This window comes from Phaseolus vulgaris, chromosome 7 (assembly GCF_051622355.1).
Source record: "Phaseolus vulgaris cultivar YP4 chromosome 7, ASM5162235v1, whole genome shotgun sequence".
NCBI lineage: Eukaryota > Viridiplantae > Streptophyta > Magnoliopsida > Fabales > Fabaceae > Phaseolus > Phaseolus vulgaris.
The window spans coordinates 47,030,580-47,174,758 of record NC_143504.1 but is presented as its reverse complement, the minus strand read 5'-3'; the positions used below and the strand labels follow the sequence as shown (position 1 = coordinate 47,174,758).

Sequence of the window (144,179 nt, the reverse complement as noted above, 5' to 3'; positions counted from 1 at the left end):
GTCTTTCACAACACAATCGTCACATAGGAGACCTTTGTGCCTCCAACCGTTAGAGGTAGCATAGAAAGAAGTTGTGCAGTTGATAATCCATCAATGGATGACATGTGCTCCACAAGTTAATGTGAGTTATATGTTGATGACACTTCTACTCCTTGATTGGTGGCCCTTAGGAAAGTCTTTGAAGAGATCGTTGTATTACATAATGTGTTTCTTCCATTGATATGGTCAAAGTCATGGTTGAGAAAGTTCACAATTGTCATGCTACAATTCATGTGCCAATAGATGAGGTAATTAATACAGTCGAGGCATTTCATACATTTGTAGCCTGACCTATACACCTTACTAGACTTATTTAAGATAACCCCCCCCCCCCCCCCCCCACCCATTAAAAGGAACATACTTGTATTATCACACTTTATTTATGTATGAATAGATATGTAGATGTAAGTTAATGAAATTTTTGTTTATTTTGCAGTAACATTATTGGAGATAGACTCCCCAAAGAAAGAAGCAACTTGTATCTCCGACTGTCTTATGGTTACACTCTTAGAGGTTGTTATGGCCATAAGTACAAACGAGTGGAGGTTTCGTGGGATGTTACTATTTTATCCAGGAATCGTGACATCCCATTATATATTCATGGCATATGCGTTACAGGTTGCGACAGGTAACCAAAAGCTTAACAGGTCAGTCATTCAATTATAGATGATATAAGTCTCTTAAACATTATACTTAATTTTAGTTTTTATAATTAATTCATTGATTGTGCTCTAAATTATTATACTTGTAGGTATATGTTTGGAGTACATATTAATAAGGGAAAATATGATATTTATGGATTCACATACCTCTAACTCATTAATCCATTGGAAAAAAAAACCTGAAACTCAAACATACATCACCAACTATTTGATTACAACGGAGAAGAAAATATATTTTGCACCATATATTTATGAGTAAATATATTTTTTAAGTCATCAACTATAGTCCATTAGTTATAGTAATAATTTTTTCAATGTAGATGTCATTTACAATTACTTGTGATATCCTTGACTGATCACACTATTGTATGGTTCTCAAACAAATAATGGATTAAAAATTAACATCAATTTATATATGTACATTACTTAAGTGCTCCCTAACCATTATTTTTTTGTCTACTTCAGGTATAACATTTTGAAGGGACAACCAAGTGCAAAGTCCCATAAACTAACATGGTTACATCTTAAGGTTATTATTAATTTCATTAAATATACGTCGTTTGCTTGTTTTTGTTTGTAAATTAATTATCTTAATTAGATTGGTATTGAACAATAGTGTAACAAACAAAACTGAAGGTATGAGTGTGACTATTATGAAATACAATGGATTATAATCGTTGTACGAGTCAACACTGAAAAAGGTTAGGACAAAGTAATAATTAACTATTTATTATGAAACAAAAATATATATAGTTTATGGATTGATTTGAACTTAATGTGTGTTGAATTATTTCATGGATGTACAACCATTCATTTTTGAATCCATTGACTATGTTAAATCAACATGGACAACCTATTTTATCAACTTCTACAACACTAGGATAGATCTTAGAATAGTTTCTAGACTTTGTTTTTTTAATTTAGTTTTAACTTATGGTCTTTATCTTTTAAAAGTTTTGACATTTAAAATACTTATTTACAATTTGCTTTGATATAATTCATTATCATTTTATGTTTACTAATATGTTTTTATACGATGTTGTTGAATCTGACTAATTGTTTAATACATGTAAGATGATGAATTAAGAAAAACAATATAAATAAAATGAAATTTTTAAAAAATAATCTAAAATATGACAGTTCTAGTCATAATCATTATTGTATCACCTTTACCATGATGATTTGATCCATAACTATTGTCTAACTATTGTCTATTTTGTTTTGTTATTTGTATTTTATACACTGTCTATATAACAATTTTAAGACAAGTTATCGTCATTTTATTATTATATAATGATGATTATACGTAAAATTGTCATCATTTTGTTAATATAAGACAAGGTCATCAAATATTATTTTTTTAACGATAGAATAATTGTTATGTATTTATTGATGAAAGGCTATTATAATCGTCATTAAAATATGTTTTTCTTACTAATAGTGTATTATTTTATATTCTTTAATGTTATTAAATAAAAAATAATTATAACTAACTGTACTGGTACAGTCAGACGACTCAGTGAGTCGGCCAGCACTCAACCCATGTTGCCACCCAAGTAATAAAAAGACGGTCGCGTTACACGCAAGATCAGTCGATCCATAACGTTCAAGTCAAAGGTTGACCTGATTAGCAAGGCTAATTCATGGTCAAAGGTAGCTTAACACAACCCTAAACGTAAACCAACTCCCTTAACCTGACCCAATAGTGAAGGCCCATTAAGGTAATATAAATAGCATGCATTTCAAGGACAAAGGTACGTCATTATCTACAATACTCTGACAACCGAGTGTCGACACCCCAATTGACTTGAGTGTTTGAGTGTCTTTTGCAAGTACCACCCCCGTCTGAGGAGCAGGACGACCGAGAGGAAGGAAGCATAACAGAGAGCGCAAACGCATTAAGGAGTTCCAAGAGTGCTAAACCGACCGAACACAAAAATAGGAGCAATCGTTCTCTAGGTTCCCAAACCCGTTCGAAAACACTAACAATTAAACTGTAATTTTCTTTAATTTAAAGTGTAATAATTCAAAATATGTTATTAGACTCACTATTCCTTATACTACAAAATATTTGATATAATTGCGATAAAGTATACAATCTACCGTAATTGGTATGCTACATTAGAGTGTTCAATCACGGTGTTAGCATCCAATATTTTTATTATAAATAATTTTGAAGAAAAAAATCTGAAAAAAAAAAGTTTTTTAAAATGTTAAAATTAATTTATGTAGAAGGTAATTTATAAAGATTCCATTATATTATAATTTTGTTTTTAAATTATGTACAAGTTAATTATTTTTAATTTATAAAAATATTTTTTCTTCCAGATTTACTTATGAAAATACCTATTTCAGGTCAACTTTAAATGAGTTGCAATGGACCAAACAATTTCTGAGTGTGATAATTCACATGAGACTGCGACATATATGGTGATAGGTTCCATTTAATTCGTCAAAAATAGGAATTTTAACACTAATAGAAACTACTTATTATTATCTATGGAGAAAAAATATATATGCGTATGATATCAGATTTTTTAAAATAAATAAGTAAACTGTACTGTATTTGTGTAAGTAAAGTGTAAGAGGGTTTTTGAGGTTATTAAGTTAAAAAAATATGTAATTCACTCCTCATGTGTTTGGAAGTTTTTTTACTACAATGGAAAAATAAGAAAAAAATTAAACTAATTTGTAAAAATTATTTTATATAGCTTTAAATGATTTTTTTCAACCTGTATTTCATTTTAATTTATATAGAAGTTCATTTTATTTTATTAAGTGCTTATGAAAATCTTATTCAAGATACTAAGGACAATTAATTTTGTGTGTGTTGAAGCATATAAGGAAAAATAATCAGTACAATCCATTATTTTTATTTTTTAAGTGTTTGTAGATGTGTATTCATACGATCAGTAGCAAATTCATAATTTTTTAGTGGGATGAAAAAAAAAGTATAGTTTATGATAATTTTATTAAACTAATGTTATACATTTTCTCAGGAGATACAACTTTATAACATTTTTTTAAAGTAAAATAAAATTTTATTATAAATTACAATCGTTCTCTCTATTTTTCTCATATAAAAAATATCATATAATATTATGGAATCAAACACTTGTATAGAAATAAATTTTATAAAAAAAATAATAATTAGTTGTTATAATGATTAAATTATAGACCATTTTAGAAACTAAACAAAAATAGTTTATAAATTAATTTCTATTATTGTTAAATAGTTTCTAAATTGGTATCTAACTAACTATCAAGGTTTTAACTACAAATTATTTAGATTCTAAATTTGGTAGCAAAAACTTTGGTAGCTAATTAGATACCAATTTAGAAACCATTTAACAATAATAGAAACTAATCTAGAAACCAAAAATTTTTTTAGTCTCTAAAATGATCTCTAATTTAGTCACTATAACAATTAATTATTTTTTGTCTCTAAAATTAGTTTCTATTTCATGATTTTCTTGTAATGTTGGTTACAGTGTTGTCCCACACTTTGCTACTGCATTCTCATTGAATAAATGAACACATATTATACCGTAATAGGTAAAAAAATCTTATACTAAATGTTTATAATCTATATTTACTTATTCAAAAAAAATTTAACATGAAAAAATAATATATTTAACCTTGTTTACTCTATTTATTTTTTAAGTAAAACTCAGGCAATTTAAAACATGTCATTCCATAAAAAAAATGAAAAAAAAACAAAAATGTGAAAACTAGACAAAATGCATGTAAGGAAAAACAAAAAAACAAATAGACCTAGTATCTAAACATCTACATTAAGAATTTAAACCAAACAAATAAAAATTTAAATAAAGATAAAAAAAACAAACAAAACAATATTTTTTAATATGTAGCTGGTTTACTTGAAAACAACAGGATTAATATTATGCGAGGGTTTGTTAGATTTATAACCTATATATATTGAGACTAATTGGCAAGTATTGACATATAAGGGTATGTTGGATATCTTATCTCGCTTTTACAATACATAAATGGATATACTTTATCTAAAAAATTTAAAAATTGAGTTAGACTTAAAATCTATTTCTTAATGTTAACCATTAAATATTTGAATTGATTTTTATTTACATTGAATAAAAATAATAAAACATTATGATATTTACTTTTAACATACTTTTCTATTAACTTCTCATTTAAAGAATATATAATAGAAGCTTTCTGTCTTTGGGCATAAATTTTATGAGTTGAGGTTTGAGGAGGTGTGATTCAAAATATGAAAATGTGTAATATATCTTTTTTTAGGTAAACCCATATGAGGAGTTAATATATATACCATCTAACATTGTTACACGAGGAAAGTGAGAACATATCCTAAAGAAATCAAATGTCTTAGTGAGACAAAACATGAGAAAATGAAGAGGTTTTTTGGTTACCATAATGGCATGCAAATTCTTTTACACAAAACAAACACTTCACGTCATGTCCCATTCAATTCAGAAAACCATGTTGTACGAAAACTCATCATACTGTTTCAAATTATTTGAGTTCTTACTATATACACTTCCTTCAAATACTTATCCACTTTTTGCAATGCTGAATGCTTTTGTTTTCCCAATTTCCCTCTATGTATTCTTACCAAAAACAAACTTCTACATTGATGACCTATGCTTTTATGTAGTTTCAAATAAAGGATAAGGTCTCTTAGCCAATATTTTTTCTAGATTTAATTAATTCATAACTTTATTATAAATTTTAGGGTTTTTAATTGAGTTTCTATTAAAAAATTATTTTAATAAATTTTTAAAATTTATATTTTCAATTGAGTTTTTGTTTGGTAGATTTTATTATTAATTGAGGTGACATGACTCTCATTTTACACGGTCATTATTCAAAAAAAAATTTATCAACAATGAATTAATGAAATAAAAACGGGACACTTCAGGGGTGTCCCAACCCGTATACAAAAGCACTTATAGCTAAGTATGCAGGGAAAACTGCTATTAACACAGAATTTAAACTATAAGTGACCCCTGCCCCACAGCAAACATGGCCTGCATAAGGTCCATTGAGCAGCGGCAACAGAGGTAAAAAGGTTCCCTTTCTTCCATTCATTTCCTAGCACATGACTCCCACCGAGAGGTATGGGCATAGTCAGCTTCTCAAAAGCAAGGTGTAAATACAAGTACTCCTTCACTATAAGCCAATGCCTGCAGAGGCCAATGCCTGCTAGCATCATACCTCCGCAGACAAATAAAGAGCAACATCCACAATGTTCCTATGCTCACAGCAGAAGCGAAAGTACCTACTATGGATCCAAAAGACCTGCCATGGTGCATGGCATTGGGTAAGCATGGCTTTCCTGTTATCCTTGCACCATCAACATCCTGCCCCACCCACCTAGCATCGCTTTAGCTGTAGACCATTCCAGTCCGTACCTGCACCATCTTACAATACAACCATAGACCCAACCACGCGCACTATGGTGCACCTCAAACCAATGCGACAACCTCGTCAAACAAGTCCCAGCCATTCCACCGATCGTCCAGAACCAAAACCTTCTTCCATCCCAGCCGCGCCTTGGCATACACCTGTTTAACATTGCACCTGCATTCCAGCGACCTCACCAAAGATACTAAACAGCCTACTGTCTTCATGATCTTCATCAGACCCTTCTGCCTTTCCTGTACCAGAAGACTCCTTGAAAATCCATTACTTATAGTTCTTAATATAGAGCATTGGATTTAAGACCCAATCCACAAAAGAGTAATTGAACCTGCGTACCTTATACTTCATCCATAGCCATGATTTAAGTTAGGCTTGCTGGAACATCTCTTCAGCATCTACAACTCCTTGCTTAAACGCAACCAAGTTCCTATGTTCCCATACACTTCGTACTATAGCAGCCCAGATACCTTTCCAAACCATATCTTGTTTGTTACTGACCTGGGTCAAAGTGAAACTTTGGAAGTGATTTTTCAGGGCATTATGTTGGACAGAAAGGATGTCGATCCATCTATGACATAAGTCCCAAACACGCACGACCACATCACACTCTAGAAATAAGTGTTGGCTGGATTCAACTTTAAAATGGCAGAACACACATAATGTGGATTCCATCGTCACCCCCTCCTACTCAGACATTCTCTAGTTGGTAATCTATCCAGTAAGGACCTCCATGCAGTGATCAGGACAGAGGGAAAGGCCTTGGCCTTCCAAAGAAGGTCGAAAACAGCAATGCGAGTGCCATCGCCTCTTATGCTCGCATAAGCTGATTTCACTGAGAAACACCCCTTATCATTGATCCCCCACACCTGAATGTCTTGCTCCTGCCTTTTAACAGCAGTCCTAGAGATGTATAATGCTAAGTCCGTTTCCAACACCGATTCCCACTCGAATATGACCTGCCTCCACCTTAAATTCCATCGCCACACATCCCCTTCCCACCCGCCTACCTCTTCCACTTTTTGACTCTGATTACAAGATATAGAGTGCAGTCTGGGAAACAAGGATTTGAGGTTGGTATTCCCAACCCACACGTCTTCCCAGAATTTTACTCTGTCACCGCGCCCTAACCTCCATCCCATTTCTGCTTGAAACCATCCATGTCCTCCTCCCTCCATACACACTTTATGAAGATCCCTCCACCACCAAGATTGCAACTTAAGTGATGAGTGTGTCCCCTCACTTCCTTCTTCATATTTCGACTCCAGAATGTCCTTCCATCTTCCTTTTTCATCCGAGAGCCACCGCCATTTCCACTTGGCCGACAGAGCATAATTGAAATCACGTATGTCTATGATCCTCAGCCCTCCTTCCTGTTTTGATTTGCACACATTTTTCCAATTGACCCATGAAATCGGCTTCTTCTCCTTCCCCCAGCCCCACAGGAACCTTCTTTGAATACTAGTAATGTTCTTACAAACCGATTCCGGTGCTCTGAAAAGGGATAGGTAGTACAGGGGTACTGCTGTGAGCACCGATTTAATAACACAGATTCTACCTGCCATTGACAAGAACCTCCCTCTCCACGTGCTTAGCCTAGTTTCCAACTTATCAATGATTGGCTCCCATAACTTCTTCCTCCTCGAATTGCCTCCCACCTCAAGCCCTAGGTACTTGAAAGGTACTGCCATCTCAGCACAATTCAAAGTCTTCATATAACAGAGGATATTATTCCTATGCACATTGATGCCTGCAATCTTTGACTTGTGGAAGTTAATCTTGAGGCCTGAGGCTAGTTCAAACCCTCTGAGGATAGCCTTTAGAGTCACCACATTGCTAAAAGAGTCCTTACAAAAGAAAAGAGTGTCATCAGCGAACTGTAAGATACTTAACTCAACCTCTTTTCTCCCAATCCTAAGACCGGATAGTAAGTTAGCCTTCACAGCTTGCCTTACCAGCCCGGTCAAGCCTTCCGCTACAATCAAAAATAGAAAGGGAGCAAGTGGGTCTCCCTGCCTCAATCCTCTCTCAGGTTTAAATTCATTTGTCGGGCTCCCATTCACCAGCACAGAGATAGAAGTGCTTTCCAAACAGCCCTGGATCCAACTAATCCACTTCCTATGAAACCCCATCTTGCGCATCATATTGTAAAGGAACTCCCATCTAACCGAGTCGTAGGCTTTTTCGAAGTCCACCTTTAGGCATAATCCACTTTGCCCTCGTCGTCTAATGTCCTCAATCACTTCATTAGCCATTAGCACACTATCCAAGATCCCCCTATTCTTCAGGAAGGCCGACTGGCAATCATCAATAACCGTGGGTAACACTTTCTTGATCCTTTCAGCCAACACTTTGGATATAATTTTATACAAGGCACCAACTAGGGAAATAGGTCTAAATTGATCAAGAAAGACAGGATTCCTTACTTTAGGGACAAGTGCAATGAATGACGAATTGCACCCCTTTGGTATATAACCTGTTTCATTAAACAAGTTCATCACTTCCATGAAATCTTCCTTCACAACCTCCCAACCCTTCTTTAAAAAGTTGAAGTTAAACCCATCAGGTTCAGGACTTTTTGAGTCTTCGCATTGCCACACCGCATTCCTTACTTCCGTCTCAGTGAATCCCTCTACTAGACTTAGGTTATCTGACATAGATAAAGACTTAAGCTCAACTGCGTCGAGTCTTACCCGTAGGTCTTTTGTTGCTCTAAACCTATTATCAAACCACCTTCTTGCTTCGGCGCGTACTGTGCTAGGCTCCTCACACCACAATCCCCCTACCTCGACTCCTTTCACTTCATTCATGCTTCTTCTCCATCTCAGAGAAGACTAAAAGAACTTTGTGCAGGAATCCCCATTCTTGAACCAGCTGACTCTGGTCTTCTGGCGCATAAGAGACTCAAGCTTATTATCAATCTCCTTCAGCTAGCCTACTAACTCAATCTTTTTCAGTCTATCACTTACCAACAGGTTATCATTGTAGTCTTGGCAGTCAAAGTCCTCTATCTCCTGTAGGATCCTCTTTTTAGTCGTCTCCAAATTGCCGAAAATGTCCCTGTTCCATACTTTTAAATCACCCTTCAACTGCTTCAGTTTCTCTTTAGCCTTCATGAAACTACTCCCCTGTATTGAGTAAGCAGCCCATCTATCCTTCACCATCCCCAGTCCTTGTCCACAAACTTTACTACTAACGCACAGTGGTCGAAAACTTCCCTACGTTGCACATACTGTTTGCACGTTGACCACATTTGCATCCAATCTTCCGATACCAGACTCTATCAAGCGGCATAGACATTGACCACACACCTACAGTTAGTTTTCACATGCTGCCCAGAAACGACTATAAACCCCTTCCCCCATAACGTGGCTATCATAGATAAAGGCATCTATGTGCCACATAGATAGCAAACTTCCCCCACCATTATCTTCTTCGTAATCAACCATCCATCTTTGTTATCCCCTCAAAGCGAGTAACACCTAGCATCCGAGAACTGAACCGCTTTAGTTTCTTGCAGACACACAAATTTCGCTCCCTCTCTAACTATAATGTGCTTCAAGTATCACCCTAACCCTCTTATGTTCAGATTTACAATTATCATGACAACCCATCCTTATCCCCCGCCTTGGCATGTTTCGAAACCTCCGTATCTCTCTCTTCCATGCACACGTATTCTTGGACGACTTCCTCTTCCTTCCCATGACAGAATATCCCTGATGTTTTTTAAATCTCCAACAAAAATGTTGGTTCCGCCCCATTGCCTTGTTCACACAGCCGATAATTACATTTATATATGTCTCCATCCGAAATTGAGTCAGAGGTCTTACCTTCTTGGTGGTGCTTAGACGGTGCAGAACGAGCTTGTTTCTCGTGTAGCCTTACAGACCGCCTCCTTTGGGGTAAGGATGAATCCCCCAGTTCAGTAAGCCTTTTTCTCCTTACGCTGGCAGGGCGTAGAAGTACACAGACCTGTAATTCATACCATGTGGCCCCTTGGATGGTTTCCCCCTTCAACAGCATCACCTTCGCCGTAACTCTGGAACTCGTCTTTCTCCATTGACCTGTATTCCTCCTTCTTATCAGACGTTGCACCTTTCAGTGACCGTGTATCTCCCTCCCAATTCTCTTTGGTGTGTGAATTACACTCGTTGTTGCGTGCGTTCGCCTCCGCTTGTGCCCCCTGCATCCCACACACGTAACCTCCGCTTCCTTCCTCTCTCCCACAGATCTCCCTAGCGGGCCTTGGCCCACCATCATGATCAACATGTTTTTGGTCCCACCCCACCCCGGGTTGGGCCTCTAGAATTCCTTCTTGGCCCAAACCATTACATTTGATCGTAGATAAAGAAGAGTATTCGATATATACTACCACTTTGGTCAAGTCAGCGTGTATAGGACTACTACTATAGGCCTCGGCGCACGCAATAGCTAAAAGAAAACCTAATTCAACACCTTCCGTAGGCATCCTACTCTCACATACTTCTTTCGTGAAAGAGGAGAAGCTTTTCCCCTTATCATCTCTGATTCTTGCACTTAATCCCTTAAAAACCTACTCTTTTGAAAAAGTTCCCAGATTACCCCTTGCCTTTGCCTGCCCTTCGTCCTCCTCTCGTATTGAACGGGAACACTCCCCTTCCCACTGCCGGAGCTCATCCTCGCCACTTTTGATCGATAAAAATGATTCTTCAACATAGGTCTCTGAAGACGATACACTATCCGTTGAGTCAAAGTTATTGCACTTACAGAAACCTCCGCCATCTGTTGATAGTTCCTCCTCCATGACAATGCTACACGATAGATCGTTAAACCTCATACTTCTCACCCACCTTAAACTACGACTTAGAGGTGTGCGCACCTGAAGTCTAGCAAACTCTAAGTTCTCCCAGGATAACGTAGCATCATCCACAGACACCAGCGTTGCCTCTTTTCCCACCACCTTCGTAAAACCATCCATGTTCCATAAGGATAGGGGCATCCCGTAACACCTCACCCACACGCATTTATGGTCCACTACAAAAGCTGGCGTCCAAGGCTTAATACTAACAAAAACACTATCGAACCATTGCTTGTTATCCGAGCAGAGAGCTTCCATATCCTCCCCTTCTTTTGGGGTCAACAAAGCAAAGTTGTCCCCCAAAAACCTTACTTGTATCATGTTTAAGCCCCCTTTCAAGAACTCCTCCTCCACCTGGTTGAAGCTTACGTCTTCCTTGAACTGGCCAATACCGCTTCTTTCCATCCAAGGCAGCGACTGTTGTAGGGTTTTGACCGTTGGTTCCTTCGAGCTCGCCTGACTTTCCCCTGTGACCACTTCAACAAAGGACTTGCTTCCTTGCTTCTCCACCCATACATGCTTTCCATTCTTCTCCTGAGAAGTCCCATTTTCCTTTTGTTGCTCATTCCCTTCCCCCCTGTGCCTCCCCACTTCTATGTTCCTCAAATCCCTTTTCCCATACCTTTCGTATTCCGCCTGAGTCCTGCGATATTTTGAGATATTGACGTATAACTTCCTATTTCCAACAAGTAGTTAATCTAGCTCGCTCTCCAGCCACCTCACATTTCTCACGTCAAAAAATCTCACAAAACCAAACCTTCTCCCTCATTTATTTAACCTTCGAGATACAAACACTTCTTTCACTCTGGCCCATCTTTGAAAGAATTTGAACATATCCATTTCACTGTACTCGTTTGGAAAATTGGAGAAAAAGAACGTTGTGAAATCCTGTGATGAACCGTGGTCTCCATGCCACTTTCTGGTGTTTACTCCCCCACTAGCTCTCCCTCTCATCCTTACAACACGCGATGTCTCTAGTTGATTCTCTAAAGAAGTAATGCATGCATTTTAGTTAAACAAATGCAATGTCTTTACAGTGATTATTCAATTGAGTTTCTTTCGTTAATTGAAATGACGGAATTGTTTGATTTTATAATTTTAAATAAAATATCATAAACTTGGACAATAAAAAAATGAAGTTCTAAAATCTTAATCGTCTCTATAAAAGAAAACATCATTTTATTCTATAAATTAAAAACTAAAACAAAAATCAAATCAGTCTTGTAAAGACTCAAGATGACATTTGGTAAAAATAATTGGAGTTAGAGTGTAACATCCATACATACAATAATGTTGGGGATCACTCCTTAATTTAATGGGAGACCATGACCAATGGTATTAGTAACCGATCCATTGAATATATTCAATGATGGTCATTCCAAAAGTTTTTTGGAATTGTAACTCTCTCTTAAAAATATAATGGGCATTAATCTCTTTATGAAGAAATTTTCCTCTCATTCTTTGAGGGAACTTCTGAGGAAGAGAAAAGCAAGCAAGTGAAGAGAGCAACATAGAGAGAAATGAGAGAATAGATAACCACCACAATGGTGAGATTTAGAGAGACTTTGTATTCCATCCTTCTTGGGTGAGATTAGAGATCCTAGAGAGACTTTGTATTACATCCTTCTTGAATGAGATTAGAGATCCTAGTGAGATACTAGAGAGACGTTGTATTTCATCCTTCTTGAATGAGATTAGAGAGTAAATGAAAGAATAGATATCCACCATAGTGTGAGATTAGAAATCCTAACGAGATGCTAGAGAGACTTTGTATTCCATCCTTGTTGGGTGAGATTGAATGTTATCCTCACAAAGTGAGAGAAACAAATATTGTAATTCTATTTTCATAGTGGAGACATTTTCTGGACTGGGTCCCGTGGGTTTTACTTCTCAAGTTGAGGAAGTTTTCCCACTTTAAAAATTCTTCGTGTCATTATTCTATTTGCTCTATTTTCTATTATTTTCTTATTGCTTCCGCAAGTGCCCATTTTGTATCTACACCAAAAAGGGAAAATTAGTTATGATTTTCCCAACAGTGGTATCAGAGTTTGGTTCTAATACAAGATGGAAGGAGTCATTACTCGTGAAAGACTTAGGTCCTGCAAAACAAATCTTTGGTATGAAGGTGATCAGAGATCGCTCCAAGAAGTTGATATGGCTATCACAAGAGAAGTACATTGAGAAAGCTCTAAAGAGATTCAACATGGATAAGGCAAATCTTGTCAGTGGTCCACTCGCCGAACATTTGAAGCTAAGCACAATGCAATGTATGACTAGTGAAGAAGAAAAGAAAGAGATGAGCAGAGTGCCTTATTCTTCTGTGGTAGGAAGCCTAATGCATGTCATGATTTGCACAAGACTAGATATTGCCCATGCAGTTGGTGTTGTGATTCGATTATTGTCCAATCCTAGCGAAGAGTACTAGAATGCAGTGAAATGGATATTGAGATACTTTAGGGGAACTACCAAAAGATGTTTATGTTTTGATAATAAAGATCCTATGTTGGTAGGATACACAGATGCAGACATGGCTAGAGATGTAGATTCCAGAAAATCCACATCAGGATATTTAACTACTTTTGCAGGGGGAGTTGTATCTTGGCAATCCAAGTTACAAAGATGTGTTGTTTTATCAACAACTGAAGCAGATTACATTGTTGCATGTGAAGCTGGCAAAGAGGTCTAGTGAGACTAGAGATTATAATTCCTAATAAGATGCTAGAGAGACTTTGTATTTCATCCTTCTTGGGTGAGATTACAGATCCTAGTGAGATGCTAGAGAGACTTTGTATTTCATCCTTCTTAGGTAAGATTAGAAATCCTAGTGAAATGCTAGAGAGACTTTGTATTTCATCCTTCTTGAGTGAGATTAAATAGTAAATGAGATAATAGATATCCACCATAGTGTGAAATTATAAATCCTAGTGAGATGTTAGAGAGACTTTGTATTCCATCCTTATTGGGTGAGATTAAGTGTTATCCTCACACACAGAGAAACAAATATTGTAATTCTACTTTCATAGTGAAGACATTTTCTGGACTAGGTCCTGTGGGTTATACTTCTCAAGTTGAGAAACACATTAAAAACTCTGTGTCATTATTCTATTTGCTCTATTATCTATTATTTGCTTATTACTTCCGCAAGTGTTAACTTTGTATCTACACCAAAAAGAAAAAATTAGTTCTGATTTTTCCAACAAAACAATCATCTTTATTATAACCCCAAAAGATTGACTATAGAAAACATTTAGTATTTCAAAACAAATTAAACATAACAAATTAATACAAAAAGGGAATCCAAAATAGATCTCTAAACTCTTTTAAATATTGTTTTGCACTTGTACTTGTATTCGCTCGTGTAAAAGGTATAGCATATCACATAAAAAGCACATACATGGTAAGCTATTGATATGAATTTTCAACAATCATCAATGCACAAAAGAATAAATTCCATCAAACACACAAAAATCATATAAACCACACATGGATTTATACATAAAATGATTTTCAACAAATGAAATATCTACTTACATCTTCCAAAAGTATGTCCTACCAAAAACTAACATTTGATCCAAATCAAGACTTCAATTAATAAGTGAACCTAAAGTAATGGATCAAGGTAAGTTCATTACATCTTGAGTCGGACATTTACTTATGTCGCATTGTGCAAGAACTTTCATTTAATTCTCACCACATGATATCTTAGTTATGTGACTTAGACAATCAGTAAAGGATGAGGATGTCTTGTATAACATGATGTCTTTATTTAATACACCACTCAAATAATGGTTCACATATCATCTTATATTTGTGACCCCAAATTCATACAATTCTTATCATTCTCAATAATAATTTTCATACAACATATTTATTTAAACAAAATCATAAATTAATTAAATATACAAATTAATATTTTATTTACATTTTTATTTAATATTCACATTAAATCCCTTAAAAAGAAAAAAAAAATCGACTTGAGAGAATATATTTTCGTTTTGCCTCACTTGAGCGGGAATTTTCTTGTTTGAGCAAACATCTAGCAAAGAACAAAGGTTAAGCTACAATTCTATTTTTTGCTTGTTTGAAAATCTTTTGTTTTAGCAAAAAATAGAACCAACAACAAAGGTTGAGTTTCTACTCTATTTTTGCTTGAAAAAAAGTATCATAAAATTAATTTCATGCAACATAACCAAATATGTTTTCTAAAGTTTTATTCAAAATCACTTTAAAAATACAATTTAAAAAAAAATAAAAAATAATCATTACAACCATAATTTGCTCAAATATTATTTTTCACCAATTTCAATCATTCAAACTCAATATATATTTTCTTTCAAATGCATAATGTAACCATTATATCAACATCTCAACAAATGTATTGAATTCAAAGTAGATCAAATTTAATATCTATTTACTCAAACACCAAATTATACCCAACTTAAACTCAAAATATTATCATAATTTTCAAACATTTAAATTATTTTTAAACAAAACATAATTCATCCTAGAAATCAAGAACATAATTCATCCATAGAAATCAAGATAGTGTTACCAAGTCACATTTATATATAATTTATTCTGAGATTCTGTAAAAAAAATATAAATAGTTTCTTTTCCCTGTAATTCCTTATTCTAAAGTCACTTCTAATTACTCAAAATAACTTTTTTTTTATCAGCTACTCAAAATAACATATAACAAAAAATTCAAATATAACAAAAATTCAAGCTTAATCAAATTTCTGAACTAATTTCACCTGAACGAGTCAATACATTTTTGGGTTTTCTTATAATTTTATTATATTTTTAATTAAGATGGAAGAATATGAAGAATAAAGAAAAATATGGGGATCATATAATTTATTATATATTTTAAAAAATTAAGAATGTCATTCCGCCTTTTGACTCGTAAGAAATTCCACCACTTCATATCTATCCAGGCCAATATCTGTTAATCGTTAATTTATAGAAATTATGTTTTCAATTTAAACTTACTAAACTAAAATTATTTCAAAACTACTTAAATTTTAAAATTTCTATTTTCATTATTTGAATTTAATTTTTAAAATAACTAATTTTATTTGTATCAATATCTTAGAATACAATTTTATCTAAAATATTATTTAGAATACAATAATCAATTGAATGTATATTAAAGAATAAATCTTTTTAATAATCTTATTCAAACAAAAATTTAAAAAAAAATTCAAGGAATATGCATCCAAGTATAAAATAATTTGTAAATAACATTTTAACAGATACCAACAAATAGTGGAATAGGTAATTCGACGAATTTTTTAAACAGAATAAGTAACAAATATGTAGCATTTGTTCCCACCACTAAATACGTACGCTACAAAATACTTGATCACTTCATGTTGAGAAGAAAAGAAAGTACTGAAAAAACAAAAGCAATTTTTTGAAGCACATCATCATCTAGTGTTTTTTCCAACAAGATACGCATAACCTTCCTTAATACTTAAATTATAAAACTTCCAATTTAGACGATTTCAGATAATCCAAAAACAAGGTAAGAAAACTAAACTCCAATTCAAAAACTAAAGCATACCTAACCTGAAGTATCTAGCTAAAACATCCATAACACAACAAGTACCATTTTATGCTTTGATGGCTTCAAGAAAATCACATGCACGAGAACAATTGAAGACCCCTTCTCAACATAGAGGAAACTCATGTACAAATCAGTTACAGTCTACGTACACAAGTCTACCCGTCTCAAACAACAAAAAATGTCTGTTGAAGGTCCAATGGGGGAGATCTAATAAAACAAGAAACTGGATTATATCAAACTGCCATTATTCATACCAAAAGCGATGCTGCTGATAGTAATTTCATTATCACCACAGCCTTCATTCAAAAACCTTCCCTGAAAGCAAGGAGAGCGAGAGGCTAGAGGTAATGCTCAATTGTTCAGCAGAGACACAAAAATGTCACATGAAGATTATGACTGATTCTCAGGACTAGGCTTCAGCTCCCGTTTCCTTTATTTGGATTGATGTCTTGGCTAAGCTTGCTTCCAATTCATTTAACTCATCCAAGTCCAACTCGTCCTCATCATCATCTATGTCATCAAGAGCTTCACTATCAGCACCAGCTGAGGTGCTTGGACCATCTTGAGCAGCGTTCCCATTACCCTGAAGTTGAACCCAACAATTAGAAAAACGAAAGATACAGCTGATGTTAAAAAGGATACCATATTTAATACTTAAAGCACACATTTTAACTGTACGTTGAATAGAGGAAGAAATGTAAGCGGTGGTGCTACAGGCCAATATTTCCTCTTGAAACATAGTATAATAAATCTACAACAATTAATAAAAGAGGGTTTTTATAACTGTTCTCTGTGTACACAAATCATTTTCCTGTTTGACTCTTAAAATTAAATCACAACAGCAACTAATCATTTGTTGTATATTCTGCTGACCCAGTTGTACATAACAGTAAATGACCACAAAAATGAACTCAGTTCCTAAACAAAACTTTTCCCGGTAACGACTACCTTAATACCCACACTAACGCACAAAACCCACAATGAAGGGTAACCACTGATTTGAGAAATTAAATCGACTGAAAAAGAAAAGAAAATATGTTGAGTAATAGTAATGGAAAAGTAGCGGAGATAAACGGCTAAATCCACCAAAACATAACTGCATATACTTCATAGTAACTAGCAATAACATAACACTGCTGCAGTTGGGTGTCAGTATTTTCTATACACTATCTTAATTTATTGAGTTAAAATTTAATGTTAATATTAATTTTAATTTTATGTATTTTTAAAATAAAATATACACATTATTATTACTAGTAAGAAAGAGACACCGTATGCGTCTATAATTAATAAAATTAATGATGTTGGTTCCAGAGAAAGTAGTAGGTAGTTTGTGGTGCATAATGCTATTGAAATATGTGAGTGATATATAGAGTAATGTGGGTGCTATTGAAATTAGAAAAAAAAATATCTAAACAAACTATTAATATGCTAAAAGTAACGGCAGTCATATCAACAGCACAACGCCCTACAAATCACTAACTTCTTTCAACAGCATAACACATTACAAACAGAATGCCTCTTTCCCACTAGTAGTAATAATATGTATATTTATTTTTAAAATATATAAAATTAACATTAAATTTTAAATTGTTAAAATAAAATAGTGTATAGAAAATATGAACACACAAGTGCAGCAGTGCCTGTGTTTCTGCTAGTTACTATAAAGGCCAACCACACCCGCAACCAAGGTGCAAGCAGTAATAAAGGCGCAATAGTACTTCAAAGGCCAACCACATTAGAAACCCAGGTGCAAGCAGGTAAAGCACAAAGAACTTCAATTTTGTATTTTTTGGAACTTGTTACAGGTACATTATATCCCATTACAAGAATGGGCTTTCAGAAACAAGCACAAGTTGTGCAGTCAATACAAACAAACAAAGTCCAAGCCCTTCAAGATAATATGGCAATTCACATTCTAACTACTTTACAAACCACGAGAGTTTATTTCTAAAATGTAGTGAAGAATCAAACAAAATTAACTCAGAAAACAATTTGGTACTGCTACCCTGAACTCCATGCAAATTTTTTAGCTCAAAACATCATAATGGGGAAAGCAAACTCCTAAAAGCCAATATTGAGAGGAGAATCACCACCTTAAATCAGGGGTTTGAAGGTTGACAAGGTACTCATACTCGGGCATCGAGTCACTAAGTTGCACTAAGACCAACTTGACACTAATTAAAAGATCGTCAAATTACCCAAGGATTGTTAACATTCAATACTTCAACTTAGAGGTCTTAGCGGCCATTCACGTTATTTGGTGGAAAAAATGTTTTTAAATTCAAAAACATATTCTAAAACTTCACAATAAAAATTAGTTGTTCTAGTGTTCTTCTGAAATCAAAAGCTAAAAATATTTACATTAGTTAAGCAAAGAAAAACTACATAAAAAGGTTATATCATATAAGTGCATTTTCTTCTAAAACCCATCTAAATGTACCCTAATCTTAACTTCATTTAGGTTTCGATGGAGAGGAAAGAAAATTATTGAAATTTAAAAAAAAACTTGCTTGGTTTAAAGAAAATAAAGTGAAACAAGTTGACTTAGGAATCAAGTTTCAATTTTTTTCCTCAAGTTTCCTCTACAATTCAAATTTCAACTCATTCAGGGTAAATCCTAGATCACATCAAATAGGGTGGAGAGCAGCAGCAGCTAGACCACACCCGAATATGTAACCAACATCCCAAAGAATTTTAAACCAAAGCTTAACAATACACAGGTGAATATAACTAAAAAGGTAATCACTTAAATTTATTTAGATTTATAAAATGAGAAAGTATATCATGATTATAGATTACAGTGGCACTCATAGTCCCATTACAGATACTGCCATTCACTCATCCCAACTACAACAATTCAGTAGCAGCCAAATTGGCCATAACTTCTTAAAATGTTGGCAACTGTGAAAGTTTTATTTTGAACAAAAGGCAAAGCACAACATTCCAGTAATTATGGTCGCACACAGCAGCTTTTTATGTGAATGGAAATCACTAGCAGCATTTATCTCAGATTTGCACTTACCAGGTTGGTTATCAGAATTTGAACATACTAAATCAAATGTGGAGATGTGGACAAGAGAGACAAGAATAAAAAAACTTACATTCTGTTCAGTTTGATCATTATCTGGCTCTCTCTGGTATTTTTCATATGCTTCTGCATCGTCCACAAACAAGCTAGCATTTGACAAAAATAGCTCCCGACCACTGCATTGGAGGAGAAAATAATGTAGCCAGATTAGCAGGAGGGAAGGTAAAAAGAGTGTCCACCTTCATAACAACATGCACATCCCACAGTTTTTCACCATTTTTTATTAAGAGGTGGGGGCCATATACATACATTCACATGTGAACAATAGGAATGGATAATGATGTACCTCATACGGTCATTCTTAGCCCTCTCTGCTTGCTGTGCAGCTAAATTGGCATCTCTTTCTTCTATCTTCTTCTTCTTCCATTCATAGAATAAATCAGGAGTCATAGGAGTCGTAGTTTTCACTTTGGCACGCTATACCATGTGATATTTTGTTAGATAACCTGATAAAATATTATGACATAGCTTCTAACAAGAAGGACAAAAAAATTCACCTGATTTTCAATATCCTCCTCGATTGATATCTTGTTAGCTTCTTCCTCTAACAAAGCCTTCATTTGGGATTTCAAAACATAACCAGGTGGAAGAGCATGTCTATAATGGCAATTCCTACCACCATTGGGGCAGACCCAAAACCAACCATATTGCTTCTTCTCTACCGCATCCAAAAAGTGTTTGCATACCTGGAGATATCAGACAAACAACAGACAGCAGTCATTTCGAGTAGCACAAGCCAAACTACAAAAACAATTTGAAAATAATGCAATACCACCAAACATTCAATAGAAGCCCCACAATCAACTAAAACCACAATTAACCACAGAAAGAGAAAATGAATACCAAACAAATAAATGTAACAGTTAAGATTCCATGTCCAACAAATCAAATAAAACATACAATGTCAGTTGGTTTATTATGATTATAGTCATCTTTCTTCGACTCCACCACCTTCTCCAAGGTCTCTTGATCCCAGTCCTCCATTGTGTCTGACAACACGACACAAACCAAAAAAATTAGAAAAATAAAAACTTCAATCAAAACCAAAACAACACCTAAAAAACAATTATCATCATTGAACTAACTAAATGCAATACCCTCGTCACGCTTATCACTGTAAATATCAATCTTTTCCCCTTTCCTCTGAACATTCAAATCATGCGAAAACTTGCACTTGAAGCCTTTGGCACACTGCCCCACTTTAAAAAACTCACACAATATAGACTTGGGATCAACACCTGACCAAAGCAAACTCAGATATATTAGCTTCCACTTCCATCAACACTAATAAAAAAAAGTTATAACAGGAAAAATGGTACATATAAAATGATTAGTTCATTACCAACTGGCACTTTAGGCTGAGTAACAGCGATTTTGAACAAATCATTTAGTTCCTTCTCCTTGGCCTTCTCTTCCTCCTTCTTTTTCTGTCATCACCATCACAAACAATCAATTATTTTACTTACCTAACAATTACAAACCAATCATAAAATTTATAACTAACAAAAAAACAGAGATAATATATATACGTACCTTGGCATCGACTTTGGCGGGATCGACCCTGGGCTGCACTGATTGCTTAAGGTTCTGGACATACTTCTGAACATTTTTGCTCTTATTTTTGTTCTTGAGACCGAAGGTTTTGTCCTCTACAACCTTCTGCTTCTTCGCTAAATCAGCTTTGGACTGCTTCGGCGGCATATTTTATCGGCATCAAAAATTGAGAACAAATATGCGTTAGCTAATATTAATTGTTTCGCTTCGATGAAAATCGAGAATAATCAAATTAGGGAAAGGTATGAACGAAACGAATAATCGGTATGGTGCGAAGGAGACGTGATTTGGAGAGGGGAAGAGGTTTGGATTGGTTTGGCTTGGTTAGGGTTCGGAAGTGAGAGGCGAGGGGTGGTGTAGGTTCCAGAACATTACAAAGAGGTTCAATTCCCGATCTACCCCTCGAAAGTACTCTTGGCCAAATCCACGAGTTACAATGGATTAGTTTGAACACAAAAATATAAGGATGTTTTGGTTCCAATTCCCTTGTTGTTATTATTATTATTACTATCCATATTTTTTTAGATATTTTTAATATAATATTATTATACGATAAATTTATAATAATTTTTTAATTAATATATGATAAATTTATAAATTATAACATATTTATATAATTTCTTTTAAAAAGATGAGAATATTTGTATATATTGTTATAATATTAGGAGAAATACATGAGCTGTACATTTTAATTTAATAAAAATTATTTTGTTTGATAAATATTTATGTAAGTTAATTATAAATATTTAAATATAACTCTATTATAAAATAATTAAATATGTATTTTTTATATACACTATGAGAAATACATTACGTGTTTTTATTAGGATAGTAAAAAATAAAAATAAAAAATTTATCATAATATTTAAAGTAAAAATATTATTAAATTTTATAAAAAAATTATGTTCATAAATAATTTTAATAATTTTACGCACGTTGTATATTATTATTATTATTATTATATACGCACGTTATTTTCTTAAAAATGTTTTTATTGGAGTGTTTAAAAAATAATTTTTAAACTTTTTTCCTTTATCTTTATATTTTATTTAAGAGTCAGTGTTGAAACAATAACTAAAAAATATAATTAATGTTTTAAATTGTGTATAAATTAACATGGAGTTTCTTAATAAACTATATTTTATTAATGATTTGTAAGACATGTTTATCTATATTAAACATAATCATAGTTAAAGTCTATAGTTGCGGACATCTTTTTACTTACCAGGTAATTTTGAGACAGGAAAGTTATCTTAGTTCAGTCTTAACTAATTAGCAAATTTTTAAAAAAAATCTTTGCTAGTGATCTTTGTGGCATGATCACTCATTGCATATTAAGTTTGAAGGTACTCCTTGCATATTAAGTTTGAAGGTTGTGAGTTACATGTTGGATTTGGGTTTGGGTTTAAATTAGAGAACACCAATCATATTTTTGCATCTTATATTCTCTAATAAATGCATCTTATATTCTCTAATAAATTAAAAAAATCTGAGGGACATTAGTTGTATATGTGCATGACGTTCTAATTGTATGTATAATTGAAAATTTCATCTTCATGTACTTCTAATGTTACCATTAAGTATGTAGGAACCTGAGCAACATCAGTTGCGTGCGTGTTTGACGTTTTCCATTATCATGTTAAGTTCGAAACATTTGTCTTATTCAAATTAAAATATCTCCTTGTCTGCCTAAACCTCTATAGAGTCTTGAGACATGTGTAAATTTATTTCTTAACTTTGAAATAAAGGTCCCAGTGATTTTGAAATAGGAGGATATTTCAAAATCACACCTCATACATATAATGTGTGTACATGCAAGAAATGACATATTTATGTATGAGGTGTGATTTTGAGGTCACAAATATGAGATGATGTGTGAACAATAAATGCTTATAGATATTAAGCAAATATCTATGTTGTAACAAAGATTCCTTAGTTTTAATCGTGGTTTAAGTCAAGTAAATTAAGACATATAGTTCTGAGAAGCTAAAAGGGAATTTATTGTATTTTTGAATCACAAATTGGAGTTTGAAAGAGTGAATCAGAATACATGTTAAGGTCTGGCAAGGATATACTTTAAACTCACCCTTATCCATGTAGTTAAGGTTTTATACCTAAGGTGATAAAATAAACCATGTGTTAAATATATCGGAAGATGCTTAAAACATGTATTTTGGAAGGTGTTCATAGATATTTCTTGGTGAATCCATGTGTGATATGTATACATGTTCATCTGATGTGGAGAACTGAAAGACCATTGGTGACTATGTCGTTCAACATTAGATCGCATGAATTAAAATTTTAGATTTCTTATATATTATTTTGGTAGTTTGCCATTGTGTAATTATTGTCTATGTGATGACTAAAGTATAGGATTTGGAGTTATGTTTGGAAGAACATAGGAGTGAAAGTTTTGGGTGTTGCTTTCTTCTTCCTCTTATAGACAAACAATATGTATATTATATGTTTGTAAATGTTAAGCTTATGTTAAAAGTAGCTACTACATAGACTTTCTTTTGAGTTTGACCCTATGAAATTTTTTTAGAGATGTTACACAATCTATTAATAAATCATTATTTTATTATTGTCAGGATAAAACTATAGCAAATAGAAGGGTTTGCCCTAATTTTTTCAATTATATTATCATAATATATATATAAGTAGTAATTATTTTATTTAATAATTTAAGTAGGTATATTATATAATTTAATTGCTATTTATTTTATTGAAATGTTACTGTTTTATAGTTTTTTTAATATAATTATCAAAACAGGTTAGTGCAACTTGTTGGGTTTAACTCACATTATTCTACGTAATAAACAAGTCAATCCAACATGACCACCTCTTTGTGAGTCCTAAAAGTGTTGGGTTTAACTCACCTTAATCCACTTAGTGAACAAGTCAATCCAACATGACCCATCTATCTGTTGCTACCTGCATCGTATCAATTCTAACATGCACCCAACCTCTTATTAAAATGATAAAAATATCGCTCTAAAATGACGAAAATAACCTTAAATAAAAGGAGGTGTAAATAAAAATAACTTTTCAGAACCTTTTATCCGAAAATATTTCGAATTTAAATATCCAAAACACACTTTTGAATTCCAGAAATTTTTATCTAGAATGTATTTTTAATTTTGTATTTTGGATTTTTTTTATTCGAAATGTATTTTTTTATTTTTGAATTATATTTACTATTTTAAATTTTTAAATCCGGAATAAGGATAATTTTGAAAATTTAGAAAAATGATAGGTTAAAGGTTAGAATTGATATGGTGTAAGAAGAAATTGGCACATTCTCCCTGCACCCAACACATTCTAACTTGCACCCAATCACCTATTAGTAAAAGACAAATATACCCTTAATAAAATTCTGAAAAGTATAATTATGATATGCACCCAATTTCCTGCACCAACCCTATTCTTCTCTTCTTCCATTCCATTGTGCCTGAAGCAGTGCCGCAGCCACCGTCAGCCACTGTGTTGTCCAGCCACCGTGAGCAACCTTGTTGTCCAACCACCGTGAGCCACCTTCTTCTCCATTCTTCTGCAGCCATCGTGACCTTCATTATCACAGGCAGAGCACCAGAAGTCGAAGGTACGTCATGCTTCCGAATATTTTTAACCGTAAGTGAGTTTTAAGAGTTGTGGATATTTTTATCCGTAAGTGAGTTTTGAAAGTTGCGGATATTTTTATCCGTAAGGGAGAATTGAGTTCCGGATATTTTTATCCGTAAATGAGTTTTGAGTCCGGATATTTTTATCCGTAAGTGTGTTTTGACTTACGGATATTTTTATCCGGAATATAGTTTAGGGTTGCGGATATTTTTATCCATAATAGGGTTATGTGTTGTGGATATTTTTATCCAAAATTTGTTGTTGTCTTGCGGATATTAATATTCGTATTAGTGTTGTTGTTTTGCTTGTATGGATTAATTTATATGTTCTTTTATGCTATATGTGTTATAAATTTTTATATATGTTGGATTGAATGTTAGATGGTAAGGACTAGAGGTGGAGGAAGTTCTAATTTGGACCGTGTGCGACCAACTGCATCAGTGAGAAGAAAACGGGGTGGCCCAAGTACGTCAATTCTAAATGAATAGTTTGAAGATTGTATTGAACAAGAAGAAGTTGAAGTGGATGATGAAGGCTATCCAGGAGGGCCATTGGATAAGTCCTTACTCGTTAATTATGAACATCATGTAGCCAGACAGTTGTGGAATGGTTTGGTAAGTAACGAAAGATAATTTTTTTTGAATTTAGTATGTATCTATTTATTGATGATATATGTTGATTATTGTAGGATCGTGGTGAGTTAAAGGTGGTTTCACATGGGAGGAAGATAAATAAATTAGGAGAACCTCATGAACGCATACAAGCTGCTGTAGAATTGTTTGGCTTAGGTGGTTTGCTTCATGCTAGTTATGAGAGTTAAGACCGAGGACTGTTGTGTGCTTTTGTAGAGAGGTGGCATGTAGAGACAAACAGTTTTCACTTACCAGTTGGGGAGATGACCATCACTCTTGATGATGTGTCAAATTTGTTGCATTTACCCATTGTCGGTCAATTTTACACGCAGGAAACCTTAGATTCAGACTCGGCAACTGATTTATTGGTAGAATCCCTTCGTGTTGATCGTGCACTTGCATCTGAAGAAACAAGACACTGTCGGGGAGCTCATGTGCGCTTGAGTTGGCTAAGAGATGTGTATGGAGACGCATGCTCAAGGAGGCAGTGGACTGTGGCTGCCAGAGCATACTTACTTCACCTTGTTGGTTGCACTATTTTTGCGGACAAGAGTGCTACATCAGTTAGTGTCTTTTATCTTGGATTTTTTGTTGATTTGAGGCTTACCGGGGGATATTCTTGGGCAGCAGCTGCCCTAACTCACATGTATGAGCAGCTAGGAGATTGTAGTTATGCAAACACTAAGCAACTAGCTGGTTATGCGACATTGCTGCAGGGGTGGATTTATGAGCACTTCCCGTCTATAGGGATGAGACGTATGCAAGCATTGTATTCTGAAGACCAACCTCGGTGTAGGTTGTATGATGCTGAAAAAGGTACTTCAATTGTTGTTGTCCGATCACAGTTGGATACATTGACACCAACTTCCATTCGATTTTGTCCATACAACGAGCATAGGGAAGAACGTCCATTCGAGTGGATTTCCTTATTCCGTGGTTATTTGAGGCTTGGAAATTGGACACAGTTGCACATGCCAGAACGTGTTCTGCGTCAGTATGGCTATACACAGATCATCCCTCGCAACCCAACTGTACTTGGACATGGTCATCCGGATACAAATGAAATGGACCGTCGATGGTTACATTTCAATGATTATGTCATGACTATGCCATAGCACCTCATCCTGACGCTTGCATTCAAGAGTACATGGCTTGGTTTAGGGCTGTATCACATCCATATGTGATTAATACGGATGAGGATGACCGTCCTGTACCGGTACCCTCAGATGCACGTGATCACGAAGCAGTGCCAAGTCATCCTGAGGAGTCACATCCTGCTCTGGTATGCTTCTAACCTTGTTAACATATTAATTTGTATTATTTTTTTCTAATAGTATGTCATTCATGCTTGTAGGGTATTTGTCGTAGAATTACAGAGACATTGCAACCATTACTTGATCATGGCGATGTCGTGGAGGGCAGCCCTGTTTGGGAAGGCATACAAGCAGCCATTATGTTAGCACGAGGAACGACTGATGAAAGAGCTGTTTATGTCAGGAGACATGCACGTAGGAATGATTGATTAGGATTTCTTTTTATGTCAGATGTATTACGATTTTCTTTTTATGTAATATTTTTATCCATGACAATGTATTTGAACCTTATCTATATGTTTCAATATGAACCTTATCGGTTTTTGCTTCACGTTACTTCTATTTTAGTACACACCTCACTGGCTTACGCATATTTTTATCCATAGACAATTCACACACTTCCGAATATTTTTATCCGTAGGCACAAATGTGGCTTCCGGATATTTTTATTCGTAGGCACAAATGTGACTTCCGGATATTTTTATCCGTAGGCACAAACTTCCGGATATTTTTATCCGTAGACAACATATTCAGTTCTGGATATTAATATCCGCAGGCACTTCACTGAATTCAACATTGTGTGTAGGACAACTTCAAATGTACTAAACATCCATAAACCTAAATTATGCTATTACAAATGTTATGATTACAAATATCGTCTAATGGACATTAGTTGGGTATAAACTTGTATCCGGCTAGTGTAGTATGTTGACCAAGTTTGGGCCGCCGGATAACGATGTGATGCCCACAATATATCCGTAGGTGGAATTGGACAACCATCTTTGAGCTTGACCTATAAAGGTAATAAATATAAGGTACACAAATCTTGATTTACCACATAAATCTTGATTGATTTAGTTTATACCTGCACAAAATGATTTTCGTGGACATGTCCAATTGCAATGATTCGGTGATGACGGAAGTTACTTGGTGCTTGGGTTCTTAAAGGAAAAATACTCAATGATTGTAACATGGACAAAGAAACAAGAATAACATTATACCGATTTGCAATAACATATCCCATGTCTGAAATTGTCATCCACTTATCTGTTCCTGCCTGCAAGTACAATTGAGAAACAAAGTTAAATAAAGAAATGCAATGTAAAAATGAAATGGTGTTAGTGGTTGGTACCATAGACATGTGTTCCACTAGAAGTGACTTCTTCAAGTATTCATATCTATCATCACCACCAAAGAGTTGAACATATTTTTGTCTCCATTCACTTAGTTCTTTTAACAAATTCATTCGAACAACAGCCCATGACTCCTCTCCTATTCCCAATTGGGCAGCAACAACACGGTAGCCACAATGGCCATCAGCCTTAACGTCAACAACATCAACAATATATGGATGATACCCTACAAGGAACTGATCAAGGAAAGGAATACCTTTTGCTGGTACGATTTCTGGTAAGCTTTCTTCATTAGATTTTTTGCTCGCACAACTATCATGTTGTGAGTGTAAGAAATCCACATGTTCAAAATAAGAAGGGACTCGCTTAGTTGATCTCATGAATTTGGTAGGACGAGACATCTTTACAACACCTTTTGTTTTCACCTTATGATCTGGTGCGTAAATAGATGTCTTCTCTGGAAAGGCAATATCCTGCAATTTACTTTTGATGTTAACCTTACCTGCAACATCCAACTCTTTAAACCGCTTCGCGATGACCTCAAACTCTTTATCAATTGACAACTCATATGAAGATTGTTCAGTTGCAATGTCTTCAAAGCTTAAACGAGTTCACATCACATGTACTGATTTAAGTGGTATGCTACCAACACCAAATGAAGCCAATTGACACGCACAAGGAAGACCATGAGTACATGTAAGACTACATCCACACCTACTTTTATCAAACCCCACTAATTTAACCCTATCAAGCTCTTCCGAAATAAAGTTCAAAGCATATTTAGACACAAAACCTAACAACTTTTTGTAAGCTGTAACCTTAAACCGATGTCCAACCACATGCAAACTCTTTTGGAATGAAGCTTTGATTGCATTATGTTGTAAAATAATCATCTTATTGATGGAATCCCAGCAGAAACATAAATCCCCCATCGAATTATGAAGAACTCTCTTTAGGCTCCAGTGTGCCGCCTCAACTCTGTTACTTGTTGTGTTTCCTAAGTGCATCACCTTATCTATCCATGCCTTGAAAATTTTTTCTTTATGTGGACATAACCATGTATCCATCACATAATCAACAAATATAGGCCATGGAGAACAGACAACTCGAAGAGCATTGACACGATCTTCAAAGGCCTCAACAATATCACAATCCACAACAGATCCCCACACTTCCATTACTTGATTTCATGCCTCTCTTAGATGCACCAACATTTTACATTTTGCTTTCACATTTTTATCAATGTGAAACCGACAAAGCAAATTGTAAGATTCAGGAAACACCATTCTAATTGCATTCATTAAGGCAACATCTCTATCACATACCACCACCCTAGGGCATGAATCAACTCTAAAAAACAACCCTTTAAGTCTGTCAAGGGCCAAAAAAAAATTATTTTCCTTTTCTGCTGCTAGTAAACAAAATGCAACGGAGAAAGTCAAACCTGTAGACGTAATCCCAACAACCTCAAGTAACGACATCCTATACTTGTTCGTCTTGTATGTATTATCCATTAATATGACAATATTAAATGAGTTCACCAATTTTACTGAATCTGGGTATGTCCAAAATATATCTTGCAAAATATTAGAGACCTCATCACACCTACACCAATGCACGTACCTGTCTCGCTCCAGTAACAACATCAGTTGCTGCATTTCTGTTCTGTGACCTCGTTGTGATCTTCGGTGAACAGTGATTGCATTATAAACCTGCTTAATCGTGTCACATTCTTCTCATTTCTCTCTTTCATGGTTAGTAAAATATTTCTTGGCTTCACCGCAGTTTTACTCATATCCTCAACCATAACCTTTTCCTCTATACTTAACCTTCCAGCATACGGATGACCCACCATTGTCTCTGCCAAGTCATGATTGTGAGAACCACAAATTAATTCAACCATCCACCCTTGACCACCTTTGAATGGTTTGCCTCGCAATCTGAAAGGACACTCACACTTCCTACTTCCAGTTCGACTGACATCTACTTATTTTTTATACCGTCTGTATTTACCTCCTCTCTCACAACCTAACAATACATAGGTCATCCTTCCTCGTTGGCCCGTCCATGTATCTGACCTTAATATAACAATGACAAACCCATAACTATAGCCAACACTTCTCGCCCATTCTAACAGCTCATCTCGATCACGAAATACCTACAATAACATATGCCAAATTTAAAAATAATTCATAAAAAAAACATTCACAACCCAACATTGACCATACCTCATTTGTAGAAAATGTCTCACTACATTCATGTGCCCTGTGTTCATTATCTAATGCGTTATAACTTGTTGACTGCTCCAGATCAACATCATCTAATCCATCCCACACATCAATCTCCCCTAAAAGTCCCATGTATGACTCTGTTGTATCCATTCGGCTGTTGAAAAAAATGAACACTTAACTTCCGGATAAATTAATCCATAACCAAAAAAATATCAACAGTTAGCTTCCGGATATATATATCCAGATTGCATAAACTAGTTCCGAATATTTTCATCCGTAAGGCAATGATGAACTACGGATATCAGCGTCCAGAAGCAACAAGCAGTTCCGGCTATTAATATCCGTATTGAAAATTTTGACTTCCGGATATTAATCCGTAGGCCAAAAAATAGAATTCTGGATTCCGATATCCAGGACCAGCTGAGCTCGAGAAAAAACCAGAAACGAACGAAAATGGATTACTTACCTCATTAACTTGGCAAACGAAGCTTACACTCAACTTAGCAACAATGAACGAAGCACAACCTCCTCTTTTGCAGCTCAAAGCAAAGCTTCACACATTCATGAACTTCCTCTTCTTCACCATTCAATGTTTTCATAAGTGAAGAAGACAAGAGCATTTTAGGGTTTTTAAAAGTATATCGGGTGCCAGTCACAATTGAACGGGTGTAGGAAGCAATTGCCGAAGAAATTACCTCCTAAAAGTGTTGGTCCAAATCGACTCACCACAAGTCTATGAATTAAATAGATTGATCCACTTAATTTAAAAACAAATATACTTTTCCAAAAATATATTTTTTTAAAAAAATTCTAACAAAATTATATAATCATTTCCCACTAGTTCTTAAATTTTTAAATGATTATAAAATGAATTTTGTAAGCCAAATATAACATTTAAGTTCTTCTCAATATTACAAAATACTAAAAAAATAACAAGTTAATGATGTTACAGCTTTGACCATTAAATATTAAATAACACTCACTCACTCACACACACTCATATTTAATTTCATTTTTTCTGATAAAAAAAATAAATTAAATAACACTCATAAGATAAATTTGTAACAACTTCATAAATTATAAAGCACTCAAGTTTTAAGCCGTTTTCTGATGGAAGAACAAGAAAGCAATACAACAGAAAATTATAAACTCAATGAGGAAAAACATAGACCATAAATTTACATTGGAACAATTTAGGATACTTAAAATTCACCCATGCTCCAACTGTAAATTGGATGGAGATGCTACAGCATGACCTAACTGTTGGGACAAGTAGAGCCACCATTTCAATCCTTAGATATTAATATATTACAACCTTGTACTGGTCGGACACAATTGCAAGAAGCCTATAATGTTTCCAGTTCAATTTGGAGCTAGCTCGAGCAAAACTCAGCATTTCAAAAGTAGTTTGAGTTTTCTAGTTCAATAAATCCGGTTCTCTGTTAACTGATGCAAGAACAAGAAGAAAACAGTAATATAAAATTATAAACGCAGTCTGAAAAAACATAGACTGTTCACATAATTTTTAAACAACTTTTCAATGAAGGATACTTCAAAACTCATCCAAGTTCCAGTATAAATTGGGTGGAAATGCTACAACATGACTAAGCAGTTGGGACAAGTAGTGGCATAGCAATAGCATAACGACCACTCTAATTCTTAGATATTACATTACTCACAGGTTACAGCCAGTCCTTCTGCTGCAACTTCAAGGGCAAATAAACTTCTGAAAGATATTGAAAACCGAAGGTACTTAAAGCCTGTATTTCAGCCTTCTGCTTAGTTTTGACCATCAAAGTCAATTCCTCAACCCAACCTGGATTCTTCTTGACAAAATCCTCCTCCAGCATGTCCTTCCCAGTCTTAATATCCTGCTCCGTCATTGGCAACCTACATTGCTCAGGTATCTTGTACTTGTCCAAATCACTAGGCCTAACCCCAAGCCACTTGATATCAGGGGTGGTCAAGTTGGCACTGTCATAGGACATGTTCTTTGACCCACACCCATAAACCGACAGAATCTTCAACCCGTAAGGATCACTGTCAACCAGAGCCAGCACCGGAAGCTTCAACTCTGTCTTCATCTTCCTCAAGAACAGCCTAGTGGCAACATCTGGCTGGCCCTTTGCAGTTACAATTATACAAGGAAAGCGGTTGTAGAACCTATCCTCAGCCAACCTCATATAAGCAGCATCCTTCTCCACCAACAGAATGAACAAAGCATCGCTCTGCATATCCCCAACTCGATCAATATTCGGTGGAATTGCCTTCCCTCCCATCCCCATTTTAGTGCAATCAATCATATCCCCATTGTCACTGAAAATCAACCTCCCAACCACCACCCCTTTCTCTGCAGCTACAACGTTGAGGCTGGACCTAGTGCATCCCAGCATGCACGAAACATCATCCAGAACAGCATCGGATTGGATCTGATTAACAAAAAAATGTAGAATTGTTTTTTTTTTAAAAGAATATCATTAGAAAAAATGCTAAATGATTATTTATTTGTGAGTTACTATATTTTTTGCTTCTATTAAATTGCCAGTTGTTGCTTTCTATCCCCGATTATAAAAAGGCTCCACTTTTCATCCCTGCATTTTCTAAATACCCAAACTTGTCATACAGTCTGACATTATAACTCTGTTATTATACAATTACTTTGTAATCTTTCTAACAAGCATTATAGTCATGAAACATAGATTTCAACCACTTGTTAGACAGATTATCAAGCAACTATTTAAAAACTTCTTTTTGTAGAGACTGCAGATACCATTGTGGATGGCAATCTACTAATGACAGAGACCACTATATGCAGCAAAATTCTCTCTTTGAATGTTTAACACAATTGTGTTTAATAACATTTTATACCACCAGTTAAATTGAAACAGGCTAGTAGCAGTTGATCCACACAGTCAGTTGCTAGACATGACAGAGTTAAGCAAATTGCTAACTAACCTAAAAGAATCAGGATACGTTTGAACAAACTTATCTATAAGTGCTTTTAGGAGAGAGAGAAAAAAAGACGGAAAATGAAATAAGATTCTTCACAAATTAAAATCGGTTTATACATGAATTAAAAATCATCCTTTAGATAAGAAATTCTACAAATTAGTCTTTGCATAAGCTAAAAGTAGCTCTTGGAGAAGCACATCAAATTTTTCCGTATTATACTTTCTCCTAAAAACTCGACATGAAACCATTTATTGATTGGAAAGAAAAGTGGGATGCTATAACTAGAGATAGATGATACCTGGTCTTGAAAGAGTTTGACGTCGGTGTAGAAGAGGTCACGCTTGGTGACGTGGATGCCTTTGAGGCAGAGCTGGTGAATGAGCTGAATGATGCGGGCGGTGATGGCGGACTTGCGCACGGTAGATATGTTGGCGAAGGGGCGTTGGGAGGACTTTTCCTTCAGCACGATGCGGTCCAGCTCCGCCACGTAGAGCTGGTTGGTGGCGGAGCGCGACGGCACGTCAAAGGAGAAGCCCTGGCCCGAGATGATGGAGTGCGCGATCTTCAGGATGAGGGACTCAATGTTGGACTGCACCGAGGAGAGGGACAGGTCCGCCACCTCGCGGCACCGGAACGGGAGTGTCAGGTCCTGGAGTGTTAGGGTTTGGGAGACTGAGGAGGACGAGGATGCGGTGGAGAAGTTTTTTAGGGTTTCGAGAATCAATGCGTCGGATTTCAGCTTGTTCTTGAAGGGCAGCTCGTCGCCGATTGGATCCTTTCGCCGGCGTTTGTTGTTGTCTGCCATTGACGGGCGGGAAACGAAACGAAACGAAACGAAATGGAACGCGGCAGTGAATGAAGAACTGAAGGCGTGTCGTTTGCTTGTAAAGGCTGAATTTTAATTTATCTTATGTTATTAACTAATTTAGTCCCTTGTTAAAAATAGCAAATTTAATTTTTATTATTTTCCATTTTATTTAAATTTCGTATTTTAGGGGTCTATTTAATTAAAACAATTAAAAGATTTTTTTTATCAGAAAAAATTTAAAAGATTGTTTGACATACAAAACTCGTAAGAACTTAATTATTTTTTATTTTTTTAAAAGACTGTTATGATTAGGATTTTTGTAATTGAGATTCTAAAGGATTCATAAAATTATAAGATTTAAATTCTTTTTAAGAATTTACAATTTTTTTAAAGATTAGATGCATTTAGTAATGAGATCAATTTCTCGTTTCGACCAGCTTAATAATATTATCATATATGTTCCTGCCGGTTGACCGAAAATATCTTAGTGCGTTGCTTTGACTCGCGTAATAAGGACTCTTTCGTCTCCGATTCAGATCTTCACCCTACACCGCCGTGAGTACCTGAAATAGAGTGAGCAAAGGGCGCCCTCGCGGCCATTTGCACTCCGACGATCAAGTCAGCAAGCAGAAAACACCAAACACCTCCATATCGGAGCACCGTAACTGAATGCTCTGAAGGTGTGTAACTGAATCGTAACTAACCTTTTCTCTCTCTCTCCAACCACTCGTGCGTACAATGAGTAAGCGAGCAAATGATTAGAGTGTGTGTGAAATCTGTGAAAACGTACCTTACTAAGCTTTCAGAGAAGCTTATATACCTTGGGTTTCAGTGCTTACTGCCACGTGACCTCTCTAACTTAACCGCAACTCCACGTGGAAGGCCTTACGACGCTGTAACCCAACTTAGGGAAATTCCAGCGTGTAAGTCTTCCTTCCTCGAAGTGCATCTAGCGCAAGGGGTGACTGCCTGGATGCCAACTCATGCGTCCCATGTTGGATTAGGATTCCTCAATCATATAATGAAACGAGAATAATGATTAAATAATACCTGGTAGACCCGTGATCGTATGGCTGAGGGACGAAGACATGATCTTGATCGGGTTCCCCTTTTAGGGTGTATCGCTTAGAATGGAATTATGTGAGTAGAGAGACAAAGAGATGAGAGGCTCGAAAATCCCTTTAGGGAATGAGTTTCTGCCGTGTGATGTTAGAATATGAGGGTGTCCCTTTAGTTGTCTGGTAATCTCTATTTATAATACACCCAAGGGGAACCCTAATTATTTATGGTAATAGTAATTACGTCCATCAAGTAATTACCAATAATATAATAGGATAATTATGGTAATTGATCAATTAATAAGATAAATAATCGTGAGGTGCCACATAATATTCTTACATTCTCCCACTTGGCCAAAGGATTATTTATTATGAGCATTAGATAAGTCTGGCCAGATTTTAATACTCATTTTAGTCCTAAACTATAATTGTAGCAGAGAAATACAGTCTTTGAATCAATATTCAACTCAAGACCCCCATTAATCATACTACAATACAAATTTAAAACTTAAGTAAATTTTAGGATCAATTGATAAGTAAGCCCTTTAGACTTTGATTTGTACAGTTAGTGTCTATGTATATTTAGGCATGCATAAACATATTTAAGGACACACAAATCAAGGTAAATGAGGAAATTTTATTAAACATAAGTAAGTACAAATGTGCTAAATAAGGTCTTTAGATAATCCCATCTTCGAAACATGTTCTTCGAATACTTTAGGTGGGAGACCTTTAGTCATCGGATCCGCAAGCATATTTTTAGTACTAATATTCTCAACCCAAAGCTTATTTTCCTCAACTCGCTCATGTACGAACAAGTACTTTGTATCAAGATATAATCCAGCACCACTCGAACTGTTATTGTTCGAAAAACTAACGGCAACTGAGTTATCACAATAAAGCTTCAATGGCCTGGAAATGGAGTTAATGACTTTGAGTCCAGCGATAAGATTTCGCAACAACATTCCATGACAAGTTGCATTGTACACTACAACATATTCTGCCATCATTGTTGAGGTTGTTGTTAATTGCTGCTTATGACTCTTCCATGAGATAGGCCCGCCTGCTAACATAAAGATATACCCAGAAGTGGATTTCTTGTCATCTTTGCATTTTGCAAAATCAGAGTCAGAATAACCCACCACTTCTAAACTGTCACTTCTCCTGTAGGTCAACTTATAGTCTTTTGTGCCTTGTAGATATCGAAGTACTTTCTTAGCTGCTTTCCAGTGATCTAGACCAGGATTAGATTGATACCGGCCTAGCATTCCAGCAATGTACACGATATCCGGACGAGTACAGACTTGAGCATACATAATGCTTCCAACTACAGATGCATAAGGTATCATCGCCATTTGCTCTTTTTCAGCCTCTGTTTTCGGACATTTAAAAGAACAAAAAACATCTCCCTTAATTACTGGAGTCACAGAAGGAGAGCAATGCTGCATGTTATAACGAGTGAGGACACGGTCAAGGTAGGCCCTTTGGGATAATCCCAAAATCCCCTTAGCTCTATCTCGGTATATTTCGATGCCAATAACATAAGCGACCTCTCCGACATCCTTCATGTCAAAATTATGCGAAAGTATGCGCTTTGACTCATGCAAAATGTCTATACTATTACTTGTCAATAGAATGTCATCTACGTAAAGGACAAGTATAGTACCACTCATCTTGAGGTAGGTGCATTGATCCACTTGATTCTTAAGGAAACCTTGTTTCTTCATGACTTCATCAAACTTTATGTACCACTGCCGTGAGGCTTGCATCAACCCGTAAATGGATTTCTTCAGCTTGCAGACTAGGTGTTCTTGACCTTCAGGTTTAAAACCTTCTGGTTGTTGCATGTACACGTCTTCATACAAGTCGCCGTTAAGGAAAGCGGTCTTGACGTCCATCTGATGTATCTCTATATCAAAGTGAGCTACGAGGGCCATTACGATCCTTAAGGAATCTTTTCGAGAGACAGGTGAAAAGGTCTCTTGATAATCAATTCCCTCTTTCTGAGTGAACCCTTTTGCAACCAATCTTGTTTTGAAGCGTTCAATGTTTCCATTTTGATCTAGCTTGGTTTTGAACACCCATTTAGATCCTACGGGTTTTACTCCGTCGGGTAATTCTACTAGATCCCAAACATTGTTTTTCTTCATGGAGTCAAGCTCATCGAGCATGGCATTATTCCATTCAGAAGACTGATCACTAGTAATGGCTTCATTGTAAGAGGTAGGATCAGTATACCTTCCGGCATCCATTTCTGCTTCAGTCAGGTAGGTTACATAATCATCAAAATTAGTAGCAGTTTTAGTTCTAGATGACCTCCTGAGCTGATTAGAGGGTTCTGCATTGTACTGATGTTTGTCGTTCAGGGTGCCTTCATTCTTGAATGGATTCAGAGTAGCATCAGGTTCTGAGCGTGGAGTAGGTGGTGCAGTGACGCGCGGAGTGGGTACAAGAGGAGTGATTAGAGGCAAATTAGTAGTCGATGTAGATCTCCCCCCGCCTCTTGTACTTATAGTAAATCCAGGTAAAGATTGTCACTGCTCCCACTGATCTTGAAATCCTCTAGGAAATGAGCATGCTTGGTTTCTACAATGCGGGTGACGTGGGAAGGACAATAAAATCTATAACCCTTTGAGTGATCGGGATACCCGATGAAGTGACAAGTTACTGTTTTCATGTCAAGCTTCTTTAAGAAAGGGTTATAAACTTTAGCTTCAGCAAGGTAACCTCATACTTTCATATATCTAAGACTCGGTTTCCTTCCAGTCCAAAGTTCATAAGGAGTTTTAGGGACAAATTTGGAAGGAACTCTATTGAGTATATGAACTGCTACTTTTAATGCCTCGGTCCAGAGGAATAAGGGCAAATTGGAGTTGGCTAACATACTACGCACCATGTTCATTAGGGTCTTGTTTCTCCTTTCAACAACACCGTTTTGTTGAGGAGTGTCGGGCATGGTGTATTGGTTCACAATCCCCTGACTTTTACAAAACTCATAAAATGGACCAGGGGCTTGTCCCAAATCAGTATGTCTACCATAGTATTCATCTCATCTATCTGATCGCACAACTTTTATTTGAAGATCAAGTTGTTTTTCAACTTCAGTTTTATAATCTTTAAAAGTTGTAAGTGATTCAGATTTTTCCTTAATGAGATACAAGTACATGTAACAAGAATAATCATCTACAAAAGTGATAAATGAATTATGTCCTGTTATTCCAACGATGCTGTAAGGGCCACTAATGTCAGTATGAATAAGTTCTAATAATTTTGAACTCCTAGTGGCACCTTTCTTAGTCGTGGATGTCATTTTGCCTTTGAGGCATTTGACACATGTTCCAAAATCAGTGAAATCGAGAGATGGTAAGACTTCATCCTTCACAAGTCGAGATAAGCGATCTCGTGAAATATGGCCTAAACGTTGATGCCACAACATGGATGAAGTTTCTAAGTCTCGTTTTCTCTTGGTCTTTGTTAAGTTCTCATTAGTATTATATGATAACAAAGATTTGGAGAAGTTATCATCTAGTTCTAACTTATAGAGACCGTTATCCAGAAAACCAGTACCAAAACAATTGAGAATTTAAAGAAATAGTAAGTTTGCCATGATGACCATGGGAAACATAAAAACCATCAATGTCTAACTTTGGTCCTGATACAAGATTCCGAGTAATTTCGGAAATATATAAGGTATCAAAAAGTTTAATACATTTTACAGTTTTCATAAGTAATTCTAAGGTTCCCACAACTTCGACAAATAGTTCTTGTCCATTCTCCATCTTAAGTGTTCTTTGGTTTCTTTCCAGCTTCTGGATTGTAAGGAATCCCTGGATTGAATTGGTCACATGAGCCATAGAACCAGAGTCAAACCACCAAGTATTAGTTAGAACATTTAAATTAAAGGACTCAATTATCATATTTAGATGATTACCTTTCTTAGCTAGTCACTCCTTAAAGCTTGAGCACTTAGACTGCTTATGTCCTACCTTGCGGCAGAACTTGTAGTAGGACTTGCTAGTGGATTTGTTAGAGCTGGAGGGTGCACTTGCATCAGTTTTAGGGACCTTATTATATTCCTTTTCAATGGAATTTGCCCTTCCGCTTCTTTGATTCAGTAGCCACGAGGTAAGCAACATCTGGTTTCTCCAGCTTCAGGCGCTCTTCTTCTTGAACTATCATAGCAATCAACTCACTCATGGACCATTTGTTCTTCTGAGTATTATAGTTGACTTTGAAGGCTTCAAACACAGAAGGAAGAGAAGTCATAATGAAATGGACTAGGAAACCTTCACGGATTTTCACCAGTCAAGGTCTCAATTTCCATATTAGGGGTTGGTTAGACGACGAATTAAGATACTTAGGCTAAGGAAAAAGTTAGAGTGACATAGGGAAACTTAGATCTAAAGCAGACATAAGTAAGAACCATTATGATAATGAAGTTGTGATAAAATCTATTATAACATCAAAATAATAGACTAGATTAGGTTCTACTTAAATAATCAGCTTTCACTTTGGTTAGTTACCAATTATTTAAGCATAATGAACAATTATAAGTAAGGTATGTGCAATAAGAATGTGACACATCATCTTTGGACAGAAGTGAACATTTAAGCTTATGCACATATTAAGTTTGCAAAACACAAGTGCAACAAACATCGTTGGACAAAATAGAAGTAATTGTGTTTTTAGACAAATGTCATGTGAATATTTAATAATTAAGTGTACTCACAAGTAAGTGAAGGTGCTTAATTAGACTCAAATAACAAGACATAACCCATCATCGTTGGACAGAAGGGAGACTCCTGTTATTAAGTTCAAGCAAAAATTTTAATTTTAATTTTAATTTTGTCAAACTTAATATTTTTTTTTAATTTTTTTTTAAGAGTTTAACAAAATAAGTATTTTTTTACTTTTTTATTTTTTTTAAACATAATTACGGTATCATGAGATTTACCATATTTAATTCGATAAATAAAAGGAAACGCATAAATATGTTACTCGTAAACCCGATAAGGTGAGTAGCGGAATATTAGGGATTTGATTTTAGATTTGGTCTTCAAAATTTTTTTTAATTAGATTGATATGTTTCCAAGTTTGACACGACTGCTATTTTCGAAAATAGTAATAATAATAAGAATACCCGAAAATTAATAAGGCAAGAATATACTATCCTAAATAAGGAAAAACTTGGAGACTAAGATATCAATTTTTTTTATTTTTTTTTTAGGAAAACACAATCAAATCAAATTCATTCCTAATTAAGAGAATCAATTGTATTTCGAAAATTTGAATTAAGGAAAAATATTATTTTCGAAATTTCCTAATTAAAGGAATAATTAATTTCCAAAAATTCTTTATTCCTAATTTTTGAAAATTCATACGAACAACAAATAATGATGATGAACATGGAATCAAAATTAATTCCATTCTAAATAAGAGAGTACTCACGAAAATTATGAAGAACACATAACATTCATATTAAATTTTAATTTTCAAAATCTTAAAATAATTATGGATCTCGAAAAAATTAAAATTTATTTTTATGATATCAAGGTGGATTTTCGAAAATAAGTGGTTCAATAATATACCAAAATAAAAACATCGAAAATCAATAGGTTGAATCAAAATCTTCGTTTCTTCCAAATTTAGGGAAAACGAAAGAAGAATCGATTAAGCAACATAAACGCTCTGATACCACATGTTGGATTAGGATTCCTCAATCATATAATGAAACGAGAATAATGATTAAATAATACTTGGTAGACCCGTGATCGTATGGCTGAGGGACGAAGACATGATCTTGATCGGGTTCTCCTTTAGGGTGTATCGCTTAGAATTGAATTATGTGAGTAGAGAGACAAAGAGATGAGAGGCTCGAAAATCCCTTTAGGGAATGAGTTTCTGCCGTGTGATGTTAGAATATGAGGGTGTCCCTTTAGTTGTCTGGTAATCTCTATTTATAATACACCCAAGGGGAAACCCTAATTATTTATGGTAATAGTAATTACGTCCATCAAGTAATTACCAATAATATAATAGGATAATTATGGTAATTGATCAATTAATAAGATAAATAATCGTGAGGTGCCACATAATATTCTTACTGTTGGGAAAAACGGGTAATTTTCCCACTAAAATATAACCATAACAGAGCTACCCGACAAATAATATTGAATAAATAAAGCGGAATAATAAAAGAGATAAAGAGGAAAAAACACACCAGAAAATTGTTAACGGAGTTCGGCCAATTTAGCCTAATCTCCGAGCACAGCAAAAACAGCTCACTTTTATTATTATGGGAGAAGATATTACAAATTGGGATATTTAACAGTGAAGGAGGAGAGTTTAATTTATAACCCTCAAACCTCCTTCCCAAACAATGAATCCACCGATGTGGGACTTGGGATTAAGCCAAAATCAACAAATCTCCACCTTGGCTTAATTTCAAGTCCCACCTAAAACAAATCTTCTCAAAACATAACAAAAACAAACTTTGCAGTGCTTCAAATTTGCGCCTCCGGACGCCAACTTCAAATGTGCAAGATATTAACCAAGTCTAAACAGTGTTCAAACTTGGTCCTTGTAACCACCTTGGTGAGCATATCTGCAGGATTCTCCGTAGTGTGAATCTTCTGGAGAACAATCTCCTCTTCTTCGAGAATCTCACACACAAAGTGATAACGAACATCAATGTGCTTCGTCCGTGCATGAAAGACTTGATTCTTTGCTAAATGAATAGCACTCTGACTGTCAGAATATAACTCAAGTTGTTTCTGACCAACTCCCAAGTCTTTAAGCAACCCATGAAGCCAAATTGCTTCCTTCACAGCCTCTGTAATCGCCATATACTCTGCCTCTGTCGTAGACAAAGCCACTGTAGACTGCAAGGTAGACTTCCAACTGACTGGCGCTTTTGCTAAAGTGAACAAATAGTCAGTTGTAGACCGTCGCTTATCCAAATCACCTACATAATCAGAATCACAATATCCAACTATGCATTGACCAAGTGATTCATCTTGCTCAAATGTCAATCCAACATCTAAGGTATTTTGGAGGTACCGTAGAATCCATCTCACAGCTTGCCAATGACCCTTGCCCGGATCATGCATGTACCTGCTAACAACACTCACAGCCTGTGAAATATCTGGTCTTGTACACACCATTGCATACATCAAGCTTCCAACTGCATTTGCATAAGGGACTTTCGCCATGTATTCTCGTTCTTCATCAGTCGTCGGAGATAAACGGCTACTCAATTTCAAATGAGGAGCAAGTGGGGTACTTACAGGTTTTGTATCTTTGTGTATACCAAAACGTTGTAGTACCTTCTGCAAATACTGCTTCTATGACAGCCAAAGTTTTCCCCTCTCTCTGTCCCTGTTTATCTCCATGCCGAGAATCTTCTTGGCATCCCCCAAATTCTTCATCTCGAACTCTTTACTCAACTGAGCTTTTAGCCTATCAATCTCAACTTGGCTCTTTGTTGCAATCAGCATATCATCAACATATAAGAGTAAGTAAATGTAGGAACCATCTTCAAGTCTGCGCAAATACACACAGTGATCATATTTGCTTCTCTTGTACTTCTGATCCTTCATGAACTTATCAAATCGTTTGTACAACTGTCTCAGAGATTGTTTTAGTCCGTACAATGATTTGCTAAGTTTACAAACCCAATCTTCTTTACCATCAACCTTGTATCCTTCTGGTTGAGTCATATAGATTTCCTCCTTCAAATCACCGTGTAGGAACGCGGTCTTTACATCAAGTTGAGCTAGCTCCAAATTCAACTGTGCTACCAAGGCCAACAAAATTCGAATGGAGGAATGTTTAACAACTGGAGAAAATACCTCATTATAATCAATTCCCTCCCTCTGAGCAAAACCTTTAGCAACCAACCTTGCCTTGTAGCGAACATCTTCTTTATTAGGAAATCCTTCTTTCTTTGCAAATACCCATTTGCACCCAATTGCCTTCTTACCTTTTGGTAATTGTGCCAGCTTCCACGTCTTGTTCTTCTTCAAAGACTGCATCTTCTCTTCCTTCGCACCTGCCCAATTATCACTCTCTGAACTCAGAATAGCTTCTGGGTAAGTGGATGGAATGTCATCAACAACTGGAAGTGCATAGGCAACCATATCCATGAAACGAGCCGGCTTCTGAATATCTCGTCTCTGTCTTCTAACTGCAATTGGCGTTGATTGTTGTTGAGATTCTTGGGTAGGAACCTCTTCCTCATCTGACTCTTCTTCTGTCATAGGAGAGTCACTTGTGGTATTTCGTGTTGGGATCACCACTGTCGGTTCAAACTCCACCTGCTTCCGGGCACACTCCACCTGTTGTGGAGTACTATAATCTCCTTTTGGATTTACCTTCTTTAACATGGAAGATTCATCAAAGGTAACATCTATGCTGATAATCGTCTTCTTTGCCTCTAGACACCACAAACGGTATCCCTTCACTCCAGGACTAAAGCCCATGAAAAGAGCCTTCTTTGCCCGTGGATCCAACTTTGATTCAATCACATGATAATATGCAATAGAACGAAAAACATGCAAAGAATCATAATCAGTTGCAGGTTTTCCAGACCATACCTCTAACGGGGTTTTTCCATCTATAGCAGATGATGGCAAACGATTGACGAGATGTTGAGCGTATGTCACAGCCTCAGCCCAAAACTCTCTGCCTAACTCAGCATTAGACAACATACAACGAACTTTCTCCACAAGTGTCTTGTTCATACGCTCTGACACCCCATTCTGCTGTGGTGTTTTTCTAACAGTGAAGTGTCGAACTATGCCGCAATCTTGACATACCTTCAGGAACGGATCACTCTTGTATTCTCCTCCATTGTCTGTTCGAAGAACCTTAATCTTCCTTCCTGTTTGGTTTTCAACTTGAGCTTTCCAGTTAAGGAAAATTTCAAGCACATCATTTTTGTTATTCATAGTAAACACCCAAACTCTCCTAGAAAAATCATCCACAAAAGTGACAAAATAATGCCTACCTCCGATTGACGGAGTCTTGACAGGTCCCCACACATCTGAATGCACATAATCCATTATACCCTTGGTATTGTGAATTGCAGTGCCAAACTTCACTCTTCGTTGTTTTCCCATAACACAATGCTCACAAAATTCAAGTTTGCAAGCCTTCATACCTTTCAATAGTCCCTGCTTGGTAAGAATTTGCAAGGATTTCTCTCCAACATGTCCCAACCTCATATGCCACAACTTCGTTGCCTCAACATCCTTCTTAGTGCTAGAAGTTGCTACCGCTACTGTCCCCACCACTGTACTACCTTGATAGTAATATAGATTGTTCTTCCTCACGCCTTTCAACATCACCAGTGCTTCTGAAGTTGCTTTAAGAATTCCATCTCTCATCGTCACAACTAGGCCTTTAGATTCTAAAGCCGCCAATGAGATGAGATTCTTCTTCAACTTTGGCACGTACCGTACATCCCGCAAAATTCTGGTGGATCCATCATGATTCCGCAACTTGATTGAACCTATCCCAGCTGTCTTACATGGATTATCATTACCCATGTAAACAACCCCGCCATCAAGTTCTTGAAATTCAAAGAACCATTCTCGAATGGGACACATATGATAGGTACAACTATGATAGGTACAACCTGAATCCAATATCCACTCATCTGGATATGATGATGCTGAAAGCGAGACAATTAAAGAGATATCTGATTCCACATCATTTTTGCATTCTGCAACATTTGCATCTTGCGGAACCTTCCCTTTCTTCTGCAGTTTTGGACAGTCTTTCTTCCAGTGTCCTTTCTCATGACAAAAAGCACACTCATCTTTGGCAACGGCTCGACCTTTAGACTTAGACCTCTCTCTTCTCCCCTTTGTTTGGCTTTGCTGACGACCTCTTGCCACCAATGCTTCTTCTGATGTCGTTGATTTGGTTTTCATCTTATCTTGCTTTCTCAATTCATGACTACATGATGTGAATGTAACTAGAAGAACACATGATTCTTGACATTCTTAGGAACAACTTGAGCTGGATTTGAAAGACACTTTACTTTAGAATTGGATCAATGTTCTAAATTCAAGAACTCACCAAAACTAAGCACCAACCAAGACTCATATTGAAGTCCATGTATTGTCAAATTGAATCAAAACAAAAGGAAAGAAGAACATGAATTAAAACTGGACAGAATTTAAATGATAGCTACTGAACCAAAACAGAATTAAGAACACAATGTTGGAAACACAAAAATAAACGGTAGAAAAAGAAGTAAACTCTAGGAATCAAAACTACCGAATGGAAAATTGAAGAAAAGGGAAGAAGAACACTTATAGAATAAGATGCTTGCTGGATTTTGAGAATTGGAAGAAGCCATTCACGCCACTTGGAACCTTGAACCAAGATAAGTGATGGAGTGCCACCACTTGACGCTCACCATAGCTCACAAGATAAGGCAAAGAAGAGGAAGACTCAAAACTCACAAATTCTCTCCAAAATTGAGTATAGTCTCTCTACTATAAAATTCCAATCTGAATTGTACAAGCTAAGCACCTTTATTTATAGCCTAGAGGTGCTGAAAAATAGGTGGGAGTTTTCAAATAAAACTTATTTGAAATTCCCACCAAAAACAAGTCACATGGGAGGTGTGACCTTTTTCTACTATGACACCTCCTAAAAACTACACCTACACCCCCCTACTAAGTCACATGGACAAAGTGACTCTCTCTAATACATTCACACCTATTTATTTAATATCCACACCTCCTACAAGAGTCATTCAAATGATGCTCTTTTATTTAATGCTTGGCCTTGCCCCTCATTGTTTGGACTTGGGCTTCTTGGGCTTGGGCCTTCTTGGGCTTGGGCTTGGGCCTCATCTTTTGCAAAGACTAATAAGAAGAACTTTAAATGTTTTGGCCCTTGTCCATTTTGTCTATTGATAACATCTTTTTGATTCTCATCATACTCCCCAAGTTGGAGAGAATTCGTCCACGAATTCAGTACTCCTGCATAAAATAAAGTAAGTTTGCAATTAGATAAGAGAATACAAGAAGAAATAGGCAAACATGACTTAGTACGTTGAAATGTTGGGAGTTCAGAAAAAGATGTCCTATACATAGCCCATGTTGGAAAAGATTGTTTAGAAATGATATTATTTGTAAAACTAGAAGGTATGAAAAAATCATCCTTAACATTCTTCATCCAATATGGTGTATAAGTAGGAACCTTGGGTAATGAACAAGACAAAGAAGAAGGATACCTTGTAGGCGTAGCACGAGTCAACAAAATTAAATTAGTTGAGAAGGTATTATGACTCGGTTTATCATGTACTTCATTTGTTTTTTCATTTTCTCTTTTAGTTTCTTTGGGATTGGTCCTATATGCAGGGCTATTTGGTAAAGAAACCCCGAGCATGAAGTCTATTTGGTGTTCAATCCCTCTTAGAGGTGGTAAGCCTTTAGGAGGATCTTGAAACATATCTTCATATTCTTTTACCAAATTGTCCAAACATGTGGGACTATCCTTAGCCGACTCACATCCAATAGTCCTAGGAATAGCTAAAAAAATAGGCTTTTGAGTAACTATTACCTTTGTAACTTGTTCTGTGGACATGAGAAGGCTTCTCTTGGAATCTTTTATATCATTTTCTTTCTCTCTCTTTTCTCTCATTTTAACTTGGTCCTCATGAACTTCCTTTGGAGAAAGAGACTTAAGAATGACTTTGTGTCCATGGAAGTGAAAAGACATTTTGTTGGTAAAGCCATCATGAAAAACTTTTCTATCAAATTGCCATGGCCTACCTAAAAGAATATGTGTGGCTTCCATTGGGACAACATCACACAAGACCTCATCTTTATATTTACCAATAGAAAATGTAATGAGGACTTGCTTGTTAACAACTATCTCACCCACCTCACTCAACCATTGTAACTTGTAGGGCTTGGCATGAGAGATGGTAGGCAATCCAAGTTTGTCTACCACTCTTGTGCTTGCCACATTCGCACAACTCCCCCCATCCACAATCAAAGAGCATACTCTATCATTAATAAGACACCTTGAATGAAAAATATTTTCTCTTTGAGTTTCATCAAAAGGTTTTAAAACTTGACCAAGCATGCGTCTTATTACTAATAGGTCACCCTCATGTGGGTTTTCACTCTCACTCTCACTTGGGGATCTAGAAGGTGAGGAATGTCTAGAAGATTCAGACTCATGCTCACTACTATCTACCCCATCATGCATATACATAGCTCGTTTAGAAGGGCAATTAGAAGCAATATGTCCATAGCTTAAGCATTTAAAACACTTCTTACTAGACGATTTAGGTGGTGATTTAGGCCTAGAATTGGAAGTGGAAGGCTTAGACTCTCTAGGTTTGAAAGTAGAGTCCTTAGAAGGGATATTTGAAAAAGAGTTATTTTTATTTTTCCAAGAAGAGTGGTAGTAGTTATCCTTAGAAGAATTTTTGAAAGCATTTTTCCTTGCAAGTTGATTTTCAATTTTGCTAGCAAGGTGCACCACATTTTCCAAAGAAGAATATTCTTGTAACTCTACCACGTCTTGAATGTCTCTTCGAAGGCCACTCACAAACCTAGCTATCTTAGCTTCCTCACTCTCATCCATATTAAGTCAAATTAAAAGCGTGTCTAGTTGTTTAAAGTAATCATCCACACTTAGCGCGCCTTGATGAAACCGTTGGAGTTTCAACATAAGGTCTTTCCTAAAGTGTGGGGGTACGAATCTAGCGCGTAAACATGCTTTCAAATCGTTCCAAGAGACCACGGGCGGCCTCTTGTGTAGGTCAATGTCCATGAGGTATTGATGCCACCATTGCATGGCATAGTCCAAAAATTCTAAAGAAGCTAACTTAACCCTATGCTCATCCCTAACCCCATTTACATCAAAAATTTGGTCCACCTTAGCCTCCCATCCTAAGTATACATTGGGATCACTTTCACCACTAAAACTAGGAAGTTTTACATTAGGAGAACAAGGGCCAACCACATGTTGGCGCCTCTCTTCATGGTGATGATGTCTTGGCCTTGGATTATCTTCATAACAACCATGGGAGTGCCTTGAAGAATGCCGACTAGGAGGAGGAGTTCTTCTCTCACGGTTGTGATGCATTTCTTCTCGGTTTAACTCCAAACTTTGGAGCCGTGCTTCCATCTTCCTTATCACCTCAAGATAGTGAGCATTGGATTGCTTGGCATTCTTTAAGTCTTCATAAAGGGCTGCCTTTTGTGGTGAGCACGGTTTGGAGGACTCTCCACTAGAGAAATGAGCCATGAGCAGAAAATACACAAAAACAGAAAACAAAACAGTGAAAGAAACTTGTTAAACAATTAAAAACAGTGAGATATAGGTTGCTGGAAAAATGTCCAAGAAAGCACTCAAACCACTCCAAGAAAATATTCTGTCCTCAACCAAGCCTTGCTTGTGAAATGGAGTAGCTTCAAGTGAAATATGTTACAGCAAACTAACTTACTTAAGAACAAGTCTCCACACAACTTTGAAGAAGAACAAAAAGACAAGCAAGAAAAAGGTGTAAACAATAAAAGCTAAACCAAAAACAGAGAGTAATGTATGACAAACTAGAAAGAATATGAATGAAAGACAATCAAGAAAAATAAGGAACTCAATGAATAAATAAGGCACACAAAAAGAGTCCTAAAGAAAAGTGCTAGAGTAGATTAAAGAAAACAGAAAACAGCTACTGGAATTTTTTTTTTTTAAAAGCAAACTGTGCTATGTTTACAGATTTAACTGTACCGATTGAAAGCGAACTGGAATGTGAAAAATTAACCACAGAAACTTCAATGTCTTAACTCAAAAATGGCACTGGAATGAGGTAAAAACAGTAAGCCAATTGAGAGAAATAAATTTTTCAAATTTGCTGCCCAATTACCGTATTCTTTTCGGCAGTATTGTACACTTTTCGTATTTTATTTATCATTTTTTGTGTACTTGGAATTTTTGAGTAATTCTTTTTTATATGCCTTTGTAACACTTTGAAGTATGTAAATCCAAATTTTCACAAATTTCCTATGAGCCAATTAATTGCAGTAAATTGAAAACAGTAGCACGTTTGTAAGAAAACAGAGGAGCCTATTTAGGAATGAAAAACAGTATGATAAACTAGCAAAGACATAATGGAAATTGTGTAAAGGAACTTGTATAGAATGAAAATACAAGCATGAACTCAAATCTAAAAATGAAAATGCACAAAGGTTCAAGCAATAAACTCAAAAACAGAAAGTAAACCAAAGCAAGAAACAATCAAAGCAATAAAAGTACTACTAGAAGTAATGACAATTATGGAATAACATGACTAAGACAAAACTTGACATGATTACAAAATTAAAAGACATATAACAAGATATAACCACAAGTGAAAGGAAGCTTAAGGTCAACTCTAGGAAGGAGAATGTCATTCCAAAAGAGCAGCCATACTCATATGAACAATGAGTGCTAGAATCCTTTTCACAAACACATGGTGTAACAAAAGAAAACAGCAAAAAAAAACTCAAAATAAATCCTAAAACAGAATGGTAAACAACTTGAATTAAAGAGCTCTTGAAAGTAAAGTGCAATACAACTCAAAATTTAAGCAAGAAACAAGCCTAGACTCTAGATACCACATGATGTGAATGTAACTAGAAGAACACATGATTCTTGACATTCTTAGGAACAACTTGAGCTGGATTTGAAAGACACTTTACTTTAGAATTGGATCAATGTTCTAAATTCAAGAACTCACCAAAACTAAGCACCAACCAAGACTCATATTGAAGTCCATGTATTGTCAAATTGAATCAAAACAAAAGGAAAGAAGAACATGAATTAAAACTGGACAGAATTTAAATGATAGCTACTGAACCAAAACAGAATTAAGAACACAATGCTGGAAACACAAAAATAAACGGTAGAAAAAGAAGTAAACTCTAGGAATCAAAACTACCGAATGGAAAATTGAAGAAAAGGGAAGAAGAACACTTATAGAATAAGATGCTTGCTGGATTTTGAGAATTGGAAGAAGCCATTCACGCCACTTGGAACCTTGAACCAAGATAAGTGATGGAGTGCCACCACTTGAAGCTCACCATAGCTCACAAGATAAGGCAAAGAAGAGGAAGACACAAAACTCACAAATTCTCTCCAAAATTGAGTATAGTCTCTCTACTATAAAATTCCAATCTGAATTGTACAAGCTAAGCACCTTTATTTATAGCCTAGAGGTGCTGAAAAATAGGTGGGAATTTTCAAATAAAACTCATTTGAAATTCCCACCAAAAACAAGTCACATGGGAGGTGTGACCTTTTTCTACTATGACACCTCCTAAAAACTACACCTACACCCCCCTACTAAGTCACATGGACAAAGTGACTCTCTCTAATACATTCACACCTATTTATTTAATATCCACACCTCCTACAAGAGTCATTCAAATGATGCTCTTTTATTTAATGCTTGGCCTTGCCCCTCATTGTTTGGACTTGGGCTTCTTGGGCTTGGGCCTTCTTGGGCTTGGGCTTGGGCCTCATCTTTTGCAAAGACTAATAAGAAGAACTTTAAATGCTTTGGCCCTTGTCCATTTTGTCTATTGATAACATCTTTTTGATTCTCATCATATATAAAGCAGAACAAACAGCATCTAACGACACATTCTCCTTCCCGTGAAGGAATGTAGTCTCCAAATGTTCAAATTCATCAGGAAGAGATGATAACAACATCAAAGCCAAATCCTCATCCTCAAACTTCACATCTAAATTCAACAGGTATGCTACTAATTGATTAAACATAGTGATGTGTGTATTCATAGTAGTACCTTGTTGATAGTCAAATCGGAACAACCTTTTCTTCATCAGGAGCTTGTTCTGACCACTCTTCTTCAGAAACTTGTCCTCCAATGCCTTCCACAGTTTGTGTGCAGAAGTCTCATTTTTTACAGCATACGTCTGCTCTCTGGACAGGCAGGATCGAATAGTTCCGCATGCCAACCGGTTGATGATGCTCCAGTCTTTCTCCTCTACCTCTTTTGGTTTCTCTCCTTCAATAGCAATATCAAGACCCTGCTGAAAAAGAGAGTCCAAGACCTCTCCTTGCCACATGCCAAAAAGTCCAGTGCCATCAAATATTTCCACCGCCAATTTCAAAGTGGACACCGGGAACCTCGACCATGATGACGAGGAGCCCGACACTCTGGATACATCCTTCGCTTCTTCTTCTTGATTTGCCATTACAAACTCAAAATATAATATTCAATATTACAAATAATTTCAAACAACCCAAGGCGAACCTTCGGCTCTTGATACCACTTGTTGGGAAAAACGGGTAATTTTCCCACTAAAATAGAACCATAACAGAGCTACCCGACAAATAATATTGAATAAATAAAGCGGAATAATAAAAGAGATAAAGAGGAAAAAACACACCAGAAAATTGTTAACGGAGTTTGGCCAATTTAGCCTAATCTCCGAGCACAGCAAAAACAGCTCACTTTTATTATTATGGGAGAAGATATTACAAATTGGGATATTTAACAATGAAGGAGGAGAGTTTAATTTATAACCCTCAAACCTCCTTCCCAAACAATGAATCCACCGATGTGGGACTTGGGATTAAGCCAAAATCAACACTTACACCCCAGCCTCTAGTCACTCGCCCTGGGAGTGTATCAGCCTTCTTCTCGTACCATGCACATGGATTACCCTTGGGTGTGGCCCTCTCCTGGGTCGTATCTATCCCAGGGATTCTCCAGAGGTGGTGTGGGTACTTCACGAGTCAGGTTACTCCCTACTGGTACTGGGAATATGGCCTTGAAGCCACCTTTCTCTTTCCTTGCTACTGTTATGGGGTACCGGGGCCCGAGGCCTCCTCGTCCGTACCGTGGCCTCTTGTTGGGACGCCCCCTCCACGGTCTTCCCTACCTGTGGGTATCGGAGGGTGTCACCATCTGAGCCGAAACATACTTTTAGAATAACGGGTCGTGCCTCTAGGATGGGAGACGCCCAAACCTGGCGACGCCCAAAGCGGTCAACATGCTGACTTTCCTCCTTAGTGGTCCCCACCATATGTTTGACTTTGACCTTGGTCAACGTCCGGGGACGGGTCGGTACAATATACAACTTAAAGGACATAATTTTAAAAATAAAATAAAATATATATATATATATATATATTAATTAAAAATGGTAGAAAAATGTCAAAAAATATAAACTTACATACAATAAGAAGAAATGATGTGTTTGAAGAATAACATCATCAATGGTGTTTCTAAGAGCCATAAGTTATTATATATGTGTGCGTGCATAATTTTCCCATCTAGTAAGAATTTTATAATAGTCGTATTTTTAAACAACAATCCTTTAATTATTTTCTTTAAGAATTTAAAAAATGTTATATGATGGATTTATTGAGAAATTTTAAGCTATTATTACATAAATATTTAATAAACAACTTCAGTATCCACGTTTCATCACTCCAATCCTTATACTCTTTTACTTATCAATTAATAAATTTAATTGATGGATTTATAAACCTTTTGAAGTGAAAATGGAAACTATGGGCAGATGTTTATTTATTAATTTTTTTCTTTCATGTTTATTGTGTTTACAAAAAAAAAATTACTTTTAAATTTGTTGGAGATTGCATATCCACTAAAGATCCAAAAAATGTGAATGGGGCCAAACTCACCGTATAAGTCGGTGTTGTAAGATTGATTTAAACTTAAAGTTTATTTCTTAAAATGATATTAAAGTTATTTAGAGTCTATAAAGAGTTTAAGTCTATCGTGTCACCCATACCACCCATAAATTTATATAATTTAACACATAAGTTGACAGTTTCAACATTAGAGAAGTGTGTTGAAGATCTCACAGAATATAAGTGAGTGCAAATCTCACATTTCTTTTATAAGGTTGAGTTATACTTAAAGTCTACTTCTTCATGTAACCATAAAGGAAAAAAAATGTTACTACTACATAACATTGTTATAACTCAAAAAAAATGTTAAAAAATAAATAGGGATAAATATCCATGGTAGAATGTTTCCATGAGCTCATGAATACTGAAATTCTCTTTTCTTCATATTCACATTTCTATTTATATATAGTCTTTTATATAGATAATATAAAAGAAAATATCTACAATTATTTATCTCATTATTAATAAGAATAACAATAATAAGATAGAAAATTGTGTAAATATTTTTTCTTTGTAAATTATGTTTAAAGTTTAGGGTTTTTTTTTATAAAAGAGCGTAGTTACTAGTATAATTACACAATATTAGAAATAAGTTCAACATGTTTTTTTTTATGGTTTTGATTTTGTGTTTAAACAATCAAGTGTTAAAATACAATCTTTTGTAAGCATTAGATCATATGAGATACAAATGTTTAGTTTAGTCCAACTAAATAGATTGAAGCATTGTTTGTTGTGTGATTCATCTTACAAATACAAGTGTTATGTGTATGTTTTTTTAATAAGTTTTTGCTTGAACAAATACAAGTGAATATAGTTTGTTTGATAAGTTATTGTAAATTAAAGCATGACTGAACACATACAATAATGTTCACATACAGATCTTATCATTCTATGATTCTCACATTCCATACATAAATTATAATAGAGATAGAAACTTACCTTGATCCATGAGAGATCCTACGTGAACAGTTTATTTACCTCCTTTTATCCCAATCTATCTCTTGGCAATTTCGTTCTTGTCACATACTTTCTTAATATCTAGCAGTGAGACAACTCTTATTTGTAGAGACAAAACCCTATTACTATTATTTCTCAATCTCCATCAGATGTAGGTTTTCATTAGGTATAATCATATATATATTTCTCATGTTAACCAATGAGTCTTTTATTCTATTATTATTATTAAATCACATTCAGGCCCAAAGCCCAAACTCCATGTCATGTGAGTCACATAATAGAAAATAATTTACATAATTTCTTACATTTTCCCACTTGACTCATATAAGTTATAATACTTTCATGATTTAATAATTACATAAATCATAATGCGCATTTAAAGATCTTACGTAATTTGGTTTTATCATCAATCAATGATATAGAAATAATAATAAGAGTCATGGCGGTTACATGTCATTTCAATCAACACATTCTCTTCAATGTACTACTATATCATCCTTTCTTTTTAATATGACTTTATAATGAAAAATCCATAATAGGTAAACATAATGTCATTTTAATCAATAACAACATAATTTGTTTTCCACAACATAATTTGCATGCAAATACATAAAGTAGAAAACATAAATTTCAGAAACTTTTATTTATCAATGAGCTTAGAGTGTCAAATAAACATTAATAACAACATTCATCATTCACTAGTAGACATAATGTTCATATTTACAACATGACCAATAAACGTTTTGGGCAGTAACTCTTTTGTTAAAAGGTCAACAGTCATAAGATCAATGCTAATATGTTCTATTGACACTCTATGTTTCTAAACTTTTTCTTTAATGACAAAGTATTTCAATTACATATGTTTAGCACCTTTGGAATACTTGTCATTTTTAGAAAAGAAGGCGGTTGCGGAGTTATCACAATAAATTCTCAGCGACTTGGCAATACTGTCAACAATTCCAAGTCCTGAAATAAAATTTCGCAACCAATTAGCCTGAACTGTGGCCTCAAAGCACGTCACAAATTCAGCCTCCATGGTGGATGCAACAATGACTGACTGTTTCGAACTTTTCCATGAAATCGCTCCTCCGGCTAAAAGATACACATAACCGAATGTAGACTTTCGTGTATCCACACAACCAGCAAAATTTGAATTTATATATCCAATCACCTCAAGATGATTCGATCTTTTATAAGCAAGCATGTGATCATTTGTTCCTTGTAAGTATCTTAAAACTTTCTTTGCATCTTTCCAATGATCCAATCCTGGATTACTCTAGTATCTACCAAGTATACCAACTGCAACTAATATTTGGTCTTGTACAAGTTTGAGCATACATTAAACTCCCAACAACAGATGCATAAAGGATATTCTCCATTTGTTTTCGTTCCAAATCATTATTTGGACATTGCATGAGTCTAAATTTGTCACCTTTCTGTATTGGAACATGAAATGTTGAACATTTATCCATCTATGAAGCTCGGATACGGCATAATTGGTGTCGTTTCGCGCTTCCGACACACCTCCGACGCAGACACGTGACGAATGCGTGCACGACACCGCGTCAGACGCCTTTCTATGAGCCGGATACGATCCTATTTAGGGACACGCCGCATAGGACGTTGTGGACTCCTTGGACACGCTAAAGAGGGCTTATCCACTCTTTTAACACCACAAAATCTCAAATGAAATCACAAAATTTTAAAATCTGAAACAAAATCACAAAATCTAAAAATTTGAAACAAAATCACAAAATCTCAAAATTTAAAACAAAATCACAAAATCTCCAACAAAAATTCAAACGAATCAGTTAAATAAAAAATATACAAAAATCTTTAAAAAAATCCATTAAAATTTAGAGAAAGAAAATAGAAATAAACAACAAACAAAATCACAAAATCTCAAAATCTAAAACAAAATCTCCAACAAAATTTCAAACGAATCAGTTAAATAAAAAATTATACAAAAATATGTAAAAAATCCATTGTAATTTAGAGAAAGAAAAGAAGAAATAAACAACAAATAATATATTTTTTCCTTAAAAAGATTTATAATCTGAAAAATACACTTTATAAATCATATAGAAATTACAAAAATAAAGAACAAATTAGTTACTCCACTAAAATTTGAGTTGGTGTGGTGAAAGGATTGTTGAACGGAGAAGAAGAAGAAGTCGTAACATTGTGGTGTGAGTGAGGATTGTTGAACGAAGAAGAAGAAGAAAGAATAAAACCTTCAGAGAGGTAAACCTAGTGCGTGTTCTTCTTAATTTATTATTATTCATTGCCCAATGTTTCCCTTCCCACTACACATTGGAACTGTAAGTTCTTTCTTTGGTATTAAATGCATATTTTTCACTCGGTCACAAAGGAACGTACATATGCTTTTTGTTTTGTAATAAAGTAGTCACTTTCTCTTTCAAATATTTACATAAAATACAATGCCGATTTGATTTCTCACATATTTTATTTTTTATATTTATAATTTGATTTTTATTAAATGAATTTATTTGAGATTTCTTTATTTAAATAAATCTTTTATATTTAATTTATTTTGTTATAGGAAATTAAGATGAATAATATATCCAATCAAACCATCAAACAAGAAGATGAAACAAAACCTTTGTGGAGATATGTTTCAAATTTAAGAAAAACTCTTGGTGGTGGAAATAATATGATCAAGTGTAGCTTGTGTGATTTTTCATTCAATGGATCTTACACTCGAGTAAGAGCTCATTTGTTAAAAATTACAGGGGAGAAGTTAGAATTTGTCTGAATGTGACCTCGTCAAAACTTGTTGAGTTCAAAAAATTAGTCAATGAAGCATCATTGAAAACAGAATCTTCAAAAAAGAAAAATGTTCCTCTACCACATGTATCTGATGAAGGAAATCAGAAAAACAATGATCTTAGCCCAAAATTCAAAGGTTCTTTAAAAGCTGCTTTCAATATTCAAGCAAAGAGTACTCTTGATTGTGAAGTTGCGATGATGTTTTATTCTTCAAGACTACCATTTCATTTAGCAAGAAGTCCTTATTATTGGAGTGCATTTTCTTATGCAGCTAATACTTATAATCTTAGTGGGTATGTACCACCAACATATAATAAACTGAGAGGTCTTTTACTTTCAAAGGAAAGAAGTCATGTAGAAAACCTTCTGCAACCTATAACAAACTCATGGAATCAAAAAGGTGTAACAATTGTCAGTGATGGGTGGAGTGATCCTAAAAAAAGACCACTTATAAATTTTATGGCTATCAGTGAGAGTGGACCAATGTTTTTGAAGTCGGTAGATGGGTCTGGTGAAATAAAGGACAAATATATGATAAAAGGAGAAAGCTGAAAACACACAAAAGAGAGAAAAAAAATCCAACTCAGCAGCGAGAATGCGTTAGATTAATTGGGCTATTTTTATATTTTTATCATTAAGCTCATACGCGCGACGCATGAAGTCACCTGACCTTAACAAATTAGGTTAAATGGGAGGCTAGAGGCACAAACCTAGTGTGCAAGATTGAGAGAAAAACATCACTAAGTGAATTGTAACCCAATTAGAAGAATGGAATGTGCTAGAAGTATGCGTGACTAACTCTACCCTTTGGGATTATGAGTAATCTCCTCAAACTCTTATGTATTGAGGTGATATCTTATATATTAAAATATTCAGTTCTTGATTGATTATTGGTATTGTTGTTTTACTTCTAAATTTTTGTAACAAATTGAGAATCTTAAATATGATCGAGAGGTATTTTTAAGGTTCAGACCTAAACAGTAATACTCAACATATTTGAGTGTTAGAGATAAACTTGAAATGTTAATTGTCATTAACATCTGAGTGTGATTCTAAGTTGTTTTTATAAATATGCGAGAGATCGATATTTAGAAAACATTCTTAGAGATTTTATATGCGAGAGATCGATATAAATGAATTTTCTACGACCATCAATTTCAATCAAAGAACTTAATATTGACATGCTAACCAAAATACATGAGAGTAAGAGAGATGAAACCTAATCCCTATTTTTCAATTGAAGCAATTACTTTTTGAATTGTTTTCTTGTTAATTCTTGCCATTATAACAATTTTCAAACCAACTTTTTATTTTTCTGTTTTATATTTAGCGAATATTGTACTTGATAAGTTAATTGCTCCCTGTGGAATCGATATCCGTTCTTAGGAACAATTACTACTTTTGACAAACACAGTGCATTTGCCATAAAAAGTTATCAGGATCTATAATAATAATCCTATAAATCATGGTGATCTTGACCTTTGACCATCTCATAGGTCAGGTCAATCAATATATTATTAATAATATTTATAAGATTTAATAATATTATTAGTATTAGTACTAATAGTAATACTACTATTAGTACTACAATTAATACTACTATTAGTACTAATAAAAATACTACTATTACTACTAATAATACTAATATTAATAATATTTATTATTAGTATTATTAATACTATTTATTATTAGTCTTAATAGTACTACTATTAGTAGTAATAGAATAATACTATTAATAGTATTAATGGTAAATAGTACTCTAATAGCACTATTAGTACTATTATTCTTAGTATTAGTAATATTAAATATTATAAATAATATTAATAATATTAATATTTTTATTAAAATATTATTATAATTAATATTATCATTTTTAATATTATTAATAATATTTATGAATATTAATTATGATTTTATAATTATTCATATTATAATAGTATTTTTAATATTATGTATATAACTATTATGATTAATATTATTTATATTATTAAAATTATTAAGTTTATTTATATTTTATTATTATTAATATTGTTATTAAAAATATTTATTTTAATAATAATATTGAATTTATTTTTGAATATAGATTCGTAGGTAACATTTGTAGATAATGTAAAATTTACCTACGGATAGAGATCCGTGGATAATAATCTGTAGGCAATGCTGAATTTACCTATGAATTTATATTTGCGAGTAATATTCGTAGGTAATGATAAATTTACTTATGGATTCAAATTCGTAGGTAATATCTATGGGTAGTATCCATAAGTAATATTGAATTTACCTATAGATTCAGGTTCATGCATAAAAATTCGTAGCTAATACTGATTTTTTTTTAGTGAATATGCATGAAAGTAATACCATTTATGAGTTTATTTCTTTGATACCCAGATAGATACAATAACCAGATTTCTCCTTCCTTAACATAGTAGTATGTTCACAGTCCATTCACAAGTTTTCAGTGGTATCTTCCAAAAAGTTGAAAAAACTAAGTGTTGTTATATGAATAGTCACCAATGTTGTGCATGGTTTAGTTTTAATAGTGAGGGCGAGATATCTGTAATAAGTTAGAATTTAGAGTAATAAATATTGTTCAATGTGTACATTTATTTTGAGTGAAGTACATATTTATATAATTGTAACGTGAGTTAATACATTAACCTCTTTCATACCCCTAATTAAACTATTTACGTCATATATATGATTATTTGTTGACTTCTTAACACGTCATAATAATGTATTTAGCCACATCACCTTGAAACACTCAGTCATTAATATCAGTACATCAAGAATAAATATGTAAAATACAAATTTTAACTTATTTCCCTTTTCTACATAATGGTTATTTAAGATTTAGAGCTTTTAGAAAATATGATTTTTCTTATTTTTAGTTTTAAAATGTGTTTTCAAATTTGTTTACTTAGTTTTAAAAGAATGCATTTTCTAATTGTTAGTTTTAAAATAATTAAGTCTAAAAAAATTATATCATATAAAATATAATATCTAAATATATTTATACAATGGTGATGGCATTGACAAAAAAGAGAAAGTAGGCATGATAAAATGATATACGAAGATAATACCATTAAGAATTATACAAACAATAAAAAATATCATTATCAAGTATATTCATGTTTTTTAATTTAGAACAAAATCACTATTTTTTCTAAATTAATCTAAAAATAATTTCAGATCCAATTTTATTAAGGGTAAATTCCCTATCTAGCACCATTTAGACTTTTATTTCCCTAACTAGCATCCTTTTGTTTTTATTTCCCTATCTAGCACCCTTTTGTTTTTATTTCTCTATCTACCACCATTTTATTTTTTTATTTCCCTATCTAGCACCATTTCAAAAATAAATAAATAAATAATAATTTATTTATTTTTTGATAGTTTTAATTTTGAATGCATTAAAAAATAAATATTTTTAATGTTTAAAATAGTTAGAAATATAATTAATGAATAAATAAATGAGTTTTTATAAAATAAAATAAAATGTTTAGTTTAAAATTATTTTTTTAAGAATGAAGAAAATAAAAAATTAAACCCTACAACAATATAAAAGTTGAATCTATAAACATAAATTACTATTTATTTTTATTATTATTGATGATGTAATCATGTTAATTTCAAGTAAAAAATACATGACATAATTACAAAAAAAACAAAGTCAATTAGTATTAATTAATAGTGGATACACAAGTAATATTGAAGTGTCTATCCTAAATGTAAAATCCTAAAAAATAAACTAATGCAAATGTTACACTTAATGCTTAAAAATGAGAAGCAAAAAATGAAAAAAGAAAATAAGTCTAGAAAATAAAAACAACAACAATAAAAAAAAAATAATGGTAGAAAAAAAATAATAACTAAAAACATAAAAGATATAAAATAAAGGCAAAACAAATTAAGATAAAGATAAAATATATAAAAATAAATCTAAATAAGATAAATATAAGAGATATAAGGCGATACTAAATAAGTATATGTTGATCATAAAAATGAAAATAAATGAAAGATGATAATTCATTTAATATTTTCTTCAATGGTACATTAAATAGTTTGTGCGAAATGAAACATAATTAATGACGAGAAATGCACAATCCCGTAATGTTGGGACATATTGTTTATGTGTGTCTTGGTGTTTGACAATATGAACATTTTTTTTTTCGATCATGTTGTTCTTTTATCCATATCATTCCTTATTTAACTTTGTTTTTTTTATAATTATGTCCTGTATTTTTTACTTGAAATTAACATAATTACATCATCAATAATAATAAAAATAAATACTAATTTATGTTTATATATTCAACTTTTATGTTGTTATAGAGTTTAATTTTTTATTTTATTCATTCTTAAAAAAATAATTTTTAAATTAAACATTTTAAATTTATTACTTTTTTATTTTTATTTTGTAAAAACACATTTCTTTATTCATTAATTATATTTCTAACTATTTTAAACTGTTGGAGATCCACATCAAATGGCTCTGATACCATATTATGGAAAAGTGGACTTTAAGCCTAACTCAACCCCATAAAACCGATTCATGAGGTTGAGGTTTGCATCCACTTATATACAATGAAAGACTCTAATCTCTAGTCGATGTGGGATCTCCAACATAAACATTAAAAATATTTATTTTTTAATGCATTCAGAATTAAAATTATAAAAAAAATTAATTTATTATTTTTTAATTTATTTTTGAAATGGTGTTAGATAGGAAAATAAAAAATAAAAAGGTGTTAGATAGGGAAATAAAAACAAAAAAGTGCTAGATAGGGAAATAAAAACAAAAGGGTGATAGTTAGGGAAATAAAAGTGTAAATGGTGTAGATTGAGAATTTACCCTTTTATTAAATGTGTTTTGTTTTTAAATTCATTTTTCGCGTGTATTTTGGAAACAACTAGTTGACTGGGGAGACCGCTAAAAACTTTTAAAAATATTTGTCTGAAAAATAATTTATTAAAATAAAAAGATATTAGGAGTCTTTGTTTCACCTTTTTTTCTTGTAAATATTTCTTATTATTTCAAAAAACAAAGTTACTGTCAATCATAACTATTTTTTTCCATTTTTAATTTTGACAATTATTTAAAAAGTGCAAAGTAAATGCTACTCATTTTGACGACCAAATGCGTAAGGTAAATGATTGTCCACGTTTGGAATATTAAACGCACGGTTCGCCTTCAACATTTATAAATTTATCCACGTGCTTTATTTATTTTTATTTTTAATTATATATCTGTAGAAAATGTAACACATTAGGAAAAAAAACTTAGAAGCAAATACGGTATAAATAAATCGAGAAAAGCGAAGAATTAGTTAACAGATGAATCAATTGAATTGATCATCAATCACTCACCGTCTCTTTCATAACTCATTCGCTTCTGCAAATCCCATGGCGGCCATAACCCGCCTCCGCCTCGCCAAGCGCTCCTTCTTCGTCCCTCCTCTGCCCACGCGAACCTTCTCTTCCTCCCAAGTCAACGCGCCACCGCACGCCGCCGCCGCCTCCTTCCGCCGGGGTCCGCGGAGCGACATACTGAGCAAGAGGTGCGTGCAGTGGGTGTTCCTCGGATGTCCCGGCGTCGGAAAAGGTACCTACGCCAGTCGCCTCTCCAACCTCCTCGACGTCCCGCACATCGCCACCGGCGATCTCGTTCGCGACGAACTCGCCTCCTCTGGCCCCCTCTCTTCCCAGGTTTTCATCTTCCTCCTCCTCTGTTTTGAATTATCTAGTTTATTGTTCGGCTTCGTGATCTTTTTAACGCGGATTTCGTCAAGGTTATTGAAAAAATTATTTGTACGGCGCGGCGCTTAAAGAAAATGAAGCATATTAATGAACTGTTATGTTATGATGATTATCTTAAAAGTCAACTAACCTAAAAGTCATATTAATAATGATTTCTTATAAAGTAAGAATTACAAGTTTTTTGTTGTTGTGATGGTGCATAGAAGTTTTAAATCTTATTGAACTTGCAGGTTTTGATCTTGTTGGTGGTAGTTGGACTTGGACAGCTTCATTAATATTGTTGTTCCACTTTGCTTAGGAACTGCTTGCTTTGTTAGTCTTTTTTTTTTTGTCATTTTGCAAACAGACTTTTGGACTCCAGTTCCATGCATAGGAGTTATACAATTAAATTATGCTTAACTAGATTGTCCTATGTAGAGGTGGGAAGAAGAGGGGGTTCTTTAAAAAATTATAAAATAAAATAAAACTGAAGTAACAAGCTTTTAAAATATTGAGGAAAACGTTTACTGAGTTGTCTGTATTGTCAGCCCCATGGCTCAAGGTCGGTTGGGTATAGTCTCGTTTCTGGGTGTGGCATCCAAGTCTGTGTAACTGAGTAGAAATTTCTTCCAATATGGTGTTGCGTGAGGGAAACTTGGACATGGTAATAGTTATTATTCTTTGGTTTTTCATTTCACTGGAAATCGGAACACTGTCACTCACAAGATAGATGTTTTGGTTTGTGTCAATTGACTTTGCGTATCTTATTCTAATTTAAACCTGTGGTTGGAGATGCATGCTTCTGATGCATCTCAAACAGTTTGGTTTGGCATTCCCCTCTTTTTGTATTGATTTTATCTTTCTCTTTCATTATATCTGTACTTTTTATTGCAAGACTAACAACTTACGGAATGGTCTCGTTGTCTGTTTGCTGTTAACTCCTTATTCTTATTTAGTTATAAATATTCTGGTATTCTATTTATTAACAGTAGAGCATAATCTTGTAACATTAATTGCATGCGTAATTTATTTATTGGTAATAAGGAAAATCTACCTGTCCACCAAGCTAGTAAGTATTTAACTTTGGAACATTGATTTTTCTAATTTTTATTGAACCAAATAAGTGAAATGATGTCTCGATTTTCATTTTTCCATTTTTAAGTGCTTTAGGTATTGGATTTTTTCGTTTTAAAAAAAGGTATTGGATGTTTTACTACTCTTTACTTAAAGTTCAGTTGACGGAAAATAAATGTGCTTTGATTAATACATCGATATGGTATTTCAATTTCATATGTTGTAGCCTAATTGTTGTCTCTTTGTTGGGTTAGAATGTTTATTTTATGTCCATCGGATCATCTCTTATGCATTTTTATTTGTAATTCTTCTTGGTTTCCTTACAGCTATCAGAAATTGTAAAACAAGGTCAATTGGTGTCAGATGAAATTATAATAAGTTTATTGTCAAAGAGACTTGGTGCTGAGGAAGGTAAAGACGATTTGGGATTTATTCTTGATGGTTTTCCTCGAACAATAAAGCAAGCAGTGAGTTTCTTCACTTTGGTAAAGTGTATTTCATTATAGGTACTAACCCTCATTTTCCTTTGCATGAATACAAAGAACATAAATATTGATAGACGATTTTGATATCTGAAAATGTAATTTTTAATGAAAAGTAAGTGAAGATTTTTTTTTTGTATGGATAAATTTGATGATTTCATAAGGCAATTTACCTTATCTACTTTCTTTTTTATAGTTTTATTTTCGCACCTAATCAGCTTCTACTTCCCCCTCATACAAGCAGCATTAATTCTCTCGGCATCTGCCTCTTCACCCCGCATATGTGTTTAAGTTGCAACAGTTCTGTTGTGTGTCCTTCCTGTTCATTGAAGCAGTATAAAACTTTAAATTATAGAATACTCAAACTTTAGCTTATGTTTTTTCGGTGCAGAAAATATTGGAAGGGGTAACTGACATTGACTTGGTAATCAATCTGAAGCTCAGAGAAGATGTTCTGCTTGAGAAATGCCTTGGTAGGAGAATTTGCAAAGAGTGTGGTGGTAATTTTAATGTTGCTTCCATTGACATTAAGGCTGAGAATGGGACCCCGGGAATTGTTATGGCTCCACTTCTTCCTCCTGCGAATTGCATTTCTAAGCTCATTACTCGATCAGATGATACTGAAGCAGTAGTCAAAGAAAGGCTTCGAATATACCGTGAAATGGTATTGCACATTATATTATCATTATGTGTGGACTTCAAGAAGAATGGCTGCTTGAGTGGCTTCTTATTTGTTGTATATTTATCTTTATAATGAGGTTTTTATAAAATATCTTGGCAAATTTGTTGAAGTTGATGTTTCCAATTCCCCGTTACTTATAGTTACATTGTTGTGAATGATTTTTGGCTTCCCTTTCCATAAATTTAAAGATTGACATGATTGCAGACTCAGCCCGTGGAGGATTTTTACCGCAACAGAGGAAAATTATTGGAGTTTAACCTGCCAGGGGGAATCCCAGAATCTTGGCCTAAGTTGCTGCATGCCCTTAATCTTGATGATTACGAGGACAAGCGATCTGCTGCAGCATAGAGATATAATAATGTATCATAGCAGTAAGTATTTCATTCTTTGCGTGCATATATTGCATGCTTGGCAATTTTGCAGGACAGAGAACCAAAGAAAGGGAACTTCTCTGTTAGTATTATTTTGGACCAATAATGATATTTGAAATGCTGTAATCTGATAAAACTGATAGTATTTTTTCGTTTTAATTTGGTTATATGGGAGGAGTTCCCCAGCATATAATGTTATTGTGAAAAGTGAATATATCTCAGCATTGCTATGTAGATAGTTGGTCAATGTATTATTGTAAGTTAAATGTGAATGAAGTTGTTGTTTTGCATCATCACATGCTCGAGAGTTTGGGAAGGCCTTTATTGGAGTAACTTCCAGGTAAACCTTTCATGATCTTCCATGTTATTTCAGTAAGTCTTTTCATTTCACAATACTCATCAATGACTCCTTTCTTTGAATATGCTTGTTGCTTTAACAAAGTTTTCTTGTTTAAATCAATAGAACTAAAGTTCTCCATTTTTTGTTGGCCAATTTATCTTTTTATCGTGTAGGAGTTTTATATTCCTTCAAGAATTCTCTACGCCTGTTTGTTTAGCACCACCGAGAAACTAAGGTGGAAAGCCTTTCTCGGATAATTTGTTTGCTAAGTTGAAAGGACAGGAAATAAATAAGAAGAATGAAATAGAAAAAATATATGTTGTTTATATGGATAGAAATACAAGAAAGTGCTGATTTTTTTAGCAACTAAAAGATTATTTCTCTTTAGTATAAAGTTATTTACCTTTTTTTTAAATCATCTTTATTTTTTTAAAGATTTAGAACAAAAAGAAACATATTCTCCTATTTCATGCCAATGCGGGGAGGATAATTTCTTATGGGTTTCATATAGAAATTCTTTCAATCCTATTTAAAAAAGTGAATAAATAGGTTTCTTACTTTGATTCCTTCAGTATTTCTGTTTTTTTATTTAAGCTTAATTAAGTTTTAAATCTGTTATAATTTTTTTTTGAGTTCTTATTTAAAAAAAGTGAATTATTGAATACTCGAAATTGTTATATTTTTCATCTGAGCCCTTGCTATTTTTTTTAATGAGTGATGTGATTGTTATTTTGTCCATATTCCTACTTACTTATATCCACGTATTAAGAAGTGTATGTGAGATTTTATAATTAATATAAAGTAATATTAGGTCAATGTGATTTTTATTATTTTTATTTACATTAAAAATATGTTGGACAAAATTCAATGATTTTCAGTCATTATTTATAACAATTAAGAAACCGTCACCTATGTTTAAAAAAACAATAAATGATTTTTATTATTTTATATATTAATTATAAATTTTTTTCAATACAACAAGTAAGCAAGGCAAAAATATCAATCATGTGATCTAGAAAACAGAAAAAATAAATAATATAGAGTTAAACATAAAAGTTCTGAGTAATAATTTAATTAAAAATATTTAAAAACTAATTAAGCCTTTTATTTATATTTCTGTGTATTAGAAATAAGCACATCCCCTCTTTTCATGGGACAGTTGTGGACCATTAATTTATTTGTGATGAAATTAATGGAACAAATCATTGCACATCCCCTCTTCTCTTCCTCTCCAACAATAAATTGATGGAAGTCAATAACGTGATAGGGTTTCCATAAGAGTGAAAAATAAAGTTAAATATTTTCTTATATGATCATATCGAATATATATGTATGGAAGTTGAAGAGAAGAAGCAGGGCTCTTTCATTAGCCCAAAACCATAATGAGCACTTAGGTTTCATGAAACTCGTGGATCCGCAAGGACGCTTTCAACACCACAGTGTTACCAAGTTGTTTGTTTCGTGAGATAACAATCTTAGGAGAAAATTACTGGTGATAGAAATAAAGTTAATTGTTTGGTTCACTAAAAATAAAATTAAAAGCTTCCAAAATTTATTGCTATTTTTTATTTATTTTTTTTTTAATTTTGACCACTTGATTAATAAATTTTATTTTTGAGAAGAAAATATAATTTTCTTAAAACTTCTATAAAACTTTAATTTATGTTGTTAATATTTATTTTACATAGGAACAAAATTAAAATGAATAATATCAAATTATTATTTAATTAGACTTAACTTTATTTTAATTGAAATAAAAAATTTAAAATAATTAAAATGTTAGGATCAGTTTAAATCAACACTAGTTTGATTGAGTATCTAAAAAACTGATAAAATAGTCATAATACATTACTCTTTAAAAATTAGTTGTGAAAATTGTAAGAAATTATAATTCAATTAATTTTTTTGGCTTAAATTAATTCTTTTATTCTTATTATGTAATTTGTTGGTTTAAAAATTCATTTTTTATTCTTATTATGTAACTCTGGTTTACTAATTAATTTGCAAAGTCTTATTTACAATATTTTAAAAAAAATTCCAACATTTTTCCTATATTGATTAATTTCTAAAGTATTCAAACAAAGTGTAAGTTAAACTGGAAAATTGTACAAAATATACAAATATTAATAATATTGGTACCAATATTTAGAATAAAAAAGTTGTTTATTGTATATTTTTTTTCTCTATCTTAATCAGTCTTAGCAATACATAATAATGAACTAAAAAAGACTTTAATTTTTGTGTTAATTAATTTTATTAGAACAATCATTGTATTGATTGCCAAGTAATTGAGAGAGGCTAATTGACGGCATAATTTTGCGATTGAATATTCAATTACAAAATAAACATATTTTTGGTGTAAATATAATGATATTATAATCAATATTTTATTAGATACTAACTAGAGATTAATAACTATTATTTAGGAATTTTCCTTTTTATTTTAATCTCATGTGACATATCAAACTTTACAGCTCAAAAACTTTACTCTTTAGACTCTTTAGATGACTAGAAGGTAGCATTAGTTTCTTTTTTTACGATAAATGTTTTATTATTATTTAGCTTTCCAGTTAAAAATGTGTATGGTCCATTACCACGAAAATTTAAGAAATTTTTTTAATTACGAAATGTAAAAAAAAAATTATTTTTAAATTAACATTTTTATTTATTTAAAAAATAGTTTTTTTTTATAAATTTATGGTATTTATTTACTCTATAATGGTGATATTCTTAAAATTTGAGCATAAAATATGAACTTTATTAATGATTTTGGAGGTTAGATACCTTAGACATAATATTATTATTATTATTATTATTATTATTATTATTATTATTATTATGCATTTTCTTATCTCTGTGTATATATTTTTCTCAAATAAACTTTATTTTGAATGACATCTCTATTTAAGAAGCTATAAAACTTTGTCTAGTTGATTCTATTATTATTTCTTGAATAATATTTGTCTATAACAAATATTCAATTGATAAAAATACATTTATATGCCATTTTTTTTAACTGCTTACAACCTCGACAACAGAGACATTTGTGTTTTGTTTTCTCTAAATTTCTTTTAATGCAAATTAAATTTTTATAATTAGTGTTTTAATAAATTAAATAATTGTATAAGTTAATTATTAAAATAATTTTTTAAAAATTATTAAAATTAATAAATAGTGTCAACTTAATATAATTTTAGTTAAAATTTAATTACACTAATATAATTTTAATTCAAATAAATATATTAACGTTGTATCACTTTGTCATAATTCTTTTATGTAATAATTTTTTAAAACAGGTATGTCTTGTCAACTTAGTAATACTTCAATATAATAAAATCTCGAATAATAATAAAACCGTATTAATGTCACATAATTTCATTTAAATTTTAATTACATTAAATTTGTATCACTCTACTCTGACTACTTAACATAATAATACTTTAAAATTTTAACTATGTTGATAATTAACTTATCAAATTACTCTATTTTAGTAAAAAAATATTTTCAACTATATTTTTTTAATACCAACTGTTCCTTCGCCTTTTTTTGTCTGTTTCTTTTCTTTATTATATATATTTTCTGAGTCTGGTTTGATTAGTGGTGTGCAAATAATTCGTATTATTTAACTATATATAGTGCATAGTGACAGTGAGGTTTTCTTAATTATTTATTAGTTTAATTTGACCGGGACCATCCAACTTGTAATACTTTTTGTCCTTTCATTATTTAGCTATCTTATATAGATAAGGTTAGGTGGTAAAGTCTGACGGGTCCGGACCCTTAAGAAAAGGGATGCGGTTCGTCCCTTTTGGTTTGTCTCACATAATTAGCAGTAAGTAAGTGAAAGTTAAGTGTAGGATGAATGCGAGTTGGTTCGTATAACCTGTATAATTTTAAAACGTGAAATTTTTTTTTTATGTTCATGTCTCATATTTCATATTTCAAAATTTTTAATAACATCTTACTCGTTTTGTGAAATAATATTATGAGACTATTTAACTGATGTATCTAAATAAAAAAAAATTAAAACTTTTATTTAAAAACCTTATAATAAAAATTGTATTAATAAGATCCATTATTTTCCTCTTAAGATCTGCTTGATACAGAAAAATAGAATAAAGCAAATAAAAAATAAAGTTTATTTTATCAACAAATAAAAATAAAATAAAAAATAATATGTAAATTTTAAAAGAAATAGAAAAGAATTATGAAAAGAGATAAATAAAAATACTAGGTTAAATGTGCTTTTAGTTTCTTAAATTTAAGATAAACTTATATTTTATCTTAAAAATAAAATTTATTAATCAAATGCTTATAAACCCCAAATTCTATATCCTAAATAATAATAATAAAAAAGTGATAATAAAAGAATAATATTAGTAACCATTATAAAATATAAACAGAATAATTTTTAAATTTGATTACAAGAGACGTTTGAAATAAATTTTATATGACAGTCTACAAAGTCATTTAAGTGGATTCTTCAATAATAAATATATTTAATTTATGAATTCAATTAAAACAATTTAAATAATCATATAAATTCTATTACTATCTTAATATTTCTATTTTAAAAATTATCTATATAATTAATTTTCATAAAAAAGTTAAAAATCATTTTTATTAATAATAATATTTTTTAAAAAAACATATTCACATCTGTAATTTAAATTAATGTCAAATAAAATAAGAACTTATATTTCATAAAAAAAATCATCAAAAATATAATAATAAATTAGATAAACAACTTAAAAAGAGATAATTAATTTAGTAATATAATTATTAAATTTCAAATAAAATTCACATCTAAAATTACAACTTATTAACATAAATAACTATTTAAATAATTTAAACAAATTAAATTTCAAAAACCCTAAACATCCAAACAGAATATAAAGAAAACAGAAAAAAAAAAAAAAAAACTGAAGAAGAGCAAAACAAGATGACAGTTCAATTGGAAGGAAGAATAGCACAACAAGAACACAATGCAAGTGTGAGGAATAAGAAGTTGTGTATGAAAGCAATACACGTTTGATTAAAAAAAGAATACAAAAATCATGCATCACAAAAATTCAAAAATATGAAAAAAATATGAACATAACCGATTATCTTTTTCCTTAAAAAGAGCACATAGTTGATTATCCAAAAATTTAAGAGGCATGATCGAATTTGGTTGTAGTTATAAATCGAAGATAATTGGAGCATAATCGATTAAGTTTAGATTTACACAGAGCTCATAATCGATTATGCTCCTAGAAAAAATTTAGATAATCGATTATATCACGAACATAATTGGTTATCCACTATTTTTAACAACATAATTGATTATGTTGTGCATTGTTTTTCAATGATAATCGATTAGGCACGAAACTGAACTCACTAAATGCTAACATGAGATCAAAGATGCACTACCAAACTCATTCTCGTACTACTATGCTTACTCACGAACCTCTTCAAGTCCCCTAAACCAATGCAAAAGTCTGTAAGGGCACTTTGAATTTGTTTAAGTGGTTTCTTAACTTCACAAAACCATGTTATATACGTGAATGAGCACTTATGACCTATCTACTCTCTCACCAATTCATTCATGGCATTGAATTCACATTCAAATTTGGTCAAACAGATTATCTGAACCAAAGTTAGGAATCTTTTCTCATGCGTTTGTCATTGTTTTCATTGTGCATAACAGTGTTGCATTGTTGTTGTGGTCGCCTGTGCATGCCATGCAAGGGTCGTGTAATGGCAGGGTTGTGTAAGATAAAGTATAAAGTGCGAAGAAAAGCAAGAGGTAGCATGGTCTTTGTTCATTTCCTACGTAACTTTTCATTTACCCTCCTCTCTTTTCTCTTCAGCGGTGAGAGGAACACTGTCACCCACATCTTTCCCTTCACCCGCAACCTCAACCTCAACACTCCATTGAAACAAACGGGGTGACACCCTCTCATCCGTTTTCAGCTAGAGTGTCACTCCACAAAAGCAAACACAACCTAACATACTCCAATTCAAACATCCTCAATTTTTTTCACACTTTCTTCTCAAATCTTCACACTTCCACTCCCCCCACTCTCAACTTTCTACTTCCCCACACCCTCAACTTTCCACTCCCCAATTAAACAAAGCATTAAGTTTGTATTGAAGGAAAAAAAAAAGAGAATTGAAATTTTCATTTTTTTGATTTTATACTCCTCCAATCTAAACAAAATTAAGAGTACATTTACTCCTTTTCCACTAGTAGAAATAATCCATAAAGTCCAATAAAAAACAAAAATGAAGAATTATTTGTTTCAAAGTTTGAACTATAAAAAAATTACTTTAAACCCAGAAGATTAAATTTGATAAATGATTTGTTAAATTTTATATTTTTCTGAATAAGGAGTATTTTTTTTTATAAATTACTAAATTTAATATTAATACCAATTGTCTGTTGATATAAATGATAAGTAAAAGTCTTATTTTAAATTATATCAACGGAAAATATATGGTTTGGAGAGAAATATAGTTTTTTCTAAAAATTTAGTTATAAAACAAAATTAAGAAATATTCCATTAATATATTATGAATATTTTGTTTCATGTTGATAATTATACGAACCAATGACGATAACGACTTGAAATCTCTTTATGCAATAATCAAGCACAACTATAGAATACGAAAGATGTCATCACAATTAATGACAATCTAAATTAGAAATTATTTAGTTCATAATATTATAAATATGAAATATCTAATCACTTTATTAATATTTTTTATCATTTAACTTTATTAATCATCATTAATAAGGTTATTATCGTCATTTCATATTGACTCAAACTCCGTGAAGTCGTGACTTTGGAAAAAAAGCCAGAATCATGTGAAGCGAGATTACGACACGTGTCCTTCTTAAAATCTTGAAGATCTTCTCCATCGCGTCGTTCGTCCTCGAGCACCCGGCTTTTGATTTGATCCACGTCAGCAGAGTTGCGTCCGAAAACATGCGGACTTGGAAATATCTTCGACACGTGGCAATTCTCGAACATTCCACACCTCCACTTCGTCCACGTCATCAACCGCGGTCATCGCGCTTCCAACCCACCCAATATCTTTCTTTTCCTTCTCTTCTAAACTTAACGTCGGCGTTATCTGCTTCTCCACCGTGCTTTCAGATTGGTCAATCTCCTTTTATCTCCACAACAGAACACGACCCAGCTTCAAGATTTTTTCTCCTTTTTTCTATCAATTTTTTTTCTGAAAATTTCTTTATCCTAATTTCGCTTTAAGGTTTAACAGCGGTTTAGTTTTATCGTTGTTATTATTATGACGTAATTCCAATCTTTTCGTAATGACTCCATAATGGCGATTAATGAAGTTTCACACCTGGTAATCCTGTTTTTTTTTTTTTTAAGTTTTTGATTTGGAATGATGATATATTCATCTTCTTTCTATTTTCAAATCTATTTGTTTTTTTACAGTGTCAGCGATTTAGCACGAAGAATACGATGCGTCGTTTCTGGTTCTGGATGTTCATATTTGAGCAAGGATCTTGTGTGTGTGTACGGTTACTGCTCTGACGTTTTGGATTTTCAGTAAGTCAAATCTCGGAAGGCCTCAGTAGGTTCTTCAGCTTAGTTAGGGTTTGGAAGATACTTGCGAAGAAAAATTGAATTACTTCATGCAGGGGTTAGTGTTTGCTGTAGATCCATTGTTAGTTTTGAATAAGTTTGTATGTTGGATTTGAAGTGAATGGTTTTAGAGAGTGTTTGTAAGCTATTACAGGGTGAGAATTACTGTAGAAAGGGTTTTGTTTGAGAGCGCTGTGGATATCTGGTCAAGGCATTTGTTAGTCTTGTATTCGTTGTATAGATTTTTTTTTTTCTTTTTTCTTTTCAACTGCATTTCTAGTGATTTGCAGTTGCATTTGGGTTGGGGTTCCTGGAGATTGTTGAATGTGTGCTGTTTTTCTTTGGATGAGGACGAGTTATAATCACTGTGAATTTGGGCATTCTGGATGAGAAGGGTTGTCCAGATGAGTGTCGATGGCGACAGCAAAGAGCTGAAAGAACTGAGTCAGCGCTTACGAGATGCGAAGAAGATTGCTGGTGGGGAACATGAGTTATGCGAGGGTGATGAAGTGAAATGTAATGGAGTAAATGAAGAAGTTAAGGTTGGACAGGGGGGGACTGTGGAGTCCTCCTCTACTCAGCAGCATATTCCACAGCCTCAAGGGGCAATAGTATGTTGGGAGAGATTTTTGCATATTAGATCCCTTAAAGTCTTGCTTGTGGAGAATGATGACTGTACTCGTCATGTTGTCACTGCACTGCTTCGCAACTGTAGTTATGAAGGTTAGTTATCTGTTTATAATTGATTTCCTTAATTATATGGTTAGGTCTGAACACTGACCTTTTAACAAGTGCTGTCTGCATTGTATAATTTTATGTTGCTTATCTCCTTTTGTATGTTTATTAGCTATACATACAGTGCATGCTCAAAATGGTAGGTGTATTTATTACCTTTGTCCCGCTGATATGATGATTGTTCATGCGTGTAAATGTTTGACTTTTAATAATATCTGCAAATTGCTAAATTACCCACTCAAAATTTATACTGCACATGGATGTTGTATCTTGTCGAATAGTTTTTCTGGAGATGCTTGGCCGTGATTTGTTTTCTACATCAATCCGCATCCAACTTTTGTATTTTTGAATGAGTTACTTTTCAAATACTAGTACTATGATAGAAATCAAATATGCACGGGAAGCTAAGAACATAAGGAAGCTTAATCACACCTTTACTTCTTATGATAAAAGTGATATGGCAAGAAATTTGAATCAATGATTCTAAAAAGTATGCAAAAACAAGACATGAATAAGAACATACCAATTAATTAAAAACATTTAGGAATGAGAATTAAAAAACATATAACCAAATGAATAGAAGAAGTTGGCTTAACAACACAAGAACAAGATAGAGACAAGATCCTTAAAAAAATAAATTAAAAGAAGAAAAGGTGGAGAGGACTTAAGAGATGGAAGAAGCAAATGTTCACTTGTGATTGAAGAAGCATATCTATCTTCAAAATAAGCTCCAAGGAAGAATCACTACTTGACTCCTAGAAGTTCAAATAAGACTCCAAAGTAAGATCACTCTCACAAGTGTCTTGAAACTCAAATTTTCATAAATGTCTAAAGTGAAGCACAAGGATATGAGATGGCTATATAAAGGTGTGCCCTCTGATAATGCTAATCCCCAATTACATTGAAATGCTTCTTAATGAAATGTAAATCCTAATAACTCAAGCACATGGTTGAAAATCATAGAGGAAATGAGAGGGAAGTTTGAATTTTAAGAATTCAAATCTCCTTTGTAATATTTCTCTGGCCGAAAATGATAGGTGCCTTCCTTGCTATGCACTTGCTTTTCTTGCTCCTTGAAGGTCATGCTTTCCTTGCCCATCTTTGCTTCCCAATGATTGAGTTTCAGCTAGCTTCAATTGGGTTTGAATTGCTCTCCCTTACCTTGCTTGTTTGGAAGCTACAAAGTGGTCTTCATTTGGGCTTGATAGAAGCTCAACTATTATCTATTCTATATTTACTATTTGCTCCTATTTTACAAGAAATAAAACCTAAGAATTACATTTCCTAGAAATACAAAATAAAAAAGGATTCTTTTGTTGAGCAAGATTGCTTGTCATGCTTTTAATATTTTTTTTTGGAAATGATGTGTTCTTGCTTATTTTTTTCTATCTCACTCATTCACTCATCACACTATCTTCAACTTTGCAATATATCTTTTGGAGATTCTAAAATTATTTGTGAGTTCAAGCTTGGGGGGAGGGGTTTAGAATTGTGAAAAGGAGGTAACAATTTGAGTTTCGTTTGTATAATAGCCCAAAATTAATTGGTTGTCTAAAATGCATTTCTAAGCCTTAGAGTACTATTTTTGTGAGGAAATAATTAAATCAATGACTCAAAAAATGACATTCAGGTTGAATTTGATAGGCATTATGGCCCCATAACTTTAGAGTCTTAAATGTTCTTCTTTATCCACTAAAGTTTAAAATATAGTCATTTAGAGTTAATTGGTTTTCTTAACTATGTGTCTAAGCTTCCAAGTGTCGGTGGTGTGGAGGAAATCATTAAATCAACCTAGACAAACTATTTTAAACACTTTATGGCTTCAAAGTTATTGTTTTTCTTCTTACTTTAATCGAAGTGATCTTAATTAGATTAAGCTTGCAAATAAAGTTGTTGATTTTGAAAGAGTTTGTGAACATAACAACAAATATGTAGGTTATGCTAGTTATGGTACTTGAGCCCCACATTGGAAGCATGGGATTAGGGTATGGGGTTTGTAAGAATTTGTCTCTCCAATTTGTAGAGGATTAGATTTCATTGTTTATGTTGAAAATTAGGGTAAAATAATATGCATTGATTAAGATTTGTAGGGAAGTAGAATCTCGTTAAGAGGAAACAAAATATCCTCTCATTTTTAGTATTTATATCTATTGTAATAACATTTATATGTAATAAGTATTTGCAGTGTACTTAGTCACATGGTTTTGGTTCAAAGGGCCTTTGTTTCCTCCCCTTTAAGATGCTCTCCAAATTCTAGTTGAGACACCTGCCCCCCTCAATTGGGGGAAACTAATATGTGACTAAATATTTGTGGGTGGTTCGATAGTGAGTGACATGATAGACTCTCCTTTTGATAAGATAGGCTCTTATAGCAGTTGTTGGACAATTATGAGAGGATTAAACAATGGGGAGATCTTCACCAATGAGTAACGAGTCAATAACACAAGAGAACTTGATACTACCTTCGATCCAAAATCTTAGGGCTACACAATGTGGGTCTTTCTCATTTATGTGTTACTGAACTTGCCCATTTCTATACAATGAGACTTCAACTCATACTTGAACTCCAACAATTTATCCTCAAGTCTCAGTCCCTACCACATCGATGCACTTCCTCTCGGTGAGAGCATTTCTTAAACGGAAGGAAAAGAATAATAAAAGTGTTGCATAATTAGGAGAATTATGTTATAATTAAGTGCAAATTCCATTTTATATTTATTAGGACAGATTTGTTAGTGATTTGATTTGATTTGATTTGTACAGCTTTAAACACTCATTATTTCTGGCTTTCATTGCCTATTATTTCTTTCTTTAATTAGGTAGTAAAACAGTCTATAAATAGAGACTGTAATCACATTTGTAAGATATCTCAGAAATATATTTCATCTATTTCTTTCCACTTGGTATCAGAGCTCCTGATCTAGGAGACTAGGAGACTCTGCTTTCGCAATTTTTTTTTTTTAGCCTTCATTGCTGTAATCATTTTCCTTGACAACCTTCATTGCTATAATCATTTTCCTTGACAGCCTTCATGGCTGCAATTTTTTTTTTTTTTGGACAGCCTTCATTGCTGCAACTTTCTATTTTCCTTATCCTTTCTCCATTGACCACCACCACCGACCACCACTGCCGTCGCTCGTCGGAAACTGCACCGCTCGCCGGAACTGCCACTGCTCGCCGGAAACCGCCACCGAAAAATTTTTCCGGCGGATTTTTTTTTTTTTTGTGTGAACAGGATCAAATTTTGCCAATCTGAAAAACTCAGTTGGTTTTGAACTTTCATGGACTCCCTTAGTAAGCCATCTAGCTATTGTTCCTTTACTATGAGTGGTAAGAGTTCTAGTTTTTTATCCTTTAATGCTTCTAGTACTGAAAATATCTGGATTATAGACTCTGGTGCTACTGATCATATGACACCTCATTCCTCTTCTTTTTCATCCTACACTACTTTATCCGGTAAGCCATATATTACTGTTGCTAATGGTTCCACTACCCCCATTAATGGTCGTGGTAACATTCACCTTCAACCTTCATTTCCTTTAAAAAATGTGCTTCATGTTCCCAAACTATCCAATAACCTCTTGTCTATTCAAAAGATTACCCAAGATTTAAATTGTGCAGTGGTATTTTTCCCTTCCCATTGTGTTTTTCAGGATCTTGCCACGGGGAAGACTATTGGAATTGCTAAAGAGCAGGGTGAGTTATATTATTTACAGCATGAAGAAAGTAAAAAGGGTGCTAGACTACAGACACACACTTCTAATCTTCAGCAAGGTCGTGAATCTTGGTCATCCTCCATTTAGTACCCTAAAGTCCTTATTTCCTGTTTTATTTACAAAAGTGTCTGCTGAATCATTTCATTGTGATGTTTGTCAGTTTGCTAAACACCATCGGACAACTTTTCCTCCCAATGGTTATAAAAGTTCTAAACCTTTTGATCTTATTCATTCAGATGTATGCACCTATTCCTAATATCTCGGGTGCAAAATGGTTTGTTTCATTTATTGATGATTGTACTCGGGTTACTTGGATATTCCTCATGAAAGATAAGTCTGAAGTTTTTCACTTGTTTGTAAAGTTTTACAGAATGATTCAAACACAATTTGAAAGTGCAATTAAGAGATTGCGTTCTGATAATGGAAGAGAATATGTGAACCAAAACCTTTCCAAGTTCCTTGAGAAAAATGGAGTTGTTCATGAATTAACCTGTGTGGACACTCCTCAACAAAATGGGGTTGCTGAAAGGAAAAATCATCATCTCCTTGAGGTTACTCGAGCTTTACTTTTCCAAACATCTGTTCCTAGATCTTACTGGGGGGAAGCAGTCCTGACTGCCACTTATTTGATTAATAGATTACCCTCTCGGGTTCTAGAGGGTGTTACTCCTATTCAGGTTATGACCACATTTTATCCTTCTATTCCCATGTTGAATAGTCTTCAGAATCGTGTCTTTGGTTGTCCTGCTTTTGTCCATGTTCATAGTCCTTATCGGGGTAAGTTAGATCCTCGTGCCATCAAATGTGTCTTCATCGGTTATGCCCCCAACAAAAAGGGGTACAAATGTTATCATCCTCAAAGTCGTAAAGTTTATATTTTCAAAGATGTCACCTTCCATGAAACAGAGTTTTTCTTTCCTAGTTCTCAGCTTCAGGGGGAGAGTATTCAAGAAGCTGAGGACCTTGAGTTGCCACCTTTTCCTTTGTTGCAGGATTTCGTTCTTAGGGAGGATGACAAAGACCCTGCACCAACATCATTACTAGAGAAGAATAATCAAGACAAATATTTTGGAAAACAATATCAGCGAAGGCAACAAGAACCCGTCCTGGTCGAACAACAACTTCAATTGTCTGAACCGGAGGTAAGAACTCATACTAGTGAGACTCTTGAGGACACCTTAAATACTGCTTTTGAACCTAACCTAAATGATTTACCTATTGCCTTGAGAAAAGAAAAAAGATCTTGTGCCAAATATCCTATATCCCAATTTGTGTCTACAGAAAAACTTTCTATGCAGCACCAGAGTTTTCTTTCAGCTATTGATTCTATTAAAATCCCTACATCGGTACAAGAAGCCTTAAAAGATGAGAACTGGATTCGAGCCATGAATGAAGAAATGAGCGCGTTAGAAAGGAATGAGACTTGGGAGATTGTAGAGAGACCAAAAGATAAGAAAGCAGTGGGTTGTAGGTGGATATACACAGTTAAGTATAAGTCTGATGGCACACTGGATCGGTATAAAGCAAGGTTGGTTGCAAAAGGGTACACTAAAACCTATGGGATCGATTATGAGGAGACTTTTGCTCCAGTGGCAAAAATGAATACCGTCAGGATTATTCTCTCCCTGACAGCACACTTTGGTTGGGCAATGCATCAATTTGATGTTAAAAATGCCTTCTTGCATGGAAGCTTGGAGGAAGAAGTATACATGGAGATTCCACCTGGTTATGGTATTGTTAATGAAGGGAATAAGGCGTGCAGACTTAAGAAGGCCCTATATGGTCTTAAACAATCACCTCGTGCTTGGTTTGGAAGGTTTACTCAAGCTATGGTATCTTTGGGGTACCGACAAAGCCAAGGTGACCATACTCTGTTTATAAAACATTCTCAGAATGGTAAACTCACTCTACTTTTGGTCTATGTAGATGATATGATTATTACAGGTGATGATGAGATTGAAAAACAAAATTTGAGGGAGAGACTAGCTGCTCAATTTGAAATGAAGGATCTTGAGAAGCTGAAGTACTTCCTTGGGATAGAGGTTGCTTACTCGAGACAGGGTATCTTTATTTCTCAAAGGAAATACATCCTTGATCTTCTCAAAGAGATTGGTAAGTTGGGTTGTAAGCCCACTGGAGTGCCAATAGAGCAAAATCATAGGATTGGGAATGATGAGGAAAACCCAAAAGTGGAGAAGACACAATATCAAAGACTTGTGGGAAAACTCATTTATCTTTCACACACTAGGCCAGATATAGCGGATGCAGTCAGTGTGGTTAGTCAATTTATGCATGATCCAAGAGAAAGACACTTGCAAGCAGTGGATAAAATTATTCAGTACTTAAAAGCCTCTCCAGGAAAAGGATTGCTATTCAAAAAGGGGGAAAACTTATCGATGAAAGTATATACTGATGCTGACTATGCAAGATCGATTGTTGATAGGAGATCCACCACAGGCTACTGCATGTTCTTGGGTGGAAATCTGGTGACATGGAGAAGCAAGAAGCAAAATGTAGTTGCAAGATCAAGTGCAGAGGCAGAATTTAGAGCCATGGCTCAAGGGGTGTGTGAACTCTTATGGATGAAGATCATACTTGATGACCTAAAAATAAAATATGAAGCTCCTATGGGTTTGGCATGTGATAATAAGTCCGCTATCAGTATTGCACACAATCCGGTTCAACATGATCGAACAAAGCACGTAGAGATAGACCGACACTTTATTAAAGAGAAGTTGGATGATGGTCTTATAGCCACTGAGTACATCCCGTCAAGACTCCAATTGGCAGATATGTTTACTAAGGGACTTCCCACAAAACAATTCGAAGAACTTACTTGCAAGTTGGGAATGATAGATATACATTCACCAACTTGAGGGGGAGTGTTGCATAATCAGGAGAATTAAGTGCAGATTCCATTTTATATTTATTAGGACAAATTTGTTAGTGATTTGATTTTATTTGATTTGTACAGCTTTAAACACTCATTATTTCTGGCTTTCATTGCCTATTATTTCTTTCTTTAATTAGGTAGTAAAACAGTCTATAAATAGAGACTGTAATCACATTTGTAAGATATCTCAGAAATATATTTCATCTATTTCTTTCCACTAAATGAAAAGGAAGAAGAAAGAAATAATTATAAATGATTAAGAAAAAACGAAATCTGCACATAAACTCACTAATGAATCTATGTTATCAGAGAGAGAGAGAATCAATCGCCAGACAAAGTGGGTTGTTAGATGGAGGCGGTTATTGGAGAATAGCAGTCTTGGTAAGGAGATGAAAGGATGTAGATACCATGTTCATGAAGAATGAAAAGTGTTTCACACTAATACTTGTTCATCTGTGTTCACTATTAAGCTATGTAATATAGAAAATTAAAATAGAAGACCCAAAATACTCTCACAAACGCCCATTAAATGAGGGTATTTGGACTTTTCATCTATTTGTACTTTACAACATATGAGTTGCCTAGGGTTTGGTATTTGCACTCTGAGACTTGCATTGCAACACTTTGATTTGCATGTCTGCTACAAGCACAATATGAAAATGCACCACAACACAACTATTGCCACTGCTTGTGTAAACCTATAACAATTGCGGCCGTGACAATCACGTTTGACTATGTAGATTTCAGTTTGGTTGATGTCTTCTTTTTTGAGACAAATCCTTATCTTGAGTCTATCCCTTTTGCTTTTGACACGTGGTCTTTTGTCACGCATAGAATTAATCCATTATATATCTATGGTCCTGAAACGTGATTCACTGATTTCTAATCCTGTGAGTTAGTGGGCTTACTTGTGATTTTGACATTCTGTATGGAAATGGGAGAAAATGTTATTCATGGAAAAGTAGAAACAGCTACAGGGAAAGAGTTGGGTGCCCCTAAATATGGAGGTGCTCTATACTCTTAGAATATAGGCCAAGCAAGCTGTAAAGCCGGTCTGATTTTTGTTCTGTAAGAGTTTCGTTTCTATTGTTATGTTTAATTATTGTAAAGCAGTCTCTTATCTATCAATTGATTGTGAATATATCTAATAATTTTTTTTTTGGTCGGCATATCTAATAATTTTTTATATAATTCTACGTGACAAGTTTAATATGGTTACATGAGAGCTTAATTTGTGTTTGTTTCATTTCCAGTTATTGATGCAGCAAACGGATTGCAAGCTTGGAAGATATTGGATGATTTAACCAATCATATTGATCTCATTTTAACTGAAGTGGCAATGCTTGGCTTATCAGGCATTGGTCTTCTATACAAGATTATGGGCCACAAAACTCGGAAAAATATTCCAGTAGTTAGTAAGTTTTTCCAAGTGCTTATATATGTTTGGTTTGAATTATTTCTTTTTCTCATCATAAGAGCTACTTTTTTCTATGGCTTCTAATGAGATTGGTCTGCAGTGATGTCGTCTCTTGATTCTATGGGTTTAGTCTTTAAGTGTTTGTCAAAGGGTGCCGTTGACTTTCTAGTTAAACCCATACGGAAGAATGAGCTCAAAAACCTGTGGCAGCACGTTTGGAGAAGATGCCACAGTGTAAGCTGATTTCGAGTTTTCTTTCCTGACGTTATGTATTATTTCCTTTTCTTTTCTGCCAATAATATGTATGAGGATATAAGCAGTCTGTTGCCTTTGCTAAATCTATGGGCTCAAAATACTATAACAGGATTAATGGCAGATTTGATACTTTATTTCATGCTTAAAATTGTCTATTTTATATGATGTGGGCCATCGTTTACTTTGTCAATTATGACCATTGCAGTCTAGTGGGAGTGGCAGTGAAAGTGGAACGCAAACGCAGAAGTCTGTGAAATCAAAGAGTCTTGGGAAGTCTGATAATTTTGGGAGCAATGATGATGATAATGGAAGTGGAGGCCTGAACAATGGGGATGGAAGTGACAATGGTAGTGGCACTCAGGTATAACTTCTGTAGTTTTTGAAATTCACGCATGCATGGATTAAACAAACCTTAAGGGTAAAAATGGATTAAACAAACCTTAAGGGTAAAGTTAGGTTTCACGGATGTCATTTATTTTTTTTGTCAATTCATACTTGTTAAAATATGGGTGCAAACATTGCACATTTACTGGACAATAAATATAGATGGATTGAATAATAAATATAAATTTGTTTGTTGGAAATCCCTAAAATTAAGGGATTGAGATTAGGAGTTTATTTGGTAGATTTGCTCCTGATTAATAGTCTATATATTTGGAGATTCATTTACTTTATTTAAGGAGATTTATTTCCTTTTATTAGGATTTCATTTTCCCTTTAAGTACCAATGTATTGTTTTTTTATATCAAGAAAAGTAGTTCCATAATTATTGCTTATTTCCTACGAATTTTATCATATGATATCAGAGCTAGATATTTTCTTGGAGCCCTGGTCTTTGACCACTTACGACCTTTGTTGCCATTTTATCTTCAAGAGAGTGCGACCTTATTTGCTGCAATTTCATCGTACAACTTTTATTGGTGTTTTCTTTTTGTTAACTTACCCATTAGACATACATCTCCATGATGTCTAATCCAAATCAACACAAGAAGATTCCAGTAAGATTGGTGAACTCCAAAGCAATAGAGATTCATATAGATTAAATGGGAAAAACTTTCTCAAATGGTCCCAACTTGTTCAGACTTATCTGAATGGAAAGGGGTGCCTTTCTCATATCCTTGAAAAGGGTCTAAATAAGGAGAATCAAACGTTTCCTTCATGAAAAAGATTCCATGATCATATCCTAGTTGTGGGATTCCATGGAGGCCAACATTAGGGACATATGTATGTTTCTTAATACAACGAAGGATATATGGGATTTCATCAATCCCCATCTTTGTGTGTTTTTCAGGAGTAGGACTCGGGGAGGAGGACTGGACTTGCGAAGGAAAGAAATGGACTCTACTACCTAGAACCGTCTCGAGAGTCTGTAGTTGACCAACCCATGTCTCATCCATCATTTTTTGTTTTAAAAATAATGTTTCCATATTTATTTGATATCTCAACTGCATTGTGAGGCCTTTGAATTAACTAAACACACTCACGTATTCTTTCCCATTAGCAATAATAGAAGTTCACAACCTTCTAGTTAATCCATAGTGATGTATGGGGACCCTCTACTATACCTAATATCTTTGGGGTGCATTTGTTTGTAATCTATATTGATGGTTGCACTAGAGTTACTTTTGCTCTATTTCCTTAAACAAAAGCCTGAATTGTCATTCCCATCTTTCATTCAATGATTCAAAATCAATTTGGGGTCAACATAGAAAGATTTAGGTCTGACAATGCTGGGGATTATTTCAACCAAACTGTGTTTACTTATTTTCAATCCAAAAGGATTATTCATGAATCTTCATGTGTATAATCCCTGACAGAATGGAGTGGCAAAGAGGAAAAATAGGCACTTGCATCACCTGAGCACTTCTCTTTTAAGGGAAAGTTCCAAAAAGTTATTGGGGGAGAAGCTGTCCTTACTGCTGCATATATGATAAATAGACTTCCCTCAGACATACTAAAGAACAAAAGTCCTCTTAAAAACCTAAAATTTTTTTCCCCTCATTTTAAGATCTCAAATGGCCTCATTCCTAGAATATTTGGGTTCATAACTTTTGTACATATCCACAACCAAAATAGAGACAAACTTGATCCCCGAGTTGTTAGATGTGTCTGTCTTGGTTATTCAACAACTCAAAAAGTGTTATAGTCCTTTGGCTCTCAAGAAGTTCCTTCAGAAGATTGTGATGACCATCTTGAACCCTTTGTTCTGTCATATGCAGCAACTGAAGCCTCAAAAAATGAACTTATAGCTGAGCAAAGTAATTATGGGATAGAATTAGAAACTAGAATTAGAAACTAAAACTGATAATATCATTGATCCTGTTGAACTGCAACTAGAAAATTCTGGAACAGTTAGAGATTCAGCCCCAAGAGTTAGTGCCTATAGTTTTCCAAGATTCAACAATGCATACACAAGAAGAAGTACATTCCAGACATGTGGAATCCAATATTTGAACCTAAAACAATAGACAGGGTTGAACAAGAAAATGAGAACACTCTCGACTCTCCAAATGACCTTGATATGCCAATAGCCATTAGAAAAGGTGTTAGAAACTGCACAAAACAAGCTCTCTATCCTTTTACCAAATTATGTTTCTCTGGATAGATTATCGGCTAACCACAAAAGGTTCATTGTGAGTTTGAATTCTATTTTTGTCCCTAACGTCGTTACTAAAGTCATGCTAAAGAAAGAATGGAGAGATGCCGTGAAAGTGAACATGGATGCATTGGAAAAGAATGTTGTTGATTGCAAATGGATATTCACAATAAAATATAAGGCTGATGGGTTTATTGAAAGATAGAAAGCAAGGTTGGTAGCCATGGGATACACTCAAGCTTATGGAATAGACTACTAGGAGACTTTTGCTCCAGTTGCTAAAATGAATATTGTAAGGAGTCTTTTGTACTTAGCTACTCACTTTGATTGAAAACTTCTATAATATGATGTTAAAAATGTCTTTCTCCATGGAGACCCATAAGAAGAAGTCTACATATATTCCACCTCGGTTTGAAGGAGACTGAAAAAGTAAAGTGTGGAGATTGTGAAAGACTCTTTATGGATTGAAAAAGCCTCCTAGAGCTTGGTTTGGAAGATTCACAAAAGCTAAGGGATTTGACTACTGTTGGAGATCTCACATCGACTAGAGATTATGATATTTCATTGTATATATCAAAGGAAAGAAAAGAATAGGGTAAATCCCTTGTGTATATTGAACACATAGGGTTATGTTTATATAGGAAAAGAAACATATGGGCTAAGCCCATTACATAAATATGAGATATCTAACAATATCTATAATATCTCATAATATCAAATAATATCTAATTATATCTAATAATATCTAACACTCCCCTCAAGCTGGTGCATATAGATCATATGTACCCAGTTTGTTACAAATGTAATCAATCCTAGGCCCTCATAAGGATTTAGTAAAAATATTTGCTAATTGATTATTTGAATTAACAAACTCAGTCTTGATATCTCCCGATATAATCTTTTCTCGAATGAAATGACAATCAATCTCAATATGTTTTGTCCTTTCATGAAAAACTGGATTTGAGCTAATATGAAGAGGAGCCTGATTATCACATATAAGTGTCATTTGAGTAACCTCTCCAAATTGCAATTCTTTAAGTAATTGTTTAAGCCAAATAAGCTCACAAGTAGCCGAGGCCATAGCTCTATATTCTGCTTCTGCACTAGATCTTGCCACAACACTTTGTTTCTTGCTCTTCCAAGAGATCAAGTTATCACCGATGGAGACACAATAACCAGAAGTTGATCTTCTATCAGATGGAGATCCTGCCCAATCAACATCTGAATAACAAATGACTTTAGTATGGTTATTATGACCATATAACAAACCTTTTCCAGGAGAGCCTTTAATGTACTTCACTATACGAATAACTGCATTCCAATGATCTTCACATGGAGAATTAAGAAATTGACTCACCACACTGACTGTAAAGGAAATATCAGGACGAGTAACAGTGAGATAATTCAATTTTCCAACTAATCTCCTGTACTTCTCAGGATCTGAAAGAGGCTCCCCCTGATTGGGTAGAAGCTTGACATTGGGATCCATGGGAGTATCAACAGATTTCGAATTCATCAACCCAATTTTCTCCAAAATATCTAATGCGTATTTTCTTTGAGAGATAACAATACCTGTATTGGATTGGGCTACCTCAATCCCCAAGAAATATCTGAGTTTGCCAAGATCTTTGGTCTGAAAGTGTTGACAAAGGTGTTGTTTTACTTGTAAGATGCCATGGTGATCACTGCCTGTAAGAACAATGTCATCAACATATACTACAAGATAGATACACTCAACACTCGAGTGACGATAAAAAACTGAATGATCTCCTTCACTGCGAGTCAGGGGGAGGGAGAACCCACTTCCTGATCTTGAGAAATAGAGAAGATTGGTTGGAAAATGAATTATCTAATAGTTACTCGTCCTGACATTTTCCTTTGCAGCCCGTATGGTAAACTACTATCTAAATTCTCCATGTACGAAACATTGGAATGCAGTTATTCACATTCTGCAGTATATTAAAGATGCCCCTAGAAAAGGTAGCTATGAATTTTGTTACAGGATTGGAGAATATAAGGAAAGAGGTGTGAGTGCAAGAGTAGGAAGACGTTATGTAACTTGTAGAGAGGAAGGAAACCTCTGACATAGGAGTTGTATTTCTGGAGGAATTGTGCTCTCGTTGAGTACACTTTCTGATAATTGAATAATAACCCTAATGTTTGCATTTCTCTTATTATTTATGTCATTCTGCTTGTGGTGTTCTATCAGACTTGCATGAAATGCTGTTTTCACTTGTTAGTTTGTGAAAAAGTAAAGGGATAGAAACCTTCATAATTTAACTCGTCATTCATTAACACACATCATCAAATTCAAATATTTTAGTGAATTAAACAGATACACAACAAACACCACAGGAAATTGTCAGCTTACTGGTTAGGACTAACTAGGCTGTATTGTCAAATGGAGATCATATTCTAATTCCTGTAACCAAAAGCTACTTGACAAGTTCTTTGTTTTCTCCTTATGCAGAGCTCATGGACCAAACGTGCTGTAGAAGTTGATAGTCCTAAACCTGTCTCTCAGTGGGATCAAATAGCTGAGTGCCCCGACAGTACCTGTGCTCAAGTTGTTCACTCCAATGCTGAAATCAATGGGAACCGGGTGGTTCTCCTAGGTGCAAAGGAGTCTCCAGAACAGAAGGAACAACCTGGTAAGGCCAAAGAACCTTGATCTTCATGCCATTGCATTAACTCTTTCTCACTTAGAGTCTACCAAATTGTATGTGTTTGGCATTAATGGCAATTTTATGGTGTGTGGTTGAATGAATGTTTTCATGGCGTTAATTGTATCTCCAATCTTGCTGAGGGATTTGTAGAAGAACGATTTCTTCCATAGGATTGGATTTAATATTCTCTTCCTTGTTTTCATTATGTTGCTTGCTTTTGTGTATGCCTTAAGGTACTTTTTTGGTAGCACATGATTCTTTAGAAGATAGGTTAAATTCCCTGTTGGTGTCATTCATTTAGGAACCAGGAACCAGTCTCTACGAAAAAAACTCAAGTTTTAGACCCTATATTATGGGTACACCATTGTCTTTTTCTAATAAGGGCATACATACCCTTGTTAGTACAGGTTGGTCCTTGCTATTAGGGGTTTATATGACCTTGTCAGTACATATTGGTTCTTGCTAACAAGGGCATCTATGGACTAAAGCTTAAGAAATACAGTAACAAAAAGGATCAACGTGTACTACTAAGGGTGTATAGGTTGGTTTTGTTGCTTATTGCATTTCATACCTACTGATCTCATTCCATTAATATGTGTAACCTCCCCCCTAAGTGCTGGTGTCGAGCTGTCCATATATGCATTCATGTACTTGTTGCAGATTATATATGTGCATGTACATTTATTTGGGATGATTTATTTTATTTTATTATTTTCCCTAGACAATGTCAAAGAGATGGTGAGAGTTGACTCCCTAAGTGTGGGTGGCCAGCTGTTCATATATGCATTCATGTTCCTATTGCTCATGCTTGTATATGCGTGCACCTTTATTTTGGGATGATTTATCATATTTAATTCTTTTCCCCGGAAGAGATGAAAGTTGACTCAATAGAGATATTGACTTGATGGTCAACTATATCAATGGGGTTCCAGTCAAAACTGCAGGTTCTAAACATAGCAATGTACCTGATGCCGGCCCCTCTAAACCACTGGACCTTAATTGTGAAAATCAATCTACCAAGCTAAGGTGCAAAGGCTTATCGTTGTCTGATGCCATTACTAGCACTTCTGATTCTCAGATGCATAGTGGAGAATTTGAAGCCTTAAATAAAAGGCCGAAGTCCTCAGATATTGAAAATAAAGGTAATAATAATGATGAAGAATTGCCATCACTAGGCCACCTTTGTTTAAAGAGGCTTAGAGGAGTTAAAGATGCCGGTGTTACAATTCAGGATGACAGGAGTGTCTTAAGACGTTCTGATCAGTCTGCTTTCTCAAGGTATAGTGATACCATGTTACTGTTTTTTATTGTTCTGAATTAATTTTAAGATGGATAACTGTTTAACTGTTACAACTCTTGCTACAGGTACAATGCAGCCTCTAACACTAAGATATCTCCCACTGGATGTGTTGGAAGCAATTCTCCCTATAATAATAGCTTAGAAGTTACAAAGAAAGATTCATCTCGTGATATTCAATCTCATTCTAGCGGCAATCCTCCTAACCAAAATTCGAATGGTGCTAGCAATAACATTGATATGGGTTCCACTACTAATAATGCTTATGCTAAATCTGCAGTTATAAGTGAGTCAGCAGTGGCTTTAACCAAATGTTTGTACCAAACATCCACTTTCCAGCCTATAAAAAACAACCTTGTCTGTAACTCTCAACAAGTTATCTTACATAACCCTGAAGATAAAGCAGCAACAAGGCTGGCACTACCTAAAGTAGACAGACATCAAGATTCTGCAGCTCCGGACTTCCATCTCCATCATGAAAACCATAACTGTACTGCTGACATGCACCAGCTGCCACCTGATCATGATGCTGAATCTGCAAAGAAAACGGCTATTGCTGCTACTCCACATTGTGTGTCATCAAGTGTGGTTGAAGTGCTAGTTGAAGGTAATGTTGGAAACCTCAGTATCAATAGAAGTGTTTCAGGAAGCAATAATGGAAGCAATGGACAAAATGGGAGCAGCACAGCAGTTAATGCTGGAGGAACAAACATGGAAAGTAACAATGGACTTCCTGGGAATAGTGGCAGTGGCGATGCTAGTGGAAGTGGAAGTGCCAACAAAGTAGATCAGAACAAGACTTCTCAAAGGGAAGCAGCCTTAACTAAATTTCGCCAAAAGAGAAAAGAAAGAAACGAGCGGTGCTTTCATGAAAAGGTAACAGTCCATAGAGCACATAAATGATTAATATATATTACTATGATATTGTAGGAATGGAAATTATTTATTGTAGACTGTATATACTTCCTTCACCCAGTGGTTGACCTTTGTAAACACAGAATTCCCAGGAAAATTGCAACAAAAGAAATTGAATATAACAATGGGAGAATTTCTAAAACCCCTCTTGCCTAACTATTTCTCACCATCCCACCCACCCCTCAAATATATCCAACCTTCTGGTGATGATACCATTGTATTTCTATCTCTATTCTCCCCATCCAGCAGTCCTGGCTGTAAACAATATTCTCGTACTTTTCTCTGCTTTCACGTGTAAAGACAGTTGGTCCCTTCAATTCAAACGGCAGTCATGTGCTGAACAACTAGCAAGATGTGGTCATGAGTGAACAGGTAGGAGCAATCATAAATTGGGGTAAAAATGTGCTGCATCAACTGTGATGTGACCCAACGACCTTTGGAGGAGTGGTAGGGCGTTGCAACGCTCTAAAATGGGTATGGAGGTGACTTGCTAACTTGGACATGAATTTGTTCTTTTGAGCAGTACTGAGATTCGATTCCACAATCATTTCAGCTCAATTTGCAGGTGTGAGCTCGGAAACAGAGTTTACGAATTAACACCATTGTTTAATAACCTTGCCCTAAACATTTGCAGTTTTCTTCTTGGCTAAGGCTAAAGTTACCTCAACTGATGATGTTAGAGGTCTTTTCCCATTCTGAAGCCATGAAATTTCTTGCATCACATCTTCATCACCTTGATCTTCTTGCACCCCCTCAAATACAAGTCTTTTTTCTCCTTTTTTCTGCAGATAGGATGCCTTCAATTGTAATTTAACATCCTCCTGTGTTTTCCTAAAAGCATTCACATCTCCTCCCACTTTGATGTGTTGATTGGGGCTCTTGTAATTCCTCTACTAGATGCTTTTCCACAAAAAGCACATGTCACTCCTCCTATTGCTTTTCTCCTTTAAAATGTTCCACTGCAATTCTTTGTCAATATTTTCACTAGTAGGCTTGAACATTGCAGTTGAAGATGCCATTGATGCGGTAGCAGTTGAGTTTGCTATTTTTTTATGTTGAGTCTCTTTAGTATCAGTGTTTTGATAGGGAGGAAGATGCCACGGTTGTTTTGCTGGATAAAATACAAAAAATAACACAAACTCAAGAAAAAAAGAAGATATAATTGCTCCCAAAAACAAGAAAAAGAAACACAGACAAAGGAAAAAACAAAAACAGGATAGGGTGGTTATTTTGATAGAGGCTGGCTCTTCTCATCATCTAGGTGTTTGTTTTTACTTAGTGGCTATTCCATATTTTGTAAGGAGTTTACTTCTATCTGGAGTCATTCACTATGTGTTGATTTTTCTAATTCCATTATATATTGTTATTTTCTTCTGATTAGTGGCACATGCTTCTACCTGCTTAGTTATCAACTTTTGTCTCAAAACAACTTCATAGGAAATGATTGAAACTGAAAAAAATGAACCTATGACCATTGATCTAGTTAGAGGAAGGCAATGTAGAATTTAGTGAGGGTTTAGACATGTATACTTTGGACCGTATTGAGTTCTAGATTGACCTTGGGTCCTCCTTCAGACATCACTATAGCAAAAATAGGTCTGAAAGAATGAATATGCCTAAGGTTTGATGATGGATACCACTGATTGCCACAAACAGGACAGCAACCTACAAAAGCGTGGACAGCTAAGGACAATTCTTAAAGGGGTCAATTATATCAAGATCTGACTCTGGCAAGTCAGCATCTGATATTCATGTGCCCGAGAAGCTCAGAAAAGTACACACAGACAGGTCCGGTTATGATCTATGGGATGTAGCCAGTTCGAGGGATGTGATGTGAAGTGTGGTCACTGACCTGAAAAGGGCTACTTCCGGTGGTATAGTCAGCTGCAGTTGAGGTGGTTGAGTTGCCAAATAGACAGGTCAAAGTGCTGTGAATATGATGATTGTGATGAAGACAACCTAGGGGTGGTCGTGGTGTAGGTGGCTAGGGTTTTGGTGTGAATGCAGACTCCATAGATTTTTAGGCAACAATTGATCTCGATATATGCAGAAAGGCAGTAATGGCTAACCTGGGTTTCTTAAGCAATAAATCTGCCCCAGATTATAAAAGATACGAAACAAGAAATAAGAAAACAGATCACGTGCTTTTTTCCCCTTCCCTTACGAATTGGTCAACCAATAAAGGCATCACTCTGGTGCTACTCGAGTTTTTTTGTAGTGACTATTTTTTGGTCTTTTATTAATAAGCACTTTATATTCGAAAAGGTTCGTAAAACTCAAGTGTCTTGTAGGAAGTCAGTTACCGTGTTTGGAGTCATTTAAATAGTTAGGAATATACCAATTAGTTTTACGGTTTTTATATTTTTACTGAGCTACACCTGTATTTCACAGTATTATGCAATCTCTTTTCCTACTTAGCGACACATGGTTTGATATTGGATTTTCTTATGTTTTGTTGCTCTGTTAAATATAAAACTTTCCATGAATATTCACATTAACCGCTATCTATTCGTGTTCTTCTAATTTCATTTCTTGTTTACTCTAGGAATAACAAACATGTACTTTTATTCAATTTATTTCTTATTTCAAAGATTCATACATGAAATGAAGGCAAGGATTTTGTATGAAACAAAGTGAAAATAAGATAATTTCTGTAACTACCAGTGAAAAAAATATGAAAAAGAAACGAATACTTTTTAAAATCCGAGCTCCCTGATCTTTTAGAAGAGCTATTTATATTTCAAACCCGTTAGAGTAAGGATTTTCTAGTATTTGCATGATATATTTGTCCTGTGAGGCTAACTCAACATGGTTTTAATTTAGGTTCGATATCAGAGCAGAAAGAAATTAGCCGAACAACGACCTCGATTTCGTGGACAGTTTGCTAGACAGTCGTCTAACGAAAAGACAAGTGAGGCAACGACAGAGAGGTGATTCTGATTCAGAGCATTCGCCACAATGGCATAATGATGGGGATATGCGAGGAAAAGTCGATGAGTCTTCATGTAGAATTTGGGGATTGTTCTGTGTTGTGTTCATGTATAATGACTATAGTTATTCCAACTCATTTGAAACCTGAATTAATTTATGTGGTGAGAGAGATTCTCATGCTGATTGATGCCAGGATAACTTATAGCCAGTATGTAATTTCCAATTACTTTTTCGTTGATCTTGTGCATGAAGTATCAATTGTGTTGGTTAACATATCCTGGTTACTTTGCTGTATGCGTGTAATAGGATCAAGAAATTGCATCATCTTCGAAGGTGGATAATGAGAACTGGAATATGAACTAGTTGAAACAAATTTCACGAAGCTAATAGAATCTAGGTTGTTTAGAAATGCATAAATATGTTTAATTGGAGAAATTTTGATAGTCAAAATCATTGCATTTGTTTACGTGCTTTAAACTTATTAATTAATCTTAATATGCTTCCATTTTCAAACATGAATTCCAGGATTTGGCCGAAAAGAAAACATAGTCAATTGTCAGATGTCGCTGCGAATTCTTTCGGGAATCTGTAAATTATGGTTAGGTACTTTCCAGGTGCCAAGCATAAATTTGTGAAAGCCTCTTGAAATTTAATTCAGGATTAAGCAGGTCGCAACAAATAGAAATGTCAAAATTTAAACAGGGTTTGCTGTTTGATTGGAAAAGACGATGTAGAAGAAGAAACATGTGCCTACTTTGTTTCTACTCATGTCGAAGACATCCTTTGAGCAATGCATTATTGAGTGATAAGAATCCAATATTCGACAAAATAAAGGAATTAAGCATTATGCATGCAATTGATGAAATCTTAAAAAAGAAAACTTTTGTTAACCTTCCATGACATTTTGGCTATGAATTCTCAATTTTCGAATAAAGAATTCCTGTGCTAGCTTTAGCAATCTTTCTATCCCATTTTTACTCTGATTATTATTATTATTATTATTACTATTATTATTATTTCTATATGATGAGTTAAACTCATGACGAAAGCCTCTCTAGTGCTAGGAAAGAGCTTCATGATTTTGAATCACTGAATTTTTTTTCCTCATAGAAGAGATACACTTGTGCATATCGCTTTGAAAAAGGTGGTGTTTAGGACAGTCCTTGCATGATATACTTGAGAAAGTTTTTATTCTGAACCTTCTAAGTATTAAATATTCTTTCCTTTAGCACTTGTCAGGTAGTTTTTTTTTTCCGGGTCACCTTTTCGTGTTTACAAAGACTTTTGATGAAAATATAAGTGAAACTACAAATTTTCCTTGTGTATTTATCAAAAATAATTTATTACCAATTCAACTGTGATTATACTTCTTCCATTTTTCATCAGTTTTTACTGATTCTGAACTAATGTAATAACTATTAATATGTTTCAGACAGTTCAGATAAGTACAAACGGATTTGCAAACATGATCTACACGAATAACGATATAACATATTGAAAGAGAACATTAAGGTCAATATTTTTACTAGAAAGAAAATGGGATTTCAGATATTAAAAACATTCCCACTTGTCAAAAGGTATGTGTGAAGAATTGGTCATCCACACTTATAAGTTCTGTTCCCTTTGAAAAATATCGAAACATAGGACAAGACGTGTTGTGCACTTTTTTTTATGAAAGGTCAATTAAACCATACCTTAAAGGACGTGATCTCAACTATGTTGGCATCACCAACGTATTGCAAGAACTGACCCTATATAATAATGTCATAAAATAAAAAGAACACATACACAGAACATGGGGTAGAAAACCAAACCCATGGAAATCACAACTATTTAAATTTTAGTTAGGGACCTCATTCTTATTCATATTAAACTCTTTAGAGACAATGCCACTAAGAGAAGTCCCAAAGGTTATGCGTTTCAGAGGCTAACAATTATGCACCAGACTTTCCTTCTTTGCCCTACACTCTTAAAAACTTAAACCATTAATAGCATTTCAGCCACAATTTTATCATTTTTAGATTTATTTTTTTCATTTTGTAAATGTTTTACACTTTGGCACCAATGAATCCTAAAGTATACAGTCTTTAATCCAAAATCTTAAGGCTTTGATGTTAAAAGTTTTTTTTTTCTATATACTACTCATCTTTACTCAATGTGACTTAAATTACTCGTATTACACCTCTAAGAACACATTTTCCTGAAATCTATACTATGAAGACCTTTAATATAGAGATCATTTTACCATGAGAATCTATCAGCTCTCATACTATTATGAGAAAAATGACGCAGGAGCTTAACGTGCTTTGACATACAAAATAAATACACATGTCCTATATAAGAAATATTTATTTTTTAGCATACTTTTACAATATGTTGCTTATATCGTAATATGAAAACAATATCTTCCAATGTTATATAATTTGAAATTTGAGAATAAAATCAAACTCTAAAATATTAACAATTTTTTTTCACTTGAAGATTGATTTACGTCATCGTTGTAGTGACTCCATAATTGATATATCTTGCTCTGAATTAGAAATTGAATTAAGTGAGCATTGAAAACTTAATTTGATGAACATCACCGGATTACTTAAATGATTAAATGATATTTTGATTTCGTTAGTAAATTGGTTTACTTTTACTATTTGATTGAATTATATAATTACATTTATTTCTTGTTTAAATTTGAATTTGAATATTACGTTGACGTGATCATTTGCATTGCATATATCAAAGGTTTTATGGGTTGATGTTTAGATAATTGTTTCATGCGTTTATAAATTATAATTCATCTGACCCAATTAAAAACCGAAACAATAACTTATGTCTTAAGATATCTGAATTTTTAATTCAATTGACATGTGTTAGGTATAACTCAATAGAAGAAGTTGGTGCATTAATAACAACTAAGTAGGATGTTTTATTTCTCATAATCTTCATAACTAAATTTTAAGATATCGAATTACTAAATCTTAACCTCATATAAAAATATTTCATAATATATAATATATAAGTGATTGTAAATTTATTTTATAAGTCGGTTTTATAATATTGAGTTATAATATATTTTTAATATAAAAGTTATTTATGATCTATGCTATCGAAAGTTTGTTGGATTTATCTGCTATTAGACGGAGAAAATCTTACATCAATTAAAAATAATGACATTAAAACTTAAATGAAAAAATTACTATGCATAGCCCCACATTGCATAATGCTTGTTGGTTCATGTGTGTCATGAATTGTAATTTAACATTTATAAAAGGATTTAGATTAACCCCACACTCAAAATTGGTTCATGATAAGGGTTTTGACATTATCATAGCAAAACAAAGACAAAAGAGTGATGATTGCTAATTTGTGCGTAAGTACGTAGAAAGGAAAAAACTTCAAACCACAGGTTTATATTTATGCCCTGCCTTTTCTAGTCCAATCAAAGAAATAAAAGTGATTTAACACAAAGTATATATCATCTACATACCAAATTCAATAATGTTAGATGTAAGAAAGTATACGAGGAAAAATTCAAGTACTTTATTAACCAAAGATCAAAATATAAGTGAATAATATATATTTTGATGGTCATGTGTTATATTATTAATAAATTTATATAAAAAATGTTTTTTTTAAATAAATTGTAATTTCGTATCAACATTATTATGTTAAATTCTATAAAAATATTGAATAATAATATCAAAGTCATAAAATGATTCAAACTTTAATATATTTTAAAATATATACCTAACAGATTTTAAAATGTATAAATAAGATATCAATAAATTTAGATTAGAACAACATTTTGTATATGTGATATATTATAAATGAATGTTTAATTTTAAAATAAATGGGTGGTTCTATAAATTAAGGTCTAAATAAAACTTAAAAAATAAAAAAAAATATATTATAAGAATATCACTAAATAGTTACTAACTATTTTTGTTCTAGACAAACGTAGGAATAACCTAACCGTAGAACATCAATTAATAGGCTAGGGTAAGTGTACCCTATACCTGTGTGTAAAAGGTAGATCTTCCTGCTGACGATCCTTCTTACATATATTGACACACCTGTGTAACGTAACCCGATTCTATCTTTACTGAGCCATTATGTGTGATTAATTCTAATGAATAATGATGACGCATGTTTCCTGTTAATGATAAAATTTTGATTCTCATATTATGCGTCGGATTCAGACTCATCACTCTACATGCCCCTCAGCCTCTAGCGTAGGCTATTGAGGCTATTATTATCAACATGAGCCAGTTCAAGTAACGACCACCTCATATGCGTCAGGCCCATACCCTTCACTCTACATGCCCCCCAATGGCAACGTTTGTGCGTCCCATCACTTGACTCTTACTCTTCCAATGGCCATATGTCGGCTTCAGACTAGCTGGACTTCAAATCCTTCCTCTTGCGTTTCCCGTGCCGCTTCTTCTTTCTCCTCCAACTTTGGCCCTTCATCTCCCTTCCACGACAACCCCTTTACTTTCCTTCTTCAGTGCCTTCATCCTTCTTCTTCAGCACTCCTATCTTTCTATCCTTTCTCCCAACTCCCTCCTTCGTTTGCACCTTCACCTTCATTCCCTTCTTCATTTGTCATCCGTTGAGGTACACCCTTACTATTTTCCTCTTTGCATGTGCATCATCACTATTCGTTGTTCACTTAATTGCATTTTCTGTGGATAAGTTGTGCATGGACTATCATAGTATGTACCCCTGGGCCAAACCTGACATTATATGAAAAGTGTTTGTATTTTCATATAACAAAAGAATACGCACCCTCCGCCATGCTTAATCCTTCAGTCACACTAGTTCTGAAATAGATGTATACATAATCCCTTACGACCCCGACGAACCTATTTGTAAAGACTGTGGAGATGAGCCCTTTTTCTCAAGGTAGTCAAAATCGAGATCTTACTTAGGATCAGAAAGATTAACATGAATCGTAAAACGTAAGATCGTGTTATCGTAAGATCCTACAAATTTTATGGAATTCATAATTGAACCTCATAATATATAAAAGAGTACATAATTAGGTGTAAGCAACACATTCTATCATAAGAGTAACCATTTACTAGTTACAAAACATTGAGAAAATAGTAGTCTATCTAAACCAAATAATCTTGTAAGTTAAATTCATATTCAGCTTCATGATTTCCATCTCCTTCATCATTCAAATCAGTCATGTCTAAGTGATGACTATGTAAAGATTCATCCTCCTCTACTTCAATAGGAACCATGTTTTCATCCAAATCAAATGTTTCATTATGCTCATGCTCATCTTCCATAATCCACTCGTGATCGGATGAACAATCATCAATATTAATTTGAGTTGGTTTTCTTGTTTGCTTCTTCTTAGCTAATTTTGAATTAGCCATAACAAAAACAACATCATTCATTGTGCTTTGCTTTAGCCTATTTCTTCTCTTTGTGTGGACCTAAACAAATGCAAACACAAATATTATAAGTAATTTAATGGATTAGTAGTAGACTACTAATTATATTCTAAAGATATATTTTAAGTTAACTTACCATCTCAAAGGAACTCCAGTTACGCTCACATCCGGAAGAGCTACATGTCAAGCTCAATACATGAATGACAAACTTTTGGAGTTCTGGATACTCATAACCATAAGGCTCCCACCAATATGCGGGAGTCTTTAAATTGATTGACCTAGTAGCCATGGGACAACCAAAATTTTTTGCTCGTTTTTTGAAATCATCAATTTGAACATCAATGACAGTTTGTTCATTCTCATCCTCCACCATCCTAGTTATGCATTCCATTAGACCACGCTTCACCTCCAAATCTGCTTTAAATCCAGGATGATAATGCATTTGAGGGTTAAGAAAATAGCCTGCAGCATGCAAATGCCTATGGCGTTGCTTGTCTCACCTTTCATCAATGATGTTCCACAAAGGCAAATAACTAACCAAAATATATTACATTGAGTTAGTTTTTTGTTTTGAATTTCAAAATCACCATCTCAACAAACAAATACATAAAATACCTTTTTTTTGACACCATTGAAAGCTTTTTGTATCTTCTCTTTAGCTTGGTCCATTGCTTCATAAATGAAACCCATGACTGGCTTTTGATCCGAATCAACCAATCGAAGCACTTCAATGAGGCAATGCTCCCTTTCAAACATATTATGACATTCTTCCAAAAATTATGGTCTAAAACCACCTCTTCAACTATTTTTCCATCATTTGTTTTAGCAAACTTGTTAGACTTCCATTCATCACTAGTAAACATTCTGATTAAAGCTCCCTTATTCTCATGGAGGCACCCTAATGTCAAAAAAGATGTAGCAAACCGAGTAATACCCGATCTTACCAAATCTCTTCCCTTTGTGAAATGTTGAAGTAGAGAGATTAGAGAAGATCATTAATAAATAAAGGTAGTAATTTTTTTACCTTTTGGAATGGTCTCCTCATGGATTGAGATTTTCTTCTCATAATCCTCCAACATTAAATCCACACAATGTACACCACAAGGTGTCCAAAATAACTTTTTTCTCTTTGTCATCAACATTTGACCAACAACTTTGTAGTTTGCTGCATTATCAGTGACAACTTGAATGACATTGTCTTTGTAGTTTGTAGCTTTGTAGTTTTCTCTTCAACAATGTTATCCATCATCTCAAAAAATTTCTCAGTTGTTTTAGATATAACAGATGCATCTATGGATTTTAGAAATACAATTCCCTTTGGGCTGTTCACCAAGAAGTTTATTATTGTCCTTCTTTTCTTATCAGTCTAACCATCAGTCATAATTGTACATCCAATTTTCTTCCATTCATCCCTATGTGAGTGTAGAGCAAGTAATGTATTTGTAATTTCCTCCTTCAAATATTTGACTCTAATGTCATGATAGGATGAAGGTTTAAATCCAAGACCATGTCTTGAAACCAAATCAAACATAGCAGCGAATTCTTCACTCTTTGCCACATTGAAAGGTATAGCATTGTTATAAAAGAACCTAGCAATTGCTTGACATGCCTCCTCTCTAATACCTTTCTTAAACATGTTGTTGATGGTAGTTTGCCTATTCTTAAAAATATTTCTGCCACTGGACTGTTGCTGGACTGAGTGAACTCTTCCTCACTGTTTTTTCTTTTCTCACCAGCTTTTGCCATTTCCTCATCATTCAAAGTAATACTTGATTTCTTATTTAATTTTTGTTGCAAACCAACAACAATTTCCCACATCTCCTTTTTAACTTCATTAGGAGCATCCTTGCATGCTCCAACATCCTTTTGAGTACCGGCCAAGTGATGCTTCAATCAATAAACTCCCCCGGTTAATACCTTTTGACAATATTTGCATTGAAGTTGTCTAGTATCCCCAATAACTGAGATACAATGCTTCCAAGTAACATCACTCCTATTTCCTGGAGCATTTTTTGGGAGTCACTATCACGGGTATAGAAGTCATTGTAATGATGGAAATTTGGGACTGCAGTTTGGGTTGCAGTGAAAAAAAAAAGAAAAAAAAAACGGCACTTGGTTGCAGTGAGAAAAACAGAGAAAACAAAACTGCACTTGGTTGCAGTGAGAAAAAAAGAGGAAAAAAAAGCTGCACTTGATTATATAGAAAAAAACAGAGGAGAGCGAGACTGCAGTTGGAAACATGAAAGGGAAGGGGAGAGGAGTGAGAAAAAAAGAGGAAAAAAAATCTGCACTTGGTTATGTAGAGAAAAAACAGAGGAGAGTGGGACTGCAATGGAGAAGTTGATAGGGAATGGGAGAGAAGAGCGAGATTCTGTTTGCATGACTTAAAAATAATTAATTAAAAATTAATTATGTTGAATTTGTAACGTTTTTGAGTAAAAAATTAAAAATTTTACTGTGCAGTAACTGATTCCTCTCACTGTGCGGTAAGTGGATTCTTTTCAGTTATTTGAGCTTTTTATTTCATTGAGCCCATATGCTGCTGCCTCCATCTTAAACAGAGAAACCCTAATCCCAAACTATCCTATCTGCTGCTGCCACACCACAGCCACCGTGTCGCACTCCGTCACGTCGCGACACTGTAAACGCTACTGCGCCGCCACAACGATGATGTCAAAAGAGCTGCCTGTGACGATTTCCAGTATCGTGAAACTCGATGATTCCACGCGAGTTGCGATTTACAACGCCGATCCCACGCAATCTGCAGAAATCGTATTTTTCTGGTGATCGCAGATCGGCACCATGAGTATACATTGAAAGTCGTACGATCTTACGATGCAACTCGCGATTTTGACTACCATGCTCCTTCTGCTTCTTATATGTGACTTTATTCACCAAGCTCGGTGTCCGACTTCCTTTACAACCTTTTGAAAAAGAAATATTGTTATCCATGAACGTATTCCCCGCTCAATTGCAGCTTAATAGCTGAGCCTTTGTCCGAGCCTTTCACATCCTCTATAGCCAATTTGACATTAATCCGAGCTCCAACATGTATTTTTATTTCTTTGAATTTAAGATCTCCAAACGTACCTCCTGGGCCTCCATTAGTGGTGTCAAAGGTCGAACCCTTCTTACGTTATTTCAGTCTTTTTATAAATCTTTCAAAGGGGAAATTCATAAAATTCAACAACCTGATCACATCCCTGCTCTTTTAGAGGGATTGCCCCTATATTGGTCATCCCGACCTAACTGTCAACCTACTCGCACTCTTGAAGATCTTGACACTAGGGAACTAGGTGACTGCAAAAAACTTGATGAGCTAGGGATAGTCTTTGAAACTCCGATTCTTCTAAAGCTCGAGTCCTGACCCCATGACTTAAAAGTTTACATCGGTATTCAATTTGACCAACATCTATTTATTTTCTTGTTGTCAACTATTTTTAACAAATGTCTCTATTTTTTAGATAACTCAATGTTGCTTACCAAAGTTGAAATAGCTCGTCGGACCAGAGGAGTTGTTGCTAAGTCCAATGCTGCTGCCAAGTCCAATGCAAAGTTGACGCCAATCGATTCTGAAAAGACTGCTACTGTGGTTGTCGAAAAAAAATGGTCCACTGACCATCTTCCAACTGTCGAACCTGTTGACTCTGTAGGTCATTCTTCCTATCACTAGGGATCATCTGCCAAATCCTGCAAAAAAGATGACAAAGGTATGGAGTTTGTAGACGAGCCTTCTTCCTGGCCCGAATTGATATCCCTTTTTGACTATCTGACCAAAAGGTTGGTAAAACAGGATTCCGAAGCAACCCACAAGGTTGCCCTAGAACTAGTGAAGGTGAACAAACTGGTGAGCTTGAAACTGCCCAAGTTGAGGTAACCTTCTACAAGAACAAATTGGCATAAATGGCTAGGGACAAGGATGATGCTTTGGGGAAGTTGCAGCGGACCATTATAGACTATGCTCGTCATTGCGAAGAGCGTCAAGCAACTAATTGAGCTTGGGAAGACGCTGAAGCTATGCTCCAAAATAAAGTTGCCACTCTTGAAGTTGCGTTGGAGGTAGCCAAAGATGAAGTGTCCCGAGCTTTTGTTGACGCTTTGATGATGCCATTGAACAAATTAAGGTTGTTCAACTTGGCATTGATACGTCGCCGCTCGACCCTTTCAAAAGTGTCGTGAATGGGCAGATTGTTGACGAGTAGCAAGGATTGAAAATCGTTACCTTTATGCATTTTGACAAACTTTAAACATTTTCTGCTTTATTTATGCTAACCTTTTGTAATTCTCACATTTGCTACTTTCATTATCTACTTTGACTTACAATTATCATTCCAATATTATGACAAGTTATATCTTTCGTGCATTACGTATGAACATTTACCAAAACCCCTTGATTTATTCCACACAAAAATAATTCTCCCTAAGCATATTTTCATAAAACTTTACTCTAGGTTCCTAGGTTCAGTTTTAAGAACGTATTCTAAATCACCTATCCAATCTTAATCCTACCACATGTTGAATTATTCACCAATTCACATCGAAATTATATAACTAATTTTAAACATTTTCCACCTCTCATACCTAAATCAATTCACATGCCAAATTCATATATTCAAATTATAAACACTCGCCATATCAATTCACATGCCAAATTCATGTATTCAAATTTTAAACACTCGCCACATCAATTCACATGCCAAATTCATAAATTAAATTTTAAACATTTGTCACATCTCAATATAGTATCTCATCTTTACAAACTGAGGCTCCGCTCGGCACCATGGTGAGTGAAGACCCTACCATGGGTTTGTTATTGGATCATGTTTTCTCCTTGGCACCATGGAGGGTGAACACCAGTCCATGGTTTTGTGGACCGAGGCTCCGCTCGGCACCATGGTGGGTGAACACCCTACCATGGTTTTGTTATTGGACCAAGATTTTTCCTTGGCACCATGGAGGGTGATTACCAATCCATGGTTTTGTGGACCGAGGCTCCGCTCGACACCATGGAGGGTGAACACCTGTCCATGGTTTTGTGGACTGAGCTCCACTTGGCACCATGGTGGGTGAACACCCTACCATGGTTTTGTTTTCAGTCGTCCCTGCTTAAAAAAAATCTTTATAACAATACCTCATTTATTAGAATGGTGTAAAATGTTTCTTATGAGGGCATAAAGGAAAGAAAAAAAAAATTCAACATAAACTAACTGTAATAAAATCGTAATTTGGCCACATTCTATCCACCATCCAGAGTCTCCAGATGATATGCTCCCCTGCCTACAACTTCCCGTACTCTGTAAGGTCCTACCCACGTTGATGTCAGTTTAATATCTTTCTGTGCCTCTCCCCTCTTATGCAAAACAAGATCTCCTTCTTTGAACTCTCTTGTATGTACCTTACTTAAATGTCTGGTTTCCACATTCCTTTTTCGTTTTGCCTCTCCCAGTTTTGCCTTGCTTCTAACTTCATCCAAGGTATCTAGCTGAAACAGTCTCCCTTCTTCCGGTGCTTTTTCCGAAAAATCCCCTACTCTTCTAGATGTTATCTCTAACTCAATGGGTAATATAACATCACTATCCTAAACCAAACTAAACAGGGACTCCTTTGTTTTTGACTGCACCGTTGTATGATACGACCAAATTACTTCAGAAAAAATTTCGATCCACCTGGCTTTAGTTGTGCCAAGTTTTTTCTTCAAGGCATTTAAGATAATTTTGTTTGCTGCCTCCACCTGCCCATTAGACTGGGGATGCTCTACGGAGGAGAAAATCTGACAAATAACCAACTCTTCACACATATCCTTCATCTTCTTACTAGGAAACTATGTCCGATATAAGCTCTCTAGGTACGCCAAACCTACACACTATTGATTTCCAAACAAACTTCGTAATCTTTTAAGCTATAATAGTTGTTAATGGCTCTACTTCCACCCATTTTGTAAAATACTCAATAGCTACTACAATGAACCTAAAGTGCCTCACCGATTTTGGAAAAATCCCCAAAATGTCAATCCCTCATCTAAAGAAAGGCCATGGTGCAACTAATGAATAAAGACGCTCTGCTGGAACCTTAATATCAATTGCATGTTTTTGACACCTGTCACATTTTCTGACGTACTCAAGACAAATGACTCTCAAAGTGGGCCAATAGAAACCAACTCGTACAATTTTCACCGCTAACGATCTCCCTCCTATATGGTTTCTGCATACTCCTTCGTGAACCTCCTGTATCACCCTCTCCTTACTAACCTCGTCCAGACATTTCAACAAGGGTAAGGAAAATCCCTTTCTATATAAACAACTCTCAATCATCTTATACATACATATATATATATATATATATATATATATATATATATATATATATATTCTTTTTCAGGATACCCTGCTCTTCCATATCTGTCGGTTTTTTTCCTTCCTCGAACCACCTCACATACATATCCATCCAGCTTTGCTAACTACAAATTTGCATCGCCTCTCCAATGACCACACTAGGCTCTGCCAAGCTTTCCTGTATTACTGACCTATGATTAGCCGATCTTTTTGTACTTGCTAATTTAGATAACAAATTTGCTCTGGAGTTTTGCTCCCGTGGGACATGCACCAAAATGAATTCCTCGAATTTGGACGCCATTGTTTGCACCTTCTCCAAATACTTAGCCAAATGCGGATCTCTTGCTTGAAAATTTCCTGCCACCTGCTTCGTCACCAATTGCGAATCACTTCTAACCACTAACTTCTTTACACCCATATCTTCTGCTAACCTCATCTCAGCTAACAAAGCCTCATACTTCGCCTGATTATTACTAGCCCGGAACGCGAATTTTAAAGACTGCTCCACCAAAACCCTGTCCGGTCCTTCCAGGATAATCCCTACTCCACTACCTTGAGTATTGGATGCTCCATCCACCGACAAAATCCATCCTCCCATCCTACCCAATTGACACTCTTCTCCCGATCCTGCTAATTCAGCCACAAAATCCGCCAGTACTTAAGGTCGCACCAAACCCCTACTTTCAAATATCAAACCATACTCTGAAAGTTCCACCGCCCATTTCATCATTCGTCCTACCAAATCCACCTTTAATAACACCTGCTTAATTGGAAAATCTGTTTTCACAATAATCTGAAAATTCTGGGAGTAATATCTTAACCTTCTTGCCGTGATTACCACAACTAAAGCTGCCTTTTCAATCTTCTGATACCTTACCTATGCTCCTTGGAAAATCTGACTAAAGAAGTAGATCGGTCTTTGGTCCTTCTTTTTTTCCTGTGTTATCACTGTACTTAATGCATTTTCTGTTACGCATAAATACAAATACACAGGTAACCCCGCTACAGGCTTGATCAGGATTGGAGGCGATGCAAGTATACTTTTTAATTTCTGAAATGCTTCTTCACATTCGTTTGTGCACATGAAGAGATCATTGCCCTTTAGACATTGAAAGAAAGAAATCGACTTTTCTCCTACTTTCGGGATGAAACGTGACAATGATGTCATCCTCCCTGCCAACTGTTGTACTTCCTTAACAGACACCGGACTTCTCATGCTAAGAATTGCCTCACACTTTTTTGGGTTCATCTCAATTCCGCTTTGAGTCAACATAAACATCAAAAACTTTCCCGCCCTTACTCCAAACACACATTTTTTCTAGATTCAGCTTCAACTTATACTTATCTAATGTTTGAAAGAATTCCCTCAGATCTTGCACATGACTACTGGCTCTTACGGATTTAACTACCATATCGTCTACATATGACTCCACATTCCTTCCAATCATATCCCCCAGAATTCGATCCATCATCCATTGATAGGTCGCCCCCGCATTCTTCAATCCGAAGGGCATATTTATGTAACAAAAGTTCGATAAACTTCCCCTAAAGGTTGTCTTTTCTATATCACTAGGATGCATTCGGATTTGATTATATCCCGAATATGCATCCATAAACTTAGAAGCTCACAACTAGACACCCCATCCACCAAAATATCAATATTAGTTAACGGGAAAGCATCTATGGGACATGCTTTGCTCAAGTCTGTGAAATCTGTACACCTTCTCCATTTGCCATTACTTTTCTGGACCAACACCACATTGGCTAGCCAAGTAGGGTATTGTATCTCCCTAACGTGGCCCACACTCCTTAATTTCTCCACTTCCTGACTCACTATTTGCTACCTCTCTTCCCCCAACTTCCTTCTCTTTTGTACTACTGACTTCACATTTGGGTTTACCGACAAACGATGTCATATGAAATCCGGGTCTATTCCTGGCATATCCTGTACTGTCCATGCAAAAGCTCGTACATTTTCTCTCAAGCACTCTATCACCTCTTTATCCCGTTCAATCCCCATTTGACTTCCAATTTTAACCATCCTACCCTCCTGCAACTCAATGGTTTTGGTTTCCTCTGCCGGTTGAGGTCTTTCTTCCTTGTAATCTACCTTCGGATCCAACTCTATCTCCTCACAATTTTGGTCTACCCTCTCTAATTGCCAACACCGCTTTTTATTATTTTTTAAACTACCTTCATAACACTTCCTTGCAGACCTTTGATTTACCCTTATTACTCCTACCCTATGCCCATCCATCAGATACTTCATTTTCATATGCACTAATGATACTACTGCTCCTAACTTATTTATCGCAGGTCTTCCCAACAAAATATTATATGATGAAGGGATATTAACTACCATGTACCTGATATTGATCGTATTGACCTCACTTCCTTCCCCAAAGGTTGTTCTCGCCTCAAAGTAGCCTCTTACTTGAACTGGATCACCAGAAAAAGTGACAAACACCCCTTCATAAGGATCAAGTTCATCAACCGATCCTTCCATTACCACAAATGCGTGCTAGAAGAGCACGTCCGTCGAAGAGCCTTGGTCTACTAGCACCTTATGAATGCGTCGACTTTTCATTACAACTAATATAACAATAGGATCATTGTCATAAGGAAAAACATCCTCCAAATCCTCCCTTGTAAAGTTTAAGGTCGGAGTATGAGCCACCTCCGTGGCCAATTGCATTACTGATCTTGCATATCGTTTCCTATCTACATTGGAAACTCCTCCACCCAAAAATCCGCCTGCGATTGTATTTAGGTCTCCCATTGTTGGCTTCTCATGTTCTTCCTTCTTCCGACCCTCTCCTTTCTCTGCATCTTTTACAACTTCTAACCCTATCTTATCCGCCTCCTCCCCATCATCTTTCAAGATTTGTAATAAACCCCTTTTTACGAACTCTTCTATTTGTCTCACCAAAGAATAACATCTTTTTGTGATACACCCTATGGAAACAACACCATGCTTTTGAGTTTCTTCCCATGATTTTATTGGTTTTTTTTCCAGAAATCGGAAAAGTTTTGCCATGTTGACATCTTTAATAATATCCTTCTGGGAAGGCACCAACTTTGGCGGAAACCAATCAGATCTTTCCTCCCTCCAATTGCCATACCTTTCACCTCTTATTTCCCCATAAGGAAACGCCCCCGATCTTCTCTCCTCGTTTGTACTAGTCCTCCCCTTTTATTATTAAGTGGGCGAAAACCAATTGTGGTCCTCTCTCCTTTAGATCTTGTTCCCTCTTCACCCCATCTCTCTTCTCCCTTCTTTCTCCTAACGAATTCCTCCACTTTAATATACGATGTTGCCTTAAGATTAATAGCGGCCATGTCCTCCGATCTCCTCTTCACCAATGACTCACCGAAACCTCCAGATTTTAATAAAAGCTTCCACATATATCCCCTCATTAGGTTGCGGGATCTGCACCACCACCTCATTAAATATTGCTTCACCGCCTCCCCTTTGGATTGTTTCACCTCAAACAGATCTGCCGTGCTTGGAGGTTTTGTTTTATTTGCCGCAAAATGAGCGAAAATCGGACAAAAACCTCCAACGATGTTACTGACCCCTCGAGAAAAGTGCTAAACCAATCCAACGCCGTTCCTACTAACGATCCTGCCAGCATTTTGCATCGGGAAACATTCGATCCTCTATGAATCAACATCTGTGCCCTGAAGTTTTTAATGTGGGCATTCAGATCCTGCTTTCCCGTGAACAAACTAATTTTTGGAAATACATAACTTGTTGGAAAGGGTTCGTTCAGAATTTCCTCTGAAAATGGTTGGAAATCTGGCTCCACTTCCTCCAATTCCCACCTTCTTGTCCTCCGATCTTCCAATTGCCTCTGCAACTCCTCACTCCGCCTTTGAAGTTGCTCTTGTCCTCTTAACACTTCCTTCATTCGTACCCTTGTTTCTTCTTGCCCCCTTCTAAATTCCTCTGCACGCTTTTCATTTTGCCTCTTTATGGTTTCCATCATCTCCATCAGCACACGTGTTGCTTCTGGCGGGGGCTCCCCGTTGGAAACCCCAATTGGCTCCTCTTCTGCCATTATTCTCTTGGTTCCTCTCATTTTTTCACTTTATTTTGATTTTGTGGCACATGAATAATTTTGCCTGCCCCGCGGTCGGCGCCAAATGTTCTAGAACCTAGTCGTAGAACATCAATTAATAGGCTAGGGTAAGTGTACCCTATACCAGTGTGTAAAAGATATATCCTTCTGCTGACGCTCCTTCTTACATATATTGACACACCCTGTGTAACGTAACCCGATTCTATCTTTACTGAGCCACTATGTGTGATTAAGTCTAATGAATAAAGGATGACACACGTTTTCTGTTGATTATAGGATTCCAATTCTCATATTATGCGTCGAGCATAGGCCCATCACTCTACATGCCCCCAACCTCTACCGTAGGCTACTAAGGCTATTATTATCAAGTTGAGCGTGTTCAAGTAACGACCACCCCATACATGTCGGGCCCATACCTTCACTCTATAATTTTAATTCCAAATTAGTCACTGTAAGGACTAATTTAGGAGCTAAAGTAGTTAGTAGCTAATACCATGATCGAGATAGCCTATCTAAAGTCGAGATGGATGACCGACATTGTTTTAAGAATATCTTCAAATACTTATGCTTTCAAGACTTAAGTTTATCAAGCTTGGGAGGCTAATGTACTTTATATGACTGAGATCACCGGTTGAGGTCATACATGATCGAGATGGCCTACATGAGGTCGAGATGGATGATCGACATCGTTATGAGAACATATTCAAACACTTAGGCTTAAGGTTTAAGCCTATCGAGTCTGGGGCTATTGTACTTTATATGACCTAGATCACCGATTGAGATAGTACATGGCCGAGATGACTTACATGAGGTTGAGATGGTCTACCGAGGTCGAGGTGGATGGTCGATATCGTTCCGAGAACATCTTCAAGGCTCTTAAGACTTAAGCCTATTAGATGGCTGATCGAGACTATGTTTAGGTTGGGACCATGTCGCAAACATAAAACAATTGATAAGTCTAAATAATAATTAGAAACTAATTAATGTACCAATTAGTATGTATTGTCAAGATTAAAATGAGAGTAACCTAAAAAATTGTGATAATCTAGACCAAGTATCAACGAGCTCTCGCTCACCTCTGTAAATAGGTGAAGACTCCATGGTGAAAGATATGTTTTCCTCTCAACACTGATTTGAACATTAAAGAATCTTTTGTAGGTAGGTTTTCCATCCTAACTGAATCACACAATTAACCAAAATCCAAGAAGTAATTAAGGTCCAAAATTTCGAGACCAAAATTAAAAAAAAAAATACCTTCTCTGTCCATAAAAAATAAAAATAAAAATCTATTTGTTTGCCTCATAGACTCGTGAAAAGGATGTTTAAAGAGAATACATAGTGTACCTGCTCACCTCTAGGTCGGAAACAATTAATTATTCAGGGTGACCACCCAACTTCATAACCGAGCCATAATTTGCCATAAATGATCATCATGAGTAAAACGGCCTAATCAATAAGTCTTAATTGAGGAGCGACTATTGTTGAAACAATGAATAACAATTACATGGCTAATCTAAGGGACTCATAACTCATTTGCGGTTGAGAATTCACTATCTTTGTGCTCCTATTGACTTAAACATCATAAAGTCATTTTCATGTGGACCTCTCCTTCACAATTGAAGACCAACTGAAAGCTCGTTTCTTGAGGAACACACAATCCTCGTGGAATTATACTCTCCAAATTTATTTTCGGTAAGAACACATAATGAAAAGGATATTTAAAAATAATACATATTTGATCTTGTAATTCCAACACATTACATAATAATAATAATAATAATAATAATAATAATAATAATAATAATAATAATAATAATAATAATAATAATAATAATAATAATAATAACAATAATAATAATAACAATAATAATAATAATAATAACAATAATAATAATAATAATAATAATAATAATAATAATAATAATAATAATAATAATAATAAAGTGATCTCATAAAACAATGATCTAAAATTTATAATTATATATTTTTATTTTTGATGAATATAACATTTGTGTTTTATATATGTTTTTATTGAGTAATATGTTTTATATTTAAAATGTTGTATATTCATGATATTAAATATTAATTAAATAGTTTTTATAAAAAATAAATATTATAAGAAAAAATATATAATATTATTAAAATTTTAATATTAAAAAAAAGTTCTCTTTAATATAAAATAGTAATAGTAATAAAAATTATAATTATATAAATATTAAAATAAAATTTAAATACTTGTTATTATTCCCAAATTAAAAAAAAGAGAGATATTACACCTATTTGCCAATAGTTCAGATTTTTCCAATCAAAATCATAGTGAATTTGAAGAATAAAGGGGAAATGGATAGTAAAAGAAATTTAAGCAAAACATACATAGCAACTCGACCTCTTGTCATTAAACTACTCCCTTTACACCATATTAGAATAACAAAACATGCTCTCCAATTTTCTATTAATAATTTCTTCTATCTATCCTTTTTTTAGAATATAATGAAACAGATAAAAAAAATTAAGTTAAAAAATAAAAAACCTGATAATTTAAGATAAAAAATAATTTTCTGTCAGAAGCAGATAAAAACCCTTTTAAAAAATGAAAAACAATATTTTAAAGTATAATGACCAAAATTAAAATCAAAGTAAACTATAAAAGCCAAAAACACATTTAAACCTAATTTATTTATTGGACTTGGACACTTAAACGACATCGTCAAAGGGGATGTGAGCAAGAAGTGTGTTTCAGCCTTGATCCAGTGTGGCGCATCTCAGCCAATGATGGTGCTTTTCCGACCAAAAAGAAACCAATGACGAAATTTCTGCTTGAAAATACTACGAAAATTGAAAACCAATCGTAGGCAACCTCACAATCACTAGAGACACCGATGATTATGATGACATTAAAGCAGCACCAAGTGTAAGAGAGAGAATGCAAAGGTGACTCCTTTTCATGTGAATTTTGACTGATCCATTGATTATTCAGCAACCATCTGCGTATCTGCCTGAAAAAGGAAGAGGGAAGAAGAAATTGAAACATGGGTTGGATTCCCTGTTCCGGAAATTCAAACACTAAGAAGAAGCTAAAGAAGAAGTTGGAGAAGATGGAAGTGCAGAGCAGTCTTGTTGATCCGATCAAAGCCACCCCAGGTAGCGATGTTGTTGAATTTGTTGGAGTTGGCTGTAAAAAATGTCATCAGTGGTTTGGGATAGCCAGACCCCTCTTGTGAGACTTGTGTTTTCCCTTGATTTCTGTTGTTCCTTTTTTATGAAGATTAATTGGGGTTGAATAATTAGAGTAATAACAACATATATTCTCTTATTAGTAAGAAATGAAATGTTGTGAATTTTAATTTTGTATACCTTTGGTAGACCAGATTGAGTCCTGGATGAGCGAACTTCTCAGGTAAAAAGATAGGTGGAATTTCATATAAAAATGACTGACAGCTTCTATTTAATATTTTTATGCTCCTCTGCAGAGTTGAATCTAAGAATTTGTTTATTTTAGCTTATTGATTTTCACAAAGTATACATATCAACTGTAAAATTGTACTAATGATGGTAATTTTGAAATTATGCATCCTATGAGACCAAGTCAGTTTGTGTTTCTTTTTCTGAAATTTGGTGAATGAAATATACCATGTTGTACTTTCTGAATCTTAAACACTGAAGAAGGACGAATTGGTCTTGGATATTAAATCTAAACCGACTGTCGTTTATATTTCTTCACACTTAAATCATTAGTTTTTGGAGTGGAATGCAGGGAAATTGAAGAGGAATTCATCCATGAATTCCAAAGATTCCTCTAGAAATGGAAACCCTGATCACATTGCTGCACAGACATTCTCATTCCGTGAGTTGGCAACTGCTACTAGAAACTTCAGAGCTGAATGTCTTTTAGGCGAGGGAGGCTTTGGAAGAGTCTACAAGGGGCGTTTGGAAAGTATTAATCAAGTGAGTGTGTTTCTCATGAAGCATATGTGAAATTCTCAGGGAAATGAAGAAATGCTTCATTATTTTTTGTTATTCATCATTTCTCTCCCATCCACGTTGCTTCCTGACACCAGAGTAGCACCTTATGAGTTTTGCATGCATGGAAATGAGGTTTAAATTTGTGTAGTTTGATATGACATGCTTCATGATTTCTAATGTTGAATGTAGATTGTTGCAATTAAACAACTTGACCGAAATGGACTACAAGGGAATAGAGAGTTCCTTGTTGAAGTTTTGATGTTAAGTCTTCTTCACCACCCTAACCTTGTCAACCTGATTGGTTATTGTGCTGATGGGGATCAAAGGCTTCTAGTTTATGAATTTATGTCATTAGGATCATTGGAAGACCACTTACATGGTATATGTATTACAAATTTGTATGTCATCTCTTTCAATTCATTATGTATTGGCTTGAAGTATATATTTTTAATAAATGTTTGATACTCAGATATTTCTCCTGGGAAGAAACAACTTGATTGGAACATACGGATGAAAATAGCTGCTGGAGCTGCAAGGGGATTGGAATATTTACACGACAAAGCTAATCCTCCTGTCATATACCGAGATTTAAAATGCTCCAATATTTTGCTTGGTGAAGGATATCATCCTAAGTTATCTGATTTTGGTCTGGCTAAACTTGGTCCCGTGGGGGAAAACACCCATGTATCTACAAGGGTTATGGGAACCTATGGATATTGTGCTCCAGAGTATGCAATGACAGGTCAACTGACTCTGAAATCAGATGTTTATAGCTTTGGTGTTGTTCTTCTGGAAATAATTACTGGAAGGAAAGCAATTGACAATTCAAGATCTGCAGGAGAGCAGAATCTTGTTGCTTGGGTAAGAAAGTCACTGTTATCTCATCTCATATGTCTGACTGGTAATTTATCAGCTGGAAGACTGTATAATAAATCATCAAATATAACACTGGATCGCTTCATTTGCATATTAGTAGCCAAATGGTAGTATTGTGTGATTTAAATAAGGGGAGGCAAGTATTTAATATGAATTGGACATACTTGGCAAATTTTACCTGCATAATTGGACTTGTGAGAATTTGTAAGTATTGAAAGTCTACATTAATTATCTTTATCTCTCCTCCATTTTGTTGTAAATATTCTGTTTTTATCTTAAGTAACCAGTTAGAAACAGATTATCTAAATATAGGATTTGTAAGTTAGTTATTTCATTGTTCATAGGGATTTGCTATTATGACGACCTATTTTTTTGCTACTTTTCATAAGAGGTGTTTTGAATCTTTTCTCAAACAGTTCAAAATATTACTTTCCAGGTGAAATCATTTCCACTCAAATAGTTAATAGTTCTCAGTTATGTCTTAAGTAGAGCAACAAAACATGGTATATAATTAGTGATGTACATTGCTTTCGGTAGGAAATTACTGTCATGGTAATTCAAAAGTTCTTTCAACTGATATTTTCTTCAGAGTTATTTTTCTCTTTTCCTTTCTTTTGGTAGGCTTTCTGATTTCATCCTCTTTATTTTGTTCCCTTCTCAATAAAATCTTCTCAAAACATGAAATTCCTACTGTGATGTTGAAATTGGTCCTCAAAGTTCTGCATATCCCATAAATTTTCTAACTGCCTTTAGCTTATTCAATTGCGATTTTGAAATTTGATACTATGATCTTGTCTTTGCTCTTTATTTAAGTAATTTGATTAAATTGCAGGCCAGACCCTTGTTCAAAGATCGAAGAAAATTCTCACAAATGGCTGATCCAATGCTCCAAGGTCAATATCCTTCAAGAGGGCTATACCAGGCTCTTGCTGTTGCAGCTATGTGTGTTCAGGAGCAGGCCAATATGCGTCCAGTTATAGCTGATGTTGTCACTGCTTTGAGTTACCTTGCGTCACAAAAATATGATCCCAGTACACAGACTGTACAAAGCTCTCGCCATGCTCCTGGTACTCCTCCTAGAACCAAGAGGGGATAGTGATATGGAGCTCCATGTTTGTTAGTTATGGTAGTCTGGTGCAAATTTCAAACATCTTACAACACACTGCAAGATATAGATTTGTAGATGTTAATACTGGTTGTCTTATGGTGGTGTTCTTCCTTCAGAGCATAGTAGCTAAAAATGTTGTAAAATTTTGTTCTACTTCTGGTGCACATAACTGCTCCTATTTTCCATTTGGAGCCAAGATGGTATATTCACTTCCTTTTCCCTTAGTTTCTATTTTAAAAGAAAATTGTTGGATTCATGATTCATGTTCCTTCTGTCTTGGCAATTGTTCTAGTGGTGTACCAGCATTCCATAGTTGTCAATTCTTCTTTCTCCTGGTCGTTTGTATAGTAATGAAGCTCTGTAAAATTTGGCTTTTTCAACCAAGGAAGTATAACATAATATCATGTGTTATCTCCTACTTTCGTCTTGTTTATATTGTCGTGTATAGATTTTAAATGTAACTTTTTATACTGTTTTATGCTGTGCAAGCGTTCTTGAATACACTTTCATAGCACATACTTGACTCGAGTTTCCTTGCAATTACACGTGCACGCTTTTGATGATTAAATGTCGTAATATAATCCTAATAAAACCACAAGATGCTAAATTGGAAAACGAAGGGCGCGGGGACCTAAAATAAACTTAGTTGGCGTGGAACCTGGCTCTCTGGCTCAGTTACTGTTTTATCATTTGACAAACTGATTGTCGTTTTCTTTGATTTGTTGTTGAAGAGAATTTTCGTTGTACATAATTTTTTAATTAAACCAATCCGCTGATGCATGATGACTCCTATCTCTAGAGATGTGAACCATGTTCATAAAATTATCAAGAGGCAAAAGTGTTGCATTGCAATGAGTGCAAGCATAGATCGGTCTATAAACTAAGACATTTTTAAAAATTTTGCAAAAATCCTAGACCTCTTAAAGTTTTTACAACATAAGTTCAAATATAATTTTAAAAAATAAAATTGGAAACGATTTGGTTTACCTACAAAGTAAATATGAGGTCTAAATCTTTATTAAAAGATGGTCATTTTATGACTCATTTAAGAAAAGGGGTCGCACTTACTAGATCAATTGTTACGATTTATCAGTTTCATGGTTAGTTATTAATATGAATGTTTTATTACAATCTTAATCATTGGCTTTGCAATCAGAATAATAAAAATAATTTATCCTCTAAAGTGTAGTTCTTCCCTTGAGAAAAAACTAAAATGAGAATTATTTTGAAAGAAGTGGAAGGAGGGTGAAGAATAGAAGCTAGTTGTCACAATTTTTTTATACACTTTTGCAGGAGTTAAAGTATGGTAATGGCACGGCTGTTACGCTTAAATTTAAACAAAAACAAATAAAGACACGGTTTTTGAAAGACTGGGTAGTGTAGGTGTCAAAGACAGTATGTGTCTAACTTTAAATGTTGAAATGTTACCAACGAATGTCAGTCAAAGACAGAATGTGCTTTCTACATCTAATTGGCCTATCAACATATAAAACATTCCTCACAATGGATTCCTTCCCTAACTTTATGAGATAATTAACATAGAAAATTGGGCAGTGATAATCAGAAACAACTAAGAACTCCTGAGTAGGCAGGAAAGCAAGTGGAGTTCTGCTGGCACTGCTCTGCGAATTCTATCTATCAGTTTCTTGGGTATCGGATTCTATTTTTGGAGAGCCACTATTATGCAGACTTTCGCCAGATTCCTCGGTCTCAGCATTCGGTTTGCTCTGTTTCAGAGGATGTGTAAGAGATAATCATTACAAATAATAAGCTCCTACCATCCCAAAAAGACCAGTAAAGCCCAACCATATGGACATACCCCGAACTAAAAGTAGACAACCTTTTTCCTTGAAACATGTTAGATGTGAGTTCAAATAACCGTGAACATAAAGATAACTTTTGCAGTAAAATTCAATTTCAATGGATTGTTCGTTGGACTGGCATACCAACCAACAAATAGCGAACTCTTCAGAATTCGCAACTCATAATTGTAAATAACAAAATTACATGTCTTCTGCATGAATACAGGCAATTGGGAGTCAGAGAGAGGTCAGAAAATATTTTACCTTATTTCTGTCACGCCAGCCAAGTCCAAAAGGTAGCAGACCAATTTTCCGGGAGGGGTTTTCAGACTTTGGGCTTTGTCCACGACCAGCCCTACAAAAATAGCTCCAATGAAGTTGAGCGAAGAAAATTTGGTCTTAAAAAATAAATGGATTCATATATATCATACATGCATCAAGCTCTTTCTATTGGAATTCCTTCCCCGTAAATCCATGGGAACTGAGTGAGTTACGTCCACAGGACTCAGATGACAGAACATACATTATTTACGGTCAAGTATTAGCAGCCAGCCACACCACAGCTTCTGTAAAACTTAAGGTCAAACTCAAGCTCTATCTATTGGATATCATATTTGAAATTTTGAAGGTTTCCCAGAATACCACATATAAAAGTAAGAGTGACTAATCCTTTCAATATAATTTTAACTTTTCCAGTTCAGCATTCGAGAAATGCAAATAATGATATTTGCCCAGAGACTCCCTTTCATTAAAGCCCCACATACTTCATTGCTATTCAGTTTCGTCAAGGAAACCTTAAAGCCATCTAGGGCCATTTTAAACTTTGTTTTGCAATACAATACGGGGCTATTTTTTAAGCTTTTCCCGCATTTCATAGTTTACCAAGTACAGCACAGAAAGTATTTAACTTTGTTTTGCAATACATATGGGACTTCTCAAAGAGGCAATTTTCACCTGTTTTAAATCACGAAAATGATCTAAAGTTGCTTTACTCTGCTATCTCGTATCTATCAAGGAAAAAAATATAAAAGTAAACCCTAATCATAATATCAGACACTTCGAAAACAAATTTCTCAAACAGGTTTATGAAATTATGAATACTTAATTGGAGGTTCATAAATGAAATTATTGTGGTCTTGAAATATTGAGTTCCTTCCAAGACCTTGTTCATAAATGACTAAAATAATGTTGTACCTTGGAGAAGAAAGTGCTTTGGATTGGCCAGATTCATATTGAAGGGTAGCCTCCAACATACTTTCTGCCATAACGACTCGCTTTTGCATCTCAGCAATTGATTGCATGGCCTTGTCGTACTTTTCCTGCATATTTATTATACTGGAAATAGATGTAATCATGCCTAGTAAGATCCTTAATAATGAGCAGTGTGGTTTACTTATTTCTCTCTGGGAAATAGATCTGTGCATCTTATTAGAATTTAGAAAGCGCTTCAATGCCATGGACATGCAGAGGGTATATAGATTAAACACTTGGATAAAATGTGTTTTTGGTTTCTTAATTTTGGTCAAAAAAATAGTTTTAGTTCCTATACTCTAAATTCGATGATTTTGGTCCTTATGTTTTTAATAATTTGTGAAATTGGTCCTTTGTCCATAAAGTAGGACAAACTTCAATTATACTAAGACCAAAGTTTTCATTTTAAAATGTAGGAACTAAGCCATTTTACCTGAAAATTGAGGGATCTAAATTACATTTTACCTTTAAAACAAAGATAGAGAAAATAGTGTTTCTCAATCATAATTAACTTGATCCATTTAGCCAAAAAAAGAAAACCATCTGTGCAGCACATTGTGAGCTAAATACAACCACTTAGAAAAGAATATTTTCTTTCCATGAACATTAGCAAGAGAAAAGGAATAAGTAAATAAATTAGGTATAACGAAAGATTTAGAGTATCTCAGTTTTTTTTACTTCTAAACTACTCATGCATTTCTATTCTTATCAGGCATGTGAGACATACAGAAAAGTACCCAAACCTATACCAAGCACTAGTGAAAAAATATTAAAAACATAATGCATGTCAATGAAACTCAGATTTAGATGAGTGTTGCATAATCAGGAGAATTGTGCTGTAATTAAGTGCACAGATTTGTTAGTGATTTTATTTCATTTGATTTGTAAAGCTTTAAACACCCATTATTTCTGGCTTTCATTACCAATTATTTCTTTACTTAATTAGGTTGTAAAACAGTCTATAAATAGAGAATGTAATCACATTTATCAAATACATCATAAATACATTTCATCTATTTCTTTCAACTTGGTATCGGGAGACTCTGCTTCTGCAATTGCTGCAATTATTTTCCCGGGCAGTCTTCATTGCTGCAATTATATTTTTTGGACAACCTTAATTGCTGCAACTTTTTTTTCCTTATCTTTTCTCCATTGACCACCACCTTGCACCATTGACCTTACTGCCACTGGCATTGGCCCACTGCCATTGACCGCCGTTGAACACCACTGCCGACGCCGATCGCCAAAAACTGCCACCGGAAAATTTTTCCGACGAGTTTTTTTTGTGTGAACAAGACCAAATTTTGCCAATCTGCAAAACTTAGTTGCTTTTGAGGTCTCATGGACTCCTTTAGTAAGACATCTAGCTATTGTTCCTTCATTATGAGTGGTAAGAGTTCTAGTCTCTTATCCTTTAATGCTTCTAGTACTGAAAATAATATCTGAATTATAGACTCTGGTGCTACTGATCATATGACATCTCATTCCTCTTCTTTTTCATCCTACACTGCTTCATTTGGTAATCAATATATTACTGTTGCTAATGGTTCCAATACCCCCGTTACTGGTCGTGGTAACATTTACCTTCAACCTTCATTTCCTTTAAAAAAATGTGCTTTATGTTCCCAAATTATCCAATAACCTCTTATCTATTCAAAAGGTTACCCAAGATTTAAATTGTTCAGTGGTATTTTTCCCTCCCATTGTGTTTTTCAGGATCTTGTGCAGTGGTATTTTTTCTTTCCCATTGTGTTTTTCAGGATCTTGCCACGGGGAAGACTATTGGAATTGCTAAAGAGCAGGGCGGGTTATATTATTTACAACATGAAGAAAATAAAAAGTGTGCTAGACTATAGGCACACACTTCTAATCTTCAGCAAGGCCGTGAATCTTGGTCATCCTCTCAGATATGACTTCAACACAAACGTCTTGGTCATCCTCCATTTAATACCCTAAAGTCCTTATTTCCTGTTTTATTAACAAAAGTGCGTACTGAGTCTTTTCATTGTGATGTTTGTTAGTTTGCTAAACACCATCAGACAACTTTTCTTCCCAATGGTAATAATAGTTCTAAACCTTTTGATCTTATTCATTCAGATGTATGGGGACCTTCACCTATTACTAATATCCCGGGTGCAAAATGTTTGTTTCATTTATTGATGATTGTACTCGTGTTACCTGGATATTCCTCATGAAAGATAAGTCTGGAGTTGTTCACCTATTTGTAAAGTTTTACAGAATGATTCAAATACAATTTGAAAGTCCAATTAAGAGATTGTGTTCCGACAACGGAAGAGAATATGTGAACCAAAACCTTTCCAAGTTCCTTCAGGAAAATGAAGTTGTTCATGAATTAACCTGTGTGGACACTCCTCAACAAAATGGGGTTGCTGAAAGGAAAAATCGTTATCTCCTTGAGGTTACTAGAGCTTTACTTTTCCAAACGTCTGTTCCTAGATCTTACTAGGGGGAAGCAGTCCTGACTGCTACTTATTTAATTAATAGATTACCCTCTCATGTTTTAGAGGGTGTTACTCCTATTAAGCTTATGACAACATTTTATCCTTCTATTCCCGTGTTGACTAGTCTTCAGAACCGTGTCTTTGGTTGTCCTGCTTTTGTCCATGTTCATAGTCCTTATCGGGGTAAGTTAGATCCTTGCGCCATCAAATGTGTCTTCATTGGTTATGCCCCCAACAAAAAGGGTTACAAATGTTATTACCCTTAAAGTCGTAAAGTCTATGTTTCCAAGGATGTCACCTTTCATGAAACAAAGTCTTTCTTTTCTAGTTTTCAGCTTCAAGGGGAGAGTGTTCAAGAAGCTGAGAATCTTGAGTTGCCACCTTTTCCTTTGTTGCAGAATTTCATTCTTAGGGAGGATGACAAAGACCATGCACCAACATCATTACCAGAGAAGAATAATGAGTTTAAATATTTTGGAAAACAATATCAGCAAAGGCAACAAGAACCCGTCCTGGTCGAACAACAACTTCAATTGTCCGAACCGGACTGTGAGACTCTTGAGGACACCTTAAATACTGCTTTTGAACCTAACCTAAATGATTTACCTATTGCCTTGAGAAAAGAAAAAAGATCTTGTGCCAAATATCCTATATCCCAATTTGTGTCTACAGAAAAACTTTCTCTGCAACATCGGAGTTTTCTTTCAGCTATTGATTCTATAAGAATCCCTACATCAGTACAAGAAGCCTTAAAAGATGAGAACTGGATTCGAGCCATGAATGAAGAAATGAGTGCATTAGAAAGGAATGAGACTTGGGAGATTGTAGAAAGACCAAAAGATAAGAAAGTTGTGGGTTGTAGGTGGATATACACAGTTAAGTATAAGTCTGATGGCACACTGGATCTGTATAAAACAAGGTTGGTTGCAAAAGGGTATACTCAAACCTATGGGATCGATTATGAGGAGACTTTTGCTCTGGTGGCAAAAATGAATACAATCAGGATTATTCTCTCCTTTGGTTGGGCAATGCATCAATTTGATGTTAAAAATGCCTTCTTGCGTGGAAGCTTGGAGGAAGAAGTATACATGGAGATTCCACCTAGTTATGGTGCTATTAATGAAGGAAATAAGGTGTGCATACTTAAGAAGGCCCTATATGGTCTTAAACAATCACCTCGTGCTTGGTTTGGAAGGTTTACTCAAGCTATAGTATCTTTGGGATACCGATAAAGCCAAGGTGATCATACTCTGTTTATAAAACATTCTCAGAATGGTAAACTCACTCTACTTTTGGTCTATGTAGATGATATAATTATTACAGGTGATGATGAGATTGAAAAACAAAATTTTGAGGGAGAGACTGGCTGCTCAATTTGAGATGAAGGATCTTGGGAAGCTGATGTACTTCCTTGGGATAGAGGTTGCTTACTCTAGACAGGACATCTTTATTTCTCAAAGGAAATACATCCTTGATCTTCTTAAAGAGACTGGTAAGTTGGGTTGTAAGACCACTGGAGTGCCAATAGAGCAAAATCATAAGATTGAGAATGATGAGGAAAACCCAAAAGTGGAGAAGACACAATATCAAAGACTTGTGGGAAAACTCATTTATCTATCACACACTAGGCCAGACATAGCCTATGTAGTTAGTGTGGTTAGTCAATTTATGCATGATCCAAGAGAAAGACACTTGCAGATAGTAGATAGAATTATTCAGTACTTAAAAGCCTCTCCAGGAAAAGGATTGCTATTCAAAAAAGGGGAAAACTTATCCATGAAAAATATATACTGATGCTGACTATGCAGGATCGATTGTTGATAGGAGATCCACCACAGGCTACTGCATGTTCTAGGGTGGAAATCTGGTGACATGGAGGAGCAAGAAGCAAAATGTAGTTGCAAGATCAAGTGCAGAGGCCGAATTTAGAGCTATGGCTCAAGGGGGTGTGTGAACTATTATGGATGAAGATCATACTTGATGACCTAAAAATAAAATATGAAGCTCCTATGGGCTTGGCGTGTGATAATAAGTCCGCTATCAGTATTGCACACAATCCGGTTCAACATGATCGAACAAAGCACATAGAGATACACCGACACTTTATTAAGGAGAAGTTGGATGATGGTCTTATAGCCACTGAGTACATCCCGTCAAGACTCTAATTGACAAATATGTTTACTAAGGGACTTCCCACAAAACAATTCGAAGATCTTACTTGCAAGTTGTGAATGATAGATATACATTCACCAACTTGAGGGGGAGTGTTGCATAATCAGGAGAATTAAGCTATAATTAAGTGCAGATTCCATTCTATATTTATTAGGACAGATTTGTTAGTGATTTTATTTGATTTGCACAACTTTAAACACCCATTATTTTTGTTTGCGAATTTAGTCAACTGCAAACTGTAAGAGTGAATGACCTGAATCACAGTAATCGTAAGAAGGGGGAAAGGTTACCTGAAGCTCATGAACTTGTAATTTCTGAGTTGCAAGTCCTTGCTCTGCTCTTCTGCGAGCATCTTCTGTAATTTTTTGGTCCTGCTCTAGCCGCACTAGAACCTGTGGCATGGAGAAGATTTTAAAGTTTTCTCTATGACATATAAAGACATTCTTCTTAATCTCTATTTATTTATACATTTTTGCATATAAGCTTACAGAAATAGACACTGGAGAAAACAGGTGCACACTAGAACCTGCAGCATGGCAACTTCTTGTTCTTTCTTATCATCAAGGGTTTGTTGTAACTCGGCTACCTCCTCCTCCAATTGCTCAATCTGTATGATTACAACATTTTTGTAAGCCTCACAATCCAAAAGACCAGAAGAAAAATGAATTTGCAGAGAAAAAGAAATCATAAACACAATTGTACATGGAAACTAAGCAAGCTTTCCAAGTATTTATGCCTTAGGCATCATTTTAGCATAATGATGTCTGGAATATTGTTAGAATCTCTTGATTTATGCTGCATATAATATTTCCTTGTACAATTTTAATTACATAATTAGGAGATTTAATTACAACATATAGTTAGGAGGAGGATTAACAGATTGACAATATATTTTATATTTATCGATCCCAAATTATATGGATAGATTGTGCCTCTTCTGCCTCTTTACCTAATCTCTTAAATTTGACAGCTTCAAATATATCAACAACCAAGCTTAATACCACTAAGAGGAAAGTTAACTACATGAATTTCAGAGTGCCTTTATTAAAAGCCCAAACTTCATAAAATCCATAGAGTTGATGTCTTTTTAAATGATTTCTTGTGTTTTCTTCAGTTTTCTTCTGCCCCTATTAATCACACTACTTCCATTTTTTATCCACATTTTGTACAAGGATGTTTGTTTGAGGGAGAAAGGGAGAGGGAGAGAAATATTGATCAATAGATCTTGGCAATAAATGTCTAGTTTAAAACAAGTCAAGTGACTTTTTTTAAGTGGCCATGTGAATTTAAGAAAAGTTTAATGTTGATATCCATATGTAGTTGAATGACCAAAATTACTCGATATATATTTTTCTTATGGGCAAGAAGAAATAATAATTTCCAATTTTTCTTTTTACACATTTAATAAGCGTAAATACTCAATAAAATACCAAAAATGTGAAAGGTCACACAAGAAGATGAATCATCCAAACAGATATACCCTTGCATTCAACTCCAGACGATTGTCTTCCTTCACCATCTCCATTAAAGCTGTTTCTAGCTCCTCAGCTCTGTTCAAGGTTTGGAAACACATACATGAAAATGAGTTAATTGTCTTTAGAAGATATCACGACAATCTAACATCACTGTATACATAGTTATCTCATATTAACAAAGAAGCACGGGGAATGAAGAAGAAAAGATACAAATAAGACATCGAAAGTGCTAAAGGCAATGCATTATAAAGATTTATTAAGTGGTTTGTTTACCAGGTAGAAGACCTAATTGGAATATAAAGCCAGTATACAAAATGAAGAATATTTCTTAAATGGTTCTACAACCTGGCACAAAGTATGGTAATATGCATTTATTGTTGGTTGGGAACTATTTCCAAACCCCTTTTTGGCCAAGCGGTTTGGATTTTAAGCAAGAAGACCTAATTGGAATATGAAGTTAGAATGCCAAATGAATAATATTTTCATAAATATGTGAACAACGTGGCATAATATGCAGTTCTAGGAATGATTCCAAACCCATTTTTTGGCATGACCTGAACATGATTATTGCAAATTCTAGAAAGACTATTTATAGACTTTGAAATATTGGCTGAGTATAGAAGAGTAAAAAAAGTCTAAGCATTGCACGTTCTTGGGTGGAAACTTACTAAATTGGAGAAGAAACAAAATGTAGTTGCAAGGTTCAATGTGTAGGCTGAATTTTGAGCTGTGTTTGAATTGTTATGGTTGAAATTATTTTGAGTAACCTTAAGGTGAATTGTGAAGAACCTATGACCCTTACTCTGATAATAAATAAATTTTTAGTACTTATTAAATATGACAGGGCAAATCACACATAGATAGATCAACATTTAATCAAAGAAAATCTGGATTATGGTCTTATCACTGCCTCCTACATCTCATCAAGACTGCATCTAGAGATTTGTTCACACAAAATGGTTTCATGATCTCACATGCAAGCTAAAAAATGATGGGAAGGGTGTTTAGTTATAAGGAGATGTTATCAATCATTATAATTATGACCATTAAGATAATGTAGAATACTACAGGAAATATTGTAATCATTATTGTAGAGTAGTAGAGCCATATATATACCCTCTTGTATTGGTTTAATGTCACAATTGAATTGAATAAGTTTTCTTCTGTGTTCAAGTATTCTCAAGTAAATGTATTTATATAGATAATTCATATATATATTTTTCATCCTTGTAATATACTACTTTTTTGGTTATGGTCCTTAAATTTTTGTTAAATGGTCCTCGTAAAATTGTTTTTTTCTTTTTTAGTCCTTGTTATTTTGTTTTAGTGCTTGTAAAATGCTTAGAATTATTGGGAATCCCCATTTCTTGCAGATATTTAGAATTCATGATTTAGGTTGTATAAATTTGGAATTAAAATATTTGGCATTAATAGTTGTAAATGCATTTTTTCTATTTATGAATGAATAGAGAATTGACAAAGAATCACAACCAATTTATCTGATAGATACCAGTGAAAAATCACAAAAATGATAGACATGTATATACAAGGCTACATATAAGGAAACAAGTCACCCCTGGTAATCAGAACTTATCTCCTAAAATCAGAAACAACCTCCCACACAGACTTCGGAAAAGAATCCCTTAATTCTAGGATTCTTAACTTCAGATTTTAGGGACACTAAAAATTCTTATATTGAACGCCCCTTTAATTCCAAGGATTTCCAACCTAATAAACTAAAATAATGTACATTTAATTTACAATATCTACACTCGCAGGTAGACAGTTTTTACAGTTATATTCTAGCAACTTTCTTTTATAAGTAGCAAGCTGGGGGGAAAAATAAGTTTAAAAGAGCTTGAATTACAATTTGAACTCCAAAAAGACAATTACCTGAGTATGGTAGATCTTTTCTCCTCCAGCAACCTGCATAACTCAACCTTCAACCAAACCACCTGCGCAGAAGCTGTTAATGATTGAAACTTAAAGAGTTGCACAAGAGCTGATTATAATAGAGCAATTATATAAAGGGAAAATATAACTGTAATTCAAAATTAAGCCAGGAAATTAGATTATGAAATGACATTAATGTAATATATTATCAATGAAGTTGTGGTTGAAGCATTGGAATCTGGAAAGACTACTGTCATACACAGCAAACCAACACACGCATAATACAAAGGATTATATTCGATGGGTTTTGCATCTATACTCACAATCAAAATATAAATTTTGTAATCTGTAAAATGTATAGTATTACTAATTATTAATGATTAGTTACACTACTCAAGTATTTAGACAATCAGATAGCTTGAGCTGCATCCTACCAGTTCTCAACAGACTCCAGCTGTCCGAACAGAATCACAGCCAGCTAACTAACTATTACAGGATGCCGACTCAGCTTAACCTGCTAGCAGAGAAAAGCCTAACACTAAGTATACTATCAGGGTCTAAATCTAAAACATGAAAATTTTTCGAATCTTCAATAGTACAATTTTCTGATGCACAAGATTTAATTCTATTTGAAAAGGAAAAATTCAGGAATATAAAATCAACCAATAAAAGAACTATAGAAGAGCCAGAATATGTCAAAATTACTCAATATAATCTTATTCTGATTCCTTTTCAATCTTTTAAGTGAAACTGACTCAAATGCTGCAGCACAGACAGAATCATAACATGGCAGCTGTAACTGTGAAAAATAAACTTAAAGAATGAAGCATATTATGACAACTAAAATTACTCATGCATGTATTTCATATCAGGTGTGTTATTTCACATTGTAAAGCATGCAAGCATCTTTTACCACTATTAAGTTAACTATGTTAACCTGATCAATATAGAAAGACAAAAGTCACATCTCGAAGGCATAACAATAGCATACCAAGGTGAATTTATAAGTCAAAATTGTGGTTAATGGTTGGTAAATTTCAATATACTTCACAAACAAAGGCCTTTTTGGGGAGAGGAGGGAATTGAAGAGGAAAGTAAATGTTGAGGTGTAGAATGTAGAGGAAGCAACCTGATCCTGGGGATCTGGAAGGGCCTCCAGTTCTGAATCTACATTGAGGCTATTAAGCATTTCATTTAAATTAGAGGAACGAGACTCCAATTTTGCACTCCCATCAGCTACTGCATCACTTTCTTCTGTGGTTTTTCTTTCTTCTACCATAGACCCTCGATCATGTTTGAAACTATATAGTTTAGTTGCAACCCCTTTCGAATTCTTCCAAGCCCTTCCCTTCATAGATCTTTCTTCTATGACGACTAATACAGAGGGCAGATGTTTTTCTCTTAGTTCCTTCAATCTGGCCTCAGTCACTGCTAGATAACCCATACAAGCCGTAAAGACAAGTTGGCTGCTATCAAATGTTGAACCAACAAGTGATTGCAACAACGTAATTGCATCACCAGCATCTTTTGTTGTAACTAATGCCGGACCTAGAATAAGAGATGAAAACTTGTGTTACTTTAAAGAAGATATAATAAACAATAATTTAATTTAGTTTAGAACTTACACATGATAGTTTGCACAGATAACTCAAAAACACAGGAAAGTAAAATTCAATACCATATAATTCCATTAGAGCCAGTGCTGTTCGAAATAGCATAACACGATTCCCTTCAAATAGTAGCACATCCCAAACTCGAAGAACTAAGACGGAGAAACACAACATAAGATAGCATTTAAGAATAAATAAAACCAATACTGTAATATTAAAAGACACAAAAAGATTCACTCCATATAAATCTCACCACTTTCCCAGGGAATTATGTTTACAAAGATTGATAGAAACCAAGATCCAGATATCCATGGCACCTGCACTCCCAAGTAATCCAGATGATTAACTGCACCAAAACCATCAGTAGAATAAAAAAAAAATCCAAGCTGACTTAGAAAAGCAACTACACGAAGATTACTAAAGAGCAAAGATAATAAATACAAACCCAGTTTAGGAAATCTTTCACGCATCAATTCCTCAAAAATAAGCTGGTCCACCTGAGACATGAAAAACTTCCATGATTGCAAAGAGAATTACAAATACTCAATACTAAAATTATCAAAAAAGGCATGTGACTAGGGAAACAGGATAAAGAAAGTTTCCTTTTTCAAAAAAGAAATAAGGACTGGAAAATGATCATTACTTGGGATTCTATCATATCCTCAGTATAATAGCCCGCAAAATATTCATCAATAATGCCAACAAATGCCCTGAGATATATCAATATAACATTAGATAATACAAACTGAAGACAAACCAAGTGTTGTTAAATAAAACAAAAAGATATATATATATATATATATATATATATTTAAATAGACAGCATTTAAAGAAGATCATGTTTACCTAATGATCAGTTAACAAAATAAAAAAATTGGTCAAAGTATTATGTGGACAAGTCTGGGCAGATATGCACCAGTACAATTCAACCCAGTTATGGAGACCAACTAGTGTAGGCCCACATTTAAACAGGTTTGCATTTAACAAGCTCGCAATTAAACAGACCAATCCACATACCTTACTAGTCTTTTTTTTTTTCCTTCTCAAAATACTAGATTTGTGGGCCAGTCCAAATGGTCAGTGGGTCAGTCCAAACAGATTATTTTTTACTGAAAATGAAAAATTATATATATGTGTGTGGGTGAGTGGATGGGTTTGGTTAAACAGGTTGCTCTGCAGGGCCTGACCAAACCCATTCAATTCACATATTTCTCAAATCAATCCATGTACATCTGCAATAAAACCAACCAAGATTTTGCCAAGCCCAAGATATTTTCTATGCTGAAAAGAGGGACTAACAAGGGGAATCTATACGAAAGCTTTCCAAACCTTACCAAAAGGCATTTTCTTCTGGCATAAGAAGTAGCAATAAACCAGCAAAGAAATTCATAGCCTGCAAGTATTAAAATAACATAATTTAATGACAGGTTATGATGTCGATGGCAACCGCGAGGAGTACCATTACCACCAGTGAAGAATTGTTAGATACCATCAAATACAACAACCACCACAATAAAAAGCAAGAACTATGGGAATACATTGTCAGTATATATTACACCTCATACTTCACACTTCACAGGACACAGAAAATTTAAAATTGACTTAGGCTCAAGGCTTTCAACATTCAATATTTCTTTTGTAAAAATACATTTTCTGTTTGGAGGTACGAACATGAAGCAGGAACCTAGGAATCAAGATATACTATAACTTGAAAAGGATTTAGTTGCATGAGAGAAAAATATCTTATTGAATTGAATAATTGATCTAGTACATACGCATATATATAGAGAGAACACTATAACTAAAACAATTATTAAAAAAAGATCTCTAATATCTTATAACACTGCATTGTAATGATTACAATATCTTCTTGTAACTTAAAAAAGTATTTTCTCCTAACTCAACACTTCCCCCAAAGCTAATGAATAGATATCTATCATTCCAAACTTGCATGGAAAGATCTTTTGTAAACAAATCTGCTAACTGAATCCTAGATGAAATATAAGTTGTTATAAAGCCACTATCTAGTTTTCTTTAGTAAAGTATCGGTCTATCTCTATGTTCTTGATCCTATCCAGCCACTATTAGCATATTTATGATCACATTATAAAGTTGTAGGCTTTTCAAATGTCACTAAAATCATTCAGAATAATTCTCAGTCATAACAATTCACACACCCCATGTGCCATTGCATGGAATTCAAACTCAGCACTAGACTTTACATCAACAATTTGTTTTTTACTTCTTCAAGTCATCGAATTTTCATCGAATTTTCATCCAAGAACATGCAATATCTTAAGGTGGATCTCCTATATGAAACAGACCCTGGATAATTTGCATCAATACACCTTTTTTATTTTTCTCATTCCTCTCAAACAACAATCCCCTTCCTCGACTTGTCCTCAAATATTGAAGGTTTCTTTTCACAATATGTAAATGTCGCTCTCGTGCATCATGCATGAACTAACTAACTGCACTCACAACATAAGCTATGTTAAGTCTAGAGTGGGCTAAGTACATGAGCTTTCCCACAAGCCTATGACATTGATCCTTATTCACAGTAGAACTACCTTCATCACACCCAATTCTATGGTTTTGTTATATGGGTTGTGGTCTTCCAATAAATCTTACCTATTTCTTTGAGAAAATAAATAACATACTTCTATCTTAAGAAAGTACTTTAATTTTTCTAGATTCTTCGTCTCAAACTAAGCAACAAGCTTTTCATTCAACATTTGTATCTTATTCATCACCCCCTACAACAATCATGTCATGTAAAGGTTCTAAGGTGTCAGAAAAATGGACACTTACCCCTAGCTCAAAGGATTAGAGTTGTTCTCAAATCATGTTAGGTTGCTTTTGTCCCCTTTGATATTGCATATAGAAGAAAATCTATGGACGACTAATTTCCAAAGTTGAACCTGACTCGATAACAAAGTTACCCTCGTTAGGAGCAGCTTCAAAAGCATCCATACAAGAGGAGCCAAGAGAAGTACAAGGAGTACCAAGAGTAGTATGAGTATGGAAAGGTTCCCATATGAAATGTAAGGTTTTATATCTCATACGAGTGATACATGACTTGTTAATTAAAGAAACCAATAAGTAAATAAATTAATAATAAAGGACAAAACAGTAATTAGGCTAGTTTGATGGGCCTAGCAGAATCATAGAGTTTATATTTATGTAAACACTAATGTAGAAACAAAGTCGCCTCCATGAAAAGTATGTACATTTCTTTTCCCTTCATCCATCAAGAAAGAGAAATCATAGAATAGAGAGTCAAAGAGTAAAAACCTTGGATCAACATTCATCTAATTGAACTTTCTAGAGCACTGAAGAGTGATCTCTCATAAAGAGAGATCCTGTTTTGGTTTTCTATATTATGCATTTATTTGAAAATCGATAAGTTTTTACGTTATGTTTTTTCATGAAAAAAAGGACGAGTTAAGAGACTTCAAAGACTCAGCTTCTATAAAAATCTCCCGCTAAAGCTGAGAACTCAAGTAAAAGGATTCAATTTCATCAAAAGTGACATCCATTGAAGTAAAAGAACTTTTTACTCAAAGGATGGTAACAACAATATCCCTTTTTATCAGAGGCATAACCAATTAATATACATTTAACAGCTCTAGGATCTAACTTCCTACAAAACTAACTATGAATATGAATAAACATAACACATCCAAAAACCCAACTGCAAAGGCTAGAGAAAAGGAACAAATGAAAAAAAAGAAGACATAGACTCAATAAGGCTAAGACCATCTAGAACCCGGGAGGGTAATAGGTTGATAAGATAGACAATATTGAGGACAACCTCTCCCCTTTTGGGACATACATTTGAAAAAGAAGGACCCATGTCAATTCAACTGAAAAGGATAGAGTCCTACAAAAAATTTAAAAATTTGAAATTTCCTAATAAACCTTCCTTGGGGGATGACCTTTTAGTTCTACTAGATGAAAGAGAGCCTTATTTCCATGAACTTGAAGCAAGTCTCCTAGGTGTAGCCAAATTTCTTATAATGAGAGCACCAACAATCCTCCCTACCTTTTTAGTTGAGTTTCATGTTCCAATGGTTTGAGGTTCTAGATCAGAGAGCATGATAGTTCCTCAGTGGAGGACTCACTCATTATGATCATTCAACAAGTCTCACCACCCTAAAGAATGTGGAAGACTTCAGACAGGGAGGGAAGTCTTCTTGTGCTGGGAAATCATGTCCTAACAAAGTTATATTTAGAATTCAATCCCGATAAGAACTTAAATATTTGGGATTGTTCAACAAACTGGAAAAAAAAGTATCCCTGCTATTTTCAAACTTCAAATTTTGGTACTAGTCCAACTCAGTGACCCTTCATTATTCCATAGTGTTTAGCAATAGAGGAAGCACCCTATTTGGTAAAAAATATCTTGTTTTCTAACTCATGACATGTAAAGATGTCCCATAACATGGTATTTCCAAGGTCTTCCCAAATTTCATATAATTTCTACTCATTTTTGTAGTCCCGGATCCTCGTAGCCGTGATAATTTGAGTCATTATTGTGCTAAATTTGAAAATTAGGGTTATCCTAGGATGTGGCCTCCCATTTAATATGGTTAAGCTTATTCATACCTTTCAATATGTGTCTAATAAATTGAGTTCACAAGAAATAATTTCAACCATTAAGAAAGTTATGCTCAAATATTATGGTAGATTGCTAAGAGTATCATACACACACAAGATCGGAAACCCATTTTTGGAAATATAATGACAGTACTTAATGTAATCAGATCCCCGTGATTCAAGGATATAATCAGATCCCCATTATTCAGGGATATCATCAGATCCCTATTATTCAGGGATATAATTAAATCCCTATGATTCAAGGATATTTACTTCATACACTTGAATTCTAATTATAATTTTCTAAATATGAAACTTATACTCCCCCTCAAACCAGTGAATATGCATTTTCCATTCCCATCTTGGAACCAATCCATTCAGAGTTGTTGTTATTCAGCCCCTTTGTTAGGAGGTTTGCAATGTTGTCTTAAGAGGAGACATGGAATGCTTATTTGACCACTATCTAATTTCTTTGATCAATTTTAATATGTTTGGTTCTATTATGTTGCACCAAATTATGGGCTATGTTAATAGCAAATTTATTATCACAGTAAAGACTCATTGGTTTATCCCACTTTATTCTTAAATTTTCCAAGATGATTTTCAACTGTATTAGTTCATAGATCTCTTGTGTCATTCATTGCCTTGAACTCTACTTCAGCATTGGGTCTTGCTACCACACCAAGGAAAGTACAATATCCATTAGTTGATCTTTTATCCATAATTAACCTAGCATAATCAACATTTGTATATACTTAGAGATTTACATTCCCATCTTGTTTGAACAAAAATCCTTGTCTGGAGTCCTTTTCAGATATTGCACAATTCTTAGTGCAACCCATCAGTGAATCTCCTTTGGTTGGTTCATGAAGTGGCTTCTAGAAATCATTGCAAATGCAACATCGGGTCTAGTATGAGACAAATATGAGTCTACCATCGAATCTCTAGTACATTCCCTTGTCAACAAGGGTATCTTCTTCGCATTTCCCAACTTCAGATTTGGATCAATTGGTGTACTTACATGCTATCTAACTAGTTTCCTTCAATAAATCAGTAATGCATTTTTGTTGGGATATGAAAATACCGTTTTTAGAATGGACTACTTTAATTCCCAAAAAATAATTCAATTTTTTTGAAGGTCTTGATTTCAAACTCCTTGGTTAGATGTTGGCTTAATAGTTGTTGCACCTTTTTATCATCACTTGTCAATACAATATCATCCACATACACCAGTAACATTGTTACTCCACCTGACCCAATGTGTTTAACAAATAGTGTGTGGTCTCCTTATCTTTGTTTGAAGCCGAAACCTCAACTTAAGTAAACCTTCTAAATCGTTCTTATGGTGATTGTTTTAGTCCATATAATGCCTTTTTCAATTTGAAAACAGTATTGACAACAGTTTTCCCACCATATTCAGGGGAATTCCATGTAAATCTCCTCTTCATGTTCCCCATGAAGAAAGACATTTTTTACATCAAATTGTTGCAAGTTTCAACCATTATTAGCCGCTAGAGATAATATCACTCTAACTTTGTTCATTTTAGCAACTAGGGCAGATGTTTCCAAGTAATCCACTCCATAAGTTTGAGTGAATCCCATTGCTACTAACCTTGTCTTGTACCTTTCAATGGATCTGTCAGCCTTGTATTTTATGGTATATACTCATTTGGATCCTACTGGTTCTTTCCCTTTTGGTAGAGTAACTAACTCCCTAGTATTATATTCTTTTCTAATGCCTCCATTTCCAAGTCCATGACATGTTTCTATTTTTTGTCAGTCAATGTCTCAGATAGAGAGGTAGGTGTTGTGGTGGTATTTAGGCTTGTAAGGAAGGCTTTATGAGTAGGTGAGAAGTGTTTAAAGGATAGATAATTGGCTAAAGGGTAGTGTGGTTTGGTAGTACATTTTCAAATCTCTTTTCTAAAGGCAATTGGAATATCTAGGTCCTCATAGGTTGCTGTCAAACTGGATTTAGGTTCCTATGCAATTGAGAAACCAAAGATTGATTACACGATTAGAAAAAATAGTTACCTCATAATGTTGGATTGGATTCATGAACATGAGAAAATTCCGGAGACCTCTGTCTTCATTGTGTGAATAAGATTTTTTTCTCAAATCTTACACCATCCCCATGTGAAGTGGAATTAGTGGATTCAATGGGTTGAACTTCTTTCTTAGAATCTGTTTCTTTTTCAGTTCATGTTTTTGGTCTAAGTCTAAAATCAAGAAGCAGTAGAGGAGAATCATCTTCCTTTCCTATAGTCTCCCCTTGAAGATGATTTAGGTGAAAGTGACTTTGTTTAAAAGAAAGTGACATCTCTACACACATAATTTTTTGGATAGTGGGTGATAACATTTATATCCCTTTCGTGTGGATGATGAGTATCCAACATAGACACATTTTAAGGCTCTAGGATCAAGTTTTCCTCTAGCACCACTATGGACATGGACAAACTATACACACCCAAATATTCTTGGAATGAGTTTATTTGATGTAGTCATATTGATATAGAAAGAAAAAACAGAACCTCCATAAGACTTTTTGAGGTAGAACACTAGAAGGTAGTCTATTAATTAGATAACATGATGAGGACCTAGAAAAGAGTGTGCCCATTGATCAAGCCCAACCTTCCTAGGGGATGACTAGGAGCATGACTCAAGACACAGAGCTAGATCAAGATCCACTAGCCAATGCTTTAGTGCCTAGCCTTCCCTAGAGGATCACGAGGCGTAGAGCACAGGCCTAAAGAGTTTGAAGATGTGTTTCAAGATCCCCCTAAAGGATTACCTCCTCTAAGAGGAATTGAGCACCAAATAGACTTTATACCCGGGGCTTCTTTACCAAATAGACCAGCATATAGGACCAATCCAACCGAGACCAAGGAAATTCAACAACAAGTGGAGGAATTAATAGCTAAGGGTTGGGTCAAAGATAGCATGAGTCCTTGTGCTATGCATGTGATTCTTGTCCCTAAAAAGGATAGGAGTTGGAGGATGTGTACGGATTGTCGAGCCACAAACAATATCACCATTAAGTATAGGCATCCCATCCCTAGGTTAGATGACTTGTTGGATGAGTTACATGAGTCTCAAATATTTACCAAAATTGATCTTAAGAGTGGTTATAACCAAATTCGGATTAAACCGGGAGATGAATGGAAAACCGCCTTTAAGACCAAATTTGGTTTATATGAGTGGTTGGTTAGTCATGCCCTTTGACTTAACCAAAATGCTCCAAGCACCTTCATACAACTTATGCACCATGTCTTAAGACCTTTCATTGGCAAATTTGTAGTGATCTATTTTGATGACATCCTCATCTATAGCTTGTCTTTAGAAGATCATAAGGAGCATGTTAGGCAAGTATTAGAAATCCTTAGGAAGGAAAAATTGTATGCTAATCCAAAAAAATGTGTTTGCAATAGATCACATAGACTTCCTAGGGTTTGTTGTGAGTTCAAAAGGGTGCATGTGGATAAAGAAAAGGTTGCAGCAATTAGATATTGGCCTACACCCACCAATGTTAGTGAGGTACGGAACTTTCATGGCCTTGCTAGTTTTTATAGAAGGTTTGTCAAAGACTTTAGTACCATTGTCGCACCTCTTAATGCCATAGTAAAGAAGGATGTGGTGTTTAAATGGGGCCAAGAACAAGAAAGAACTTTTGAAACTTTGAAAGATAAATTGACAAAGGCACCCAATTTAGCACTTTCCAACTTTACTAAGACATTTGAAATTGAATGTGATGCCTGTAACAGGATTGGGGCTATCCTCCTTCAAAAGGGTCACCCCATAACTTATTTTAGTGAGAAACTCAAGGGGAGTCATCTCAATTACTCAACCTATGATAAGGAACTTTATAATCTTGTTAGGGCCTTACAAAATTGGCAACATTATCTTTTTTCAAAGGAATTTGTGATACATAGTGATCTTGAATCCCTTAAATATTTGAAAGACCATAGCAAGCTCAACAAGAGACATGCCAAATGGGTAGAGTTCATTGAGCAATTTCCTTATGTGATCAAATCATAAGCAAAGAAAAGCTAATGTGGTTGCGGAAGCTCTTTCAAGAAGGCACACCATGCTAAATGTTTTGGATACTAAATACTTAAGCTTTGATCACATAAAGGAAATCTACCAAGATGACCTTGATTTTTCTCACATCTATCAAGAGTGCTCAAAGGGAGGATACAAAGACTTTTTCATACATGATGGTTTTCTCTTTAAAGGGAAAAAACTTTGTGTCCCTCAAGGGTCTTTGAGGCAATCTCTTGTTAGAGAGGCACATGAGGGTGGTCTTATGGGACATTTTGGGTAGCTAAGACCTTAGATAATTTGCATGAGCATTTCTTTTGGCCCCACATGCGCAAATCCGTACATAGCTTCTGTGATAAATGCATAGCATGTAGGAAGGCTAAGTCTAAGGTGCAACCCCATGGCTTATATACCCCTCTTCCCATCCCGGACATGCCTTGGGTAGATATCTCTATAAATTTCATTTTAGGTCTTCCCATTACATCTAAGGGTACAAACTCTATCTTTGTGGTGGTGGATCGCTTTTCAAAAATGACTCATTTTATACCATGCCACAAAGTAGATGATGCTTGTTATATTACAAATCTCTTCTTCAAGGAAGTTGTTAGATTGCATGGGCTTCCTAGAAATATAGTATCTAACAGAGACTCTAAGTTCTTGAGTCACTTCTGGAGGACATTGTGGGGAAAACTTGGCACTAAACTCTTGTTTTCTACTACTTGCCACTCCCAAATTGATTGCCAGACATAAGTGGTCAATAGGACTTTGGCTCAAATGTTGAGATGCCTTATTTTCGAGAACCCAAGGGTGTGGGAAAACTTGATTCCTCACATTGAGTTTGCCTATAATTGGGTAGTTAATTCTACTACTTCTCACACCCCTTTTGAGGTAGTGTACGGGTTCAATCCCCTCACACCCCTTGACCTACTTCCTATTCCTATACTTGATGAGGTGTTGTGCAAGGTTTGTTTTGAAAAAGCTTCCTTTATTAAAAACTTGCACCATCACATCAAGCTTCAAATTGAAAGGAAGGTAAGCAAGTATGCTCAGCATGCCAATACGGGGCGGAAGGCATTGATCTTTGAACCTGGGGATTGGGTTTGACTTCACTTGAGGAAAGATCGCTTCCCTACTCAAAGGAAGTCCAGACTTCTACCATGTGGTGATGACCCTTTCCAGGTCATTAAAAAGATCAGTGACAATGCTTATGAGTTAGAACTGCCTGAAACATATTTAGGAAATAATTCTTTCAATGTTAGTGATCTGACTCCTTTTTCAATGTTAACAAATTCTCTCCCACCCGGAGAACATGATGAGGACCTAGAAGAGAGTGCGCCCACTGACCAAGCCCAGCCTCCTCAGAGGATGACTAGGAGCATGACTCAAGACACAGGGCTAGGTCAGGATCTACTAGCCAATGCTTCAGTGCCTAGCCTTCCCCAGAGGATCACAAGGAGTAGAGCACAGGCCTTAGGAGATGAGCATCAACTAGTGTCTTTATTTGTAATTTCAGTAGAATAGGTTGTGCTTTAGCATAATAGGGAACACTTGACCTTGAGCATTGCCTTTTAGGGTAGGATTTTGACCTATCTTCTCGAAGATTAGGCTATATGGTGCGGCATTGACTTAGTCAATGCCATAGTCGCACCTTACTTTGGCTTTTCCCATCCTACCCTTGCTTCTTGTTTCTCAAGGCACCATCTCCTATAAATAGGGTGTCTTCCTCCTTGTATTTTCATGTTGAATTTTATAGAAGGAAAACTCTGCACAAATTGTGTGAGGATTGTTTTCTCTAGTAATACGTCTTATCTTGAGTGAGTTTTGAGAGCTCTCAAGTGGTAGCCCTCTACACTCATCTTGCAGGCAACCATACTCTAAGTGGCGTTTCCATTCTCAACCCACAACATAAGCTTTTTTCTTCCATCCTTTTCCTTCATTTCCATTTATGCCATTTTATCTTGTGTTCCTATACTTGTTCCCATTCGGTTCTTCCTTTGGTTTTGTGTTGTTCTTCCATTTTATCATTCGGCCATGTTTCATTTCATTGTTTCCTTTCATGTCTTTCAATTTCTGCAATGCATCCTCATTGTCACCTTATATTGATTTTCCTTTTTTACATTTGAAAGTGAACCTTCACACTTACTTAACCACTTGGTTAAGTTCGTGTCCAGTGGGAATCTTCCCTAGGTCTCACCATATTATTGCTAAAATCTCAATTATAAGTAAAGTGTCACCTCTAACATGGAACCATCTAAAATCAACTCACATTATAACATGCAATCAGTCTCCTCACAAAAAGATTTGGGAACCTTATGTTCAAAGAGAAGATCCCGAGTTTGGTCAAGTAGGTGCCCATTTTTCCTTTTAGCAATCCCATTTTGTTGGGGTGTTTTGACACAAGATGATTCATGAATGATACTCTCTTTACTACAAAAGGAATTAAGATCATTATTAGATCTAATACTCTTAATTCTAACACCAAATTGAATCGGAAAAAAAATTGAACAGAGCTGACTTTGGATTTTTGTTTTAGAAGGAACACCCATGTAACCCTAGTACAATAATCTATGAAGGTAATGAACCAACGAGCACCAAATACATTCAGGATATTTGAGAGACCCCACACATCAGTATGAATTAAATAGAAGGGAGAAGTGCTTATTTTATTACTAACTGGAAAAGGTACACGCTTGTAGCAAGGTCACACACTTCACAATGAAGACTCTCCACATCTAATTTATTAAAAAAGGAAGGAATAACAATTTTATGACTCTAAAGGAAGGATGACCAAGACAAAAATGTTGTAGGAGGACCTCTCTATTAGTCTTTATTAAATCAGAGGACGAGGAAACAACTATTGTTGTTATGTAGTTTTGGGGGAAGATTTGAGTTGTCCAAATAATAGAAGTCATTATATTCTCTAGTATGTCCAATCATCCTCTCTGAATGCTTGTCCTGTAGCATTCAAACATTTTCATAAAAAACAACATTACATGATAGGTCTTTCATGAGTTTTTCTAACGAAAATTAAACCGATAGACAATTTGGGAATATGATTGTTGACAACTACATCATGCAAATGTGGAAGATCAACATTGCTTAGTGGATTTGTCATGCAAAAAAAAAGAGATTCCTTAGCTCTCTTTTAAAAAAATAGACAGACAACCCTGAACAATGCTCTTTCAAAGGAGAGACATGCAACCAAAGTGAAAGTGTTGAACAAAGGCAAATCTGAAATTGTCACCTCAGGTGGACTCTAGCGAAGCAAGCAACAACAAGAATGGTTGTCGAACACGCCATCACATGCTGTGGGGGATGAGCGTGTAATGGCTGCACCGATGGCACCTCAACTTTGGGAGCTGTCAGATCAAAGAATGGCGAATATCCTAGTATGTTCTAAAGAGTAGTTGCTATTATAGATAGATAAAAGTCTATAAGATGAAAAAAGAAAAGAAAGGGGAAATATGATTGAATTAATCTATATATGAAAATGAATGTGTATTCACATATTTAAACTTACTGCGAATAAACCTGAATTTAGTGAACAACATATTTATCGTTTAATAAATATATGATACAAACTCATTTATATATAGATAGATATATTAATTAAATCATATTTTCCCTTTCTTCTTTTTTTTCATCCTATATAGACTTTTAGATATCTATAATAGCTATTACTTTTTTCTCTTTACACCTATGTGAGAATTAAACTGATATATGGGGATGCATTTAACACTATATATTCAAATGCATTAAGATATTAAAGGTTATAAAAGTGATCATAAGAATTAACCAGCAGGGTTTAGCATATTACTGCCAGCAATGCTAGTAAGCAGACCTATAACAAAGTTTATTTTCAAGCATCGTCTCTGTTTTGGATTTTATTTGTTCGATTGCTTAACCCTAGGATCACCAAATGATATCTTAAGAAATTATTTCCTATAACCAAGTATCCTGATGATGCAAGTCAATCAATATCAAGTAATTACTGACTTAATGATCTTTTTTAAAAAGCATAATACCCACCTTGACCATAGTTCACAATTGTGTTCAAGGTGAACATTATGCTTTTTATACACACATTAGAAAACAACGAAAAGTGTCACACATAAGTTTTCAACATTACACAAGAAGTGGAAGGAGATTTGAAAATTATGACACAAGAAATCAAATAACTTTTCAGTATTTAACCACATCAACTATAAACACATTTTGTAGTTCTTGTAAGAAAAATTCCATCATCTGTTATATGTAATAATTTGTAAAAGTGGATAAGTACCTAAATGTAAAGAAATTAGACTCGGCATTTATCTCTAAGCAAATTAATTTCAACAATACATGAAACATATATGCTCTATATAAACTGTAAATTAAAACATAGGAATGAACCAACAAATTCATACATAGATTTTTCAGTTACAACATTACATCACCAATAACAAAAAATTTTAGTAGAAGAAAGTCACCTAGTCCCTTCACATGAAAAATACACTTGTTTGGAAAGGGATGAAAATTTTATGAGTATGAAGTCTGATGAAGCTTGAGAATATTAGGAAGTAGTAGCAGTATTTACCAAAAAAGGTTCTTTTGAACTCCAATTACCTGACAGTACCCAACTTTAGGGTTATGTCGAGCATATGCTAGCAGTAAACGCCTCAGGGAATTTCTGCCATTTTCATCCAAAGCAGGGTGACCTGGGAAAGTTCGTGGTAAGTCCTGAGAATGAAAAGTATGGTTTAGTCTAAGGAGAGAGCCAGCATTCAATATAAAGCAAAAGATGCAGCACGTACAAATCAAAATAAAGTCCAAGGCGCATGCAGCTAATGACCTTCTCAATCTGCTTTTTCCATTTCCCAAATGCAGCAGATGAGACATTTTGCTCCTCACTTTCATTATGAGCTAACAGATCCTCATAATAGCTCTCCACCCGTCGTGTCTTCACACCTACAAAGGCTTGCCAGACCTGTAACAACAATATTGCAGTGTAGGGAAGGTTGCAGTACTTTTCCCCAACAAAAGTAGGAACTTCGGTGAATTAGAAATTTTTTACCTCTCCTCTAAGATCCTTTGGGACTCCTCCTTGAACAAGGGACTCCAGTTCTTTCCATCGGGAGAGAAGTTCAGGTAAGTCTTGATCTACTAAAGAATTTTCTTCCTTTGAGCCATTGATACCATCATCTACAGGTTTAGATTCATCTATAGATGGAAGATGATTGTTATTTCTATTTATTTCTGCACCTTTCATTTTCTTTCCCTTGACACGAGAACTAAATATTTCTTCGATGGCAATAAGAGATGGCCTAATTTCAGCCCAGTGTTGAACAACCTTACGAGTCTTTCTTTCTTCAGAATGATGCAATTCCTTTCCAGAGATATTTCCGGTTGCACTGTCAGAAATAAAATTCTTGTCACTTGAATCACCGCCTTCACTAACCCTCCCTGGATTTGTACCCTCTTTTATCTCAGTATCTCCAGAAGTGTTCGAGTCACCTCCTTTGCTAACCCTGTCTTGAATTGTCTCTTCTATTTTCACATTACCTTCAGCAGACTTCTTGCCATTTGAGTCGTCTCCTTCACTAACACTGATAGCATTAGTCTCTTCTTCTAACTCACACAACATCGTTCTACTTGAATCATCCCCATTATTTGGCCTATCTGGACTTCTCTCTTCTTTAACCTCGTCACTTTTAGGTTCAGCCTTCAATGTTTCTTTATGTTCGCTAGAAGTTGGTTGAGATGATTCAGCTACATGTTCAAGAAAGTCGCTCCATTTATCTGATCTCTCATCTTCCTCCTCCTAAGATAATGAATATCAGTTTAGGGATGATCATAAGTTGAATCTGTGCTACTTATTGTTAAAAACCAGTTCTCAAAATTGAAAGGATAAGATAATTTATTTATGCTCCATTTTTTGCAGTATCAAAGGGCTTAAATGCACACTTCTGGTGTTTAGTATAATTGTTTCTTAAAATCATAAGGAAAAAAATTAAAATGTTGCATATAAATTCATGTCATATGTTAATGCCGTACTGCAAAAGAAACATCTAGCAGTTATTTGCAATTATTAGAGGGTGAGATTGTTGCCTTGTGGCCTAGAGGTCATGGTTCAAATCCTGGAAACAACCTCTCTGCTTGTGGATGTAAAGCAAGGCGTGTCTACTTCTACCATCCCCTAATTAACTAAGTAGGAGTCTTATTCACTGGTCTGCTCAAGTCTAATCATATGATTGCCCACATCATGTACCCTTTTTGAGCCAATAGAAAAATGTCAATAAACCTCCTCTTATTTAAATTTCTTCAAAAATCCTTTCTCGTAAAAAAAGACACGTGACATTAGCTGTTGGAACTAGTATGTAGTCAACGCTGAAAGCTTTTATTATTCATCTTCTTGATGCAACTACTCACATGGTCACTTCAGGAGTTTTAATTTTTTTCAAGATGTTTATACTTTAGAAAGTCGAGAAAACATTAGTTACATTTCTCCAATAAAGGTATTGTAGTTTAAAAAGGCTATTATGTCATAATGATTGGTGAAATTAATAATTTTGTTAATATGTGTGTCATACTTTACTTGAAAAATAATTTAAAGTGGAGGGAGCAATAATTAATGGATGATTAGAACAAACATCATCAGTCACAGCCAAAGGTTTGTCATTCTTTACTATTTAACAAAAGCACTCACGCAGAAGGGCAAATCTCCTTTCGATATTTACCCAATAAAGGAACTATGTCCCTTGAATAATGATGGACCTTAAAGTGCTTCTATTTAGTTACAATGATCATAAATACACAAATGGTACATTAATATCCCAAAGAAATGTGTTCTTGCATGCATACTTGAATATTGGATTGAAACATTAAACCTGGATCATCAGAAACATGGAAGCAAAATAGAAGTATAATAGTAAATACCTTGTAAATGGAAAAATACTCCCTGTATCGTTGTGCGTATTGAGGCCTTAATGCAAATCCATAAGAATCCCTGCAAAAACGGTTTGTGTAATTATAGTTCTGTCACGAAGAAAGTTAGAAGAAAAAAACAGAGTACCACTCATTTCCAAAACCAGAAATAGACAATTGCACGTAAACTACAATTTGTAGAGAAATGCCGAGCATCATAATCTCTAACGTTCTCTCCATTATCTGTTGGAATTTGTTGAAAATCACAAATCACTCAAGATTTTGTCAACAAGTTTTAACATGTTTGAAAGAGTGCTGTTAACCCCTCTCTAATTTCTAAATAACTAATAAATTAAATTACACACGTAACGCATGCATGATTCTAACTCTACCATATACGAATGCTACCTGGAATCAACCTCCAACGAGCGCTTACTCAGTAAGGACAACAACATACTTTAAAAACAGGTACAGTTCTACAGCCCATAGCTTTCGCTCGCAAAACCAAACTCACAGTGCTAACTAACGGTAACACCACATTTCAAACTCGACATCCAACTACGCTCATTAAACCGAATCCAAAACGAACAATCAACCAAAGAAAATCGATTTCGGAATTCAAGATCGGGATAAAAACTGATCGAGTCGACACTGTTGTTTTGTTTGACAGTTGGTGTGAACAGTAACTGCTACAAAGAAGCATTCCACAACGGATCCACAAATTCACGAAAAGTTAGCACCGAAGGACGCGTGGAAAATCATGTGCAGCATGCGATTTCTATAAATTGTATAAGGACACATGCGTGCATACCTGGTGGGTTCGAAATTGTGGAGGACATTGAAACTGAAGTGCGCCATTTTCGGTTGCGTTGGCGCGAATACGAAGAGAGAGAAGGATTAGGGTTTGGTGAGTTTGTTTTGGAGGAAGACGAAAGGGTAACTGAATCTTCATTCTTTCTAGCTCCATCTGTATCGCTATAAATCAACTTCATTTGCCGCTGGTTTTTGCAACTTGTGTGTTTGAGGTAGCCGTTGATGTTATGTTGCCACCTAAGAGAGTTAAGTAATAAATAAAATTATTATACCAAATAAGTATAAACATGTCATTAAAATATAAAATCAAATAATTATTAAACTTTAATTATTTACTATCATTTCCATTTCTAAATATACCATAATATTTATCATTTAATATCTTTTATTAGGCTAATGTAATTTATACTTTTAAATATTTTTTAATTTCTTTCAACTCAAACATTAATATTTTACACCCAAAGTAACTAATTCAAATATTCTATTACACGTTTTTTTAACAATCCTTTCTCTTTTCTTTTTGTGTTTCTCATAAATATTTTATAAAAAATAAAAAATAATTCTGTTTAAAAACTAATTTACAAAAAATTACTATACATTAATTTATTTAAAATCTAGTTTTTTTATTCTCCTATAACAACGTAGACTAATTTTAATATATGAAAATTTTATTTTATCAATTTATTCTTATTCTTTTCTTTTATAAAAAATTATAAAGAATTTAATCCCAAGAATGTATATGGTTTTAAATAATCTGAAGCATTGAGTAAAATATATTTTGTGTTCACTATAGAATTATTTTAAAATATAAAGTAACTATGTGTTGAGGGGAAAACATTAAAAAATAAATGAAACTTACGGTAGTTTCTATTCTTAGGGAAAAATCAAACAAATAGTTATTAAAAACTCGACTAATAAAACTCTAGAAACACAATGAATAAGTTGCATTTTGCATGCATCCATGGGTTGTTTTCTTCCTATTATTATGATATTATTTTCTACCAACTATCAATAATGACTCGTCATAAGCCTGATAAGTTTCTAGAGGTAGATATTTATTATGAGGATCAGATTAAATGTTATTCCATGATTAAATATGATATGATTGATGAAGTATAGCAATAACAATATGAATGAATAAAATATTGACACGAAAAAAATATTTAAAAAAAAAAAAGCCACCATATTTGAGTATCAACAATATTTATTAATGAGTAAGTTGTCGATTTTAATACTGTATTGATGTATTTTATTTTAATATAATAAAAAATAACAATCCTAAAAATCATTTTTCTATACAACTTTGTTGCAGGGGCTTTAACATCTAA

General features: G+C 34.6%; 7 protein-coding genes and 1 pseudogene across 29 annotated transcripts; 3 read left to right on the top strand and 5 right to left on the bottom strand.

The window, feature by feature from the left end:
* Window positions 1–16,555: 16,555 nt before the first annotated feature.
* LOC137829577 (Zinc finger C-x8-C-x5-C-x3-H type family protein) lies at window positions 16,556–21,652 on the bottom strand. The gene is made up of 8 exons (XM_068636406.2): window positions 21,153–21,652; window positions 20,962–21,046; window positions 20,717–20,857; window positions 20,520–20,608; window positions 20,117–20,305; window positions 19,906–20,036; window positions 19,633–19,735; window positions 16,556–17,111 (listed from the first exon to the last, which is right to left on the bottom strand). Exons 1-8 carry the CDS (start codon window positions 21,318–21,320, stop codon window positions 16,938–16,940), a joined length of 1,080 nt encoding a protein of 359 aa, XP_068492507.1. The 5' UTR covers window positions 21,321–21,652; the 3' UTR covers window positions 16,556–16,937.
* A 5,733-nt stretch (window positions 21,653–27,385) lies between these two features.
* Window positions 27,386–29,050, bottom strand: LOC137829346 (uncharacterized). The gene is made up of 4 exons (XM_068636155.1): window positions 28,587–29,050; window positions 27,872–28,472; window positions 27,605–27,796; window positions 27,386–27,532 (listed from the first exon to the last, which is right to left on the bottom strand). The coding sequence occupies exons 1-4, from the start codon at window positions 29,048–29,050 to the stop codon at window positions 27,386–27,388; spliced, it is 1,404 nt and encodes a 467-aa protein (XP_068492256.1).
* A 2,513-nt stretch (window positions 29,051–31,563) lies between these two features.
* Window positions 31,564–33,970, bottom strand: RHL2 (Spo11/DNA topoisomerase VI, subunit A protein). Its single transcript, XM_068636405.1, has 2 exons — window positions 33,354–33,970; window positions 31,564–32,532 (listed from the first exon to the last, which is right to left on the bottom strand). The coding sequence occupies exons 1-2, from the start codon at window positions 33,858–33,860 to the stop codon at window positions 31,786–31,788; spliced, it is 1,254 nt and encodes a 417-aa protein (XP_068492506.1). The 5' UTR covers window positions 33,861–33,970; the 3' UTR covers window positions 31,564–31,785.
* Window positions 33,971–61,635: 27,665 nt separating this feature from the next.
* On the top strand, window positions 61,636–65,004 carry LOC137829574 (putative adenylate kinase 1, chloroplastic). Of its 2 annotated transcripts, none has more exons than XM_068636404.2 (4): window positions 61,636–62,072; window positions 63,503–63,643; window positions 64,050–64,322; window positions 64,545–65,004. In XM_068636404.2, the coding sequence occupies exons 1-4, from the start codon at window positions 61,770–61,772 to the stop codon at window positions 64,686–64,688; spliced, it is 861 nt and encodes a 286-aa protein (XP_068492505.1). In that variant the 5' UTR covers window positions 61,636–61,769; the 3' UTR covers window positions 64,689–65,004. The 2 variants fall into 2 exon arrangements, with proteins under 2 accessions (XP_068492505.1, XP_068492504.1); XM_068636403.2 differs by having other exon boundaries at window positions 61,650–62,072; window positions 63,503–63,661.
* A 7,043-nt stretch (window positions 65,005–72,047) lies between these two features.
* On the top strand, window positions 72,048–92,306 carry PRR7 (pseudo-response regulator 7). 6 transcript variants are annotated; one of them, XM_068636401.2, is made up of 9 exons: window positions 72,048–72,407; window positions 72,500–73,372; window positions 81,247–81,408; window positions 81,511–81,644; window positions 81,871–82,026; window positions 86,732–86,912; window positions 87,860–88,205; window positions 88,293–89,100; window positions 91,963–92,306. In XM_068636401.2, exons 2-9 carry the CDS (start codon window positions 73,036–73,038, stop codon window positions 92,071–92,073), a joined length of 2,235 nt encoding a protein of 744 aa, XP_068492502.2. In that variant the 5' UTR covers window positions 72,048–72,407; window positions 72,500–73,035; the 3' UTR covers window positions 92,074–92,306. The 6 variants fall into 6 exon arrangements, 4 of the variants coding, with proteins under 4 accessions (XP_068492502.2, XP_068492503.2, XP_090161535.1 ...); XM_068636402.2 differs by having other exon boundaries at window positions 72,071–72,407; window positions 87,872–88,205; XR_016523567.1 differs by having other exon boundaries at window positions 72,122–72,407; window positions 87,798–88,205.
* A 5,207-nt stretch (window positions 92,307–97,513) lies between these two features.
* LOC137829345 (uncharacterized) lies at window positions 97,514–100,424 on the bottom strand (annotated as a pseudogene).
* Window positions 100,425–110,561: 10,137 nt separating this feature from the next.
* Window positions 110,562–114,251, top strand: LOC137829572 (putative serine/threonine-protein kinase PBL7). Its single transcript, XM_068636399.1, has 5 exons — window positions 110,562–111,027; window positions 111,641–111,831; window positions 112,039–112,228; window positions 112,319–112,710; window positions 113,558–114,251. The coding sequence occupies exons 1-5, from the start codon at window positions 110,916–110,918 to the stop codon at window positions 113,819–113,821; spliced, it is 1,149 nt and encodes a 382-aa protein (XP_068492500.1). The 5' UTR covers window positions 110,562–110,915; the 3' UTR covers window positions 113,822–114,251.
* A 962-nt stretch (window positions 114,252–115,213) lies between these two features.
* LOC137829571 (Ypt/Rab-GAP domain of gyp1p superfamily protein) lies at window positions 115,214–143,090 on the bottom strand. 17 transcript variants are annotated; one of them, XR_016523007.1, is made up of 18 exons: window positions 142,850–143,080; window positions 142,051–142,120; window positions 140,189–140,935; window positions 139,967–140,101; window positions 139,741–139,854; window positions 127,833–127,891; window positions 127,142–127,208; window positions 126,944–126,995; window positions 126,752–126,844; window positions 126,567–126,650; window positions 126,018–126,436; window positions 124,889–124,961; window positions 123,001–123,070; window positions 122,009–122,127; window positions 121,811–121,912; window positions 116,830–116,954; window positions 115,900–115,990; window positions 115,214–115,560 (listed from the first exon to the last, which is right to left on the bottom strand). XR_016523007.1 is itself a non-coding variant. In XM_068636397.2 (18 exons), exons 1-18 carry the CDS (start codon window positions 142,894–142,896, stop codon window positions 115,465–115,467), a joined length of 2,514 nt encoding a protein of 837 aa, XP_068492498.2. In that variant the 5' UTR covers window positions 142,897–143,090; the 3' UTR covers window positions 115,214–115,464. The 17 variants fall into 17 exon arrangements, 4 of the variants coding, with proteins under 4 accessions (XP_068492498.2, XP_068492497.2, XP_090160530.1 ...); XR_016523008.1 differs by having other exon boundaries at window positions 122,047–122,127; XR_011084034.2 differs by having other exon boundaries at window positions 124,889–124,950.
* Between the last annotated feature and the right edge of the window lie 1,089 nt (window positions 143,091–144,179).

Coding starts and splice junctions, on each gene's coding strand:
- LOC137829346 (XM_068636155.1), bottom strand. CDS start 29,050: ATGGAAGTGTGGGGATCTGTTGTGGATTGTGATATTGTTGAGGCCTTT. Junction 27,797..27,871: donor TAGTGGAACACATGTCTATG/GTACCAACCACT, acceptor TTGTACTTGCAG/GCAGGAACAGATAAGTGGAT. Junction 27,533..27,604: donor ACGAAAATCATTTTGTGCAG/GTATAAACTAAA, acceptor TTACCTTTATAG/GTCAAGCTCAAAGATGGTTG.
- LOC137829577 (XM_068636406.2), bottom strand. CDS start 21,320: ATGCCGCCGAAGCAGTCCAAAGCTGATTTAGCGAAGAAGCAGAAGGTT. Junction 20,858..20,961: donor TCAGCCTAAAGTGCCAGTTG/GTAATGAACTAA, acceptor TGCTTTGGTCAG/GTGTTGATCCCAAGTCTATA. Junction 17,112..19,632: donor ATGATCAAACTGAACAGAAT/GTAAGTTTTTTT, acceptor GTTCAACTTCAG/GGTAATGGGAACGCTGCTCA.
- LOC137829574 (XM_068636403.2), top strand. CDS start 61,770: ATGGCGGCCATAACCCGCCTCCGCCTCGCCAAGCGCTCCTTCTTCGTC. Junction 63,662..64,049: donor CAGTGAGTTTCTTCACTTTG/GTAAAGTGTATT, acceptor TTTTCGGTGCAG/AAAATATTGGAAGGGGTAAC. Junction 64,323..64,544: donor TTCGAATATACCGTGAAATG/GTATTGCACATT, acceptor ACATGATTGCAG/ACTCAGCCCGTGGAGGATTT.
- RHL2 (XM_068636405.1), bottom strand. CDS start 33,860: ATGGCAGACAACAACAAACGCCGGCGAAAGGATCCAATCGGCGACGAG. Junction 32,533..33,353: donor TCAAACTCTTTCAAGACCAG/GTATCATCTATC, acceptor TTTGTTAATCAG/ATCCAATCCGATGCTGTTCT.
- PRR7 (XM_068636401.2), top strand. CDS start 73,036: ATGAGAAGGGTTGTCCAGATGAGTGTCGATGGCGACAGCAAAGAGCTG. Junction 82,027..86,731: donor ACAATGGTAGTGGCACTCAG/GTATAACTTCTG, acceptor CTCCTTATGCAG/AGCTCATGGACCAAACGTGC. Junction 86,913..87,859: donor AGAACAGAAGGAACAACCTG/GTAAGGCCAAAG, acceptor ATGGGGTTCCAG/TCAAAACTGCAGGTTCTAAA.
- LOC137829572 (XM_068636399.1), top strand. CDS start 110,916: ATGGGTTGGATTCCCTGTTCCGGAAATTCAAACACTAAGAAGAAGCTA. Junction 111,832..112,038: donor GTTTGGAAAGTATTAATCAA/GTGAGTGTGTTT, acceptor TGTTGAATGTAG/ATTGTTGCAATTAAACAACT. Junction 112,711..113,557: donor AGCAGAATCTTGTTGCTTGG/GTAAGAAAGTCA, acceptor ATTAAATTGCAG/GCCAGACCCTTGTTCAAAGA.
- LOC137829571 (XM_068636396.2), bottom strand. CDS start 142,896: ATGGCGCACTTCAGTTTCAATGTCCTCCACAATTTCGAACCCACCAG. Junction 140,936..142,050: donor AGTATTTTTCCATTTACAAG/GTATTTACTATT, acceptor TCATTATCTTAG/GAGGAGGAAGATGAGAGATC. Junction 127,209..127,832: donor CCAGAAGAAAATGCCTTTTG/GTAAGGTTTGGA, acceptor GATATATCTCAG/GGCATTTGTTGGCATTATTG.